This window comes from Calonectris borealis, chromosome 2, assembly GCF_964195595.1.
Source record: "Calonectris borealis chromosome 2, bCalBor7.hap1.2, whole genome shotgun sequence".
NCBI classification, from domain to species: domain Eukaryota; kingdom Metazoa; phylum Chordata; class Aves; order Procellariiformes; family Procellariidae; genus Calonectris; species Calonectris borealis.
The window spans coordinates 112,350,584-112,494,762 of NC_134313.1; the positions used below are offsets into that span (position 1 = coordinate 112,350,584).

Here is a 144,179-nt window from a genome sequence, read left to right on the forward strand (position 1 = left end):
TAGAGATAAGCTAGCTGCCTCATTTAAAGTCAGTGAGATCTTTCTCCATTTCCTTTAGTAGGAGCAGCATGGCACTTCACTAGTCCTTGATGGTTTTATCTTTGTCTTGTCTTCCTTGCATTCCCTTGTTTCCCCTTGTTTCTCTTCTCCCTTCTTGTACTGTTGTAGTTCATTCTTATCCTGCAGAAGTTATAAAGCTACTTTGCTTGAAGGTGCTTGTGTTTTGCATATTTAGTCCCCCCAAAAAACATTATCCCACTCTGTCCTGATGTCGCAAAAAGCAGTGAAGATAGAACCCAAACCTGTGAACTTGTGAGCACATTTTGAAGAACACAAAAGTCTCTAATCAAACCCTGAACGAACAGGACTGAGATCATTCAGTGCGTCGCAGCACCATGCCCTTACTTCTGGTAGAATCCTGGGCCTGGGCCTTTCACCTATCCTTACCTCAAGGTAGTGACTGGGGCTGCTTTGTAAGCTGCACCGACATTGTGTCATTCAAAGGATATCAGAAGAAATAAGAAAATAAAATGTAGCAGAATTAAAGTCAAATTTGAACATCCAGCTTGCAACAGCTTCCTTAGGCAAAGGGAATCCTCTCGTCCAACACTTGTTCTGTTGCTCCTTTTTATAGATACTGGCCAGCCAGAGGTATCCTGAAAGTACACATCTTTCACCTCTGTTCCTCCCGCTCCTTGCCTTTGGGAGAGTTACATTTGTTTTCTACTAACTTTTCTTTCCCTGGGCTTACAAACCTTGTCAGAGTTGGAAATAGCTCCTTTGAAAATCCAACACTAGACCGATGATTATTAAGGGTACATTTTAATAACAGTGAGCTGGTTCCATTTTCATCATAGACAGTAAAGACCTATAAGAACATTTACAGGCATCTTTGCATGATATCATTATTAGCTGTATTCCTCAGGATGTACAAAATGAAAACCACTGGGATTAAGGGGAAAAGGAAGGGAAATGTTTGATTATGACAAAATCCATTCTTTAAAAACAGGCTGAAGCGCAACAACTGCTGCTCAGGCTTATCATCTATTAGTGTGCGCTCATCAAAACAGAAGTGCAACAGGCTTGATGACACTGCTTTTTCTGCCACAAGACCAAAGATAAGAACAGAAAATAAGAAGAGAATTGTATTAGATGGAGTTATTATTAAAACATTTTTTTGGTGGTTGAGTAGCACAGTGCCTTATCAGATTCACAGAGATCTCCGAGATCTTAAAGAGCAAGATTATGCTACAATACAGATCAGTTACCTACAGCAGCCAGAGAAATTTGTTGCTACTGAAAAGCAGTATGATAACAACATATCACACAAGCCCATTCGTTCTTACAGTGGGTTATGCTCCACCTGAAGCTGAATTGAAACACAGGACTGAATTTGGTCCAAAATCTGTAAGTCTTCTGCAATTAAAATGCATAACCTGGTCCTGCAGATTTTATTTTGTAATATCATGTTTATTACAAAAAGCAGTCCCCCATAGTTTATTAGGCCTAAACAGTTTTAGTTGCAGAATATAATATTAGACAGTGGTGAAGAAAAAAAGAAATTAGGAAGTACAGCTAAGGGGAGGGGATTGTAATGGTGAAGAGGGAATTAGGAAGCCCGTGTAGGCTTAGGCCTATGGTAGTGCTAGGGAGAAAAAGGCTTGCTGCAGAGCACAAAGGATGCAGCACAAAGCACAGCCTGAAGAGGAGAGGACCAGAGAGAGAGAAAGCAAAAGTCAGTATGAAAGCTTCATTTATGAATCATACCTTGAATAAAGGTATGGTTCTTGATTTGCAGTGCGTATAAACTGCCCTGTCTCCACTGACCTGCTGTCCTAATTAATGCCAGCTGAGAAATTCCCATATCTTGTTTTTCCACAGGTAAATACTGAAGAAAGCAGTGTAGAGCCTTGTTCTCCATTATGTATCACATTAGCAGGGTCCATTCCTGAAACTCCCGCTTCTCTCAATTAATTTCAGCTGAATGTCATAGATCTATATTTAGAAATAAAATGAGATTAATGCCAGCTGCTACACTGGTTTCCCAGAATTTACAAGGCACTTTACCATGAGTGCTGAAGTCACATACTCATCATCCTGTCTCCACGGAACAAAACATGGATGGGGCTGTTGCTTGCACGTATCTGGAGCCATTGCGCACGAAAATAAATGAGCGCTATTATACTGTAATAAGAATGAACACAGCTGCTGAAGGAACCATTAAACATGTCACAGCTAGAGCTTCGGGGATTCGTGATGGTTGCTCACACTCATTCTGCACTCATTCTGCAAGCTGCATCACATTGCAACATGATGTAGCTTTTGTGGGGTACAGTGTGAAGGGCAGCTGTGTGCTAGCCCTGGGAGGGTTGGCTCTGTGATACACGATGCTCTTTCCCTCCTTGTTAGTTAGGATAATTTACTACGCATACTGGGAATCAAACAGCAAAATACATGGGAAAGCACAGCATCATTAATGGTTTATGCATGGATTCTGATTATTTAGTCCTGGCCCAAAAAGTAACAGATACTTTATTTTACTATTTAAAAAATTGGCACTAGTGCCATTGGGAGCTCAGTAACAGACACTGCGGGATGTAAAGAGGGCAGGAAAGGCCAGAATAAGTAAAAGAGAGGTGTTCATGAATTCCTCCTGTGTAAAGAATGAGTAGCCCAATGATCTGTTAAGCAAAACTTTTCATGAATTATATGAAGATAGTGACATCTAAGTAGGAATCAGGCCTTGGTTAAACATTCACTGCAATTTCACCTACATTACAGAAAGGAAAAGGCCAGCTTTCGGCTAGATCAGCTTGCTGCAGGGCTGCACGTTTGCCAATGCTGCAGAAGGCAGGTTACAGGAGTGCATAACTGGAGTGGGAAGAAAGGATGAGGGCTCACTGCTTTCAGTAGCATTTAGACGTATTCTGGATGAAAGCGCCCAGGAAATCATGATTTCATAGGCAAGGCCTCCTGCTCCTTACTGTTACAGATGATAGATGTGAATTTATTCTTGCTTAAAACTTATGTTAAAGGTTGTCACCTCACTCAGCCCAACCTTTTTCCTCCTCCTTTATCCATGATTCCCTTTCAGGCTGTGGGACCTCTGGGTGTATCAAAGGTAAAGGAGCAAAAGGAAAGCCTAAAATTCTTTTGAACTATATCCCACCTGCTGAGAAGAAAAGACGACTTTGTATGCTTGAGACTAAACATACCACATTGCAACAAACGTGAAGAACAGTGAACACGGAGGGAAATGCCTCAGAAATAGGTGTTTAACAGGGTGTTAAACACAGCAGTGTGCAGATAACCAAACAGTGAGATGATGCACAGCGCAAGAGATGCAAACCCACCACCCCCCAACCCACCGCTCCAGAGGAAGAGAAGAACCTGCTCCTGCAAGCACCTTCACTCCTCATCCATAGGCCTTGAGCAGGTACCAGTTGATACGATCTTGCTTTTATATTCCCATCATTTTGATTCAAGGAGAGTAGAAGGCATAACAAAACAGAAGCCACACAGCTTCTGTATTAAAGGCTTAATTCTGATCTTCGTTATGGGGATGTAGTGACTTGCACTGATGCAGCTGGTGTTCGCTGAAGGCAGGAAACCATTCAAGATGAAACCATGTTCTTTGCATAGCAAAATGTCTACACAGAGACAAGAGATTTTTTTAAAAAGGTTCTGCATTTACCCTTTCAGGCTCCGCAACACTGCACAAAAGACTTCCCCATTAAAGAGAAAATAATGCATAAAATGATTTTTTAAAAATGATTACAAAAGAGGATATTTTATAGATGGTTGTGTAATTTTTGAGCGGATGGTTATTTTCACTTCCAGAGCAAATACAAGGTACCTCTTGTCAGACAAGCTGTTTGGAATTTCTGCTTTGTCATCAGGTCACTTTCTAAAAATACGTAAAATGAAGAAAGCACTTCCTAAAATGTATATCCTGCCACAAGATAATGGACATGTCCTATTTATTCACATGTATATCGCTACAAACAACTGTAAACTGAAGCCAATGCTGGGAGAGGCGTCACCTAAATTTAATCTTACACACTGAATATGTATTTTGATAGCAATAAAATTACAGAAAACTAAAGATCAATAAGTCTGCACAGTGTCCAGATCTTGAATTAATAGTTTATGGTCTGGCTGACTTCCAATTACTAGCAAAAAGCGATGGAATAGTTGGGAGTAAATATTTAATGGGATAATGAGGTCTCCTGAGTTCGTATTTTTACACAATGCTGTGTGCTGCGTTTGGCTGGATTGCAGGCTTTTTGCAGCCTGTTTCTACACAAGGGTGTTTCAGTATGTGATACGAATTCCTGAAGGCTATGACAACATTGACAGCATCTACCATTTATTTGTGAATAGACAAGATTTATCCTTGATTATTGTACAGTGCCCCTTCACCCGGAGCTCTTCTCCTACCTTTAGATGGATGCGTCCATAAAATGACGGGCTAAATTTATGTTGACACGGTGCCCTGGCATGCAGCACCCCCACCCCCCTCCCCCAGGACTGGATCCCAAACAGAAACGCTTGATCCACATGGGATCGAGCCACTGCTCTCCCGAGGCGGGATGCGACCCCCCCTCACGCCCAGCCGCCACCGCCGGCCGCTGCGGTCCTTCCCCACCCGCCCGCGCCCGGCCCCACGCGTGGACGGGGGACACAGGCTGGGGACGACGAGCTGCCGCCGCCGGTCCCCTCCAGCGCTGTGAGGTTTTTTTTATGTTTTTTGCTTTTTGTAATATATTTTAGCTTTTGGGAGCGGGTTCCCCGTAGGCAGAGCGCTGCCCGCAGCCAGCGCGGCCGCCGCGAGCCGCTAGCCCGGCATTACAACCCGAGGGCGGGACGAGGGAAGGAGGCCACCCCCCCGCTTCTCCCCGGGCAGCTGCCTCCCCTCGCCGGCTGAGGGGCGGTCGCCGCCGCCGCCTGCCGCCTCCTTCCCCTCAGGGCGGGCGTTGGGGCCGCGGCCGCCGCCTCCCTCCCGCCGGGGCAGGGCGCGGGTCGGGGCGCAGGGCGCGGGGGCTGCTGGCGGATGAGCGCGGCCCGGCGGAGGCTGCGGATGAGCCGGGCGAAGGAGCTGGTGGCGTACTGCCTGCTCCTGGGGCTGTCCTTCCCCCTCCTGCTGCTGCTGCCGTTCCTCTGAGATGCGCCGGGCGACGGCTCGTCCCCGCCACGGGGGGACGGGCGGGAGGAGCCGGCGGGAGCCCCGCTCCGCCGCCCGGCGTGCGGCCGGCGGCAGCAGCAGCAGCCCCAGGGACTGACGCCCCGGCGGGGGACGATGAGGAGCTCGGGCGAGCTTTGCAGCGGTGCCACCCAGCCTGCGCGGGCGGGCGGGCTGCCTCTCCCCGCGGGGGGGGCCGGCCGCGGCCCTGGCCGCGCTCTGCCCCTGCGGGTGTGATGCCGCCGCCGCGTTCGCCGCTCCCCCTCCCCGGCTGACGGGGACGCCAGGCAGAGCCGCGGCGTCGCAGCTCCCCTTTCGCCTTCCCAAGTTGGGCTTCGGCGGCTCGGGGCCGGGGCCGGCGGCGCCTCCGCCCTGAGGCGGCCCAGATGAGCCAGCGGCCGCGGGCACTGCCACCGCAGCCCCCTCAACGCGGGGCCGGCGGGCCGCACCTCGCCGCCCTCCCTGACCCAGCCCCTGCCCCTGCCCCAGCGCCGCGGGGCCGCCGCGGGCCCCTCGCCTCCGCGCCCGCCGGGCCGCGGCTGTAGCCGGGGGCAGCTGCCGGGCGCGGCGCTCGAGTTGCTGCAAATCCGCCGCTCTGCGGGGCGGAGTGTGTCCCCGCCGGCTTGCCGTGCGGGGAGGCGGGCCGGGGGCCGGCTGAGATGGGAGAGAGCATGTCCAAGAGGCTGAAGCTGCAGCTGGGCGGCGAAGCGGAGATGGAGGAGCGGGCTTTCGCCAACCCCTACCCCGACTACCAGCCCCACGCAGCCGGAGCCGCGGCCGCCCCCAGCGCGGCGGACGCCCAGCGGGACAGGGCGCCGCTCCCGCCGGAGGAGGAGTCCCTCCCCTTCGGCGCCGATGGGAAGGTGAGTCTCGGGCGGCGGGCGAGCGCGCAGGCAGGCGCCGCGTCCCGGCCCCCCGGGCCCTGCCTCACCGCGGGGCGCTCCCTCCCCGCAGGGACCGCCCCGCGGTGCGGACGGCCGTGGCGCTGCCCCGGGGCGGCCTCCGGCGGGGCCCTGGGCCCGGCCGCGGCCTCCGGCGGGGCGGCTCGGGGCGGGGCGGGCCGCCGGGCTCTTCCCGCGCGGGCGGCGTGGCAGAGGCAGCGGCCTCGAGGGCTGCTGAGGGGAGAGGCGGGCGGGGAGAGCTGAGGGCGGGAGCGGGAGCTCGGCTCAGCCCGGCCGCACGGCTTGGAGCCGGTGGAAGTAACCGCCATAAGCTGTTTATTTTCCCCCTGAACGCGAGTGAACCTGGTCCCGGGCCTGGGGGTAGCGCTGCCTGTGCTGCAGTTACCAGGGCGGTTCTGTCTCTTACAAGTTGCCCGAGTTTCACCAAAGAAGGCTCGCAGGGAGGGGACAAGATGAGCACGCGTCTAGAAAAGACGAGTTTCTCCTCAGGTGACCGCAACACTCGGGCTGTAGGTGGTGCTGGACCGCTCTCTCCAAGGCATGTGTTTACTGGCAGAGACACGTTTGTGGATTCAGGTGCACCATGATAGGCACCTGGCAGTGGGTTCGGGCCAGCAGAGCGTCTGTCTGGTGGTGGCACTGGTCACACGAGGTTCGCAGTCTTCATGCGCCGCTTATCTCCTAGACACCAGGCGCTGCTGGTTGGGGAGCTATGTGTGGTTTAGGCTTTAAGCACAGAAGCTGCTCTGGCCTGTTAACCACGCAGGCTGGCTTATGCTGCAGAAGGAATACCAGAATATGGACTTTCTGTCATTTTAGCCCCTGAGTGGCCTCATCTTTCAATACTGTGCTGCTTCGTCATCTTTCGGATGAAAAACACTGCATGGTGACATTGCTAGAAGTGCAAACGTGCTGGGTGCGGAGCTAACTTTCCTAACTCACTCGCCTGTACGCTGGAGTGAATAAAGGAGAGCCTTTAATCTCGGCTCTGTATTTTCCTACTTGTGGCAGTAAGGAATTACCTTGATTTACTGATAGGGTAGGACAAGGATGGTGCTGCCCAGCAGTGAGAGCAGGATTCTTCCCAAATGAGCAGGACAGCATCAGCTCACCATCAGTCCAAGGCAGTGAAAGGTTTCACTAGTTGTTGCAGCTGAGATTTATGAAATTATGTGTGACTAAGCAGAGCGCACAAAAGAGAGTACTTTGGGGGGTCGGTGTCTTACTGCTAGAGCTAATTGCAGCTGTCAAAAGTAGAACTTGACGCTTGAAAAGGGTTAAAAAGCAAGGGTAGGTTTGGAAGTGAAATCTGATTTTTTACAAAAATCCCTAGTAGTATACTCAGTGCTGGTAAAACTAATTTTTTTTTGTGAAGGAGAACTGTGATTTCTTTGTTCTTTTGTATCTGGCTCAATATGTAAAAAACATCCAAGTATGATGAGTTGAAGTATGAAGGCAGAGAGGAAATGGCAGAACAGCTATAGCTATATATCGTTGTTAAATTGGTAAAAAACATACCAAGAACTTTCTTCTAAGGCCTTCTGTAGGCCAGTCATCCTTCTTAGGTACCTGCTTTAGATCCTACACTTCATGTCCATTTTTTTAAAGAGAAAATAAGCCTTCATTTACTGCTGATCTAGGCTGACTACAGCTTTCCAAAGTGAGAACTGATATCAGAGGAAGGTGAACTTCCTTAAAAATTTTTTTTTGAGAATACTAGCTGTATTGCAGAATAGTTCAACTCTAATTTACTTCAGATTTAATTCTTGAATTAATCCAAATTCAGAGACATTCTTCTGTGGCAGAGCTGAAATGAGTTAGTCAATGAATTTGTAGCCCTAGATTGACGTTAGGAACGTCTGCTCTGCTGTAGATGAGTATGCTATTTTACAGTGGGTGCAAATGTTTTTTCCCAGCATCAGTGGTGGATGACATTCCTTGTTACTGTGTGACAGTTGGCAGCTTTGTTTGGAAAATATCTTTGAGCACTGTATTTTAGCAAAGCTGTGTATTTGGTAAAAGGTGGTATCTGGGCTTTGTTACCTTCAAAAGTATGAAGCTCTTCTGGAAGAACAAATCATCTTCTGTACCAGTTAAAATGATGTAACTACAGCAACTTTCAGTGGTCTTTGAATTTTTTTCAACTTTGTGTATTTCATAGGAGAAGGCAGATGCGAGTGTACATTTTTTTTTGTTTCTGCATCTGCAAAATCTGAGGAATTGTCCTACATGTTTCTGGGCTAGAATTTAGCTATGAGTATATTTATGTGTATTTATATTCTTTGCAGCATTTGCATATTGTCAATCCTAGTACTATGCTGACTTTTATGAGACTTCTGATGAGTATTTTGGGGTGCTTTTGTTGTTGTTGTTGTTTGTGGTTTTTGGTTTGTGGTTTGGTTGGTTTTTTTTTTCCATTTAACAGGCTCTAGTCCTGTCAGAGAATCGTCTTTGCCTGCTTAAAACCCCAGTGAAGACAAAAGGACTTCTGTTAGGAAATCTGTTCTGTAAACCGCTGTACACAATAGCACAAGTTTCCTAAAAATGAGAGCAGCTTTCAGAAGCCCTTAGTGCGCTGCATAATTTCTTCCTCCCATCTGCTGCTGTGTGGAGCGGTGAGCATTGAGTGACTCACGTAATGACAGCTAGAGGTGTGCAGGGCTCTGCCGTTGTCATGGAAGGCAATGCATTATTAATCCCTCCATTTGATTTCATAAGCTGCCATGATTGCCATCTAAAATTCATCCGGCTGATAAAAGGACAAGAAGCTCTTCAAGTCATTGTCCGAAATGTGAGACGATTGGGACAAAGTGCTGCATATGGAAGCGTGTGTTTGTATGCATCAGGTACAGTTCAGGAAGCAAGAAGGTATGGGAGCAGGAGAAGAGAAAACAAAGTTTTGGGCTGCTGATTTGCCCTCTTAAAAATAGTCACAGTAAACACTGCAGTAATCTAGGTGGGCTCTGCTCGTGTAGTTGAAATTCACTTTTTCTTAACTAGATTTCTTCACCGTGGAAGTATCATGGACTTGAACTGCTTCTGTAACGTGTCTGAGAAAGCTGCTCACCAGCAGAATTGGATTCAAACTTTATGATAGGTCACTAGGATGCCCAAACAGTAACTTCTTTTTTAGGCCAATTCTTTCTTGATAAGTTTTTTGTGACTTGCCATAATGTTTTAAGAATATTAGTAAAAGGTGGTGTGTTCTGACAAATGTATACAATGTACTTAATTAGACTTTGCAGGGGGCTCCTAACAGAGAACCTGTTTTCAAGCTAATGATGCTTATTGGCAAAGATTATCACTTAATGGGGATACAGAATATTTACTTAGGTTATCTTTTGGGTGATCTAGTGGTGTTTAGTTTCCTGGTGCTTTCTCAGTCTCTTGTTAGATCTGGTAATTCCTTTATGTGGCTTTTCAGTCTTCCTCCTCCTTTAAAATATATTTCAAAAAATATATCTGAAGTTCTTTGTCATTGCCTCACTCTTCATTCCCTTCCCTGTGGTATTTTTTAAATTTGTTGGGTTGTCTCACAGGGCATTTTAGTTGTCTCGCTGAAAGCAGCAAGTTCTCTCTGTTCTGGGACTGATTCTGCAGCCACTTACACTAGTGGGAATCATACCACTCATTGCACTGGAGGCAAAATTGAACCTCCAGAGCCCGTAAATATTTCTTCCCACTTTTTTGCCGGAGGTGTGGGATGAGTAGCTGCGTTTCTTGAGATTGCCACTTTTTTGGCTATTTCCTGGCACCTCATCTCAGGTGCGTGCTATTTTAATAGAGGAGTCTGAGTACTGCAAATCATGTTTCTGTTGAAAGAAAGTTTGTTTTGCTTTTTGTGAGTCTTGATAAAAATTGAGTCTGAGAATCAATTTATTATACTTCATTGTCCATTACTAGCTCATGGCAATTAGTATACACAGCCAGAGAGGAAGAACTGCTGCTTCTTTCCTGCAGCGCACATCAGCATCAAATGCCACTTGGCGCTTTTCTGATGCTTTTATATTGAAAGCCTCTCCTGTTATTCAGGACAACACCTTAACACCTTAAACAGCCGTTTAAACCTATTTGGTTTTAGTCAACCAGTTCTGAATGAGGATACTTTTTAAAATAAAAGCCCAAGATCTGATTAAATTATCTCACGTCCATCCGCCCTTCACTGGTTTCTATTTTTTTCTTGCAGACCTGTGTTAATGAGTTGTTACTCCGGCTAGTTGTGTGGACAAGTGCAATAACAAATACTCATTTTCCAGTGAAAATAAATTCTATTTGGGGTCTAACTGCACAACACTGATGTGCTGTCAAGTTCAATATGTGGAATATACCTGCTGTCTGTGCATCAAAATAATTTAGACAGTACTGGTAGAGGTTTTAGCTTTTTATACAACTTGTGGACTTACCTAAAAATGTCCCAGCTGGGTTAGAGACCTTTGTGTAACGAGTGACTTTAATTCGTACTTGCAACAGACTTTTTCTTAGTTTTCAAGAAGTAGCATACTGGTGTTAGGCTACTTGGAGGACCAGTGATTTTCAGTATTGCTCTTTTGCTTTGTCAGCCTCCATTTCCCAAAACATAGGATATTGTTCCTGGGTGTCTGTTAATCATGTTTATTTTTGTTACGAATAATCCGAAGCTTTTTGATGACTTTTTATGATGATCTAAATCTTTAGGTTTTGGTTTTTTGCAGCCTAATCACCAATGAGACAAATAACTCCTTTTACACACAAATGCATTAGAGGCACAGTGTCACTATTTCTTAGGTGCTTTAAACAATTCTTTCTGTAACTTGAGTGGATTGCCTTTTAATGCTGTTTTTCATGCCCTCATCTCCTCTGAGGTAGGGTGATGCAGCCCATTCCTAAGTTGGCATTTGTAGCAGTGTAGTAGTTCAGCTATTGATTTCTCTCTCTCTCTTTCCCTCCCTTCCCCCTTTTTTCTTTTCTTCTTTTTTTTTTTTTTCCCTTTTTTCCCCACTGTCACATGTATAGCACTAGGTGCCAGATCACTGAAAAACAGAGCAATGTGTTCTACAGGCAGCAGTGTTTCAAATCATTTATTAAGCATGTGGTTTTGCAGAACTGGCATTTGTTTCTGGAAGGACCTAGCTGAGTAGTAGCAGAGAGCTGTGTTTCAGAGGCTGGGTGATGAGGTTTCTTAGTATCTGACATTTTCAGAGAAGAAAAAAAGCCACTCTTAGAGCTGTAACAGTCTTTTCATTTAGGTAAAAACAAAGCAAAACTTGTTTTTTTGTACAAAAAGGCAGGTCACTTCCCAGCTGACCTTGCTAAGTTCTGCGTGTGGGATCCTACTGCCTTCTGGTCGGCTCTTGCAGGAGCTCTGTGGAGGTGAGCATTGAGACCTCATCCTGCTTCCATAAGCCCGTGCTCCAGTGCGTGGGTGTGAAACCTGGCTCCCTTACAGTCAGTGGCAAAGTTCCCAATGATTTCATACGGCCAGGATTTCTCATTCCAGTAGAGCTGTGAGTCGTTCCCCACCCTGTTTTCCCTTACCAGTGTATGTCATGTCCCTCGTGCAGTCTCCTGTGCAAGTTTGGTTTTTGAATGAGTCTTCACTGCAGTGCCAACTTGAGCTGTATTTTTTTTTCTCTGTGAAATGCGCTTTGCCTGAAAGAAAACCCAGCACCATGTTATGTCTCCTGTTGTACACATCACCGACAATAAAGTCACTTCTCTCTGAAATCTCTCTTCTTAACCTGATTCGAACTGAGATAAAATAAAAATGTTATTTTGCTCGTTCAGTAGGTAGCACTCGCTGTGTAGGCCATCTCCTTGCTGCTTCTGCGTAATCAATTGCTTCCTTCTTCAGTACCCCAAAAGGTGATGGGGTAGAAGAGAATAATGTAATGGTAAAATAGGCTTAATAGTAAGATGGTTGTTTCGGAAGCTGGTGGTGGCAAGAAGGGCTAGCAAGTCTTGAGGAAGCTCAGCTCAGGTCTCCACTGTCCTGCCATCCTGCTCTGAGTCTGCACAAGTTACTTGGCATAGATCACCAAGATGCAAATAAATGCTTTGAAAAACATCGATATCTAAGTGTCTTTGACAAAGGCAAATGAGATAACTCACCCTGTCAGTCAGACCAGAGTATTTTAACCACAAAAGGAGTGGCATAAAGTCTCACGGTTGCGTTGTCAGACTTATGTAAGCACTGTGATATCTGGTCCAAATGTGCATGCTTTATTTTAAAACTTGCAAGACTTCAGGTTATGGGCTTCTCTTACCTACCAGAAATCATCATATAAAACACATACATAGCAGCTGCTTATTGCTTTATCTGCTCCTGGTGCTGGTTTGTTGTAAAGCCACAGCTGTAAAGCTGGATATAGCTGTGATGGAGAGGTAGTTCAGTAAGAATTGGTATTTTATTGTAATATCAACTGCAAGTGAAGTGTGCATTTCTTTTAAGAGATTTTTATTTGCATCGTAGTGTCTATTTTGTAACATGTTGTGCTTTTAGTGCTAAGTTTACAAAAGAAGATTGTTTAAGTTCTTTTTAAGAAGCCTACAAATGAAAGAAAACAGGGGAAAGAGGCATTGCTGACAAGGACAGCATAATTTGGACACCACGTCATTAGTGCCGAAGATGTTCCATATACGCCTTCATTCCTTACGTTTTTGTTGGCTTTAAAAGGCTTTGGATTGGGATGTAGCTTTGCATACTGCCTCACTGCAATGGAAAAAGTGATATGGTTCAAATAAATCACAAAACAATTCATTTGCAAAACCAACATATTTGTATTTTTCTGCGCTACTTTTGTTTCATGCTGATAATGAGCCTCTCTTGTGGCTCTCTTATGAGAGCCTTTCTCTCATAATCAATATGGTGCAGGGATCTGTTGGGTATAACGGGGAATGAGCACTCATTTTTTGTGTTTTGCTGATCTAAAACTTGAGCAGTGGTTGGGATGACAGTGTTTGTTCTTCCTGCAGCAGCAGAGGAGTAATGCAGCAGTTGAATTCCTGGAGAAAGCCGTTTGTACTTGTTAAAGATACTCTTCAGCTCCTGTTATCACCCAGTCTGTTGTGAACTAAAAGTAAATGTGATACTGGATATCAGAGGTCAGGCTTCCTGGTTTTTGTTTTTCACTACAGGAATACCTGTAGGGAATACCTGAATGCCAGCTGGAATCATCCTTATGAAATTAATATGCTTCTCATGAAAATCAATCTGTGCTCAACACGAATTAGCGTGCTTTGTGCTCAGCTGTAATGCTGCCATAAGATTCTTGAAGGAGGTTTATAAAACTTCTAAAGCCACCTTCATTCATTTCTTTATGTAATTAATTTATTCTAGTGTGTGTAAGCATCTGTTATAAGCTTATATAATAATCTTATCAAATGAACAGTGGCGGTGCTCTGTTGTTAAAGCTTCAGAGCAACCAAAAAAAAAAAAGAGGCAGTGGTGGAGGGGTAGGTAGGTAGCTGGGGAAAACTTTGTTGCCGCTCATAACCTATTCACACTGGCATAAGCTTGGGAGTAACTTTGTTTGGGCTGATAAATTATTATAATCATAATCAAAAAATCCTTTCATCTGTGCTTTTCCAAGCACTGAATCAAGATAGGTAAGTTACAATTCCCGTTTTAGAGAGAGGGAAATGCCAACCTGAGCTAAATTACTTGTACGGGACCAAGGTTTCAAAGCAGAACCCAGGTGTCCTGATGTCCTAGTCCTCCCCTCCTGCCTCTAAATAATTTGATCTGGTGTTTGATAAAAAATATCCCGATTTGGTAACAGCAGGTTTACTGTCAGAACAAAAAGATAACCAGCCTGCTTGTGATGTGCAGTAGGTAAACAATCCGGGAGTCTGAAACCTTAGTTCACTCTTGTCAGATAAACTGAGCGCTATGCCTGGATGCATCCGCGTGGATATCCTCACGCTGTTTCACCATATGCCTCAGCCTTGGCGTAGCTGTCTTTTGAAGGAGAGAAGCTCTGCCCTTGGGAAAGCTTTTGCTTTGTGTCGAGACTTCGGTGAACTAGTTAAAAGGGGAGGGGGTGTGTGTTGTGTTGTGTGTGCATGGTACAGTTTCCTACCCAAAAGGTGCTTAATGCCATATTAAGGCCAAAGAGGAGACATCAGATGCTTACTGTGTTTGGTTGCTACTTCTAGAGTTACTGGAGAAGGTTAAGGGAGCTATAGCTCCTTCCTAGAGTCGTATGTGTGACATGAGATATAATGGCACAATTTCCGTTTTCCTCCCTATTCCACTATCATAAAATTGTTTGAACCATTGACCCTGGAGACTTCTGAGTGTGTCAGAGGACTTGTGTGATTCTCGTTATCTTTCTGATTTCTGAATCCATTGAATGGATGTTTGAATTCACTGCTTTTTGTTTGAAGTTCCACTCTGAACAGGAGTACAAAGTGTGGTGTATTTTGAGTAATCAGTTGCATTGCTGGCATCCAGGACCTGTCATTTATCTGAACCTCTCCCTTTTGGGATGTGTTGCAATCAAACAAGAACTTGCCGTCCTAATGAGCTAATTTCTCCTTCTCCAGTAAAACATCATAAATGTAGATGTGTTTAACGTGAAACTAAGCCTTCACCAATCTGATTTGTTCCAGCTGTTATTTGGGAGCAGGTTGGGGAAGCAAATGGTGGAAGGAGATCAAGCACTATTCAGAAAACAGTAGTTTATTCTCAGTGTAAACTGACAGGTAGCCACATTGCGTAATGGCCTTTTTCTGATGACCACTGCGTTGTGACTCTTGGTTTGGGAGGTGGGGAAGCTCTGCTGGCTTCCATGTTCCTAGAGAGTTTCTCTTCTAGATGTTCCTGGATAATTTGAGACTTAGGTGACAAGTGATGTATGCTTAGGGCTTTCTGTAGATGATGGAAAAAGCATATTCACAAAATATTTTTGGGTGGCACGCAGTTCGTGTACATCACTATTTTGCAGAGTGATGCAATTACCTGGTAATGGTAAAGCTTTTCCTATAGCCCAGAAAGAGAAGAGGTTTTTTTGTTTCTCTTTCTCTCGCTCCATAGTAGATAAATTGTTCTATAAGTAAATCTAGACCTTAGGCTCTATTTAAATGTATAAAATACCTTTTATATTTTAAAATAAATGTGTTAATAGGAAAAGTTGATCAATAAGTGATACTGTTTACATAACAAAAAAAAAAAACATTTGAGTATTGTTTCTGATGTTCCCACTCAAATGTAGACTTGTCCTGTGAAGTGATTTCCTGAATACTCTTTCCCATGGAAGTTAATAGGGCAGTAAATAATTGACTATTTCCACATTCCATAGGCTTAAGGGAGTAATTAATAATGTATCTTCCCATACAGTATGCTTAATGAGAGGGAAATGGTGGCAAGAGTAAAGTATCCTGTGTTATATTTCATATATAGCATCTAGGTAAACTTTTCTTGGTCAAAAGTAAAAGCAAGCAACCAATAAAATCAAAAGTTAGTTTCTTCAACTTCATGCATGACCTGAAGCTGCCAAGCTGCTTTTACTCATCTTCCTTGTGGCTAGCTCATTCTTTTAGGTAGTTGTTCTTCAATACTGCATTTAACAACTGCGTTTAACAACCTCCTCTCATGATAAAGCATGTCATGATAATATTGTTTTGGGGAGAGGAGAGAGCAAGAAGCAAAAGGAAGGGCATTTTATGGCTCTAAGTGACTTGCCTTCCATGTGGTGGTCACAGACTGGGACATCAAAAAGAGTCTTGGATTTAGGAAGAAAATGTGAATACATCATGGATGATGTGACTGAGCACATCATTGAAAATGATGGCTTGACTTTGACTTGGTTGTCTCAAATATAAGCATTTATTTTCCTTTAGCTATTTCCCGCTCCATAGTGCCCCAAAAGATGTGCAGGGACCTTGTGATGAGAGCAACCAGCTATTACACAGGGCTTGTAGGTTCACTATGCTGTGTTCGTCCATAACGTGGTCTTGGTACCAGGACCTTGAATGGCGTATTGGCCCATGGAGTGGCAGCAGATGGTTGTCTTCTGTTTGCTTCTATTCGTCTTTTACTCAGCTCAGAGAAGCTTTGCTTGCTGTATTAAGAGCCTGAGATAAGAGGCAGCGTGTAATTACATATTGTCACAGTGTCCATAGCTGCTCTTCATGTGACTTTAAAGCATCCCCAGATAATTTTTGTTTAATGTAGATACTAGTAACTTACTCTAATATGTAATCAGAATGCATTACATGGGAACACACTTAAGATGAACCACCCTGACACTGCTGATTGCTGCATGTAGTGTTTATTTCCTAGTTATTTTTTGTTTGTTTTTTCCAAACAAGAAAGTGGGGCAGCTGGCTTGCATTCTTGGATTCTTTCCTCTTCTGACTCGTTCCTTTTCTCCTGTCTCCTCTTTTCAGGTCAGTGCTCAGTTCTCAAAACGGATCCAGACAAAAATCAAGGACCTTCTGCAACAAATGGAGGAAGGGCTGAAGACAGCAGATCCACATGACTGCTCTGCCTATACTGGCTGGACTGGTGAGAAAGCTAGAACTTGAATGAATTGTGTTTGTTAAATGGCATAATTGGGTTTATTCACAGGAGGAGGTTCTGATATTCTCACAGGAGCAGCAGAAATACTCTGATACAGGCATTTGTGTGAGTTGGTTTCTTTTCACTCTGGACCCTTGGTCATTTGCTGTCTGGAATGACTTGCATTGATTTCAGTGGACAAAGGATCTAGTTAGAGGGAGGTAATTGGCTTTTGTATATGGAAATCTTTGTCTTGCAAAACGAGTGGATTTTCTAAGGCTACTCCTTCTTTTGGCTTACCTCTAGTTTCTTTAATATTTTCTTAAAATGGGTTGTTTTCACCTTTTTCTGTTCAACTGACTGATAGTTAGCAGTTGTCTGATGGTTCTAATCATTGAGAGGAGGTGTTCTGTGCCCAGGAGCTTGGAGCCTTAACATCTGGAATATGGATAATTTGGCTCTGCTTGTTCTGTCTGTACAAAAATGGTAAAATGAATGTGTGAGGAAGGGGAGTATGGAGGTGGGTTTGTAAGATTGTGAAGTGCATGGAGATAAAAAGGTGTGTGCAAGCGCTGGTTATTGCTAGGCACTGTCATTCATTTAGCATTGCATCACTGATGCTGTCCAAATGTGAGTGAGCCCTTCTGATCCTTTAGGCAGAGCCTGCAGTTGTCAAGCTTGATGCAGCCACTGCTCTTCAAGCTGCCAAAACGCTTTTTTGTCTAGGCCTCTTAAGTGCCACTTTGCTATTACAATGGCATATTTTATTCCTGCTCTGCCTAGCTCATGCTTCAGGCGTACTTATGCTTTTAGCACAGCATGTTTGAAATGTGCCCTGAGGAGATCTATTCTTTTATCTTTGTGAGGGGGAGTGGCTTGGAAAAACTCTCGAGGCTTTGCCCATGCTCAGGCTTAATTCTGTCAATGAAAGGATAAAATTTCTTTGCTTTCTTCTTGATGATTTGGTACAGATGGTGCTGTGGGTGGATGGATGGGGAAGTTTTAGACAACTCAGGCTTAAACAGTAGATGTGTTTCAGGGTCTGAAAGTGAGTGGCTGCTAAGTGAGTGCAGAAGATCTCCAGTGGTGGTCTTTCTCGCGCTGACATTACAAAACGGCTCCCGGGAAGCTGTGTTCTGACACTGTGACTGACAACTGAAGTTACGGCTGATAAACCAGAGCGTGCTGAAAATGAGTCATAAGCTAAAAGTAAAACAGCCATCATTAGCTGAAACAAGAAGATAGATGAACAAGTAACACAGTGTAATGAGAGTGGGGTTTTTCCATCCTGTAGAAGGATCGCCAGCTACGTCCATTCCAAGTTGTAAACTTCTTTCAAGGCTTCTGTGGAAATGACTCTGAATAAAAATATTTAAATGATCTGGCTTTTAAAATACTTGATGCAAATACTTTCTCCCCAAACTTGCTCCTTGCAGCATTTTGCTAGTGTGCAGATCAGAAGCTAAAAGCAATGCTGAAAACAACTGCCCTGCTTGTTATGTACTAAGTCTAGACAAATCTTATTGGCAGTGCAGTCCTGAGCATTGGCTTGTGCTCTGTGAAGCATCTTTGAAATCTTGGAGCGCATGCTGTCGGCATGTAACAATCATAGGACTCATGTTAGAGTCCATCTTGCTTATACAAGTACTCTTTGTATGTGCCAGACATCTTGGAGGAGCCATTTTAAGGGTGTTGCACAAGGAAGGATTGGATGAACTGGGCCTCATGGCTACTTTTCTGATCATCCTTTGATCAAGCCCAGATATCTACACATTTGTTGCAACATAAAAAAGGGTTACAGAAATCCCACGAAACGTGCCACTGAATTGGGCTAACCAAGCTCTGCAGCTCTCCTCCTGGACTCATCTAGAAATGCCTGTTCAAAGCCAGTCCAGAGAACATCTGAGGGTGTACCAGCACTCTTGTGCTATTGCTCTTGTACTCCTCAGGTAGCCTCTCTGCGGAGCTAAGTGGGCCTTGTGCGTACTTGGCTTTGGTTGTTGCTCAGGAGGGTGCTCTCCCTGTTCAGAAACGAGTTTGAGATGCGGTACAGTCTGGAGGTAAATTTTTTGCTTCTGCACAGGTATGCTTGCAGTTGGCCAATAAACACCCGCTTAGGTGGTTTTGTTTCACTTTTTTCAGTCTACATTGTTGCAATTTTTAAGGTTTGGTTTAGTTTTGTTTTAATGGAAGACTATGTAATGAGTTTAATGGAATAAAGCTTGATACCACCTTCTGGCATTCTCTGAGGACTTGTTTGCTTTTTGGCTTTTACAAACCAGCTTAACTTGTAGAAGCTCATAATCTTGTTGTGAAATACATTTAAGGGTTATAAGAACTTGGCAAGTTGAATCCAAAAACTCATCAAAAGATCCTCTTACAAATCAAATGGAAAATAAGTCACTTCTTGCATATAGTAGATCAGTAGTGTACAGTCAATGTACTTGGTCATACAGATGCTTGTTAGCCCAAATTTTTGAGTCTTCAGTGATTTCTTCACCAAGCATTGGTGCCTATGTCATGAATTTTCTTCCTTTTTGCAAATTGTGAGTCTACCGTTGGACTTCAGTCTGATTTTTTTTTTTATTTTTGTCACAATCCAGATTGAAATGTAATCAAAATAGATGGCCTGATGACTTCCCATTGCATAAGCTAGGACCCTTTACTGACATGTTTTAATTGCCCAAATACCTGCTAGCATTTCAGTTACTGGTTCAGAGGCACTAAAGAGGGGAATATAATGTACTTAGAAGGAAAAGTAAATGAAACTATCTCTTTTTCTTGTGGTTGTTCCAGGTATTGCCCTCTTATATCTGCAACTGTACCGCGTCACGAAAAACCAGAGCCATTTGCAGCGGTCTCTTGATTATGTGAAGAGAATCCTTCGCAATCTGAATGGCAGAAGAGTTACTTTCCTCTGTGGTGATGCTGGGCCACTGGCTGTGGGTGCAGTGGTTTATCACAAGCTGAAAAACGACAGTGAATCTAAAGAATGTGTTGCCAAGTAAGTGATTCATGGTGGAAAAAGCCATGCCCTTCATTTGTAGAGAGAATTACTTCAGTAATATTAGCAAGTGGAGTTTTGGAGGACAGGATTAAAAAAAGGAGACACTTTCTCCCCTGATATATTTTCAGTAGAGAATACAAAATAGTCTTTATCTTTGTTAAAGCTGGCTTACACTTGATTCATATTTAGAAGGTTATCTTGAGTCCTCTGTCACTGTAAGGACAGGATGTCCTGGGCATATCTGTAGTGCATGCACGTTTTGATTTTGTCACACTGAAGTGACATTTAACAAAAGCTGCATGCTTGTCATCGGCAATATGTAGTGCTTGTGCAGTACATGATGCTTCCTGTAAAGAGTGGGTCTTAATTGTAGATTCATTACAAAACATGTATGCTGCAGGGATCTGGAAACATCCAGACAGAAACATGATACATCGGATTGATATGTAACAAAGATTTAATAAAACAAAGAGGAGGTATTTGCTGAACCGTCAAAGGCAAGGGCTTTAATTAGGTCAGAGCTTATAGCCTGAAAAAATTCCAGCCCCTTTTCAAAGTAATCTAAATGTAACAAATGTCTTGAGAAATCCCATTTAGATGTAGAGCTTCCTTGGAGAACTGACTGTCCCTTTGCTGGTACAGAGCTGATGGCTGTCCCGGCGAGGGCTGGAAGCACTGGAGCCCTGTGGGGTTTGCATTCAGCACCAGCGATCCACCTGCTAGCGGTCCAGCAGCATACCTTAGGCTGCCAGAATTTGCAGACTAGCCTTGTGTCCTCATCTCCATTCTGGTTTATATTTGGAAATATAATTGGTCTCTTTCTAATCTAGAGTCCTGGTGTGATTAATCTCTGCTGCTGTTCCTGAATGAATATTTCAGTTTTGAAATGGGCGATAGGTTTGGGGTTTTTTTGCTTTTAGAACTGGCAGTAAACTTGGGTATGTCATTTTGGATGCAGCTAGGATAGCAGTGTTGCTGTAAGGCATGAAGCATGAGTATAGCAAAATGAGATTAGCAATAAATCTTTTAGTCTCGCCTCTCCTTCGAAAGTCATTTCTAGGAGGAGGCCTGAAAAGGAGGTTAGTTTGATTATTTGTTTCTTTTTTTCCTTTTTTGTTTACAAATATATTCATGACACCAGCTGAGTGGTACATTATAGATGTCAACATGTAATCTATGATTGCACTTCTAACTTTTTACCTTGTAGCTGTCCAGTTGTATGATTCGAATAATAAAACTTAACAGTGGACAGTTTAAAAGAAAATAGTTCTAAGTCCAAAGCGTAGTTCCAAGAAAGGAATGATAATATAAAACTCTTTTTTTTTTTGTGAGTGGCTTTTCCCTGGTATTAAGCAGTAACCAAGCATAAACAAGCCATTGGGGTCAGTGTTTTTGCTCCAGCATCATGTTAATGCTAACATTTCTGCCGAGTAATAGCGGCTGGGGAGGATCTGGGAATTGAATTTGGACTTAATCCAGATTGTCTTGCCCCCTCCCCCAATTCACAATGTGATCATCTCCATGGTTTCATCTAATTGCCAATTTAATCACAAAAGATAGGAAGAGACAGGGATGGAGTGAGCAGGAAAACAGACCTCTGCTCCACCTTAATTCTAATGCAGACTGGTGGAATAATAGCAGGGAGTCTCTTTGGAGCAAATGAGAGTTCCGATGGCTAGCCCAAGTTTTTTTTTCCATTGCTAAAGGCAAGCAAAACACTTGTGCGTAATAGCAGCCCTTTTCAAAATTGAGCTGCTAAACATTTGAGAAAAGGTGTTGTCTAGGGAGGGGGAGTGCTGAGTGGTGGTATTGGGTTTTTTTGTTTGTTTTTGTTATTTCCCTCTTACACATCTACAATTAAGGGTCCTCGCTTCTGGTGTGAAATTCCCAGAGGCTCCAGGAGGTTTCCCTATTTGTTGGAGTAGCTCTCCAGCCTCCTCCAGCCCCCACCCTGCACCCACGCATCTATTTCTGTCTGCACAAAAACCTGATAGTTGCACTGATACCTGGCTCTGGCTACGAGTTGCCTGTCTGTCAGGGATGTAAACCTGGCAGCCAGCTGAATTGGGGATAACTGAAGGGAAGTGGTGGGGCTTCGGCACTCGTTCTGCTTCTGGTTTGATTGATGGCTTGTACAACACATAGTCCAGTATGGTCTCTAAAGAAGATGCTCTCTCTCCCCACCTTCCTTGTCTGCAGGTTGTTGCAGCTCCAAAGGACAGTCATAAGCACAGATGCTGAACTTCCGGATGAGCTGCTTTATGGCAGAGCAGGCTACCTATATGCCTTGCTGTACCTGAATACTGAAATCGGTCCGGACACTGTCCCACAGTCTGTTATCAAAGAGGTAAGATACTTTTCTCTCTCCAGTGCCAGCATCAGTGAGGTTGAACTGGAATGACTCCTTTGCGTAATTCAAGGGATTAAGAGAGCGATGCTAGAGAGGAGAGGGACCTAGAACTGGGAACTCAGTCTCATCTGTCCCTCCAATCTCTTCCCCCTTTCCCTGCTGCCCAGCTGGGACTGAGATAGGCCAGTGTGGGTGGGTCCATGGCCAGCCATGGAAATGGATCTAATATGTAAAGAGTTTTGGAGCATTTGAGGATGAGAAATTGTTATGAAAAACCTTAAGACAGAATTGTGGAAGTGTTTAAGTGAAAAGAAGGAGAATTCAGTGTGGGGAAGATGCATGGCTGTTCTGCAGATACCAGAACCAGAGAAAGCAGGCCTGGAAAAAAGTGATTAGAAATATTCATGTATTAAATTTCTACTCTTAGAAATACAAGTGATTCCATCATTTAGGAAAAATTCCATTTCTACCTCAACACTCAAGCCCAAATGAATTGAATATTATTTTCCTATCACTGTTTATTGTGGCTTATTCTTTACTGTGGTTTTAGTCACGGCAAAGCAAAACCCTCTGAATCAAAGCAAGCGAGACAGACGGAAGGGGTGTGTTCTCTTTCTCAGGTAATAGATGCTATTATTGAATCGGGGAAAAACTTTTCGAAGGAGGAGCGGAAAACAGACCGTTGTCCTTTGTTGTACCAGTGGCACAGGAAGCAATACGTTGGAGCGGCCCATGGAGTGGCTGGGATCTATTATATGCTCATGCAGGTAAGAGCGTCTTCCGTGGGCTGGGGTGAAACACCAGTGATTTCTTGTTTTGCATTAGAGGATCTTATCTTCAGCTTTCATGCTTGTGCAGCGTTGTGCTGGGTCAGGGTCTCACATACTCTGCGGCACAGAACTGTGCAGAGATGCTAGCTCAGGCCCTGGTAGCAGAAGAAAACTGTGACTCGGGTATCCTCGCGTTTAGAGTGAATTAACCCTTGAGTTGCGGTTCAGAGCACTGGCGTTCCAGGAGCTGAAGTTTCCTATCCTCAACAGAGACGGTGAGGTGCCTTCCCTCATCCTCATACTTGGTTCTTCTGGTGCCTGCAGTTAGACCAGCTAAATATTCACTTACTCACCATCCATCACTCTTCAATTTTTTGCTATTTTTAAATGAATGCACCGCTGGTGCCTCCTGTCCTCCTGCCCTCCGTGCTCTTCCTCTCTTCTCCGGTGACTTTTGTTTTTTCCCCACTGTCTTGAAGCTTTTGGAAGACTATCCTTAATCACACATTAGTCTTCGGTATGTTTTTATTCTTTAGATGTTCTTCCTCTTCCTTATCCCCCCCCCTCTCTCCCCCAAAAATCTGATGTTCCCTAGTGCATTTATGACCCCTGCTTTCCTCTTTCTTTTGTCCTGAGTGAGATTTCTCTCTTATGTATACCTCCTCTTTTCCACATTTAAATCCATTCCCCCCTGCCCTGAGATTCTCCAATAGGATTATGATGTTTTTCAAAACAGACCTGTATATCTTATTTCTGTTGTTCAACCTGGAAAAAGAGCCTTAAGATTCATTATACATGAAGACGGCCACAGAGCTGCAAAATTTGTATTGTACCTGTTTCTCGTTTTTAAAGATGCTGCCAGTCTGTGCATCTTTGTAAATGTTAATTTTCTTACCAGCTCATGCAGAATGGCTTTCCTTCAGGCAAGTGGAAGGATTGTATGTCCTTGTAGCTGGAAGCTGCGTACAAATGTTCACTGCAGAAGTGATTGAGCTGGTATTTGGTGTTGCTACTGCTCAGCCCATTCATATTTGCAAAAGATGCTGTGACTTCTCCCCATCTGTTTCATATTAGCTCACACCACTTCCACCAGTAGCTGAGGCCGAAGCGGCTGACTTTGCTGCGGAAGTGGCTACTGCTCTGCTGCCTGGGGGCATGTCAGCCGTTTTCTGCAGTGACCATCTCACTGGGGCCTCAGGCTGCTCTGATTTACTGTGCCCTTATCTTCACTTCCTGCTTTCTTCAACAAGGTGGTCCACCCCCTTGTGGCTCCCTCATCTTTCTGGCTTCCATTTTTCCCTCCCTGGCAGAAAATCTGCTAGATTTTCTGAGAAACGTCCGGTCCTTTAAAGAAGCCTCTTTAAAGGCTCCATCCTTCATTTACTATTCAAGGCTGATAGCAGAAATAATTGCACAGTGCTTTTTGGTTTAAGCAGAAGCTACTCCGTCTACATGTTAAAATCGTAACTATCTTTTCCTTTAAGTATAATTGCTGCTTTTAAGAATTACCACAAAGCCATTGTTTATGCAGCATTAGATTACTGTCTTTTCACTGTACATTAAATATTGTGAGTCATGCAGAGTTGAGTCATCCACTGCAGAAAAGAAGAAGATGGCATATCCGAGTCCATCCTTTCCCCATCCCTCCCACGCCAAATGAGGAGAAGTTTTAGTATTTTCAGCAGGAGATGGTTTGTTGAGTGGTTGTTTGATAATAAAAAAAGGGCATCCAACATAGCACCTGAGATGCGAAGGTCACTGGTCATCATTTCTGTACAACACCTTTATGAGGAAACATGTATTGCTGGACTTATTTACAGAAGACTACTGGAAGAGTAAGAGCTCAGCAGTGTTAAATAACTCATCAGGAGTTAGAGGAAGAATTCTGAAGTGCTGCTAGGGAATCTCTAATCCTAGCCCTTTTTACTAACCCTGAGGCAAAAATGGCTGTTTGCATATCATTGCTCTTGTCCAGAGACTCAGGACACATACCTGTAGATTACTTTTTTGCTGTTGGAAGTAGGTGCTGGGAACCTCAGCAGCTTGGGCAAAGAACTCACTTCTACTCAGATCTTCTTGGAAGCACAAGGTGAGAAGGAGGTTTTTAAAGAGCTCTGCTCCTCTTGGATTTACCTCCCAAGGACAGACGTGCTGGCCTGGGCTGGGCTTGCCTTGCACAGCTCAAGACTGAAGGCATTTATTGCTGGTGCCCATCCACTTTGCCTTCTGCTGCAGGGGTGCAGCGTGAAATCAGAGCCCCGAAACAAAGCTTCTCCCTGAGCCTCCCTACCCCACAGGTCAGCGTCTGAGTGAGGGCTGATCAGCTCCGGGGTGTTCTTCATGATAAGCTGATCTGTATTCAGGTGTACTTCTGATTAGCAGCGTGAAGGTTTCTGTTCTACTCGGAAGAGTGCAGAGGTGGAGTTTGCTTGAGGGACCTGGTAGGTAGAAGTCTGGCAAAGCTTTTCTGGCTAAGGTGAAATAGAGGCTTTTGTTTTTTTCAGGTTACTGAAAATACAGCTATTGAAAAATCTTCCTTCATTTGGCTGTAAGACTGTCAATTGTAGCAGTGTGGTCACCTATTGAATGCAAGCATGCTGGAGCTGGTGGGAAACAGTGAAATTGTATGACATCGAGTCAGCAACAAAGACAAGTTATTTTAAAAAATAAGCTCAGTTATTAGGCTCCTGTAGTCTCCAATTTCTGCAGTCGTTCCCACAGCTTGCAGGAATTCCAGAAATCATGTAGGCTGTGTGAAAATAAAGAGCTCTGTTATGAAAATACTGTAAAATGGGCTGGTAGAGGAGGGAATGCTAACAAAGAACAACTGCGCACCCAACAGATACTTGGCTTCTAAACCTTTACTTACAAGGAGCATGCATTTTGATGGATATATTCTCCTTTTGGCAAGGATGTAAACTAAATAGAAGAAATGAGAAAGAAAATTCAGAAGAACAATCTAAGGATGAGTTTGTAGTACAAAGATGTTTAGCTACCTGGAGAAGTAGCTATTGCTTCTGAAATTGGAAATGCAGATTTATAGCCCATAGCTTCAGGGAGTTTTGTTTATGATGGAAAACTTTAACCTTCATAAACCTTTGCCCGGTATGCCACTACATACACTCTTCTTCATTTATTGAGAAATAGGACACGTTAGTCTACATTAGTTACTTTTAAAACAAAATGTGTAACCCATTGTGTTTTAAGTGTGTATTATGAGTAACGTAGCTATAAAACCATCTTTCTCCTGTAAGTGTTTTCTCTATTTTAAGGTATAAAGAAGGCCTGGGAGTCTTGAAATCCATATTGTGTTCTCAGTTCTTCCATAGTCTTTCTGTGTCACCTCCAGTAAGACAGGTAACAACTTGGTGCCCCAATTTCTGTGTCTCTACAGTAGCTGTAAAAACGCTCTTCACAAGTGTATTGTAAGCAGACATTAATTAAATCCCTATGAAGTGATTCAGAGTATTTGGATCAAGGGCACATATGTAGGATACTTGAAAATAGATCATAGAATTAAGTGTTGATACACAATTTGTTACTACTTCTGTTTATGGTTTTGGTCGTGGTTTTTTTTATGTTTTCTTTAGCCCATTGCAAATGTGGACCAGGAGACCCTGGCAGAGCTGGTGAAGCCAAGCATTGACTATGTGCGTCATAAAAAATTCAGATCTGGGAATTACCCATCGTCACTGAGCAATGAGACTGACAGACTGGTTCACTGGTGCCATGGTGCCCCCGGAGTCATCCACATGCTCATGCAAGCTTATAAGGTGAATCCTTCTGTGTTCATATAGACCTCTATTTTTACAGAGAGATCTGTATGCAGGCCTGTTAGATTGTAAGGCTTGCATTTCATGTCTTTCTAGATCTAGACTTTCAAACCAGAACCCTAGGCTAGGCACCTAAAAATCTCAAAATACTTATATAGGTATGCTTGTAAAGCTGAAATAAGTGGGGAAAATTGCTTCTCAGGGTGCCAATTAGACTACTACTAGACTTCAGGCTTTCTTGGAAAAGGGCCCTGTATTTAAACAATTTGATATTAGAGTCCTGGTGAGAACATTGACCTAAATTCTTCATCCTAAGAGTTTTAAGAACTATGTTTGTTTTCAAAAGCGTAGGTTCCTGTGTCTTGCCAAAGAATGTCTTCCATAAATTACTCCGTTATTAAGATATAGCTCTTGAGAACTTAACGTCAGAGCAAAGATCCCAGGCCCCTTCTAGGGCATAAATATAACCGCTGAGCTACCACGAGCCTACTGTTTGCTCTTCTCCATCCTTAACTAGGTTTGCTATCTCTCTTGTGTTGTGCACTTCTGATTTGCATGACATTTGAAAGTATGCCATTTAATTAAATTTATGCAAATTGATTCTTTCTTTTGACAGCCCTCCTTGGCAGATTCCCTGGTTGGCCTCTGGGTGGGCTGATGAAAAGCAGGCTTGGTTTATGGAATAATTACTCATGCTGCTACCTGAAATGTGAACTGTAAATCCTGTACAGCATTGATGAACGTAGCAGCAGTCACAGTTGCTTTTTCTTTGGACTGTGGTAGGACGTTGACTTAACACTGCAGACTTCTTTTTTTTTTTTTTTTTTTTTAAATTCTTCTTCCCTTTCTTTGTCAATGTGATGCTTTCCCCAGCACAAAATGTTTTGCAGGAGATAAGAGAGATAGGACCAAGTTCTGTCCTCTTTTTATGTTTAAGGTGATGGGGCATATGATGCTTTTCTTTTGCTCTTTATATTCCACTTTTTGAAGAAGCGGTAAGAAAAATTTGCTGGCTGTGCTTTTATACCAAGCACAGAGACTTGCAATAACAGACAGCCGTGTTTGTCCTGGAAATCAAATGCTGTTGCCAGGCCTTAATTTGAAATGTTACAGCTAAGTAGCTGACAAACCCTGTTCAGAGAGAGGGACTTTCTTTATCAAGCTTGTGGATTTAAGAATCTTGCATGTTAATTGCTTCTATTACCTTATTAAATAGCCTGGCAGGGGATGCTGACTCTAAAGGACTAAGTCTACAGTAGTGCATCAGTTACTTTTCTTTTTGTCTCGTTGATCTGTAGAGTGACTTAGGCAAAGAGGAGCAAAAAAGTAGCCTTATAAAGGTGGAAGTCTGGTGGTGTTCAGCTAAATTACTTACTTTTGTTTTCTGCTCTCTCGATGGGCTCTCTATGTCCAAAATGCACTTCAGTTGAAATAAACTTGGCAAAATTGGTTATTTGCCCAAACTGGCTAGTGCTTCTGAGTATTTCCAATACAAATACTAATCAAGGCAATGGAGTGTTCCTACTTGTACTTGTGACAGAGAAGAGAGCCCTGTGCTATGCAAAGAGATATTCTTGTGCATTTTTGACATGGAATTGAAGGCAGACGGTGAGTAACCAGGAAGAATTACTCAGGAAGACCAGGATCCAGCCCTTCAGGACCGGATTTGATGGCCAGTATTCTGTGTAACATTTCTTGGAGAAAAGAATTACATTTTTGTATTTCAAATCAAATGATATTGTGGTTTGGGAATGGAGGGGAGAAGCAAAAAAGGACCACATACCCTTCAAATAGATTATGGGTTGTAGAACCAAGGGCCTTGAACTTGAGTTTTTCCTTTGGGCTCCTGATTTCAGAAACAAAAACTTGAGAAGTTCTTTCTTTTTCCATGCAGGGAAAGGAGAAACAACTTAGTAAGAAAAGAAAGGCAAGTCTATGATGAATGGATTATTAAAATTCAAAATAAATTGTGTTAAAAAAAAAAAAAAAAACACAACAAAAAACCAAAAACAAAAAACCAAAAAAAACCCCACACCAACAGCGAAACATTTGTGAGGTCCAGCTTCCTTTTGTTTTCATTAGTACTTCAATTTATGTGTGTTTATTCTCTGTTTTTTGTTCCACAGACTTTTAAGGAGGATAAATACTTGAAAGATGCTATGGATTGTAGCGATGTCATCTGGCAGAGGGGTTTATTGAGAAAAGGATACGGGATCTGCCATGGTACTGCTGGCAATGGCTACTCCTTCTTGTCTCTCTATAACCTAACTCAGGACAAAAAGTACCTCTACCGAGCTTGCAAGGTGAGCTCTGCAGCATCCCAACGAACTTACTGTTCCCTTTCACGTCGTAACGTCCATGCAAGAGTAAACTGTGATCGGAGCAGGCTGTTGTGTGCTAGAGCTGGAGCTGGCTGGCTGCGCAGTTGGGTGGGACAACAGGGTCCCGTCACTTGCTGCCCTTTACTCACACTTTGACTGGACGACTTCAGCTGTGTACGTGGGGCACGCACCGTCTTAATACGCAGAATGAAACGCACAAATGTTCTGTAAGGGGGGAGAAACTAAACACGTATTCAGAAGAAAATAGTCTGAAAATCAGCCTGCCTGAACAATAACAGACTAATGTTATGTGGTGCTAATTATTCCATTGAGACATCCACTGTCGTCCTCAGCTCCTCAAGCAATACTGTTTGTAGTCTTTGTAATTATTTGTTTTCAGACTAGTGTCTGTTTGGGGCTTTTAGAGCTCTGAATTGCAGTTATTAAATTGCTCACTTAGATTTTTTTCATTAATACAAATTGCAGAGAAAGACACACTCAGAATTTTTCCACTGGAATTGTCCAGGTTCTGCTATCAGCTCTGACTATGCTAGCAGTTACCAAAGGAGGAGGTTTTCTCTGCCTGTTTCCTCATCTCGTAAGACTTTGGTTTGGTTTGGTTTTGGTTTGTTTTGTTGGGTTTTTTTTCAGCTTAATTCACTGATACTAGGTTTCATATTCCATACATAGCTATTTAGCTGGGGCCTTTTTAAAAGTATTGCAATGGGAAATTTGATGAGTTGCTTCTTAGGTGCTTTTAGATGAGCACTGGCCGTATGTAAAGCTATTGTATTCACCTCCACTGTCAGCCTGTCCTCCGCCAGCAGAGCTTGAGAAAGTTGCTCCTTGTCTCACATTTACCAAAGCATCACGCCATGAGGACACCTGTAAGCACGCCTGCATCCTAGGGAACGTAATAAACCCCTAGCACTCCCACGGCAAATGTATGACTTTGTTACATGTGGACTCACCCACTGAGCCGCAGCACCACAGCATTACTGTTGGCACGGCTGTCGGGCTCCCCCTGTCATCCTCCATGCTAGTACATTTTCTGTGGCTCTGTGCAGCATTGGCAACTCCTGTTGGTGCTGCATTTCTGGCCCAAGAGAGCCCTGACGTTCTTCCATGCCAAGCTAGAGAAAAGCAAGCATATCTATTTCAAAGCCAAAAAAGGAAGAGACTCAGTTACGTACCTGCAGTCCCTTTGAGAAGGAAGATGTGGCACAGTGGCCAAAGGCTGTTTGCTGGAGGTGCCCAGCATAGTCAGGTCTGGCAGCATATTTGCAGCCATTCTGCATTTTAGCATCTCCAGCATTCAGTCAGGCCCTTTGGGCTCTTGCAGGGCAAATCTTGAAACAGGCAGAGGAATTTGCTTCTTCGGCATTCTTGAAATCTTTTCTTTTTGAGGCAGAGCATGCAGGGAAGCAAGTGTGCAGTTTTGTTGGTACCTAAAGGCATGTAACTGAGAGAACGAGATGGCTCCCCTCCCAGGGGTGTTTGCTCACACCGAAAACATGAGGCCCAGGGGAAGGAGTCTGGCCAGGAATCCCTGGTTACCTCTCAGGAGCATGAAACTGTTTCACAAATGAACCAGAAGAGCTTGAAAGGCCGTGGCTCACAGAGACCCCTGGTTTGTGCTTCTCACTTCTGGCTTTGCAGCTTTTCTCCAGCTTTGTCAACAGGCTCCCAGGAGGCTGGGCCCTCCTAGCTGCCCTGCCTGTGAGAGGAGAGAGGGGCTGTGGCAATCTGGGCTCCAGGCAACAGAGAGCATCCGAGCCCTGTGCTGCTCAGCGTTGTGATTAAACCACTGCTGATGCAAGCATGCCCAGTCTATGTGACAAATAATGGCAGATGTCTTCCTGCTAGAAGATTTTTTTTTTCCCCTTGGTTTAACAAAGATATTAGTGTGGCTTACTGGATCTGTGAGTTGTGCTGAAGCTATGAACTTGTAAATGATGGTTGTGCTTCAGTAGCCTGGGGTGCATTTTTTTAATTTCTGTTGCAGTTCCCAGGCTGGCAGTAATAATAAAGACTAATAATAAGATGTGGATGTTGCAAGAATTGATTGTAGTTTAGAAACATGCCATAAACATGTTCTGTCCTCACATATAAGACAAGATTACATGGAGGATTAAACCTTGCTTTGAAGATTTATACCCGTGGGGACCCAAAAATGTTTCATCAGTTCTCAATAACAGTGTGGACCACAATGTTTGTGGGTTTTTTGCTGGGTTTCCTCAAGACGTTCACACACATGCACACACCCCTACAAAGAGAAGAAAAATCCATTCCCCAGTAAACATTTAAACAGAACAGAGTGGGGGGAAGAAGGGAGGAGATGCTACCCTTTATCCTCCTGTGGAACAGATTGATGGCTCTGGGGGCATGCTCACACCCCATATAGCTCCAACTCTAGAGCTGGGGCACCCTCTAGTTGGTAGGATGATCTGTTTGCTAGCAGGTTTCCCAAATTGCAGGGGGAGTGGGGAGAGACCTCTCAGTTCTTTGCTTTGCAGGAATCTTCTCGCTGTATTTTGAATAAGCAATGGCTTGCTTCCAAGCATAGAAATGCCAGGGGAACTTGTGGCCTGTATGCTCTGGGGAGCCATAAAGGAGAAATAGATGGTTGCTATTAAATTGATCCAATGTGGTTCATAAGTCACATATGTCTAACGTGGCTACTGCAGCAGTGTTGATCAAACACAAGAAAGACACTGATAACTCTTTTTAATGGTATTCCATCTTCTGGAACAAAATATTGATGACCATAATTGTCTAACTGTATTTATAATAATTTTTCATAAGACTTGGGGAGAGCAAATAAAACTAAGTAACGGCAGCTGGAGATTTAATACTCTAAACTCGTGCAAGAAAACCAAAATGCAATTAACAACCCTAAGGCCTGAGCACGTGGATAAATTAAGCACCAAGACAGATAGAAAACTGATACAGTATTAGAAAAATTTTGCCCTTGAAACTGAATATATCTGTTCTCACAGCATTTTTCATTGATGTGTTGCAGAGTTGATTTACAGAAAACAGAAGTTAAGTAGAGCCCACCTAATTACGTTGTTAAGAAACTGAAACTTGTGCTAAAACCTCATTGCAGCCTTGTCACGGTTGAAGTGGGACAAATTGATCGCAGACAGTGATTTCTGCGTTGTGTCTCTGCTTACACTATTTTACATTTAGTACCTATTAAAGATATGCAGATACTCAAGCTTGCATTTAACAGTCTTAAATAAAAAAAAAAAAATCTCTTTTTTTTTTTTAATGTTTTCCCCAGTTTGCTGAATGGTGTTTGGAGTATGGTGCACATGGATGTCGTATTCCTGACCGACCTTATTCTCTCTTTGAAGGTAAAGTGATGGTGTTGCAAATGGTATTGTATTATACAGGAAAGAAGGACAACCTTGCAGTTTTGGCACATGCTTAGGAGTTTGGAAATCTTTGGTGGGTTCCTCTACCATTAGAAATAGACCCACACCCTACCACCACCTCTGCCTAAAAGAAGGCGGGGGTGAGGGGGGGAGAAAAAGACAAAAGAAAATAATTCACTATCACAGCTTTCACTCTTGGTTGCATTTCAGCAGTTTCCAATGTAAAGCCAGTGCCACTGTCATTTCTGAATAAAATTCTGCTGTGCTGATCCCTCTTGGCTTAAAGCAAACAGAAGTCCGGGGAACAGTTTTGTCGCAGGTGTTGTTGCAGAAGGACTGGGCAGAGGAGCAGCTGTGGGTAGGGGGTCTCAAATAGTTGCTGGCTTGTCAGAACTAGACCTTCTCTGCTGCAGTAGTAAAGCAAGGAAAAGCTAGTTTTAATATGAACCCAAGTTACTTGGACAGAAAAGAAACACAGAGTTCTCAGGGGTTTTTCTGTAAGTTCAAAGATGTTCCTAAATACTTTCCTGGAGCTTTATAATTTTTTTATTTGTAGTTTATTTTCTATTCCCTACCTCATCCTTACGTTTTAGAAGCACAGCAGCAAGGAATCATAGCTATGTAGCAAGAGCCAGGTAGGATTTAAAGTAGCGCTGCTACTTCATGAACAGTGAGCCTCGTGTGCCACCTATCACAAGTATGTGAAATTACAGCAGACCGAATAGGATTATTTTACAAATAAACCAATCCAAGGTGTGAACACAAGAGAGCAGTAGTTACATGCATCCCTTCTAAATACAGAGTTATTGTCTTAATGTTTAAGGGAGAAAAGTGTAAGTATTCTTATTCCTGAGGGTGCCCTTGCATGCGCTTGTAGAGGGGAAAAAGCAGGCATACAATCTGTTGTATAAAAGCTTGGAAATTTGTCGAGAAGGTGAAGTAATGCCAACGATAGGATGATTTGTGCTTTAATGCTGACATACAGCTTTTGCTTTAGTTTTTTAATGTCTGTTTTTTTTTTTTTTTTTAGAAAAATCTAGACGTCTCAAATTTGAGACAAAGAAGTCTTAATTTTGAGGGGTTTTTTGTAGCCAAAATTGTGCTTGAAGCTGTCCAATTCTGCACGTACATGCACACTTTCAGTGGAAGTTGCGTGTGCATCTTATGGGATTGTCTTAATCGTTTAATTTGCATCAGATGCTGTATTTCAAGAAGGTTCCTTTGTTTGTATATGCTTAGCTATTGATAAATTAGGATTTTAGCTTGATCATAAAACTGAGCTTGTATGTGTATGCTCTCCTGCTGTAGGGTGCCTCTGTTGTCTGTCACCCTAAGAGTTTTGTTAGGTGATGCTGGTGTTAGTGCGTCAGACTCTGGATGACCTCTTCATGAATAGCGAACAAATGAATCTGTACATCACAAGTATAATAAAGTTTTGCCTTTGTTTTTTCACCAGTGAAATGATGAGCAGGAGCTGCTCAAATTCTGAGGGACAGTTCAAATTGGGATTTACTTTTTCTTAATTGAAGTAGCATTGAGGTTGCGCAGCTGAAAAGATGGTAGCAGAGAGATCTTGGTTCTTGCCTTTGATCTTTTCAAGTGAAACTTGGTTTCCTGGGCAAAGTACAGATGAACTTGCCTTTCTATAGGCCCTAAGTTCACCTGTTCAAAAAAAGATCTAGTGAGGAGGTGTTCAAACAGGTGCTGTCGCCTTTGCTGCTGCCTTTGCTATTTTAATGTCAAAGATGCACAAAGATCTCGTTCTCGTTATGTTTTAGGCATGGCTGGAGCTATTCACTTCCTCTCAGATATTTCAGTACCGGAGACTTCCCAGTTTCCAGCGTTTGAACTTGGACCTCAAAGGAGGGAAAACAAAGTGGAACAGGACAGCTAAAAGATCATTTTGAAAGGAAACTGATGCCAAAAGAGATGAGACTGTTTAGTGCCTCTGATACTGAACCAACTCAACCCTGAACCGGATGGATAAACCCCTTTTCTCTCACCCCCCCACCCCAAAGGACCATGAATTCATTAAAGCATGAACAGGAGAAGCCACATTTAAGTTCTGTTAAAGTGACACCTTCAGACGTAGGACAAGAGAAGTCAAGTTTTGAACTTTCCCTCTTCCGTTGTATTTGTCTTCTTCAGGTCTTTGACATGCTCTGCATGTTTATTGGTGTTGTCTGTGGATGCGAGTCTCTTGTTGTTAGGAAAAAATCCGGTCTCTCTGTGAATCTCTGTCCTGTACCTTCGCGCATGACTCACAACAGCAGTGTTGCTTTCTGCAGCGTGGTTACCTGGAGAGTTCCCCCTTATGCCAGAGAGTTCGCTGCAGGACAGTGCCCAGCTTCACTGGTGAGCTGGCGACTTTAAAAAGAGGTGAAAAACGTTTTTGTGTTCATATTTTTCTGCATTTTTCTCCACGGTCCCTAGAAGCTAAGGTGATGGAGATGAGCCTTTTTTGATGAAGAGGTATGAGGCCATCTCAGTTTTCAGAAACTTAGGAGGTTGGAAGGGACCTGACTTGTCTTTTGCTGCTGTTATGGGAGGTTTATTTGAAAGCCTGAAAGAGAGGCTCCCTTTGAGACCTGCACCTGATTACTGTGTTAGGCACTTAGAGCAGGGTGGAGGTGCTCGTCCCCACCTCTGCAAAGCCCCATCCTGTGGCATAAGCTTAACAAACTGAAGGTGGAGTCACCCATACTAATCTCCCACTGCTGCCAAGAGGAGAGCAGGGACAGCATAACTGTGCTTCTCCTTTCCTGTACGTGGATTTGAAATAAATCTGTCCTGCAGCATCTAGTATAGAAATGAGTAAGGGAGGGCGTCAGGGCAGTTTCTCATGCTGGTAACTCGGGTGACTGTTGCTTCCAATCCAAGGCGGTGATTTGTTCTGGGCCCTTCGCTCCCTTTCCCAGCCCTGCTGCATTTAGCCCATATAGTATGATAGGAACGATAAATACCAGCTGCCTGTGGAGGCTGCAGAAGATTAATGAGCAATATGAAACCGTTGCTAGAGGCTGTAATTGAAGTTGATTTCATCTTAAAATCCAAACAGAAAAAGCCCTTTGCCCTTAGTTTTAACTGTGCTGCTAGTGCTTTGCTTCCCCTTGTAGTGTGGTGGGGTTGTGAAATACTAGACCTGCCTCCAGGTGCGCTTGAGTATCAGGCTCTTGGTTTGGGAGAAGTGGGACATACTGTAAGTACGCTTATAGCAGGCTTACGTGTTCCAGGTAGTAAGTACGCTTACTGCTTGGGAAAGGTAAGTAAGTGTCGCGCACTCTCACTCGCTCAAGCTGTTGTCATCCTTCCCCCAGATCTCCTTGTGCTCTGTCATTCCAGGTGCTTATTTTAATCGATACCTTCTGTTGGGTGGGAGCGTGACAGATGGCAGAGACTTTGACCTTTCAGACGTGCATTGGGATATATGTGACCTGTGGGCCGTCTGCTGAGTGCCAGTGTTTGCAGTCAGGCTTGGAGATGCATTGTTGTTCCTGCATAAATCTCTGAATGGTAGCGGGTGATTTCCTTGAACTTTATAGTGTCTGTTGCCAAATCCATTGGGGTATTAATAATCTTTACATTCAGTTCTGCTGGGCAATAGCAGCAGTGCCAATGCAGGGACAGCTTAATGTCACAGTGTAGCTCCTCTGCTGGTTTGTCAGGTAAGGACTAAAACACGGGAGCAGCAGGAGAGACTTTTCCACCCCTCTGGCAAAGGGCAGGAGATGAGGTGGGGGACACCAAACCCAGCTGCGTCTGGACAGCCAGGGATGAGGGAAAATGTTGAAAGGCAGTGGGAGTGAGGGGTGCTGCATGGCAAGCAGCTGGGGTGAAGCAAGCTGGAGCAGAGCGGCAGAAAGCAGAGGGATCAGTGAGGAGCAGGGAGAGCTGATTACGGAAGGCAATGCACAGAATGTGCCAGTAGAGGCCACCTCAAATGAGATGTTCCTCTCTGGCAAGCAGGCTAAGGTCTAACGGTGTTTCTTTCTTCTGTGGGTCACTGATCCTGCCCATAGATAAGCCAGGGAGGAAACTTGCCCAGGGTGAAGTCTCACAGAAATTCTAACAAAGGAGATAGATGCCAGCTCTGATCCTGTTTGACATCACCCCCACCCCTTTTTTCCTTCCCCTCCGCTGTGGCTGCAGAGCATGTGGGGTGGGTTAACAGGGCTTGCCAGGTTTGCAGCAACCGCCTGCAAACACAGAACAGAAGCCACCGGCCTTCCCGGCAAATCCCAGGCATGTGTTCCACTGACTGCTTAACTAGGGGGTCAGCAGGCAGGTTTTTTCATTCAGTGATTATATACATATATGCCTTCTTGGCTGCTGAGCTTGGAGTGGCACCTGTGGGAGGTGATTTTGGCTGGTTGGAGCCCAAGGGGAATTAAAACTTGATGGTTTAAAAAATATATCGGTATATACACACTTAGAACAGCTTAATACTGAGCAGATCTCCAAGATGCTTGAGTGCACTCGTCAAAATAATGAGCAAGTCAGCTACCAGCTCTTTCTGTACCGTAGCCAGCCTTCTGCTGCAGCAGGGCCTGGCACCATCATTCTCCACAGAATCCTCTTGGAATTGAGCAAGACTGGAAACGTAACGTATTGAGTCAGGAAGTGTCTGACAGTGCGTCTGCCTCATCTTCCTGACGTGACTTTCCCTGTGGCTCCTCCTTTCTGCTCGTCACAGTGTTGTGATATCTAGGTGGCTCATTAAGAAAAGTTATTGTGTGAAGGTGAAAAAATGCATTTCATCAAGGCATTGTTTTCAAAAATCACATCAAACTAAAATGTGGAAAATGTCTTATAATTCCCTGGTTTGCTTTGTCCGTGTGTAATAGTCCATCTGTTGCAAAAAGCAGTAGTGTTAAAAATGGAGATGTTCTTTGGGCAGAAAAAGAGGAAAAAAAATGCTGATGTTTTGTTCTTTGGCTTTATTAGTAAAGATCAAGCTATGTGGTGGTAATTTGTGTGATTCTTTTTTTTTTTCCCCTGTTGTACTCCTCCCTTCCCTCCAGCACTGTGGTGATAGCTGTCCCACTGACCTGACTGCTGAATCGCCTCCCGATCTCATAGTCCTGCAGAATGAAGCACATGCAGAGTGTGGGCAAATCGCCTTTTTAAACCTTCACCTTTTACTAGCATTGAAGACCTCTTTACTGCTGCTTTTCCCAGGTGGTTTTTCATGTACATTGCTTAGTGCCAAGCATTGCTTTCCTCTCTGCTCACATAGGTCCTGTTGAACAGTCTGCAGCTAAAGCCTGACTCACAACTAGCTGGTTTTTAAGAACACATGTATGAAATTTCTCTGTCCAGCTGACTAACATCAGTTTTCCAGCTTTGAGAAAGCTTGATGTTTTTCTCTAGCTAGGCTTTAACAGAAGAAAACTTCAAGTCTGCTGCAAGCAAGGGGCAGTATTTCTGTTTCACAAAGCCCTCTGCCTCTGAGAGCAACTGCTGCTTTTTTGAATTAATAGCATTATTCCTGCTGTGTTGGTAGGGACCTGAAGATAATCTCTACAAATTCAGCTGTAGCTAGATAAATGCGCTGGGGCTTTTCTAGCACGTCAAAATAGGGTAGAATAGAGAGAGAGACGTAGGAGGAAGCATGTGTGCTGCCTGTCAGGTAATAGGTAAGCAGCAGTGTGCTGCCTGAGCCCTGTCCCGTCAGGGTGTTTTGATGCAGCAGTCTTTTTCCTGGTAAAATTGTTCACTTTCCCCCCATTTGTTTTCATTGGTTTCACATCAATGCACAGGCGCAGGAACCCAGTCTCCGCACGCAGGGAGCGGTAGTGACCTCAGCCACCGCTTCTCTTCAACAGCTACAGGCGGGCTGCTGTAAAGCCAGCTGTAGCTGTTAGATAAGCTAGGGTTAGGCAGCAGGCAGTAACTACGTATAGACGCATACCCCGATCCTTGTGACTTCTCTCACTACATAAAGCCAAAATAATACTTACGTGCAGCTAAGGAGCTACCTCCACCTGCAGGGGCTGGGGTCGAGGGCTGATTAACTTGTCACTGTTCCTTCTGCTTTCTCTGCTGTCCCCTTCGCCTTGCAGCACCCGGCAGCTTGGGACGGTGGCTGCCAGTTGCACCTCTCTTCTGTAATAGCATTAGTATCTAGCAGTTGCTTTGTAGAAACTGCCTCATGCCGGATCTTCCCCTGCATGGTGTCTCTGCAGTAGTTTCCCTGTCAAAGAGCACAAACAACCGTAAAATCCCAGAAGGCAGCTCAGCCCCCCAGCGACAGGGTGTCAGAGGGGAGGGCTCCCACAGCCACGGGGCCTGCAAAGACATCCTGGCCCGTTTCTCTCACCTACTGCATTAGCCGTGATGCATTAGTTAGACTAGAAAAAAAAAAAAATGGGGGGGTGGGGGGGGGGGCGGGGAAGTAAGGCTCCACTATCTGACAAGGTGTTTTATCTTCTTGGCTGACCTGTGTGCCAAAAAGTGGCTTCTTGGGTATAGGCGTATAAAACTAACCCATCTAGGGGTTTGGGGTTGGTTTTTTTTTTAATTTGTTTTAAGTAGGGAAGAAAGAGCAAGATCTCCTTTGCTTCTTCACATAGTCTGAAGAGCTTGTTGGAAAATGTAGTCCCAGCTGTTTGTTTTCACAGCAGTGTAAGCTGCCACAGGGCTTTAAAGAAAAGGAAAAAAAAAAACCAACACCCACAAAACAAAAAAGCTTGTCACTGCATTATCTTTTCCCAACGTGATAATGAAACACAGGCGCAGCTGCCTGGCAGCCCCAAACCGAAATGGCAGGGTTGGTACCCTCCTTGTCAATCCGGGGCCTATTTGCAGCATGACTGATGCGTCAGCCTGCTAATTACAGGGAGGCACTGCAGGATGCTGCTGGTGACGTTTGCCCCTCTCCTATGAGCCATGGGGCACCCAGTCACACCAGGGAGAAGGAGGTGGAGGAGAGATGCAAGAACAAAAAAAAAATCCGTGAATAAGCTTGTGCTGCTTTAGTGGCTTCAGCCCAACAGCGCTGCCTCGACGGGCTCCCTCGCCCACACCTTGGCAGAGGTCTCTTGGGTGCCCTGGGCCTGACAGTGAGTGCCAGGGCTGCGTACTTGCTGGAAGGCTGAAGAAGCAGCAGCAAAACTTTATGAACCCTCAGACTGCGATGAACTTAATTCATCCATTAATATGGAGCCTTCCCTCAATAGCATGTAAGGCAGCACCTTGGAGGGAAGGCACCTTATGGGAAGAAAACTTACTTTCCTGGGAAAAAAGCATCTCCTGGGGTCAGAAGATGCTCTGGCAACAGCCAGCCCTTGCCTTCAGTGTGAGCCTGAGGCAGTTAGAGCCGTGTCACCAGCGGCTGAAGGATGAGCTTTAGCCTGACTGCTCAAAGAGGCTTTACAGCCCTGCTGAAGGACAAAAAAGCAATCTCCATTGCTGCTTTTCTTCGGAGGGGGAATGAGGCATCACTCTCCTGCTGCAGGGCTGAAGGACGATGTGTGGAGCATACAAGAGTGGAAAAAAAAAATGCTAAAGGAAAATAATTCCCGAAGCCTCCTGGGATGGGCAGGACACAGAGCATCTGCGAGGCTGGTCCCACGATCATGGAGTTGCTCTACACGCCTGCTTACTCCTAACAGTAGCTACTTAGAAAAAGATGGTATTACAAGAGTATTCTTCCTCTCCTCCCCACTCAAACCACAGCAACCCACCAGCAAACCCAGGCTGATAACTAATGTCTGCATAACCCCCTGGAGCTGACCACAGGCATAGAGCATCACGCACAATGCTAACCAGCAAGTTTTCAGGCTGTGCCACTTTACACCTTTACTGATGGAAGCCAGATAATTTCTGTCCCTTTGCTGGTGCTGGGTCACACCCACCCATCTGCCACCACCAGGTCATCCACATCCCACCCTCCCCAACCAAAAAAATCTCCCTGGTGCAGCACCTACCCCAGACCGCCAGCATTTTCTGCACCAGCAGCCCTGCCAGCCCACCACTGCCACCACGCAAGATGGGGCTGCAGGACTCGAGGACAGCCGTTCAGGGGTTGGGATTGATTTTCTGCCCGAACCCATCGAGCTGAGCATTTGTGCACCTCCCAGTCTGCATCACATTTGACAGGCAGCTCATGACCGGCATGAGTCCCCTGCTGCCGGGGTTTTGTGGCTGCAGCCGGTGGCAGGGTGGTTCACATGCATGATGGAAGCAAGGGGAGGCAGGCAGAGCCTGCCCACCCTCCTCACCCTCAGCTTGTCCCCTAAACCAATATTTAAAAGGTCTGTTCTGTCTGTTCTAGGGTGCAGAGGAGTCGGGATACATCTGTCCCAAGCGTTTACCCTTAGCACTCATCAGGTAGCCAATAACAAATCTCAAGGTGTTCCGGTATTTGTAGCCAGACTGGATCAATTAATGACCTGAAAATCACTTGAGAAATAAACTATTCTCCATCTGGGGAGCAGAGTCCACACCCTGCACTACCCTGGCCTGGGAGACCCACGGCTGGTGGGATGGAGGTAGGGCAGCGCTAGCTGAAGCAGCAGGGTGGATGGTGTGTTGGTCACACGCAGCTACCTACAGGTGAGAAACTCCCTGCCAGCTGATGGGAAGGGAAGCAAATGGGGCTTTTCAGTCTCACCAGCGATGGTGGAAGAACTAGCAGCTGGAACCTGCTCAGAAACGTGGCCAGGTCCATGGCCCTGGAAACACCTGAGGTCGGGAAGATTTGCGGCATGAGGAGATGGCCAACTCCCTGTTGAGAGCTACAGAGTCCCAGGAATACCGCCATTAATAGCCCTTCAGAGACAAATTTGATGACAGCATGCCAGGAGGCACAAGCTGCACACAAGGATCATGGGGTCCTTACAAGTCTACAAAGACCTCTGCTCATTCCCTCCCTGCATGATCCCCAAGGAGGAAAGAGAGCAGAGCACATCCCACCATCCGTAACCTCTGCTGTTCTTCATTGAGACAGGACTGACAGCGAAACCTCTGGCTGAAAACCAACTGCCCAGCCACAGAAAGGGAGGTTCCCTCCCCATCCCACAGCGCAGCCTGGGCTTGTTGCACAAGCCTTGGACGTACAAAGGACTGGCCACACCAGAGCTTCGGGCAAGGTGTAGCAAGAGTCCCTGGTAGTGCCTTTTCTCTCCAAGTGGCGTAGTTGGGTATTTCATTGTGGCAGAAAGGGACTGACTCCCTTCTCATTCCCATTTCTGCCAGGGTCACAACAGCAGAGACCTCAAAGGTTTCCTTACCCAGCTAGGCATGTTCCTCCCGATCACTGCCACCTCACAGGTATACCAGACACATTTTGAGGATCCAGAACTGAAGGAAGGCCCTCAAGGGGGTATCATTTATGTTCCTGGCCCCCCCCCTGGGCTCAGTGGCTTGGCTTAAGCATCTCCATTCTGCCCAAGCCCTGTTCAAGGCATTTAAACCCCCCGTATCAAACGCCTCTGCAAGAGCCAGGAGACTGATCCGCACAACACGTTAAATCAACTTCCTGATGTAGATGGAGAGATCTCAAAGGCAGGTGAGGAGTCAGCCCAGTACCCCCCTCCGATGCCCACGCATCCCCAGGGCTCCCAGCCACCAGCACCAACCTTATTTTGCAGTCAGAACACCACCCTGCGTCATCAGTGAGGCACCAAAATCTCTGTTGTGTTAGAGAGAGGACACAGTAGCGGCATCCAGAGAATCCGACACAGGAATCCCAACAGATAAAGCATCAACGGATAAAGCATGGGGAAGTTCACACTAGCGAAGCTGCAGCAGCTGGCAGCTCCCAGGGCATCACTACTGCCAGGTAAAATCCTGTTGGAAGGTGGTGTTTTCCTTCACCTGTGGGACTGCACACCTGACCTGTCATCACTGCCTGCTGGTGAGAAGTCCTTTCCAGTGGTGCGCCTGTAGCCCGTGTTTCACATCTGGCTTGCTAAAGTGCTGTCGAGTACAAATCTCTCGGTGGCATTAGACCTGCCTCCTCTCCTCCTCTACACACAAGAGGTCACACTCTTAATTCTACTTGGTAATATAAAGAACTTTAAACATACAGCTCAGGGAAGAGCAATGAAGAGGGCTAGAGATGCAGCAACATCCAATCTTACTTTAATAAAATGCATTTCAAAAGAAAGCCAGCACAAGTTTTGTGAGCGATAGAAGCCCCCGAGACTGTAGAAAGACCTACTTCTGCTCCATCCACCCTCCAACCTACCAACCCAACCTTGCAAAACATGCAATGCACACTCCCAGTCAACTTCATATTGTTGACATCACCCTACTGAAAGTTACAGGGCTTTCCCTTCTTTCTCTCCACTTCTTTTTTTAAAACTGAGAGAGGAAAAAAAGGGAAAAAATAAAAGAAAACCTAAAAACTTCCAAAAGCGAGGCAACAAGAGGAAAGGCATGTAAACAGTTTGCAAGTAATTCATATGGATGCCTACACAGGTGCCATGTTTTCAAGAGAAGACCAAGCAAGTTTGCTAGCAGGAGTGCATGTTTTGTAAGAGGTAGGAAAAAAACTAGCAAATAAACCATCCAGACTTCAGGAAAACTTCACCAGAAGTTGAATTTCAATGTACAGCATAAACATTCACTATAAAAGGCTTCTATTCAATGTGTCCAGGAAAATGCCCGCTGTCATAGATATGTTTCATAACATAAAAGTACTTAACAACATCTACCTACTAACATGAGGTCTGTTGTCATTTCTATTGACAGAAAAAGAAAGGTTGGATTTGCTTTTAAAAAATTATGATGTTGTGTATACACAACCATATTCAGTGACATACGCAGCTTTAAACTTCAAGTGCACACCAATTTAGAAAATACACAGTTGCAGTGTGCAGATGGACCTAGTAATCATATATAAAATGTACTTTTCTGTTTTCTTAAGCGTCCGCCAAGCCTATACTGCACACAAAAAAGTACTTTGCTTTGTCACTTATTATGATGCACAGTAAGGGAAAGCCTTAGTTACAATTTCACCCAAGTCAGGTCTGCGGGAATGAGCTCCTCAAAAGCTAACTCTGCTCCAGATGACTACCAACTCCACCAGCAGCTTTTAGAAACAGTGACCCTTACTGGTTTTTCTGTTAGAGACTCATGTTCATAATAAAAGGGATGCTCTTTTCTGCCAGTTCTGCAAATCCAGCTTGCCGCCTAGGAACAAGTTCTCACAAGCCACTGGCATGCATTAACAGCACAATAAAGCTCCGGCTCCCTATGCAATCTTTAGATTACTCCAAACCACCTCGGTGACCTCTGTGCCCTGGCTGGAGTGACACAGGAGCAGTCGGTGTATTGGCAGTGAGTAAACATTCACCCGGCACCCAGAGGACCATATTGGACTCCTAACCCTCAGCTATGCTGTTACTGCAGGTCCTTCGGCAGTAGAAGGCGATGGCATCTTCTTTTTGTCACTCGTTAGTGACATGGCTCTGAATATGCATGAAGGGAGAAGGTCCCATCAGTATGTAGTCACGTCTCAGAGTAGCTTCACATTTTTGCTAGACATAAACGGGTGTGAGAGCCCCCACAGGGAAAGGGTCTCTGTGCTTATTTGAAGGTGTTGACTTGTGGTCACTCAGAAAGTCAGCCACAAGCCCGAGACGGTGAATTGGGAATCCTGGGGCGGCTCACAGCAAAACGCATGAAGAGCTAAGAGTCACTGAAAGCCAAACCATCTGCGCATCAGGTCAAGGAACTGCTCTTAAGCACTAGTCCCAAAAAGTTATTTATTTCCCTGACCTAGAGAGGAGAGCAGTTTTACAGATCTGTCACCTGGAGATGACAGCGCTTGGTACTTGGTACTCTTTGTGGCAGCAGCAAGACCATAATGAAAGCTACCATTTCTCAGGGACAAAACTCCCATCAATGTCAAAGGGAGCAAACCTGGAAGCGTGCTCCCATTCCTTCCTATTGTAATTATTTTCCAATTTAGGCAAGAAAACTTACCTACGTATTTCAGTGTTTCTAGCCGTTCTGTCGAGAGGCACAAGCACAAGTAGCTCTGAGGTTATAACATCTCCCTCTCACTACTGACATTTAGGTCATCGGCTGTTTCACACAATCTCACCATTGGCAAAACAAGGGGAGTCAGGACGCCAATCACACAGGCAGAGTCCAGGTGCTGGCCAAGAAACACTCAAGTCCCGGTCCTTTGCTTTTAGATGCATCCTTTAAAATAATGAATCCCTCTTTTCTAGGGCACTTGGCAAAGCCCCTGCCATGACTCGACCAACACTGGTGCTCCAGTCACTCATGGGTTTCTATCACAGCATCTCTGTTGTGCATCAGAACCAAGTTTTATAAGAAAAACGTAAATGGAGAAGATGGTGGCCACCATTTCTGGTAAAAGCATTTCCCTGCCTCTTCTACTTCTATCCTCTTTCTCTGCCATTTGCCTTATATGAGGGCATTTCTGCTATGAGGTTTTATGAGAGTACACATCACTCTGGGGTTGCATAAAGAACTGCTATCAGTAGCCTGCCACAACGCAATTAAACTCATGATTGAAATAAACAATAAATAAAGAGAAAGACATAGAGGTTTTAAATATAGGTTTCCATTAAAAGCATTACAAAGACGACTTCTCTCATTTTGAAGACAAAGAAAAAATCCACTTCTACTAAAAAAAAAAAAAAAGAAAAAAATTTAAAAATCACCCCTTTGCAAGTAACTTTAATGAGGAAAGGTGCAGGGAAGGGAGGGAGAGAGGACTTGGAGAACTAGCAAGTGTTCAAAAGGGTGGATGCCCTCCATCTCGGTCATTTTGCAATGGCACCTTCTTCTCACACAGTCAGGTCAGAGAGCCAGAGTCCTCACGTGGAGGATTTCACCACCTGCTCATAAGGGGGAGGTGGTGTGTTGCAGTAGGAAGGTGGGGGTGGATAAACCGGGTTTCCTTGTGGGGAATTGGGCTGGACGTGGAAAGCCATAGCCATGGGATTCATCACAGGTCCACCTGGATCTGTGTAATACGGCACTCCAGGTTGTTGTGACCCTGAAAGAAAGAAAAGAAGAGAAAAGGTATCAAAAACGGCAGAAGCATCGGGTAGCAGTCGTGCTCTTCCAGGGCTTCTGCTCTGTAGAGTTGGACAAGCTTTTTCAAAGTGTTCATCAGAGCAAGGACAAGGAGCCGCCTTTCTTCCATTCCAGAGAAAACCCAGACTTGCAGGATGACATTCACTTCTTGAGATTTCACCAAAAAGTTTCAATTTCACATGCAATTGAAATCATTTAATGAAACAAGGGCACCACTGCCCCAAGTGACTACCATTTGAAAGGGAAAACAGCGAGCCCTGCTCAGTTCCCCGGACGGAAAAGCTGCCGTGCCTGTAGAGAGGAAAGGCGTGGGATCCCAGATGGACAAAGGGGTTTCCACTGCAGCCCTGACTCAGGTGTCAAGTCTTACAAAAGGACTTCACAGGTTATTTTGTAATGTACTGGATCTGCATGTATGCCAGAGTGCATCTCAAATAGATAATTTCCCTTCAAGGCACAATACGGCTAAGGAGTAAACACATATGAAGCAAAAACCCAAGTTGAAGCCATTTATGGCTAGCTAACACAATGGGACAAAATTGCTTTGCACAGATTAAATTTAGGAAAGGATGTTGGAGCTTGCAGGGACAAGGAAAGGAAATGTACGATCAAACGCAAAATTCCTGAGCCGTGACACATGAGGAGTAACAGAGACTGCTGCCATGAGGAATAACAAAGGTGGCATGTAACCCTCCTCAGATATCACAGTGGGTGGTGGAGGACAACTTAATGCAATTCCAGCAATTAAAGTCACAGATTGTCTCTATCTCAAGATGTAAATTAGTTTTCTTCTCCTTCTCTCTGTATATTTAAATAAAGCTGGACTGAAAAACAAAAAATCATGGCTGAGCAACAGGTTTTCTTCTTTTGGTGCTAGTCTGTTTTTCCTACAATGACACAGCCTCTAAGGGATTTTCCACTCAATCATTCCTTTCTGTGTCCTAGTGACACTAGGACTCAGTTTTGCCACAGAAGGAATACAGGCTTCTTGAAGCTTTAAGCACCCTTTAGTACTTCAAGCATTCAGGAAGGAGCTACATACTGAACCCAAAAACGTGTCCTTACAATATTAAATCAGATGGGTCGAGCCATAAGGCACGGGGATGCAAACTGTCCCAGAGCCTGGGGTGTTTGGACATTCAGGAGCAAAGAGGGCGGAAAGCAGATTGGGAATGCAGCTATTTCCTTCTTAACACAATAATTTTTTAACACACCACCACAATAATTTTTCCTTTTGCCTGTCTGAGCGAAGAGGGCGGCTCCGCAGCCTCTCTTCCTTTGCCGCAGCAACGAGAAGCCCTTGTTCTGCTTCCATGTATAGCGTCAGCACGCGGCTGCAGGAGAGCCAAACTGGGAACAGGAGTCGAGTCTAATACCCTCTTCTGTAGCCTTTTTCTTAAGCATTTTTGTTTTAAAGTTAAATCCTGCCCAGCTCTGCATTTCTGCCATTTCCATCTGCATGGGGAAATGGAAGAGGTTGAGGTAGCTCACTGCAGCTTGCTCCTTATGAAAATAATTATTTTCATTAGAACTTCCACGTTCTAAATTGGTGGGGGGCAAGTGTGGACACCAATCTTTTGAGATATTTTTCCAGCTCATTAAACCCAGCAGAAAACAACATCTGAATACCAACTTCCTTGTGGGATCAGCTCCGTAAGTATTTGTTAAGTGCCTGCAAAGGGACCTGACCTTTTCTAGCACCTGAACTGCCAGTTTGGGGCTATGTAGGCCAGACCTAAAGTGAAAGACACCACCAGGTCTGCAAACTGCTGTTTGTAGGTGAGGCGTTCAATCCATTTTCCCAGTCAGGCCCACAGAAAAAGCACTCCCACCTCCAGGCTGCTGCTGGGATGGCAGAAGATGCTGCCGTTATCACTGCAGGGAAGGAGGGAGATGGCCAAGAAGCCACGTTTCAGGGCCTCCACCTCAACTGTGAACTGGCTACTGTTACCAAATCTGGAAGAGGAGCTAGAGGACAATGTGAACTTGGTTGACTAGTAATTCCCATTGCTTTTGCTGTTGAATATTCCTAGAATAGTAGAAAAAGTAGGAAAAAAATTTTGGTGGGGTTAGCTCAGAGCCCAAAGCTTTAAGTCTGGAAGCAGGTGGCATAAGCAGGTCACCAAAGGGCTTGTGCTTATTTTATATTTGCCCTCAATTCGCGTTCCATGAAAAACTAAAACCATGCTTTAAAATTAAATCTGGTATTCACCAATCCAGCCAAAGATGCTCTCTGTTCACATAGTTTTCAGGTTATTTTTCAGGCTTAAAAATATAGTTTAGTTAGTTTGGCTCCCTTTCCACTGTTGAAAAATAAATATGCTCTGTGGAAATGCTTCTTCAGTCAAGCAGAAAAAAAGATGCAGAATGGAAGCCCTAAAAAAACCCTTAGGATTTAAAAAAAAAAGAGTAAATAAAATGTTAGTTTGTGTCTGTAACATCTTTCTATCCATTTAGACCTGTGAGAGAGAGGAGGGAAATGCATGTCTATGGGTACATGCTTAAGGATGCAAGAAAAGCATTTCCAAAGTCTGCACAATGCACATGTGCGATAGCAGGCATGACAGGGGAGAGAGCCTGAATGCTGCATCTCTGCACAACGCTCGTAGTCACAGCTAGCTCGACGGGGGTTTAGGACACTTTCCTAAGGAGGCTGTCTTGATGCAGCCACAGCATTGCTCAGAGATGTAATGGTTCAGAAGACAATTTTTGATAGAGAGGTTTGAGGCACCAAATTTTCAGAGAGATCCCCCTTCTCCTTACAAAATATTCAGTTGTATTTCCACTTCCAAGCCAGTATGAAACAAAAACAAATTGCCAATTCCAAAAAAAGTTGTCAGAAAAGGTAATTATCCTCTGGCTTCAGCTCTCTTTAATATAACATGCAATAAAATCGCAGCCCGGGAGGAAAAGTGTAAGTGTACCAAGCATGCCTGCATATGTGTGTGTGTGCTTTCGCTAGCACAAATTAGGACTGGCTTATGCAATCTGGAGAGTGGTTATAAACGTTTCACTTTGGCCTGGCTGAGGCAGGGAGAAGGCAAGCACCTGAGCGTGCACTCAGATATAATCTCAGCACTGCAGCTAGAGACAGCTGCATTCAAAATGCTCCCATAAGGCACAAACATCTTCTGCTTACAGTTGAGTCTCATTTTGCAGGATTCTCCCAACTGGGACTATCTAACAGCCAGAGGGGAAGAAATAACAAACTTAGAAAGCAGTATTGCCAGAGCAGCCATCGCTAAGTAGATCCTCCTGATGCTCACAGCCATCACTGACCAGAGAGAAAGCAATCAGACTAAGAAGGGGAGAAGGACCACTTTGCTGCAGAAATACTGTATGAAAGGCAAATCAAAAAGAGAAGACTTGCAAGATAGCCAGACCCTGGAAGAAAAATGTTAGGCTTTCCTTCACCTCTGCCAGATATTATCAACTGTATTTAAAACTCTTTCTTCATGGCCCTGTTCATTTTGGATACCTATCATTTTGTCTATGCTGCAAAGTGAGAACTTGCTAGCCTCCCTCCATGCATGGACACACAGCTGTAAAGATATTAGGAACTACAACAGAAGGGAACTGAAAGTCCTGCCACCCTGGGTTTCAAAAAAACTTCTGTACACTGCAGCTGAATTATGCTGTTTGAAAGGCAGAAGACTTCACTCATCACAGGAGATGGCTGCATGGTTTAGTGCAGTGCAATCCCTTGTCCAAATACAACAGTTTCCAAAAACCAACCAAACAAAACCCCCAAACCCACCCTTTTTAAATGCCTTGGCAAATGTAAGAAATCAGCGAAACTTGTTTAACGAGCAGTCTCTGACCTGATGCAGTGTTGACTGGTTGTCTGGTGTAAGACACATTAAAAGTAGGTTCTTCTACTAGTGGAGGAGGGTACATCCGCCTTCGGATAAAGAAACCAGCTCCGCAACAGAACAAAACTCCCATCATCAAAAGGAACCTAGGCAAAGAGAAGAGGGAAGTCAAAACCCACCCGCATTCAGGCAGCTCTCAAACCCAGACTGTTCATTGAGAGAAACAAGAGTGTCATCTAGCAATCACCGGCCTACGACTTTTATCGGGGTTTCTTAAATAGGTTGTCTCTTGAGAGCAAATCTATGTCATTTGAGATAGCACTCATGGGCACTTATGGATATATTACGGACATCTTTAGCAATTGTACTATTGTCCAGTGTTTTCTGGCATGTAAAATACAAATCTGAAACTAAAACGTCCTTGAACTTTTGGAAAGTTCAGGTTCATACCTGACCTTGCCACCAGGATGCTGAACTGAAATTCCAGGTTGGTACAGTTTCAAACTGCGTATCTGGGACACAAGCTTCGCACTTACAGCATCGAGACTGGCCAGGAGGTTTGTGGGGGACAAAGAGGAATGCTATTCTGCAGTTGCCCTTAAAAGAAGATTCTTAGATGTTCTTAAATTACTCAACGCTGATTTTGTCTCCCATGGGCAATATGGTAGCTGGCATTTAAGCTCAAGCCATAAGACTGAAGCATTCAGCACTGAAGATGACAAGCTTTGCTTTGTGCTTCCTAGACGGGACATACATTCTCAAGGAAAAAGACATCATTTTGCTTCAGTTCTTCTCCTCTCAGCTCTTCTTCCGACCTGACTAAACTGTCCTCATCATTCCCTTGCCCTGGTGCTGTGGAAACAAGCACATGCAGCAACAGCATGTCAGAAGATTTTGTTCTTCAGACAGTGGCTTTCACTGTGTTTCCTTGATTAGTCAGCAGACTGATGCAAGCTCCCCGTAAACCCAAATAATTCTTTTGCCTGTAATTGCCACCTCATTTCAGGGCCCTTTACTGGAAGATAATGACAACTGTGCTCTTTTGGAAGGGATGGAAGTTGGCCAGAGGCAAGCCTACACACCATGCTTATCTCTTCTGGAGCATTCCCAGGTGCTCAAGAGGAAGAGTGTGACACTGCATGGCAGCGAGAGGTATTTCATGCAAAGGGTCAAATTCTGTTCTTGTTTGTACGGTGGAAACGAGAGCAGAAGGAGGTCCTGTTTCCCTGAGCCAATATTAATACATTCCCTTTTGGCAGCGTTCCTGCAAAGGATTTGTTCTGAACAGAAAAACAGAGATTTACAACATCACCCCAGGGATTGAGATGCAGAGCTCCTCAGTTATATCAGTAAGGATTGCACACTGAAATCCCACAGTCAGCTTGGGGAAATCACTGTATTATAGTATATATCAGGCTTCTGTTTTTCAGTGTTTATTCGTTTCAATTTTGAAGGCTTTTTTTTTAAGTAGTCTTCAAATTCTAATAAAAATACCTGAAATCAGGTTTTCTATGAGAGCTTTTGCTTTCTCTCTACTGTAATGAGAAGGTTTTATTCAGGTGCTTTCTTAAACTCCTCTCCAAAACGAATTTACCTTATTTTTTTAATTATACATGTAACAGTGATTAGTTTAAGCTTTATCCAGATTACTGACCTGCTGGTTTCACAAGCTCAAATCTTTCTGCCTTCTTTTCCCTTGCTGTCATGTCCAGTGAAATCCTCATAGTCATAAATGTACTTCTCTTCCTTTTTAATTGAAGCCTCAATTTGGCTGGTAAGAATGTCTTAAACTCTGCCTAAATACACAGTCCTTCTTATACAATCCTCTTTTAAAACTGAGTGCCCCAAAAAAATGGACAAACACTGCTGCTTGGTAGTAGCTGGGACAGGCATAAGGAATTCAGCAATTTTGCATAAAAGTGGGACCGCTGCCTGTACAGACCAGCAGGATGTAGAAGCAGAAAAGGTCAACCTGACACAAGTAACCTCCTTTTCCAGTGTTTTCTCACTACATCGGGAGAATTTTATAAGCAAAAAACCAAAGTCCCTGCCTTTATATGTACACATATACGTTACTGCATACTTGTACCTACTTTGCTTTAAAATACTAGGGCTGGCATTACCCTGATTTAAGTCCTACAACCAAGACAAGAACAGGACAAACATAAAATTCCCAGATGCCTTGACCTACCAAAAATACCACAGTCGCTGGATAGAGAGAGCTCTTACACAGCATCTTGAACCACAGCAATCCTCATAGGAGCGACATCTGCAGAGAAATAAAGAGAAAAGGGCGTTAGGGGAGTGGTTGTCACTCAGATTGAAATGGCATCCCCAACTCTGATGCTGTTCGCACCCCTTCCCAAGGCATTATTTACGACATTGCCATGAACCTGGGAAGCAAGGCCTCCTGGAAGTGTTCAAGGTCAGGCTGGACGGGGCTTTGAGCAACCTGATCTAGTGAAAGATGTCCAGGCCCATGGCAGGGGGGTTGGACAGCATGATCTTTAAAGGACTTTTCCAACCCAAACCATTCTGTGCGTCTATGAATAGCAACAGACTACCCTTGGCCGGATAAAGTTGTCAATCACATGTACACATCCATGGTACAGCTCTATCACTATTCAGGAACTTTTTGCATGTTATTGAAACTACCTTCCTATATACTTCTTTTAAAGCCACTTCAAAAAGACTGAACGTAGTGTTTAAGTCTGTATAAAAGGACACGTTATAAAGAAAAGCAGTTTTACTGTGTTTTCTTTCACAGTAAATGAGCACTGCAGACCTCAAACATGAGCCATTTGGGGTTTTATTCACTGCACCAAACAAGAATTGCAAGGTCAAAACTGCCAGATCACTCATTCTTTGCAAATTGACAGCTTCCAAACAGAGAAACCACCGAGTGCAGAGAAAGCTTCAAGCATACCATTATTTGCAAATTTAATGACATTTTTTGCTTCTCAGAAGTTGCACTGGACTGCAACTGCCAACAACTCTCGTTATTTAAGTAGGCTTTCCTCTAAAAAAACCCCCACATTTAAAATTAATTTTTCATATGGAGTAGAACCATTTTAAAGGTATTATAGCACCAACCACTGTAAGCACAAGGTACGACTTCACTAAAAGCTAGCACATACATTAACAGCTACCTCTGAACAATTTCTATGGTAACTGCCATTTCCCACACCAATGAAACATATTTAGTAGGAAAAAGGACAGAGGTAACACAGAAACTATGGTATGTGACAGACTTGGATGAAAACATTCAGATTAGCATATCCACATACCAAAAGAAAAGAGGAGGTTACCACAACTGGATCAATCTTTTTAAGTGTGTTCACAGCTATATGTTCAATGCACAGATTTAATTAAGCATCTGGTTTTGGAAAATTTGGCCAACTGCATGACTGTGCTCCCATATTTGTATTGCAAAGCTAAAAAAAAAATCAATTGGATAATTGTACAGACAATTACACATTTACACGCTCAATTAACAAGCCTTCACTCACAAAATATGTCAAGTCGCATAGGCTTCAGCCTCTAATTGGGGCCAGAGGAGGATGCTCTATGGATACATAATCAGTTGTTTTGCAAGTGAAAACAGTTACACGCTCTTTGATGACAAGTAGGCAGGATTTATTTAAGCAAGCCGGAGGATCTGACATGATCAGCACGGCAAGGTCCATTAATATACTCAGGCACCCAGTCTGAGACTCAAGCAGAGTAAGTTGTTCAGGCCAAAAGACAAAACACCCAATTTGCTGTCCCTGAACCTGAAAGTGTTTCAATTTCCAACCTTTCTTCTTTAAAGCTTGCCAGGACCCTAACAACTGCTCATACTCAAAGCTGCCAGATCTCACAAAACTACTAACAAGACTTAGCAAGTAAGCATTAACTTCAGTCCCATCGGGACCAAGAAATTAAGCATCCGTCCATGCTCCCCAAGTGGATCAACCCAACATGAGCTTTCAAGACGTATGTTAAATGCACGGACAGGATCAGGCCCCTTATGAAATGGGGTGGCAGCCACTCCCTTCTGTTAAAACAGTGGTCATGGTACCCCTTTTGCCCTTTAACACACTGGTGGTTGGAGCACTTCATCCATGATGATGGGCACTTGCTCCTTTCACTGATGCTGCACAGCAAGGACTTTTTAAGGCTTGTTGGGCCAGAAAAGCAGAGCCAGGGCCAGCAAACAGAGCCCGTAAATCTAGAAGGAAGGAGGTGGAGGCGGCAACTGAACGTTGATCTCTTCCTTTGCGGGCAACCTGTGCTAGCAAATAAAAAAGCTTCCCACCCACTCCTGCTGTTCCACGTTTTAAAAGAAAGAGCAACAATCACATCCATGAAAGAAAGGGAAGGAGTTCCCAACATCACTGGGGGACTGCCCTTTTATGGCCTTTCTTGAGGCAAGTAAGGCCAAATTATAGAAGGATTTTAGGGATGTGAGCAGTCTTTATCTCTGCCTCCACACGCTGGCTCTGTCAGCCCAGACCCCTACACCCGACCACACGCAGGACGGGGAGCGGATGCGCCAGGCAGGCCTCTGGTGCCATTTCCCAGATCAAACCCCAAGAGCTGAACTTGTATTAAAAGCTAAACTAAAACAGAGAGCCCAGAGAGGCTGCACGTATGCCTCCCTCGTGCCCACCCTTTTGCATCTGTTTTCTCCAGAGCCAGAAGAGGTGGGAAAAGGCTATTTTAAAATATATAATTATGGTCGTTCAAACCACCAAAATTAAAACAGCATCTGTACGGTGAGCCTAGTACGTGAATTTACTTTTTATTTTTAATCTCCAAATTGTCTAGGCTACATATCAGCACCGTTTTTTAAGCCTCAGTGGCTTAGCTTTTCTTCCTGCAAAAGAGGACTAAAGTACCAGCTGGAAGACAGTAAGGCTCAACTGCTGAATGTTTATGAAGCTCCTGAGACCACTGAATGGCAAACAAACAGGCCATCAAAGAGAAGTTTCATCTCCTACACGGATGATTGCACCTTCAAATAGCTGAAAACGATGATGCAAAGGCTCAAGGAGTCTCTCACTACAGCTGTGTTTAGAGAAGCTCCATTTTACAACAGCCAGTAAGCTTTCCAAGGCAACTCATACAAGGCTAAGCACTGCATTTGCTGGGTGGATCTGTGAAGCTAAATCAGTATCACGACCTCGAGGGAAATCCCTTTCAGATCTGACACTAGTAACCCTTTCACTTTTACGCATAAAACCAAACGGGTGCTGATTTTGCGTGCCTGCAAGTATAGACACAGGTACCCGTATGTAGGAGCCTGGAATCAAGGATGATACCATGATAACAACTTGCTGTTTGTATTCCCCAGCAGCGCAAAAAAGACTGGAAGAACAAACAGCCCGTTTGCTGACACTGCCGTCAGAGTACCGCAGAAACCCTGCTGATCTCTTGTTCTTCATTCAATGCACTACGAAAAAACAACACAACTTCTGCCAACATCGATCCCAATTACAAGAAAATTAACTTACCTACAAAAGCCATATTTATTAGCAGGCAAAAGGCAACAATAAAATCAGCTTATTAATGGAGTAACATAAAAGCTTAAGTATAATCAGTCTTTGATGTACTATCTGTTATTGCCTGACAGCAAATCCCAGCAGAATTAAGACCCTGGTTCAGAAAAAACAATTAAGCACACACACATACGTTTATTGAATTGATATACATATCCTTTAAATTACATTTCTGCTTTGGCTCTGCTTAACGGCGAAGGACTGGTTGTGCCCAATGCCAGTTGCAGAAGAACGAGCCTTACTATCGATCTGAACTGGACTGAGCCCATCTCTGACAGAAGACATTTCTAAAGCCAATTTCCCTCTTTCACACATCAACGATGATCCCGAGAACTGCCCTTCCCTAGGGCAATGCTTGTTTCATAGATAAAAATTTAACCCATTATGTAGGATAAGACATGATCCATTAGTTACTTTGCTAATCTGCAACTTCACCAAGCATACAGTCTCTCTTTTGAAAACTGTCTGCAATGTGATTTATGATTTAGAAGGTACATCTTTTCATTCATAATTCAGTAGAGTGAAATGAATGCATCTGCATGTCCAATGACTTGTACTGCTAGCACACCACGGAACTGCTGTGTCAGAGATCAAAGTTACACTGCATGTCAGATCACAGCAACAAGCTTTTTGTATGGGTTCGCACTTAAATCATGATGCTGAACTATTTTCCTTACTGGACAAGTGTCGTGGTTTAACCCCAGCCAGCAAAAAATAAACGCCACGCAGCCACTCGATCACCCCCCCCAGTGGGATGGGGGAGAGAATCGGGAGGGCACAAGTAGGAAAGCTCCCGGGTTGAGATAAAAACAGTTTAATAATTGAAATAAAACTAAGTAGAACAGTAATAATAACAATGAGAATAACAACAATAACAGAATACACAAAGCAGGCAATGCACAACGCAACCGCTCACCAACCGCCGACCGCGTGTCACGAACGGGGGCGAGCCCCCCCCCCCCTCGGTTTTTATACTGAGCATGGTATAGAATACCCCATTGGCCAGCTGGGTCCACCACCCCGGCTGTGCTCCCCCCTCCCGGTGCAAGCATCACCCAGCAACAGCCAAAGCATCAATCGGCCATCAACGCTCCTTTCACACCGAACCCAAAACACAGCACACCCCCCAAGCTACTGGGAAGAAAGTTAACCCTGTCCCAGCTGGAACCAGGACAACAAGCAAAGCACAAAGTTTCACGTAAGGGTATACGGTACGACCAAAACCCCACAAACAAACCCTGTACTCGCATGCCTTCTGTGGATAATAACTGCTCAATGAAATGGTCCAGAAGCTCTTTTCCATTTATGCCTGCATCTACGCAGCTGAACAAGACCCTTCTTAGCAGAGCTGCTGCAGGAAAGAATTGCATCTAAAAATAATTCTCTGATTGGCACTTGCTGAAAACTGGAGAAATTAAAGAGCTAAAGCAAGGATTACAGTCTTCAGCAGACTGTATAGCCACAGTGGTCCGACAACATTCCCTGTCCTCACCCAGCGTGGGTATTCTCCCCAACACCATCCCTTTGAAATGCAGGCTGTAGTGTTCTTAGGTTTCCTCTCTTGACTGTTTGCATCATATGTGCCAAAACCTGATTTAACATTTAAGATGTTTGATTAGCAATGTCTTTTGGAAGAGTAGAACAAAACATAAATTGTTAATCCACATGTAGTGTCAGAAACCCTACTGCAGACACAGGGACAGAGGATAGAAGGGTGAAAGAAAACCACAAACTCCCCACAACAACCAGACACAGTAAACTGCATGATTTCCAACCAGTGTCCTGTAGGCAAGCACGACTTTAGTTCCAAAAAAGGCTGCATGTCAGTGAGAGGTTAAACGATTGCTGCATGTATGTAAGGTCTATGAAGCAAACTGGGATTCCCTGGAATACAAGAAGCACCGGCCGTTTTTTAAATGGGGGGAACAAAAGGGAGCCAGGAAGTTCAATAAAGGAAGGTGTAGCAAGAGACCAAAACTAAGAACAGAAGAGAAGGATTTTGGGGGGATGGCTAGTAGCATCAGATGAAGCTTAGGGAGTCCCAGCTGTGGTCCTAACACTGGCACAGGCAAAAGACCAAAAGGAGAACCACAAGTGCTCACAAGAAGGGATGGACAGCTGAAGACTGGGTCACCTCCAGGCAGACTCAATGCTGAGCCCTCAAAGACAGAAGGCTCAGGTCTGCTACCATTGAACAGATGAAAGCAGACAGCTGAAGTGTGCATACGTATTTACTTGTTCTAGGACAAAGAAGTTTAAAAAAAAAAAAAGAAAAAGAAAAAGAAAAAAGATTTAATCTGCTTGGAACTCAGCTGCCAGGATACAGTGATGCTGAACAGAGAAAAATCAAACGAGCCATGAAACAAAAAGAAAAACAAAGCAGGCAACCACCACAAAGTGACTAGCAGAAACAACTCTGATGAAGCTCAGAGTCTTGGCTGTGCTATGAGTGAGGAGTTGCACTGAGTTTCACAGGACTACACTGCCACAAGATTCAGAATCAGACCTGAAGTATGAGGAATGAGGAAGAGGATCAATAGAAAGCGTACCAAGTAACTGAAAGAGGGGGAGTTATTTTTCTACCAAGTTTATTTCACCATTGATTAATTCATTTCAGACCATTCTGTATGTACATTTCCATATAAAAAAAGCAGTTTTCAAAGCAAAGCCATTGCCTGTACTGCTGTGTAAGGAAAGACCTGGGTTATTGACTGCATACATGGGGAAGACCACCAGAGAAGTGGAGGAGCTTAACGCTACAAGCATGGTGGAGAGGTTATTCCAAGGAATCCATATTGCTACAGCAGCCCACTGAACACGGAAATAGAAACACAGAGACCAACTCTGCGCTCAGGAGTCCCACCTAACTATTTCTGAGAGCCAAAGCGCTTTAATCTCTCTCCAGAAAGACACTGAAAGACAAAGGCCACATCCCTCCACTGGCATTCACTTAAATGCTTGAGGAGCAGTAACATGAGTGATGTCTTTGGCTGGTGGAGCAGAGTGATAGGCAACATCTGCCTTCCAGCCTTGGTCTTAAAGCTGGTTGTGTCTCCTTGGCATGTCTGCGTACACAGCCTAATTTTCAGCAGGGACACAACTCCACCACAGTTACCTGCAGTCACAGGTTCTCTGCACCCAAAAACATTTCTCTTCTTTTCTTATACATAGAAAAGGTGATCCCTCAGTGCATGCAAGAACAGTCCCTTGTAAAATGTAGCTCTGATTTTGGCGAATATATATACACATATATAACAAATATAACCGCTTCATAGATGAATGCAGCCATGACCTCAGTGGAACATTTGTACTTGAGAGTAAAACACTGCTGCTGGTACCCAGGAGAGCACTAGAGATATAGTTACCCAGGCACTTGATAAATCACTCGGGCCTTAACTACCTTGAAAACGTAAGGCAAAAAGGAGAGAAGGGGCTTGTCAGGTCATTTTTTCTACAGAGTAGAAACAACAGAGATGGAAACAATACTTGCTCAGATTAGATTCCTGTCTGCTTTGACACAACTAAAATCTCCTACCTACAATGAGACAAGATACTTGGCTCCTGTGCTTCACACAGACATGAAAAACAAGAGCAGGCAACAGCTAAAAAAGGGATTGTTTCTCAATTGTTCTTTGGGTGAAAAGCCTATAAACACCATCTCTGTGCAAGAACTCAGCAGAATATGGTAAATCCTCCCCCACTTCTGATGGGATGAGAAGTATTTGCTCAGCTGCTCCTATCAAACCGACCTTTCTACAAACCTGCTACCCAACGACTTGCCATAACCCCAGCCCTCTCTTCTCAGACCCCAAGAGGAAAGCCACCCTACAGAGGGACTCTCCTTGTCTGTAAAGGCAGCAAGTCTCACCACATGGCTTTCTGGAGAGCACATAGAAATTTTCTTTGCTCCTCCTGTGCAAAACCTAGCAAGAAACCTCTGTGGCAGAACCTAGCAAGAATTCCTGTGGTTTGGTCTTTGTCCAGTGGCAGTATACGGTACCTTAAATAGCCATTTTTCAAGGTAGGCTGCAGGCCTTTCTTTCACAGAACAAAGCAGAGAAACAGCATAGCTTAAGGCTCTGGAAAAGTAAGCCATAGATAATCTGTATGATGAGTTTTAATTTTCTGGAGGTGGAATTGTAAATTTCTCATACCAACAGGAATGAGGACTTCTAGTTAATCATCAGGTCCTTATTAAATACATGATTAGCTCTTCATATCTCAAGCTGCTCCCAGTGGGCGAGCAGTCCTACTGCATCTAAACACTGCTTTGGGAGATTATAAGCCATCTGATGGCAGGGGGCGATGGGTGTCCAAGAATTTGCTATCTACCTGAATTTAACATACTAATGCATAGCAAATCTTTTTTCTTCGCCAAGCCAGTGCAGGAGCATACACAGAGAAGGACATAGGTACTAATGGCCAACAGTTAGGTGCCACCAAGTCTTTCAAAATTTTAATTCAGGGTCTCCCTATCCAGAAAGGGTTAGAAACTTCAAGGTGACTTTGGGGTCAAGTGCTCCTTGATGCTGTCCACTGGAGCTCAAACCAGGCACAAGCCTTCCTGTCCCACCACAGGAAGCCAGAAGAAATTCCTTCACAGCCTCACATTAGGGTTCTTGCCCAGGACACGGAAGAGTTAATGCTCTGACGAATATTTCAAGTCAAACAGCTCCAACAGGAAAAACTCATAATAAGCCACAACTGTGGTTATTGCATCCGCTGGAAATGAGAGGGGGGTGGGACTGGGTTCCCTCCTCCACGTGAGCCAGAGCAGAGTCTGGTTTCAGAGGAATACTCCACTGGAAGACAGAGACTGTCCCCCTTTCCTCCTTCCTCTCCTCTCTCAGAATAGGCTGCCTATGCCTGGTCAGCCTGCAACTCCAATATCGTTCCGAGCTTCAAATCTCAAATTAGGTCAGTCACCTGCTTGATTGCCTGTGAAGGCTGAGATATTAAATCCCTCTCCGCTTCTCAAGACTCACTGCTAGCAAGTTGAGTTGGTTGTTAATTTGATAACCTAATTCTCCCCAGGTTGTGCATTGGACAACCGATCCACCGAAGTAAATTCAAGTGCTTGGCAAGGCATCTAGTGGCTGGGTGATTACAGCAGTCGGGACTACAACCTCAACAGATCCATCAACATCAAGGGAATAATCCCTTATTGAAGCAAGGAATATATACCACCTTAAGGGCACAGAAAATTGAAGCTAGTTGTCATGTTTTGTACCATTATTGTTTAAGGCCACGCAGGACTGAGCAATGGTGGTGGGTTTTTGTTGCCTTTATACACAGATGGTCTGATAATTACTGCTGTCTTCCTTCACGATACAAACTGTGCACTTACATTCTTGCGTTGAACTACATATGCAAACAGGCCCTTCCTGTGGCTGCTCACTGCTAAATTGGTGGCCCTGGCCCGAATCCAGGTCTCTGTTTCTGTATAGTGCCAGCCATTCAAGACGCCTGCAAGCGTGCAAAACTACTACGCTGCCTCCCCTCTCCCTCCTCCATGCTGGCTTCAAATCAAATGGAAGAATAAATCAACAGCTAGATTACTGCCCTAAGCACACACCTGCTGACACTTCATGCGGCTGTAATTGCAATGGGAAAGCTAAGTGTATCATCAGGAAAGCCAACTTAATTAAAAGCAGTAAACATAACAGGATGTGGAGCACAGAAAGTAGCTCCCATCATGCAACATGCCCTGTGTCTAGATTGGGGGTTTTCCCAGCCTCTTGTACACGCATCAATGGAAGAAGCACTCTCTAAGCTATCTGAATAACAGCGAGAGAAAAATCACTTTTTTATTGTTTTCGTCTGGAACATTTTGCAGGTTCTTGGTAACACACAGAATTATTATTATAGACTGACCACCAAGCACATAAGGGCTTACATTCAAAACCCAGATGAATACGACTGTGTGTTAAATACAATAAAATTTAATCTGCAAAGGAAGAGAAGTGTGTGGAAATGCACAAGAAATTTATTTCAAAAACCATGAAAAACCACAAACTGAATACAATCAGCATTCTTCTCCAAAACAAGAAAAAGAATCGACTGTTCCCATGTAGGGCAGAAACATGTTTTAAACATGAAGAATATTAGCAAACATCGCTTCTTTAGGTTTACATTAATGTTCTTATACTAATTCTAAATGAAAAGTTAAACAGATTTAATCAACATAAAATAAATGTGTACACGTGCAGCGCTCTGCTGTATGCAGTAAACCACTTTCTATGGCAGAAACATATTAGCCTAAAAATACAGCACTTCCATCTGCACATGCTTTTAACATTAATTCAGGTCCTGCTTCAGATAACAAGAATTAGAAGAGGTTACAAGATGGCACTCCCCTCTCTCTCTGTTCTTCACATACTTGCCAGCAGCAAATTTTCTTCCAGAGAAAGTTTCTTTCCGGAGGTCTTTCACCTAGTAGCACAACAGTGACCAGTCAAAACATACTTATATAGGGAACCCATGGCTGAGCTCCAATGCAAAAAGTCGGCATTCAGGAGGTGGAAGCAGGTACAGGCTACCAAGGAGGTGTGATGTTAGGAAAGCCAAACCTCACCTACAACTGATACTTGCAAGGGACACCAAGCGCAGCAAGAAGAGCTTCTACCGCTACACTGGCAGTGGATGGTATCTGTGGACAAGCCGGAGAGCAGCAGATGTCAACTTCAGCAAGGCTTTCCACACTGTCTTCCACAATATTCTTGTACCCAAGTTCAAACATTACGGTCTGGACAGGTGTACAGCTAGATGGCTAAAAAAAACCTGGTTGGATGGTGGGGATCAGAGGGCAGTGGTCAATGGGTCACACTCTCCCTAGAGAGTATGAAGCAATCGCTGGTAGTACCACAGAGGTCTGGACCTGTCCTGTTGACAAGTGTGTTGCTGGAATTGGTGATAGAGTACTCTCACCAAGTTTGGAGATGGCACCAAATGGGGAATCAGTCAATGAGCTCAGGGGCAGGGCTACCACTCAAAGATCTAGTCTGGTTGGAGGAATGGCCTGACAGGAACCTCATGAAATTGAGCAAAAACGAACGCAAAGTCTTGCCTGTGGGAAGGATGAACATCTTGCTGGCTGTGGAGCAGCTCTGCTGAAAAAGCCCTAGGGGTCATGGTAGACAGCAAGCTGAACATGAGCCAGCAGTGTGCCATGACAGCAATAAAGGCCAACAGCATCCTGGACTGTGTCAACAGAAGCCTAGCCAGTGGATCAAGGGAAGCAATACCACCTTTCACTGAGCACTTGTTGGACCACATCTAAAATATCACATTTAATTTTGGCATCCCCAGTAAAAAGAATGAAATTGATAAACTGGAGCGAGCTCAGCAAAGGGCCACCAAGATAGTCAGGGGTTGGGGCACTTGCCTTATGAGGAGAGGTTGAGGGGCTTGGGCTTGTTCAGCCTAGGGAAGAAATGGCTTCACTGGGACCCAAGAGCAGCCTGGCAGTACCCAGGAGAAGGTTACTGAGAAGATGGAGCCAGGATCTTCCCAGTGGTGCAGGGTGGGAGCACAACAGACGATGGAGGTAAACTGAAACAAAAAGAGGTTCTGACTTGGTATGTGAAAAAACTTATCCACCATGAGGACAGCCAGGTAGCAGAGCATGTTGCCCGCAGAGGTTGTGCTATCTTCTTCCTTGGAATTCTCCCAAGACCTAACTGGTTAAAGCCCTGAGCAACCTGGTCTGACCTCATGGCTGACCCTGCTCTGAGCAGGACTGGAGGTCTCCTGAGAATCATAGAATCATTAAGGTTGGAAAAGACCTCTAAGATCATCGAGTCCAACCGTCAACCCAACACCACCATGCCCACTAAACCATGTCCCTAAGCGCCTCATCTACACATCTTTTAAATACTTCCAGGGATGGGGACTCAACCACTTCCCCGGGCAGCCTGTTCCAAGGCCTGACCACTCTTTCAGTAAAGAAATTTTTCCTGATGTCCAATCTAAACCTCCCCTGGCACAACTTGAGGCCATTTCCTCTCATCCTATCACTAGTTACTTGGCAGAAGAGACCAACACCCACCTCACTACAACCTCCCTTCAGGCAGTTATAGAGCGCGATGAGGTCTCCCCTGAGCCTCCTCTTCTCCAGGCTAAACAGTCCCAGTTCCCTCAGCTGCTCCTCATAAGACTTGTTCTCTAGACCCTTCTCCAGATTCGTTGCCCTTCTCTGGACACGCTCCAGCACCTCCATGTCCTTCTTGTAGTGAGGGGCCCAACACTGAACACAGTATTCGAGATGCGGCCTCACTAGTGCCGAGTACAGGGGCACGATCACCTCCCTGCTCCTGCTGGCCACACTATTTCTGATACAGGCCAGGATGCCGTTGGCCTTCTTGGCCACCTGGGCACACTGCCAGCTCATGTTCAGCTGGCTGTCAATCAACACCCCGAGGTCACTTTCCTCTGGGCAGCTCTCCAGCCACTCTTCCCCAAGCCTTGCATGGGGTTGTTGTGGCCGAAGTGCAGGACCCGGCACTTGGCCTTGTTGAACCTCATACAGTTGGCCTCAGCCCATCGATCCAGCCTGTCCAGGTCCCTCTGCAGATCCTACCCTCAAGCAGATCAACACTACCACCCAACTTGGTGTCGTCTGCAAACTTACTGAGGGAGCACTCGATCCCCTCGTCCAGATCATTGATAAAGATATTGAACAGGACCGGCCCCAGTACTGAGCCCTGGGGAACACCGCTCGTGACCGGCCACCAACTGGATTTAACTCCGTTCACCACAACTCTCTGGGCTCGGCCGTCCAGCCAGTTTTTTACCCAGCGAAGAGTGCACCTGTCTAAGCCGTGAGCCGCCAGCTTCTCTAGGAGAACGCTGTGGGAGACAGTGTCAAAGGCTTTACTGAAGTCCAGGCAGACCACATCCACAGCCTTTCCCTCATCCACTAGGCGGGTCACCTGCTCATAGAAGGAGATCAGGTTGGTCAAGCAGGACCTGCCTTCCATGAACCTGTGCTGGCTGGGCCTGATCCCCTGGTTGTCCTGCACATGGCTTGTGAGCACCCTCAAGACGAACCGCTCCATAATCTTCCCTGGCACCGAAGTCAGGCTGACCGGCCTGTAGTTCCCCGGATCCTCCTTCCGGCCCTTCTTGTAGATGGGCGTCACATTGGCAAGCCTCCAGTCATCGGGGACCTCCCCTGTTAACCAGGACTGCTGGTAAATGATGGAGAGTGGCTTGGCAAGCTCCTCCGCCAGCTCCCTCAGTACCCTCGGGTGGATCCCATCCAGCCTCATAGACTTGTGAGCGTCCAGGTGGCATAGCAGGTCGTTAACTGCTTCCTCTTGGATTATGGGGGGTTTATCCTGCTCGATGTCCCTGTCTTCCAGCTCAAGGGGCTGAATACCCTGAGGATAACTGGTCTGGCTATTAAAGACTGAGGCAAAGAAGGCATTAAGTACCTCAGCCTTATCCTCGTCCTTGGTGGCAATGTTCCCCCCCATCCAATAAAGGATGGAGATTCTCCTTGGCTCTCTTTTTGCCGTTAATATATTTGTAAAAACATTTTTTGTTGTCTCTCACAACAGTGGCCAGGTTGAGTTCTAGCTGGGTTTTTGCCTTTCTAATTTCCTCTCTGCACGACCTAACGAGATCCCTGTACTCTTCTTCAGTTGCCTGCCCCTTCTTCCACAAGTGATAAACTCTCCTTTTCTTCCTGAGTCCCAGCCAGAGCTCCCCATTCAGCCAGGCTGGTCATCTTCCCTGCCTGTTCTTCTTACGGCACATGGGGACAGCCTGCTCCTGAACCTTTAAGACTTCCTTCTTGAAGAACGTCCAGCCTTCCTGGACCCCTTTGCCCTTCAGGACTGTCTCCCCAGGGACTCTCTCGACCAGTGTCCTGAGCAGGAGAGAACCCTTCCCAACTGAGTTATTCTCTGATTCTCTAATCAAAGTTACTCTCTTTTCCTCACTACTTCTCTTAGAATATCACATTATTAAAAAAATTCAGTACCAATAATCCAACAGGATGAGCTGAAATAATGTTAATTCAATATACTGGATAGCATCAGAACTCTTTTCTCCCTCTAAGCCAGCCAATCTCCTCCCTGTGGGTGATTACTTCAGAGACCCAGTGACATCAGCCATGGTGTTTCTATTGCTGTGGACACATGCTTACCACTCATACCCGAAAACATTTGTGCCGCTTTATAAACATGCCACAGAGCCTGGAAAGAAGAAGATTCTTGCAGGTTCTAGCATCTGGAATTTATCACCTCATTAAAAGCTCCGATGTGATGGTAGCTAACAACAAGAGGAAAAATAAACAGAAGAGACCTATGGGATTGTTCAGTTATACTGGGGAACATACTTCACCCTGCAATGAGGGGGACATTCACAATCATTCTAATCAAACTACTCCTTATCAGCAAAATGTAAGGCAGCCTTCCCTCTACTTATTCATTCCCAATTCAGAAATGGAAAAAAACAACTGGAATATCTTAAGTGCTGCTGGCATACAGAGGAGGTGGTTTCGCAATCTAATGCATTCACTACGTCGTTATTCACGTTATTGCCAAGTAAGAGAAGTATCTTGACCATCTCTTCCGCCAACCCTCAGCACTTCAGGTACATCTAGAATAAGACTCAGCTGGTTTATTTAAGTGAGAGTAGGATAAGGATCCTTGTAGAGGATCAGAGTCATGTCTGTTGAGACAGCTGTAATTCTGAATTGCTTTCTGTGCATCCACATAAGGAGATATATGATCTAATTCTTTAAGCAAAGTCAGGGAAACTTGGCTTCCTGCGTTTCCAAAGGATAAGAATTAGACTCCAATGACTAATTCCTTTCTCTGCTTTATATTTGTTTACTTATTTTCCTAGGCCACATAAATAAACATTTTGCTGAAGCAGGAGAAAAGTATCTAACTGGCAATATCTTGTGACTCAGGCAACTAGGACATGGAGAAATGGTTGGTTTGGTTAGTGAAGTAAGTTAAAAGCAGTCTTGGAAATTCTCTCTATCAACAGTGGAAGACCAATGTATGTCTCTCAAATTCCTGGGAAGCTTTCCATGATGGCTTCTGGTCTGAAATAAGCTATAGCTTAAGTTAACAGATTCACACACCAGAGGTAGAAAAGTTTGGAAAATGAAATGATCAATTCCTCAGTCTAGCCTTAACAAATGCAATTATATTTGGAAGAAACATGCTTGAAATAAACTAAAGCTTACTGCTGATCTATGAAGGCTAGAACAATTACGTCCACTGGAAAAATAATTTTAAAAAGGTACTAATACCATTAACTACTTGGACAGAGAGATATATCATTAGTTCTGTAACAGAGACCTCCAACCTTTGCTCTAGTTGTTAATACAGAAAGCATAACCAACAAGTTTTAAAAAAGCTTTGAGCAACATCTCTAACAGCTTTTTTTTTTTTTTTTTTTTTTAAGTATTCACACTGGAAGACAGATTGAATCAAAAACTAAAAAGCTTAAGCTCCAAAAGAAGAACAGTCATATCACTGCAAGTTTTACCCTCCAATCTAGCTGAATTTCCAGTACACTTATTTTGGCACACTGATTTCTTACCCCTTGTTCCTCTTAGCAGACACAGTCTTATCTCTGTCTTTGGATGTCTGAAGTAGAGCCTTTATAGGAAAGATTAACTCCGCTATCTTGCCTTTACACTTCTGATAAAAGCAAACAACCATTTTGTGTGCCAGTCCACCTTGGACTTCTATTACTCTGGGCAATTGAAAGAGAAGCAGGCACCTTCGAGGAGGACGTGCCTACCCAGAAGAAATAAAGCATATGGACATGCCGGTCCAGGGATGCCTTGGTCCGAGCATGCCACACTAGATCGGTGAATAGACACAGGACCTGGTATTTCTGAGCTGACAAGCCAACCTTTTCATTATAATACAAAGTGTCTCCAAGACAGATGTGACATACTGTCAGCATGGGACTGAAATCACAGGGAAATCATTAAAAAGGATTGCACTGCTGGGTTTCCTAAGTCTCCAAAGATAGTCTCAAGACCAAAGGACAGACTACATATGTTAACTGGGTAGAAAAAACTTCTGTCAGAAAACCAGCGATAGAAAGGAATGGAAGCTATTGCGAACTCATTTGACTAAATATATCTGCTTCTTATACACTGTTGCTCCAGAAATTGTAAGAGGCACTCTCAGGATGAAGTTACATATTATGCCTTTAGATGATTTAACATCTCACCATATGCTAATGGAGAAGATCCTATTCATGCCTCCTCCCGCACAATATGCAGAATACTCCCTTCCTCCCATTTCACCAGTGTTCGCCAAAAACCATACCAAGCTGATTCAACACTGACTCAAATGTGCTAAAATGAACAACTTTCTGTGGGATTAGCAAGTTGAATTAACTCAGTGAAGGGTCAAACAAGTGCCAAAGCAATGGGACTTCACTCTAAGATATTGAGATTGGTGTTGTGCCTCTCCTCCACCATACAGGTGTGAAAAGACAGCACAGGTAGGAAGCAGCTGGGGATCCTAGACAACAGAAACTGAAATTGCAGAAGTAAAAAAGTAGGAAACCCCAGGCACCGCAGACATCAGTGACCTTCCTATCATTTTGATGCATGCCCCCTTTAAACCTACAGGGCTCCTATGCACTCAAATGCCCTCTCTCCCCTCCCTTCCACATTTCTTCACTTGTCACACATTATCTATCCTCTGAGCTTTACCATCCCCAAATCCTTATTGTCTTTCCTTTGTTTTAATTCTTCCCCACTTAAACTCATAATCACAATAACAACAATAGCATTAACGTGACACTCATCACCATCACGACAATCGCTGAGCACACACACCCCACCCCTTTCCCCTTCCTTTTTCCATTTACTTACACTATTCAGGAGACTGGCGATCGCAACACGTTTATGCAATGACTCGGATAACGGGGTGCTGCAGTAACTGCCACAAACACACACAACTACTAGTAACAGTCTTCTGATTGACCTGATATAGTCAATATACAACAGTTTTCCCTCCACATTAAAAGATCTCTCAAACCTACCAACAACCCACCAACACCATAGCCCTTCTCACAACTTTCTTCCTTCCAATGTTCAAAGCTGTATGCAATTCCAATTAACCTCTTTGGCGGACTGGAAAATAAACACACTGCTTTTCTACAAGATACTCCATTTCAGCACACAAAGGAAACAGTAAACTAGTTACCAAAAGGAAACCAAATTAGAAAGCAACCTTGGGTGCATCAGATCTATTGCAAATAGCGAGCCTCCCCTTTGTACTCCTTGCTTTTGCAGGACTTGGTATGTATTTACCTGCAGCACAAAGAGTCTGACCTGACACCCAATATCCAAGTAGCTACCCCTTTGTATTACCAAGGGAGACAAACATTGGCTGCAAAAGCATGTGGGCAGAAACGTAAGCAGAACACCGAGGTGATGATGAATAATGCACTCCTGAATGTCAAGGTACAGTGGGATTTTCATAATTTTGTAACATACCAGCTTCTTTCCCACATTGCAGCAAAACAAAATAAAATGTAGGTGGAACCAAAGTCCTGTTGTTATTAGCACGCAAAGAAAATGAACTTATTTAAATTCACCCATCTGTTCTGGCCAACCATTTATAAGTAATTATCAACATTTCAGCCACCTGAAAAAAAGACAGAGAGTTCTAGGCACAAACACTTCCTAAGCAGTTAATATTCAGGCTCACAGATGATTAAACCATACAGTGTTTCATTCTTTCAGTGAGCTTTGTTTCTCGCCTGGTTTCCTGGCTTTTTGTCTCTAGCATCTCTCTCCCATTTCTAGCAGATGAAGTGGAGGTGGAGAAGAAAAGAAGGGAAAGTTCCTGGGTAGCATAAGGATTACAGTAATTTCCAATCCTTCAGCAAGGAAGAGCTTCCTCAGGGAACAGACGACCTAATGCTGCTACCTGCTCCTCCACCCCACTTTTTTTTTTTTTTTTAAACTTATGTTTACAGGTGTTTGCAATTATAAAGTTATACAACCCAGGGACAAAGTTTAGTACATTTATCTCCTTTCTGCCCCCAAATCCTCAGGGAAGATACCTCCTACCCACACATTTCCTCCGCCTTTTTGTTGTTGCTGTAGGCAAATAAAACCAGAAAACTGCAATTCAGAGAGATCCTCAATCATGCACCTAGAGGTCATGGACATTGGGTTCACACCCAAGCCTGATGTGAACGTAGATGCCACTCATCAAAAGGACAGTTACGCCATGGATAACAAATCATCCTAACTCCCTAAATTAAACAACAGTATTAGCACAGGGACAAACTTACTTTCAAAGCATTCTTGGTATTCTGTCTGATTACCTGCCCTTGTTCAAAACAAAGGGAGAACTGTCCTCACATGGCTCTACTTATGTTTCCTTTCAGCGTTCTGAAATAAGAGCTGTTTAAGATCTTGCATTTTGTTTTCAATTGGAAAGGTCACCTGGATTGGGTGGTGAAATGAGTCTGTACACTTTTTTTAATAAGGAGAAAGGGAAAGAGATGGTACACGGGGAAGGAGGGCAAGGAAAGTTTATTGCATCTTCATTTTTAAATTAGAAAAAGTCTCAGAGAAGTTATGGAAAAAGCATAATCAGTGAAAGAACAACACTCTAAGAGCCTACAGAATCTAATTCTCTTGAGCACTAGAAAACGCAAAAAGGAAAGTGATGACTACTTACATATAATATGTAGGATATAATCCTTCAAAGTACCAGCAATGCTTTTTGGCATCTGTACACTACAAAAAAAGAAAAATATGGTATTAATATTTACGTAGGACAATGTACAATTATAAACGCAAGCACAGAGTATTTATAAATACTGTGACTTTGAGCAATTTGGAAAGGCTTATATTCCCAAAGATTTCCCAATCCCGACACACGCAGCAACTGGGAAGTCAGTTCATGTGAATGGCAGCGTGCCCTGCCAGGGTTAGATCCCTCACGCAGGGCTTCGTCTGTGGGGCCCCAGAGCTTCCCACGATTCATGAACAAAGTCAGTACATTCGGTGCAGGCACAGGATCCAGCTGCATGTGTTCCCTGGCAGAACTGCTGCCTTAAAAGACCGCAGAGAACTTAAGAGCCCATTCGTGGTTATAGTCACTTAAGAGACTTCCAAGGCATAACCAGTTTGATGGCACTATGCATATGACTACACAGTAAATTCAGTAATTGCAGGGAATTGTTCATCTTTCTAGAAGTCTCTGGTGTGCAGAGCCAGGCTCAGAAAGGAGCAGAACGGAGAACCCATCCATTCCATCTCCTCTTCCTACAGCTTGGAAATATCTCAAGTGTTCATTAAAGTACCAGGGAAAGGAAACTACCTTCTGCAGCCCAGGGGTATTGTTCTCCTTTGCAGATTGCCAGCATATCCTTGTTAAAGGATGGCAACAGGCATTTTCTCAGCATGTGTGTGCAGGCAACGTGGGAAGCGCACATCGTTACGGGCACTGCCAGAGTACAGACGGCAGCTCAGAACAATAGCGGCACTTAAAAAAGAAAACCAGATGTCAAGCCCAAACTCTATATACAACGCACAAAATATTTCTGCGTATCCTGTTGACATCGCTAGCATAAAATGCCGTCTTCATTGCAGACGTAGCTCCAGGAGCTCCACCGCAAGCTGCATTATCCGATCACACACGGCCAGGGTGTCGTGGGACACCCTCCGCAGAGCAGCGAGGAATATCTTGCTGGGGTTTTAGCAACAATTCCCTCTGCTGCTCACACCTGACACCCAATGTCGGAGAGCGCTCGGCACATCGGCACTGCTTGGATCATCCTTCATGTTCACTTGGCAGCTCACCTTTAAATAATAGCTCGTATAAGTTTATTAGCCTCCCCGAATCCCAGAATACTAAATGAATCCAGTTAAGACAAAGACGAAGTGTTTTTAGATCCCCGACTCTCACTCCTCATGAATAAGAAAGGCTGCAAGCTCTTTAATGAGCATCTGATGAGCTAAATCACAGACAGATCAATTACAGCCCATGAAGACAAACTGCTATGGATTAACTTGTTAAGAGCGGTACAGGAGATGGGGGGAGGAGGAGAAGACACTTTTGATGCATGCGATCAGGCCTTTCCATTGATACAACAGGCTCACACCAGTCTTCAAGATGCACAAGCTTTAGCTTCTGTTGAAAGGACTGGAGCTTTTTCCCTGGGATAAACACAGCGGAAGCCTCATTTCCCTCTCAAATCAATGCCACAGTCCAGGCAGTATATGCAGGAGGGCTCCGTAGCTGCTCCTGGAGCAAGTGGTGTTCAAAGATCCGTCTCCACATTTGCCCTATTCCCCTTTTTTCCCCCCTCTCCTTCAAAGCTTCCAACTTCTTAACCCTTCCTTCCGAATATTTTCATCAGCTGGCTGTTGCCTCTTACTCTAAGATTAGAAATATGCCAAGTTTCTCTCCGTAACACCCTGCAAACATATATGCATGGTAAAGCCAGCAGGTCCGCTGCCAAGTCAGTGAAAAATACTTTGGCTCTTCACCTGTGAAGGCCACAGATCAGCAGGTCCTGGCTAAAATCCCAGTGCCTGCAGGTCAACCCCTTGGGAAGCCTCATTTCAGAGTCCAGCTTGGGGTTTAGGCTGTTAAGTGTTTTTCCTTCCTGCTTCTCAACCAATATGAGTCACCGTTTACCTCAACAGCCTTAAAGCCTTCGTCAGTCTCGAGCATTTTAATTGATGTTTTCCCAGCAATGTTTCTGAGCACGTGGAGCCTGTGTACCCTTTACAAGTGTAAAGGGGACATTTATATTCAGCATTCATTCTGCTCGCCCTCCTCCCTGTATTTTAATCTGCTTTACAAGTTCTAAAATGCGTTGGGAAGATTCCTCCTTCCCACATCTCCCAAGTTGTAAGATTTCTGGTTCTGCCTCTTAACAATTCTCTGTTTCAGACAGCCAATATGCTTGCTGCTGTCACAAGAACGGCTCCAGCCTGGGAAAGTTTTGCAAGTAACAGTTCTTTCTAGCTTACAGGGCTTAGATACCTGCACTAAAAATCCTTCAGTGCCCAGACTTTGCCTTTAAATAGGCCCTGGAACAGCAGTACAAGTCCCAATCCTGCCTTTTTTTAATATCACAGTGCTATGAATACTGCATGGCAGTTATTCAGCTCTCCTACATGGGAATCAGGCAAACAAGCAAGTGGACCTCAAATGTGAGCAGCACAGCTGAATCTGATACACACGACGTGTCAAACACATTTACACACACAGGGTGAACCGTTGCAGTCCCTGCTCGGTTAAAACTCCTACCAATCTCCATGGCAACTTTATGCCAGTAAACCCTGATATAAAGCAGGCAGCTACTAACCACTGTCTCTACTGCTGGTTAGCAGACCTCGCAGGAATTCACTGCTAAGAATAAGATGAGAATGTCATTGCCTCTAAGCATTTGAGCCTCTTTAGCACTCAGGTACCAGAGAGATGAACAGGGTAGTCAGGGCACGGATTAGTTTTTCCCATCTCACACACATCCTCTGAAGCAGGTTATGATCATCCATCTCTTGCCAAGATCCAAATTATTCTTCTGAGTGATACTGGCCTCTTAGTTAAGCTGGTGGAGGGCCATACAAGCATGAGAGGGGATGCACACCATCAGCATCAGGCGCTCATCCTCACAGAGCCTTTGGAGGATGATGTCCTTGTAGTTGTATGAGACTATTAAACCCTCAAGAAACCGCAGCTGGCAGCAACTCACTGCAGTTTGCAAAACAGACACAAAGGGAAGATTACTCATATACTGCAATACAAAAGGACCTCAAGACATCAAGACATCAGGGTTGGTGCCCAGTCCGCTAGCTCCTGTACGAACACAGGCTGTATCTCAGAGTTTCTAACAAGCGTTTGCTCATGTCTTTAAAAAGTCATTTACCCATTCACTAATAGCAAAAAAAGTGTGTTTATGGTTTTTAAACTGAGCTTAAATACGGCCCTGCTGATGCTTTCAACTTTTCTAGGAGAAGGACTCTGCACATTTTGCTTATAAAATTCCTCCTTCTATGTCCTTTAACAATTTGGCACAGCTATAAAATATAAGTACAAGAGCACGTTCATTTTTTAAATAAATGATGCAGGTCTAATTGGCTGTGCATATGTAATCTTTAGAGAATTGATGGTATGTGAATTAGCCAGATGCTTGAACACATTCCTTAAGATTGCATATTTGGAAAGAGCAAAAACACAAGATTTGTTTTTTTGTTTGTTTGTTTTTAAATAAATCAGCATCTGTCTTGTAGCCTGTTTTCTTTGACAGACTGCAGCAACGTGAACTGCAAGCCGTCCCTTTCTGTGGCCTCTAAATTCATTCAGATTCCCTTTAAGAAAGGAAACGTGCTTCCTGCCAGAGATTGAAATTGCAAATGTTACTGCTGCTAGTAAGAACAATGAGAAAGAGAAGTTACTAAAACATTAACCAAAGACTGGTTTTGATCACACCATAAAATACAGGACGCGAGTACATATGTATGCACATGGTGCGGGGGAAGACAGAGCAGGCAGCCTGCTTGCTGCATGTCAGATGGTACTCTACAGATCATTAGTTATGCTTTGCAGGATTTGCAGAAATACTATCTCTAGCAGGAACATCCTCCACATTGCAAATCATTATCTTTCAGTCCACAGGACAGTAAAAAGAAAACAGATCTGATCAATTAATTACTCTTTGCAATCAGGGGAGCGGATTCACGCCCAGTGCTTTTATTGGAGGTTTGGAAATTAATAACAAAAAAGTAAAACCAATTACAGCCCCATCTGCAGATAGTAAATACTTCCCAATATGAGTACAGTCCATTTTTGTTACGGGTACCAATGAAAAAAACAGCCTGCTGTGGACAGACGTGTTTGTGGAGGGCAGGGGGAGGGCGATTGCTATCTGTATGCTGAACGGACATTCAGAGCGAGTTTGTGACATCTGCTCAAAGCCAGATTCTGTAGGAGGCACAGGTCTGCTATCGATCACAAAGTCAATGAAACCCTATCAGTTATCTGCAACTGAGGGTGTGGCTCGCTCTTTTTAACCAGACAAAAAGCTAGATGCTACTCACAATTTCCATTACGTATTACCGTTACAAGAATCCAAATAGGTAGATTCAGAAGGAGAAAAAGCAGGAATTTAACTGAGTGACCTGCCATACTGATATGACAGAAATGGCTCCTAGTATTCGGGGTGCCTGTTACCTCCCACTTAGTGCCTGTTACCTCCCATTCAGCTAGGTATATGCTATACCTTAGTAGCGTGCAAGTTGATACAAATGTCATTCTTGTGGCTACAGCTTCTGAGGCTCTGCTAGGATTAATTCATAGATGAACAGGAAGAAAGTACCTAAGCCATGGAACAAGGCCTCATCGTTTCTGAGCATCACACAATCCTATTCCAACATACACCCAGAACTTTGTCTTCCACACAGCCAGATCAAACCAGTAATTGAGGAAACGGGAAGGACACCACCTTTCTGACCATATGGCTTCACAGCATCTGAGAAACAACTGGCTATGCCTGCTACCTCTGTTACACAAGGCCTCTTGCAAAACTCACCCGCACAGATCTTTCCCAGTTTTATTGGTCACTGCACCTGGCAAATACTCGATGGAGCCCAGACAAAAGGATGGGACAGTCTACAGCGCAACTCCAGACTAAATAATCAGTTCCAGAAGGCACATTATTGGTTAGGAATCACAATGTTTTATAGGATCTGACCTTTAAAATTGTATCAGTTTTCAGAACACTATCCATTTCAGTGCCTAGACAAGAGCTGAAAGCATTATGAGATACAAGCTGCTCATTAGATGTGGTGCGCTGAAATCAGGACTTCTGCATACTGCCAGTTTGAAAGATTGGATTTGCAGAGACAAGAATATGAGCATACTGCTCTTCCATAGCCAAGAAAAGGGCAAAATATCATCCATTAGAGTTAAGAGACAACATATACTGAAACTGGAAAGTGCAGCCTAAGGGTGAAAACAATACATTTTGCTTTAGCCTTGCCTGAATCCATCAAAATTCATCCCTACTTCTTTCCTGGTGATGTTGATAGCTGAGGGTAAAAGTAGCTCATCTCTAAACTATTCTAAGAAACTGAGCTTGCAAGCCATGTTACCAGTGATTTCAACAAATACTCTTGTCACAAAAGACAGAAGCAACTCGTACTAAAAACCAGAATTACTTTAAGGTATTTTTGTTTACTAAGGTAATGAGGAAACAGCAGGAAACTCTTGTGTAATAGGATGCTAATCCTCTACCAAGCTTTCCTTCCCATGTAACAGTAAACAGAACAAATACTGTTGCAGATATACAGTTGTTTCATCAAGACCAAGATTACAAAGACATGTAATTCATAGTAAAAAGAATGATTTTCATATATTTCAGAAGGAGTTGTTTCTGGCCAGTCTTTCTGGCTGTTCTCTAAGAAAGAGGGACTATTTCCCATATAGGATTCTTAAAAGAAGCAACTTTTCCACTTTGAATTAATCAGTCTGTGTTTTGCAACAGTAAAAAATTTCAGCACAAGCAGCTAATTCTTATTAGTTCTTCTGGTGCTCAGAGCACACACATTAATCATCATATTTTTATTTAGAATTAATGTGGGTTTAGCATTAGATAGCCTCCCATCACAAAGCATTACTTTACATTTAGATCAATTAATCTTTCCCACAAAAGAAATACAAATACCCCTTCCATGCAATTTCATTTCAGGAGCCTGACTGATTTTTTTTTTTTTTTTTTGTCATTGTGCAGCAAATTGCAAATGCCCTCCAGTCCTCGAACGATACAATTTCAATTGAATATAATCCTTTCATCAGCCTCCTAGGGGGGGAAAAAAGGGAAGGAAAAAAGGAAAAGGAAGAGCCCCTCGTTTTTCAGAGCCCAGGGTAAGCCGAGGCGCGGCTGGCGTGCCCCCGGCCCCGGCCCCGCGGAGGAGGCGGCAGGCCGCGCCGGCCCGGGCGCCCTCAGCACCGCGGACAGCGCCCGCCCCCGCGCCGGGCCGCGCCCCGCGCCGTCCCTGCGCGCCCCGGGCTGTAACGCCCTTTGGTCTGATAAATCGCCGGTATAAAACCTCACCCCCCTACACCACCTCACTCCCTTCTCGTGTCTGCAGCAGTCGCACCTACGACATAGCTCGCGGCACATGTGGGCACTAACATGAGAAATTAATAACAACAATTGACTGCCTTGGATGGAACACCCGTATCCAACCTTCAAAACGTTTGGGAAACCCTAGTTATGATAGTTATTGTTGTTATGTGAAATATCAAACTTGGACCTACGTCAGAATGTCAAGCCAGATGCTTATGAAAGTGCCAAGAGATCCTCAACACCAGGACTTGCTTTACATTCTTATTTCTACACCCATGAACTCTGCAACATTTGTACAAACATAAGAGCTGGAAGGGTTTTAAACCTTCCTGGTAGAACTGACCTGACACTCAAAGTTCTAATGGCAGATCTGCAAGAAAGCATGAGGCATGCCACATATTGAAAGCATTTTCACCCGAGAAAAGCAAAAAAGTTTCTACATTCCACTGGAGCTTCAAGGGGGTAGTGGTAGCCTTTTTTGTTCCAACTGGAAGGAAACAGATGTAACATTTTCCCAACTCCGCTAGAAACGGTTGATCTATTCCAAATGGTACTGGGCAGGTTCCACAGCTCCAAAATTGAATTTAGCTTCTGCAATTATTTTGTTTCCTTTTATATGTGCATGAGAAATAAAAGCAAGGTTATTATTTGCATTCTTTAACTACAGAATAAGTCATAAGTCACCTTATAAAACAACCCATAAAGTAGAGGGTGTGGGGGGAAGGGATCATTTGGCAGGAATTGAAAAGAAGACCATGCCAACAGTGAGGATATTCACTACCTCCACCCTCAGTCTCTTTAAAAACAAAACAAATACTAGTTTTTACAGATGAAAGGATTTGGTGATGCAATGATTTCACTTTTAAGCCTCTAACGAACGTACGTAATGCTTTCAGTGTCACCATCAGGACATAGATATCAAACTTGCTTTCCTTTGACTAAGAACTGGAAGCTTGGTTCACCTCCAGCCCTAACCCTAGGTAGGCACTTACTCCTCACAGGAACTGATACTATCTAGAGTAGTATTAAGAGCAAAGTCTAGATTTGGGTTTCCCCTATTTTTATCTAAAGCCATGCCAGCATTCATTCCCTTCAGTTCATGCTGAACTAGCAAATTTGCCCATACATTTCATTCTTCTGCTTTACCATCCCAAGAATGAAAACAGCCTTTAAATTACCTAGTACTTAAATCCTCGGGGGCCGTCTTTCATCTCCCATAATAATAAAACCAAAGCAAAGAAATACGGAGCAAAGGAAGATGGATTCAGAACTCAATCTTCTCAGTCACTTGCAGCGCAGACAAGATTGAGGCAGTCACAGCACTGTGCTACGGATGCTGGTTAGTTAAGCTATGACAACCCATTCAAAGGCTGCAGGAAGATAGATTTCTTTGATGGTTGCCAGGACTCAGGGCAGTTGCTCTGGGAGTTCCTGGGCTTTGTTCTGTTGATGTTATGCATCCCCCACGCGCTCATTTGTTCCACAGAGAGAGAGCCAGAGAGCTGACAGGACAGAGCGCAGCTGCATAATCACAGCAACTCTTGCTCCCCTCCCTACTACCCTTATTTTTCATTCTTGACATTTAATCCAGTGATGCACACCTTCCTCAGATCCTTCTTATGAGGAGTCATTGGAAAACAAAATATTTGTTTATTCAATACAACTTTTCCCTTTTCAGTTTTCTGAGATTTTTATTCCAAAACTGCAATAGTAGATCAAAACCCTTTGTGCCTTGAAGTCCTGAAAACATCTGTAACACTGAAGGTAGCAACTCCTCAGGCTCAAGAAACAAGATGCAGAGTCCAAGACCAATCACACATCCAGTGCAGGGAACACAAGAAATCAATAATCATGAAATATCATCTGAGTGCTGTTTCCCTGTAAGGTATGCAAGGCCAAGGCAAGTTCTCACCTTCAAGAGCTTGTCCTAGAAACCCATCATGGTTAGTGTTAGATTGTTGTTAAGAGCATCTGTTAATTTTAAATCAGATTACACACATCACGTGTGTATTAAACGAGCGAGCATCTGAATATAGTGGAGATTAAAGAGGTTACCTTGGAAACATTCTGATATTTGAAAACCAGTTTCTAAAAAACCCCAGCAAGTCAGAATCCAGATACTTCTTTGAGAAGTATTTACTTCAACACTCTGCTGGGGGAAGATTTGTTCTTGGTCAACTCCCTCCTGCTTAACAGTGAATTGTAAGCCCCACTGTCAGATGCTTATCTACAGATACTTCCATTAACAGCCATCATTACTGTGTTGTTCACATCCTCACAAGGCCTCTCAATCTCTCAAGGTATAGATGTATAATTTATGGTACAGATCCAATCTAGTTTAATGACCAAAGTAGGACTGGAAAACCAGTTCTAAAGGAAACTTTAGTTCATCTGGTCCAGCTACATTAGACTAACTACCTTGAAGTAAATACTGAAACTCATAGTAACACAGCAAAGCTGAACATGGAGTCTGCAAGGCTAACTCATTGAACAGGGCTGTGTTAGTATGAATATTAGAATGCTGAAATACGATCATCTCTGTGTTGCAGCCCAGAAAACCATTTGCCTTGGGACTCAGCTCCTGGAACACCGGGAGGAGTTTATGGGTTTGGATTCATGCAGGTTAATAATCAGGTTTTTCTGTTCTTGCACACAGTCTATTAAAGTTCCCACTGATTGGCAGAAAACACGTATCTTTTTCAGGCCAAAACTCTCCTCAAACAAAGAAACAGCAGAAGAGTTTGACCGAGTGTAATTTGTGTTTGTTTAACAAGTCAATTCAAACTTTCAGGGAGATGCTCTATTGTGGCTTTTGGGCAGACACTCACCAGGTAGACTGAAACATCAATGCCTTTTAAATTAAACTAAGAACCTAAACTGACTTCCACTCAGACAGTCCAATACACCGCCATAGTGATAACATATGATTATTAAATTCCATTAGACAAATCCAACAGCTGTACCTCACAACTACTTATTTGAGCAGGAAGAAATACTAAGCATTTGTCCTTGGAGTATTTCCCATGAAAGGGCTAGAACAGCAAATAGTCAACCCTTCCTGGCAAGTAATGATGCCTACTAATGGCAAAGCATTTTTCCAAATGAAGTAACTTCCTACATAAGACCATAACATTTGCTTTTCTTCTATTAGGAGCCTGAATGTATCTAAACAATAATCTCCAATGTCCCTGTTTGTCAAATTTCAACATAATCCACTAAGAGTGTTGACAAATCTCTTCATTTAAATCAAAAGCATACCAGCATTTGGCATTTTTCTAAGAGGATCATTTCTTTGGTTTGAGTGATCACCTGAGTGTATCCACACTCAAAATAACTTCCTGGAAGGAGGGGGAAAAAAAAATAGAAAAGAAGAAAGGACCTACTGCAGGTTCCAAAGATAACTGTCTAGATATACTGGATACACACAACCAGACAAATTCAATAATCTCTTGGTATAGGAGCCATGTCTTGGCTCATCCTGCTTTTCACCCCTCAAACCACCCACTTCACAACTTGATGAAGGACATGCTGGATGTAGCTTTTTACATGACTCCTCTCTTGTTCAGTCAGTGCATGCTACTTGCTCAAATATCTGTCCATATATGTGGATTTTCTTGGGACCCCATCAAGCTTTCAGCCTCCTCTAATAAGAGTTACAATGCAAGTTTCCAAGTTATTACTGTTGGGTTGCTAGTTATCACTCGTAGTGTGTGGTTCATCTGATGTTACATTCTTCTTTATTCCTGCTTGCAGATGATAGATCATATTCGCATGTGGGGAAGTTACTTGACAAGACACAAAAAGAAGTTGAGATGCTGCAATGAACTCCGCTCTTCCCTTTGACACCGACTACACAGACATCAAAAATCTCTTTACTAAGGTTATTTCCTCACAAAGAATATCTGAGGTTACCTCAGGGACGTTCTGCAACTGAGAACTGCAAGAGTGAGATGAGGTATAAATGAAACATTCTCACTCCATTAACATGTGGTCTACACTCCAAAAAAGCCCAAGATCCCTGCCTGGAGGTATTGCTATGGATGGATAATAGCATGAGATATGGTCATAAATGTTTAATTTATAAACCTAGTAGCTAGAAAATTATTCAACTAGACTGAAAGTGCTGAGGATTTTAATAGTGCCTGCCCACATTAACAGATGGAAATAGCACCAATAGCTCAGAAACAAGCATAGACATACTCACGTATTTGGTCAGCATTGACAACGTTGTGTAAATCGAACTTTCAGAGAAAATGCAAGCTCTGTGCAAGCAGTGGGCAACTCCAGAGGTATCAAGGGCATTGCTCTGCTTCCACAAAACTCAGCTTGGCTTGCTGCCCCTCTCTTCACAGAGGCCTGCCAGCTGCTCTTCCAAGTGCTACAGGGTTCATCCCAGAGGGGAAACAGCACCGCAGAACGACAGCGCTAAAGCAGCATCACAGCCCCTCATTTTTCCAGGGCAGTTCTGTGCAGGCAAAGGGCCTTTTAGACTGTAACCACAAACATAAACTCACGGACGGAAGAAAGAAATGGAATAGGAGCAGCAGGGCAGAGCAGCGAGCAAGAGAATGACGCGTCCAAGACAACCGGCAAGATGAGAAGATGGAATAAAATCTGAGGCTAATTCTTCTTTCACCAGAGTGCACGCCAGCTGGAGTTAACAGGTAAGAAGTGAAGAACCAAACCAGAATCATGCCGAGTCATCTCCTGTGACCCCACAGGTATAGTTTTCAGGATGTGGATTATCCAGAAGGACATCAGACTTCAGTCAGGTCACCTCCCCTCCTCCCTTCTGCTCCTCAGAAACAAAACCATCAAGCAGTAAAGAGGCTGACTGGAACAAACAGCACCAACTCTGAGCCACAGTCAAGGCTTCTTCCCAGCACTTTTCCAAACAGGCTTTAGAGGTCAGAAACCAACAGGGTGGCAGCCAAAGAAATCACGGAGGCAGACTCTAAATGACAGGCCACCATAGAGGAATGACAGTATCTTGTGAAGGGTATTGGTGAGGGGACAACTCCACCGGCTTTGTCATTTTTATACTGCAGACAGATGGCTGGTGCACCTCTCCTCCATGCAAGGCAGCAGCTCCCATTTTTCATCTACAACCCAGTTTCCAGCCAGGAGCCCTTTCTGAACAGAAGCATGACACCATGAATTAGCTACAGTTCCTCACGCCAGCCCAGGGCGGAAACCTTGTTATCATCTTCCCACAATGCAAGGCAAAAAAAAAAAAAAACCCTTTGTTTTGCAGTGTGCTTAGCCTCTAATTTGGGAGAGGAAAAGGCTGGCACCTCACCACTGAGAGGTTGCTCACCCTTGGCTCACGCTTGCCATGACATTGTTCTTTTTCAATGAAAAGATGAAAACTTCTAATAGTTTAAATGCAGTGGTGCCAACTCATGTCAATAAACCTATGTTTCTCTACAGCAGCAGCAATCTTTATCCCAGTTTACAGACTCCCAAATCAGACATAAGATACCAAATAAAGCCTCAGTCCTTCAAATATGTGAATAGGACTCCATATATGAAGAGGACCCTGTGTTACTATTCATGGAAGTGAAGTTAAGCATGTGAATAAGTGTTAGGGGGAATAGGTTTGGCTTTGCCCTTAAAATTTCAGGTTACTGAGTAAGAACGGCAAACCACCTCCCTTATTCACTTCCACTCAAATCCAGAAATATACCAACATATTTTCAACGTTCTTAAAGGAATGGCTAATGAATTCCCACAGTGGTATGCATTTTTCTAAAATGATGTCCAGCCTAAGGAATTGATGTCTTGCCATGAGTTGGGTCACATAGAAAGACAAAAGAATTGGACCACCTCTTTCCTCAGTTAAAGGAAAATACCTTCTTGCTAAATTTCTTGCTAAATTGCTTTTCAAATAAACGAACAATGCACTTTGTCTGGTTCCTACAGTTGCTCAACAGCAAGGCTTCTAAGGAGCGTCTTTTTGTACTTTCAGAAAGGGTAATGCTTCAGGACAGGCTTCCTCTCATTCACTCCTGCATTCACCACGTGTTTAGTCAGAATATTAAAAAGGCCACAGATTAAGCAAAAACCTCATTTTTCCCCTTAGTGACCCTTCCAGCTGCTGTTTCTCACTACATTGCAAACTTCAAGACAACATCCTAACTCCTTAGCAAGGGATATTAATTCCAGGTGCTCCAAAAAGCACCAGAAACTAACGCTGTGATATCCATTCTCCCGCAGCATCATCTCCCCATCCCCCGCAGAGCTGCCTGGCGCTGCGGGGGAAGGAGCAGAGCAGGACCCTGAACCCCTTTGGTACTGGGGCAAGGTGCCAATTCAGGGATGCACACTGACCTTTCGTTTTAAAGCGTGGGCTCTACCTTGTCATTCCTGACACATGATCATGTGACTTCCGGGAAGAAATCCGAGTCACTGGACTGTTACAGCATACTTACGAAAACTGTTTTACAATCATTCTCTTAAGCTTTCTTAGCTTGATTTTAGGGCCTTAGCCAAATACCACTGAACGGAGTGGCTGCCTGGGATTTTTGGCTTATGTCTCTGGGTAGGACCGTAAAACATAAATAAAACAGAAAACTGCTTTGCTGCCACCAACCTTTACAAAAGGCTAAAACAGATGCTACTAGCCATAGGGCTTTTAAGGAGAGGGCTGACCATGGAAGGTGCTGGTTACCTCACCATGTGCCGAGGTGCCACTAAAACCCCCAGAAAGTCATACCAGCAACCAGACTAAGGGGCCCACGTAACACTGAATAAACTGCTAGGCTGCCTTTGGTACTATTTGTTTTATGGATGCTTTTGTTCGGCAGGGCCTTTTTTTAATTAAAAACAAAAAGTCAGCCTCTTGGGGGATCTATTTTCCTTTCCTCTTCTGACTTCAGCACAAACACACTAGAAAAATTATAGCCACAGTACAAATAAAAATAGCTGAAGAACTTGCAGCTGTTGTTAATTTCCCAAGTATTTAGCGTTGCCCATTTAATGATGGAACAATATGCTCCAGTTTCAGTCCTGGCACAGGGCTATCTGAGCGGGAGGCAGATATTTTAGCTTGTGAGAATGCCAAAGGCAAGTCAACGACTACAGCAGGCAGAGAAAGGGCAGGAGGGCAACATGATGTAGACCACTGGACGTCCATACCAAACATTTCCTCCTGCCTTTTCTTTCTCATTTAAAATTATTAGTCGACTCGCCAGCTGATTAGATCAGGCTCACAGACTTGCTAACATGCATAGCAGGAAAAAAGTGTGCTTAATAAAAATTCATGAAGTAGAAAACATCTTTACAGCTGAAGAGCTGACTTTTCTTTCTATTTCAAGTATCGAGTGTTTCTGGTGTGAAATGCATTGCACAGGGAGGTTTCGCTTGCTTTTCTCCCTGAATAAAGTCTTTAACCAACTTGTCTATAGTCTGGTTGAGTGGATTTCCCTAGTTTAGTGCTGAACAAAAAAATAAAATACTTGGTATTTGTAGGGAACAGAAATGAAACAAAACATACCTCTTAAGCTTGGCAAGGTGAATCTAAAAACTAAAACCACATCTAAATACTAGAAACAATCTTGAAGCACTGAAGCCAGATACAGCAAAAATGCTTATTCAGTTATATCTCTTGCAGCTCTGTCTTCAGTTGCTAAGTATCTTCTCATGCTTACCCACTTACAAACTAGACTGAGCAGAATTAGTAGAGAGACAATGCTTGTAAATTCACACACAACATCCATGAGCAGCGATGAAGTACAAAAGAAAAATTAAGACTTAGGTACAGGAGTAAAATTCAAAGGCTCAGAAGTGACAGGGAAATTGGGAAACTGTTGATTATAATTGGAAATACAGAGCTTCTATCTCTGTTGGGCTTCATTTGCCTTGTTCACATGCATAAAGGCACAGTTAGAGGTCATGAAGCCAGAGCATTCAGCAGGTAATATTTAGTGAAAAAAAAAATGTTCTCTTCTTGTTAAAGGCCGACTGGCAGAGCAAAATTTAAAACATGATAAGTAACAGTGTTAAAGAGGGGGAAAATAGAAATTTAAAAAAAAGAGTCAAAGTTTGCAACATTGCCAAGACCCCTTTATTATGCTCAGATACAGTTCTAATCCACTTCAGGGAGGAAAAAAAAGAAGGCTGCAACAACCCAGCCTTTGGTGAGACTTCCCAAAGTTGCAAGCAGCAACTATCCCTCCCTCCTTGCGAAAGCAAAGGCTCAATCCAACACTCAACAGATCAGAGACTCTGGTTCAGATCTCTCTGTAACATCAAATAAACTGCCTGATGAACATGATTGAGGTGGGGAAGAAGATGGGTTAGTTGGGTTGAAAACTAGATGTAAAGAATAGTTTTACACACGGCCCCGTGCCCTCCTGCAGGTAAAGCAAGGGATGAGTTTAAACCAAAGGCAACCAGTGGCACAGATGCGGCGTGTTAAATTAATTGTTCTGGCTGTCCGCAGCTTGCTCCCTGCATGCATGTCTGCTCCCGTGACAGAAGATGCTTATGTGTATTAGGTCACATCATGGGACAATACATATATCGAGGCATACAGGCACCTATCCAGCCAGGGAAAGACCTATAGGCTATAGTCCCCAGTGCTAAAAGACCAGGCCTTCACAGTTTGAAACAGACGTAGCTGCTACTCAGCACTCTCAGACAGGATCCATTCAGTGCATAGTTCTCTGAGAGGATACTGGCTAGCGAAATATTTCATTTTCTCTCCAAAGAAAGAAACTACATCACAGAAGTGATTTTATTCAGCTTTGATATTTAGTATTAGAGCTACCAATAATGTAAGCACTCGTCTGTGCCACAAGAGCAATTGCAGAACTAGGTAAAACGAGACAAACAAGGAAAACAGAGGAAACATCTCCACAAACAGAGAATCACACACCTGGCACCACAGCAACGCTCCTGCACACACTGCAACATGAAGATGATGCATGGAAGGGGTGAAATGAGACCCTGGTCATCACTGAGCTCCAACAACCCACTTAACACAGAGGTTTCAGAAGGAGAACTTAGCTGGTATTACACCAATATGAACAGATCCTACACGTGCAAAAGCAGGCAGTATCTGCATCCATCTGGACTAGCTCATGTGCCATCAGTGGCACTCGTACGACAGTTTGGAAACCTGTTCTTCACACTTCACACTTATAGCCCAGTCCAGCCAGAAGCTTTCAGTGAAACTTCAGGGCTTGCAACTATACTACCAGGTAATTTTTCCTTACACTAGTAGCGGGGTGGGGCGGGGAGAGGGAGGAAGAAAAAGAAAAAACCCCACACCACAAAGCTGTTTTACCCTGGCCCCATGTTCACAAAGTATTTTGCAGGGAGAAAAACCAAACCAAAACCCAACATCCAGAATGACTGCATTTGTGAGATGACTTGATGACTTCTTCCAGGCACATCCACATGGACTGCTATTGGAACAGTACAATCTTCATTTAAATAAAAAGAAAGGACAGGAAACATCATCAGGAGAAACTCCTCACTTTGAAACTGAAATTAGTAGGGTTTTGCGGCAGGACACTGTTGGAATTCTTTACATAGTATGTTTTTGTGTGCACTTTTTATAATTCTGTTCAAAAAGAATGAAATGTCAAACTTTTTGTCTGCAACCATCAGGCTACAAAGCTCCCTTTTCATTCGTGAAAGTAATCATAACCCTTTGACTCTAGCTGCTGATCTTGGCAGGGGAGGGAGATCAACGTGAGACTGACAACTAAATGGCAAAGATTACTAAAAATAACAACTTCACAATGCACTGAGAGTCTAAGGATGGTCGTTTGGAAATTCTTGTCCTATTTCAGAACGGCTCTACAAAAAAACCCTGCAACTTTAAAAGTCTAGCTACCATAGTAATGGCATTCTTGATAGGTTAGAAACCTCCTTTAAACTAGAAATGACATCAGGAGACCAGAAACAACAGGATGAGCATTCTTCAAAGTTCGCAACTGGAAAGGTCAGTCAAAAGAAGCACGGAGAGAAGCACATGGGACCAGGACACCAGATTGTGAACTCTTAGATTGCTGCCAATGACACTGCTGAACACAAATGAATCACAGAATAATATAAATTAAAAAAACATATACATACAACTACATCCACCTAGATGATTGGCTGATGGTCTGTAGGGGCAGTGAAACAAATCTTAACAGAGAAACAAGGTCTGGACAAGAGGGAAAGGTGATGATGCTGTGCTGTTCACCCAGTTCTGCAAAAGCAAAGAGATGGAAGGGAAGAGTCAATATGAACTTATTAAATGCTCTTCCAGGTTATAGGGGACAGGAAGAAATCTCAGTTCCCTTATTTGTACCTAATGGACAACTAACTAAACTAGAACATAACACACAATAGAGGCAAATTAATTATTTTCCCAAGCTCTGTTTTAGGATAATTTCATTCTCTCTCCTATCCTCTCACTCTCCCTGAGATCACCTACATCTCTCTTCAGCATCTGTCTTGTTCTAGCTGATACTGCATTTTTAAATTGCTCCAGCTGACCAGCCGCTCATACTCAGTGAATGTCTTAGGACAGTTTGAAATGCTGAAAGCTTTTCTTGGAAAAGAGTGATCATGACATCTTTAAATTCAGCAAGTGAAATTAAAAAGGTAAGTTTTTTTCAGCTTGAAAGAAGGAAAACGAAGGAAGAGACATGGAAGAGGGGACCAAGTCTCTCAGAACCATGTATTGCCTTTGCAGAGGGCTTAGGCAAAGCCTAACCACAAACCATCCAAAAAAAGGGTGTCAGCAGAGCTGAGGTCTTCTGACCTGCCAGCTGGGAGTTCTACATGAGAAAGTACCAGGGTGCAACCATCCTGAGAGGTAGCCCTGTCTGAAACCAGACCACTGGCTGTCCATGCAGGTACTGAAACTTGAGCAGTGCTTTTGTTTCTTAAACACAGCAAAACAGTAGAGGATAACGTATAAGCAGATGGTACTAGTTTATATTTGATATGGGCTAGTAGGTAGTTTTACAGTTTCTGTGTACTTTAAAATACACAATATACCGATTGTATAGGCACACTCTGAGGCACACTTAACAAACCTTCGGTAAATAAAGGGCTCCCAGGATTTTTTTGTTGTTGCCCAGTACAGAAAGCTCCAGGTGCCGGGCCCCATGAGATGGGCACGCTTCCTCTCCCACCTCCCCACAACCAGCAAGGTATCCAAGGACCTTGTAGCAGGGACATCTTGGGGCTCCTTTGGGCCTTACGGGGAGACTCCTGCTCTTCAAAGCCAACACACTGTACCTGGCATGTGGGGTATAATGTTGCAAATACATTAGCTCCTAGTATTGCAGGGGGAGAGCATAACAAGAGGCCAGATGAGCCAGTCTCGTGCATAAAATGCAAAACCTGTCAGGTCTCCATGCATGCAAGTTAACTGGAAAAGCTCCTCGGACGCTTGGGCAGTTGCCAGCATTGCTGGAAACACTGCGAAGGATATTTACAGAAGACAAAGAAAAAGTCAGAATGTAAAGCAAATTATGAGAAAGTGCCGACTTCTCAACCTCAAACAAAGAGCTCACAGCAGCCAGCATGCATAAGAGTGGGTCTCTGGATTCACTGGCATTTGGTTGACTTCTTTTCGGAGCCAATTCTTGGTTTTATCACTGCTGTTTTTCTTTGTCAAGAGCCAGTAATGTTGTTTTGCTAATGGCTTATGCAGGAGTACTGGAGCCAGCAGCTTGCACACTGGTTGCTTTTATTGGTCTATTAAAATGAAATTAAGCTGGTGCTAAAGCTTTTATAATCATTTAGGATATTTCATTATGAGTTCACGGCAGAAAAGCAAGCAACGGCGTGTAATACAACTGCGCAGGCATAGTGCATCTGCCCCTAGGTCTAAGGAGAAATCCATATGGACTGAAGGGAAAACGAACAGTAAGAAAGTCAGTTTTCCTGAATTTCTGCTGGTAGGAGCAGCTGTTTGCTGTGCTTAGCACCACAGAAAGAAATAAACGGGAAATAAATTCACCAGCAGTAGAGTTTGATAGAAAGTATGTCAGGGTGACTATTATTTCATATTTAACATTTGTTGTATCTAGAAGCCCTAATCAGGAACCAGGACATTGCTGCACAATCACTACACAGAAAGAGCAGGGATTATCAAAATACAAAAGAAGCAAGAGAAAGCAAGATGCAAACAGAGGGTAAAAGCAAACAATGAAGCAATATTCCTTGTCATGACAGCAAATGGTCTCCATACAGCTGCTCAACTGCTGTCACATTTTGCATTCATGGCATAGAATCCGTGGTAGGACCTGCAGAAAAGCAAGGAAGGAAATTGCAGGTGTTTACTGAAAATCTTTACCAATGGTTAGAGAAAAGCATATAACCCAGTTCTTTCTCCAGCAGTTTGTGTCCAGATAACCAAATTAAGGCTCAAAAGGATCAATTTTCTTTATTTATAGCAATATTGAAATGGGTAGAAGTGCCATGGATGCAAATGCTAACAATCTGCAGATGATTTTCAGTTCCACCTGTATCTCACCACTGCGACCACAGTGGTACCACTGTGGTGACAGGGTTAGATAAGGAAGGCAAAATGGGCAGCAGAACATGTTTTGAGGATTTTCCAATCATCTCTGATTCACCATGCACATCCACAAGTGGTTAAATTTGCCTGCAGTTTCAAGGGCAGAGCACAGTTAAGAGACCCCAACAGCTTGGAAGTCCCACTTCATCCTGCAGAGCGTCTTGGCATGGGTGCCTTTGCCATCTCTCAGTTCAACTACAGCACTAACAGAGATGTATGCGATATACCATAAAGGCACCAGTGCCTCAGAAAATCCAACAGGCACCGAGTATCAGAGTGCATTCCCTCAACAATACAGGCTACAAAAAAAAAAAACACCACCAACAAAAAACCACCACCACCACAAAAACCAACAGCACCACGACCCAAAAAAAAAAAAAAACAAACCCACAAAACAAAACAAAAAAAACAACCAACCCCCAACTTGCAATGCAAAAAAACCCCACACTTTCTCTCCACTCTCTACAACAGAGTTTCATACAATACAAAACTGAGCTCAAGAAACTTTCCATGGTCTATGCCTCTTATCTGGAAGGTCACCTAGCTGGGTGATCTTCACCCAGCTGACTCTGGGTCAGTATCTTCACCCACCTGGCACAAAGCTCTCTAGCAGATCATCTTAGCTCATCTTTGAGAAAGCAGGGGGAGACAAGCTTCCTCTCTGAGAGTAGCTCAAGTCTAAGCTCTGATATCTCAAGCCTTACTGAAAGAAGACAGACAGAAACCTTCACATATACCACCGTTTTTCCTTCCAAATGCACAATGCATCTCTCTCTGCCTTTTCTAATTAAAGTGCACAATGATATGTTGAAAAACAACACACCCAACCAAACCAAGAGCTCTACCGCACAGCCTTCTCCCTTGAGGTGCACAAACATCACAGGACAGATGTTAGCCCTGTTGCTTGGAAGACAATGGGACACTACAGCCATAAATGTGCACAGCTATATAAACCAAAACTTACTGCTAAACAATAGAGTGAGCTATAAATCACATGATAAAACTTTGATTTATGCGGTACAGCTCTTATGAGTCAGTCGTGATGATAAACAGCCTTCCTTCTGATGCTCACACCACAGAAGGGAGCTGAGCATTTGCTGCAGAAGCAGTACATGTATTCCAACCGTGTTCTGACAGCTGCACTTATCCACAGTTCTTCAGGCTAAAATCTGTCCATCTCTTCCTACAGGCATGCTCAAGCAAGCCTCTCCGCACTAAGTTTTGAAAATTATGCTGGACGAGTTTCCCTCTTTCTCGGCATCAGCACAGGAGGTGAACACATACTGATTTACCTCCTAGCCAGCCCTATCTAAAGCAATGAAGCTTCATGAGGCATGAGTCAATATACACTTTTCAAGGTAGGCTTCATGGTCTTTAGCCCTCTGTGTTGAAAAGTCCTTTAGACCGCTAATAAGCCCATGCAGAGTAAGTTCCAACTAAAAGTCAGTAACACTACTGGAATCCAACTGAAACCAACAAGTTGTTTTATTACAGTTCTTTAAAAGCTTAGAAATTAAAATTAGCTTAATTTTAAAGCTCTGTTTGAGCTCTTTTTCCATAGAGGAGGGCAATTGCAAATTTTCAGCAGTGACAAATTTCTCCCTTAGGAATTTCTGCTTTTCGTGAAGTGATTGTAGCTAGGAGTCAAAAGTACAGAGAAGTGCAACCACAATGAATAATGAAATGGAGCAGCTACCTTTCAAGAAGGGCCTAAAAGGTTTGTGAGCCTTCAAAAGAGATGCACGGGTGATGGGCAAGAGCAAGGTTGAATGCACAGCTGAATGAGGCTGAATACAGAACTATTATTTGTCAAGCCCTGTAACATTAGTTTCGATTAATGCCCCTTGTCCTAGCAGAAAATAAGTTTAAGAAGCACCTCTTATGCAGCAGGTAGACAAAATCTGAAATCTGTTGCCACAGGAGATTGCAGAAGCAGACAGATTCAAAAGGGACTAGACAAACTGATGATAGACAGATCCAAAACAGTAACTAAAGGAAATAAAAAGGGAGCTACACCCTAACAGCTCTGATCCAAGTGCTGTGTATGTTGGAGAAGCATGAAGGGAATGGACCTCAGACAGTGGGCAGGCTCATGGCCTTTCCTGTCACAGCACCTGCCACCGTCCGAGACGGGGTATGGGTACAGACGGACCCTTGTCTCACCCATCTTACTTCTTTCAGTCTTGCAGTCACATATATTTCTCAATGTGCAATTGGCAAGAGCTGAACCAATAACCAGTGTGAACAGAATACCACTTTGGTCTGTATCTGAAGGAGACAAGGCAAAAAGCCTTTATAAAGGTGCCAGAAGCATCCTTATGAAGCAAGACAACACAATCCCTTTCAAAAAGTCCTCAAAGAAATATTTGTATTCTCCCAAGAGAATAAATTTAGAAGATTGAACAGATTTTGAATGTGCTAGTCTTGACAAAGTCTTTTGAAATAAACCAGCATGGCAGCAATATATTTTATTTCCTATTTCAAACCAAATAAATGAAATATTCATCATTTTGTATAATCATTGCATAATCACCACTTAATTGAGTTTTAACCACTACCACATATCTCAGGGGTAAGCATAAAGTATTAATTACCTAAACCCCACACAACATGTATAAAATATTTCAGACACAAGATCTCTGACCTTACAGAGAGTTTGAGAAACAAACCAACAAATACATCAAAACACCTTCTGCAAGTTCATATGTGGAAAAGTAATGCAGTATTCAATACTCCATTAAATATTCAGGCTCTCCCTACATAGCTGCAGTCAAAGAATACAAATGATTACGCAGATTTAAAAATCCATAAACAACCACAAAGATGATCTTATGCCTGCAAGACACAGACCATGCAATTTAACACAACAGCTCTCCAAGTAGGAGGAGCATCTCCTCTCACTCATGCTGCAAAAGTCCCATTGAACTTCATGGCCTGACAACTGCCTAGATGAGGCTTTAGAAAGGTGTCCGATTTTGATCAACACCTCCCAGACACCAACATAACGTATGGATGGGTCTGTGTGGTAGCTTATTGAGGGTGCTTTTAATGGAAGCATCATGACAAAGCCACAAAAAGTATTTTAGGTTTCAAGATAAATCAAAATATCTGGAAGACTTTTCCCATGTAAAACATTTTCTGACAAACTTGGGGAAGCATCTGGAAAACCATGGGGAATCCATAACTTTGAGATAACATTATGACTGAACTTTGCTTGGAGTTAGAATTCATTTGAAGACAAATCTCAAATCAAAGCTGCATGGCTTTAAATAGGAAGAGTTTCCTTTTTTCTTGCAAATGATGTATCCAAGTTCCAGAATCAAGATGCGACAGAAACAGGACAGCCCTGCCTCTGATGAATGATGGAAGGAAGTTTAAGACTACTCAATGGCAATGTCTCTGGCTCCTTAAGGGAGAACCCTAAGAGTATCAGAAGTCAAGCACTGCCTAAGGCTTTTCCAGGCAAGAAGAAAGTTGGTGTGACCAAGGCCATGAAACAAAGGGAAAAAGAGAACCCCAGAAAAGATATTCTCTCAACAGAGGGAATGAAACTGATATCTAGATTTTTTTTTTGCCCCCCCCCCCCCTTTTTTTTTTAAGTTTCATTAAAAGTTCATTTAAGTTCATTAGCAAAAAAAATACAAATTAGGAAAGAGAGAACCTACTGAGAGAGGACCCCCCATCCCGTAGTCAGAGTGAGCGCTGCTTGATGTGAGAACCAACAACACTGCAAGTGATAATTCTGTGGTCCTCGGTTCTCCTCCTTAGTACTCAGTAAAAGGCTATCAGAAATCCCTCTTCCTCACCTTTGTTAATGGTAGAATCTGCTCAATTCTATTTAAACCAGCTTTTAATTAAACCAGTTCAGTCAAACTTATCTCCATCTTTCCTACGGCTTTTAATCCATAGCTTCCAAGACTACCTATGAATAGAAGTTGATCATTTCTTAAGCACTAAAAGAAGAATACAGAACAGAGATCACAAAGAAACATTCCCAGGTTTGGCGGCAAAGCCAACTGCAGAATCCCACTTTTCTAAGTGCCACTGCCATAGGCATGGGCCATAGTTTCATACTGCTCCCTGTGAAGTACAGTAGATTACACATAAAAACACTGGTTGGAAAAATATCTTCAAATATGTGAAGAAATGAATGAGGTAACTGATTATTTTTAACATAAGCCGAGCTCTAAATAAAAAACATGGGTTTTTTAACTGTCATATCACCATACTGGGCTCTTCTGCATCCAACAAAAAAAAGTCACCCCCATCACCAGGATTCATTATCAACTTTGCCGACAGCCTCAGCTGAGGGACAGAGCACTGAGAAGGGAAGCTTGGGCTGTGTTTCCACCCACAGATGTATTCCCTCCAGGTCAGGTTTGAGGTGTATTTGCAAGGCATAATGTAGGCAGCTTGCTTCGACACTGCCTGCACTGCGTCTGCCTGATGGTAGAAGAGAGAAGTCTTTGGGGACCTTGTACAATCTAGCACTATTTATGCGCATAAAATTGTGATCACAGGCTGAAGATAACAAAAAATGCAGGGCTTCCTCCGAGCATAAATCCACAGTGTGCAACAAGAAACCTGGAGTGCCAATTCTACAAGTTGGTACAAGGAACTTTAGGATTGATGTTGCTAATGTGCATACTTTCATTTGAAATCTGTTTATCTCTTTTCTTTCAATTTCATTGCATAGAGCCCTTGAATGGTCTCTCTTGACAAAGAGCTGTCAGTGCTAAATCAATCCTGATTTACCTGCCCTGTCACTGGCCACAGAAACATAAGGTTGGAAAACTGGACTAGTCCAGAAAAAGTGTAAGTAATTGGATTATTGCAAAATATTAGGAAAAAAAAAAACAACACAAAACAAAACAAAAACAACACAAAACCAGTTAGAGCAGCAGACATAGAAGAGACTTACACAGGAATGTATAAACTCACCACTTTATGTGTTAAACATTCAGTTCCAGGGACATTTCATCAGTTCATATAAATAAAGTTTTTAAAAAATATCTAAGATTGCCTTAAGATTTTCATTAAAGGAAAAGGACAGCCCCAAAACCAGCCTCAGCATGAGTCCCCTACCCCAGCCCCTATCAGATAGGCAGGAGCTGAGGAAGGTACCGTGAACTGGCACAGCAAGGTCAGCAACACTACAGCCCACAACAATCCGATGCTTTGAAAAAACACACCAACACCCTAAGCCCAAATGTTATACAGATCTGTTTTACAACAGTCTTTAAGGTTGGGAAAGGCATACTAATGCCTTCTCCGCAGTCTTCACCGTACCACCTTCTCCATCCCCCTAGTTACTGAAGAGGAATAGTGATTACTTGAAATAAATCTCTCCAGTATTGCCACACTCCTTGCCTGGATGTGCAACAACATTCATTGCTACGAGACCCTCTCAATGTAAAAGGAGAAGGGGGAGACAGATTTTTATGAGCTATTTATTAAATATAAATATTTCATATCAGCATATGAATTAATTATGTAGCGGCAGGTAAACTCCAGATGGTGCCAGCTTGATCTGAAACTTTAAACAGAAGCCTTCTGAGAAACCCACTCATATGAGGGAGTTGGGCACATAACTGTGTTTTTGAGGGTTCCGAAACTAATTGTTTCCTGCATTCCTAAAACAAAAAAATATCTTTGTTTTCTTCGCACCTGTCAAGTGTCCCAACAGACACATTTGCAGAGGAGAGAGGTAAGAGAAAGGAGATGGTAGCGATTGTCACCTTGCAGTCAAAATCCACCCAAACCAGTTAATGTGGTCTGCCAGGATATTGCAAATCTGTGTTCAAATCTCTGTCCCACCCAGAAGGGCTCAAACCTCTCTCACTCTCCTGAAGTGAACGAACATCAAGCTGCAGGTGATCAGAGGAGACAACATCTCAGATTTTTGTGCTGGCAATGTTTCTACTTGAATGAAATGCATAAATATAGGAACAAACGCCCATCTACACCAGCATCCTATCCCTACCAGCAAAATTTTGGGGACATGGCGTAAAAAACAGCAAGGACAGAATTACCTCCTTCTCCAATAGACTCAAGCAGATTCCCCAAATCCCCCACATAAGCACTTCCCAAGTCAAGGCCATGCTGTTTAATAGTAACCAAAAGACCTAATGTCTCATCGTTTTTTGTCTTTAATTTCTATGTTCTTCCACCTCTGAAGGGGTATAATTGGAACAAGCACTGCAAACCCAGGTCTCCCTCTTCAAAGAGCATCTAAACCACTGAGCTATGGTGTAGCTTTCTACCTAGCTTAGTGCATATTTCCTTTGTATTTTACACAGTGGAGAAGAGGGATAATGTCAACAATTGACATAGGGTATACTGGAATTAATCTATCTCTTGAAGGCTAGGAACTCTTCCAGGAGAAGAGTGATACACACTCAAGTCATCCCGAGGACATAAAGGAGATGAAACCAGCCTCCCACGCCCTGGGCGAATGCCAAGCTTTTCAGAAAAAAGTTCCACTCTCCTCTGACCACATACTGTAAACCTATACTTTCAATTCCTTAGCTTTCGGAAGTATTTAAACAAAACCAGCCTTTTAAAATGCTGAAACTGTTTCAATGTGCTGTTATTTCTATTTTGACTGAAACTACTCAGTGGCATTGACCCAATTTTGCAAAACCTTAGACTTAGGACTGCATTTTTCAGTGAATGATTAATTAAAAGCAAAAAAACAAAACCAAAAAACCTCATACCCAAGCGTTAGTTAGTTCTCGCAGTACTTCAGCGTGTGTGAACGCAGCACTAAAAAGACAACAATAAGTTAAACAGATTTAGTTATCTATCCAAAGAGGTGGGTTACAGGTGAAGACTTCTGTTAGTTCATATTCTACACAAATAAATATTGCCATCGCTAACAGTCTGAGGCTAATTAGATCAACAGAAAGTCATTAAGTATATAATTCCAATACAAGTATAGCTCAGTGGTAAATGTTCAAATGCGTAAATCAAAGACTAGGATAAAGACGCGTATAGGATAAGAGTCTGGATGTATCTATTGATCTCAGATTCACTACTAACAGGATGCACTGAACAAACATTAGGGTGACAATTTGGTAATTCCACACGGAGAGGGATCCCAATCCAAGAAATTTTCCTCCAGATGATTCATGGGCCTGGATGGATTCATCCCAAGATGTCTAGCATGGGACTTCCAAAAATGCCCATGTTTAGAAGTCCATGAAAAGGAAGGGCTCGTTGCAAAGCGCTTACCTAAGCCAAAGCAAATGTTTACTGTGAAGTCAAAGCAGTTTCCTTGTACTGCACTGGACTGGGAAACCAGGAGTCAGAAATGTTAAGCTTCTAATTCTGCCACTGACACTGTGCATGACGCTTTCTGCCTATTTACCCATTTGTACAATGGCTATGCATCTGGCCTGGATGTGACTGGAACATGCTATGGCATATTTCATGTTTCTTAACTGCTACGAAATCCTTCTGAGAGAGGTGCCAGATAAGCACACTTATTGTCATTACAAATAATTGCAAAATTCTGGTATCCCATAAAAATCTAAGTACTAACTGTCAGAGACTTCTGAAGCATAACAGCCCGATTTGTTCTTTATTTGATTACTTGTGTTTGAATAAAGCATGAAGAAATACCGTAAACATACAAATAGGTTTAATCTAATTTGGAAGATGGGTATTTGGAGAAGCCATTACCATGAATACAGCAGATATCAAAGTCTAGGACATTATTAAGAAAGAGTTGCTCCTCCAGAACAACGTACAGCACTGAAGGAGAAAGGAATGGTGATTTTTTTTTTTGCCATTAAAGAGACAGGCATTAAAGTCAGGTCCATGATTTAGTTTTCCCGCCTTCAGTGCATGTTCTAGGAAGAAGCACCTGGGCGTGAGCACTGCCTCTGTCCCTGCAGGTCCTGGTACACCCTGCAGACAGAAGCTGTTCGCGGCACAGGGCACGACGCCAGCCTCGCCGGCTGCAACCGTTACGCTGGCTCCGCAGGCACTTCTGTGCCAAGCTGACACACGTACAGCTCCCAGGCACAAGGGTGGCGCATCCCTGCCATCGACTGGCTGCAAAAACACCCGCCAGGCTGAGGGAGGGCCAAGTCCAGACAAATCTGGCAAGTCTGCATAGACAGGGAGATCAAACACCTTGGAAGAGTCACTTGTTCATGCGGACGGCTTCACAGTCAGGTCTCAGTCCTTCCTCAAGACCCATGTGTTTACAGCCCTTACGAGCGAGGCAGTCCCTTTCGAGGAGATGTCCAGGGAGTCATTAGCAGTCTTGATATTTGCAAGAGTAACACTTGCAAATGCTGACAACGAAATTACAAGTGCCATTCCTACCGCTGTGAATAAGGCTGCCGAGCTTTCTCTAGGCGGTATCGGGAAACCCAGTATTAATTGTCCCTTCATAACCTTGCTTCGCATCGTGTTTAAATGTTTCCAAGGCCCTCTAGATATTTTTTAAAAGCTTGCTGCAGGAACATTTCAAAAGGAAACTTCTTAAAAGCTTAAAAGCTTCTAAAAGCTCCATCAGGCACTTCCAGACAGTGGGACATTTGCAGACACTGCTCATTTTTTTCTCTGTCAGACTTGCTTTTGGAAATCTATTTAACTGAATCTATTTAACTGAATTTGGACCTTCGTAAGAAATTCAATATCTTTACAGTCTATTTTCTTGGAAGAGAGCAAATCACCGATTAGGCTCAGAGTTAAAACTCCAAAACACATAACCCATTATCCTCCTCCCCACCAGTGAGAGTGCTGCCACCAAATCCAATACAACTCGTACATTCCAGTTGCACCCCAGGGTTTCTGCCAAGGACTAGCAACCCCCATGATCAAAGCCTGCATCTGCAGGTCCCAGAATGTAGCAGAATATACACTCCTACTAAAATTAATCAGATTATACATGCTATATCTGATATTGGCAACATAGACAAAAGTAAAGCAAATTCTTGTACAGCGTCTCTGCTCCAGATCTGAAAATTGCCCTTATACCTGCTTGTACCATATTTATATACCTTGAGCCCTCCTATCCATCTGAAACTAAGAAATAATGGTTTCCTTTGATCCTAGGCAGGAGCTTACCGACATACCTCTCATGAGTGTTGATGTAAATGAGATTTCAGTTTCACTGGTTTTAACAAGTTAATATAGTAGATGAATTACGTCTTCCTCCTCTTTTTGCTACTTCACACTTGCCTATCACTCCTGTTAGGATTATTCTTATTGTATCTGCACAGTTGCAAATTAAACAGTTTTCACGTTACAGAAGCTCCCACAACAGCTCTCACGTATCCTTACATGCTCTTGCACAAAAACTCTCAACTTAACTTGCATCTTTTTCCAGATGTGTAGTTTAAGACTGAAAAGTTAAGTCCATTAAACACCTGAGAATTTACATAGTATCATAATAATTTCATATTACCCATGGCCTGTGCCTGCCTATGTTCTCTGCACTTCACAGAAAGCTTATGACCTGCACGCTCAGTCTCCTCTGCCTGCTTTCCATCTACATTATGCAACAACCATATGTTTATTAAAAACATTCCCCTAACACTCCTTTACCCTGACAGCAACAGCAGTGTATTCCAGGGTTGATATGCTACTAAAAAGAGGAGACATAAATATGGAGGAGAAAGGGTCTGTACAAAGGGCAGCCGCTGTAACAAAGGGTCACCCGTGCTTGCAAAGGGAATTCTAGGGAGAAGCAGCGAGCTGAACCCTCAAATCCTTATCCTAACATACAAAAAGGAAAAAAATGCAACAAAACAGATATTCAGGCAAAAGGGACAGGATGGAAATCTGCATTTATTTCAAGTAAAAAGGAATATATGTATAATTTTTTATATATATATATAAAAAATATAATTTTTATGTATATATAAATATATTTTTTTTTAGCTGTATCAAACATTTAATTGCAACACCTGAGAAATGGATTTACAGGGCATTTCTAAGTGCAGATGGAACAGCCTCAAGAATAGACCTCTGCAAACAGCAGAAAGTAAAGAAATGATGGAAGAGGCAAAGTCCGTGTGGGAAGTAGATGTGCCAGGGCTGAATCGTAGATGGGACTAAAGAAAGCTTAGAGAATAAAGAGAAGAGGAAAGTACAGAAAAAGTTAAAGCCTTTTAAAAAGAAAATGGGGACTCAGCAGCCAAGGAATTGGAAACCATTGTAAACCACAATCATGAAATCAGTAACGTGCAGAGAGAGAAGAAAGCCCCAAAGAGGGGTGGAATGACAGTCCGGAGCAAGGCCAGGAAAAGGAGGAAACAAGGTGATAGCTGTAGGTGGAGAGAGGATTATGTGGCAGCTTGAAGAGAAGGTTAAACTGCTTGAGCTTCAGGCAGCAAGAGATCAGGAGCCAATAAAGCAATGCAAGGTAGCAAAGACGATGTGACTGGAGCAACAAGATAAGGTGACAACTATACTGACAGGAGAGTGTAAGGGAAAGAAAAAACCCACAACACCAAGGACAGGGGAAGCCAGGAAAAAAAAAAAAAAACCAAAAACCCACACCGAACACTCAGCAGCCACCCAGACTCCAGCAGTCGAGCTGAGAACTGTGAGAACATTTTCAGAGCCAGGACTGATGCTCCCAGATGAATCACCAGTGCTCAGAGAGCTCCTTTTGCTCGCTTCCTCTCCCCACCGCAGCCTCTCGCCCCCTTCCCGCCTTCTCCCGAGCTATCCTTAGCTCACCCCTGCACCACTTCTTGGGGCTAAGAGACTGCAAGGAAGGGCACCCATCTTCTCCCCCATCTCTCCCTGAAGACTTGAGTTAGCACTACAGAAGCTCTTGCTGGCTTTGGCTGCATCTGATTTTTTCATGAGTCACCTTCCTCTCTGCAAGTCAGGGATAAACCCACGAGCAGAGACACAGGTAGGAGCTGGGCTGAAGCACATGTGGTCTTCTCAGTTGTCTCAAAGCAGCCCAGGAGCTCCTCACTAGGATCCTGGAAATTGTCCAGCCCTGGAAATTGTCCAGCATCCCCCCAGATACCTCACTGGGGATACTGGCAACTTCAGCACAAAAAAGATACTCTGGGAAGCAAGAGAAAGCAAAAACGGCCCAAATTCATGGAGAAGCAACACGTGTTCCCTCCTCCATCATCTGCTCTGCCTACGCATTGCACGCCGTCATAAGGATGCCACCAACAGCTAGCACAGGTTCATCAAGAGCCAAGACAACTTACAGTCAGAGCAGTTTTACACCTTCACCATACCTGCACAGCAGGTCACACCATGCTACGGGGCAAAGGGAACAGGAGCTGACGTGTCTCATCAGAGCGGCACAGGGGCCCCAGAGCTGGGGAGTCTCAGTGCAAACATGCACACATCAGGTGCCAAGTATTTCACCCTGTGCCACAGCCTGGCACCCACAGTTTCCAGCCCTTAATCGCTGTGGATGGCTATCACGGAAATAAATGCATATTTGCAAGCTATTCTTAGTGTTCACCGGAGAGGCGATTACCAAATTACCCGGTTACATAATCTCTTTTATATAATCAAATCACTACGATGCTCTTCTCCTTATGCAACACGGAGGGCGACTGCAGCCGGCTGAAGTAGCTCCTTCCCCAAGGAGAGCTGCACCGGCAGCACCATGGGCGGATGTGCTGGCTACCGCAGGTGCACGGATGAGCAACAGCAAGTGCTGACTCAAGGCGACTGAGCTTTTTAGAAACAGCAATATATAAACACCTGCCTTGGGCCTGGGGAAGACGCAAGCATCCCTGCCCGCGCTGCTCCAGAAGATGCATGGTGCAGAGATCACCTGCACCTCAAGCTGGTCAAGATGCCAAAGTCAAAGGCGCCCAGCGCCCTCCGGGCAGCCTGACCCAGCCTTCGCTAGAAGCAAGCGGGATGTCTCCATTGACTTTTAACGGGCTTTGGATGGGGCCCAGGATTAGGGCTTTAATAAAAATAGGAGGTCAAGATTACTACAGAATCAAAACAAGCTTAATCCAAATGCTCCTGGCTTTGCGCCATAGCCGTGCCCGTGGTTTCCATGCACAGGGAAAGCTGCAACCAAAACGGGTTCCCGCAGGGCACCTCATGACAGGCGTGCACACGCAGGGAGCTGGCAGCGTGGGTCAGCACAGCCACTCTGGCAAGTTTCACCCACTGGAAGATTTTGGGCATATCCCAATGCATCTCCTAGAGCATTTTCAGGATCTTATCTGATGCCTTCTAGGAACACTGCGGATATCTACACAGACAATTGCCAGCTACGGGGTGTAACGAGACCCAATTTACTAACGTTCACCCAGTGCTTTAATAAGCCAGCATCAGAAGTGAGAAGCACAATTTAAGTCCTGGATTTCAGAAAATACAACCTCTGAGATCTGCAGATCACCTGCGAATCCTGGGACACTTTTCCATTACCACACTGCGAGTTCGGCATTAAGCTCAGCTAGCTGCACACTGCTGCCATGAAGGGAAAAACCCAAAACTGTGAAGCCCCTCAACAACAAGGCATTAACACTGCTAAAAAACCAAGTCCTAGTTCTGTAAATACCAAAGGAATGGGAGACAGAACCAAATAACTGTTTTGATCTCCATTCATCTTTTCCGAATGACACTCACATCTAAAGGCATCTGCCTCAGCTTTTTCTCAGGGTTACGCAACTGGCAGTATTTGGCCATTATTTGGCTGCTGCCTAGTTTCCCTAGAAATACAGGTCATCCCAAGGAATACGCAGGCAAACCCCCAGCCTTAGCATGGCACGATATGCTTTATGCAGGGACACACATGCACGAGAGATTGCTATCGTCTCAGCTATAGAAAAAAAAAAAATGAAGCAGCTTAATGTTATCTTACACTATCTCAAACTATGGGATGACCCAGTTCTGAAGAGGTTTAGCCCCATCCTGTACGCTATTATTACTTCTGTATGACAGCTGGGAGATGCGAGTTGCCTTAGTCAAAAAGCAGATCATAGTTTTGCTGGTCCCTCACGCAGAACCCCACAGACACATGTTAGTGCCTGTTGTGACAGCACTGCTGACAGCTCAGGACCGGCAGGCGTCCTCAGCACAATTGCTGCTCAAACCATTAAAATTAGTGATTCTTGTTAGGGATATTTCTTTGGGTTAGACAAGACAGCACTCAAGATAGGAGCAGCTCATGTCAGCCTTAAGAAGAAAAGCAAACCATGCAAAAGTAGATTTAAGACTTCTCACACAGTCCTCCTCCCCACACCTTTTTTTTTTTTTTTTTTAGGCTAGAAAACTGGCTGACCATTTGAAAGCAGCATTTTCAGAGAGGAAGGTTTCCTCCTCCTTTTTGGACTGAAATCCTGCCAAACTTAATGGCATTTGAACAAATGAAGGTGGACTTTTACACCCGCTACCCTTCCTGTACTGGGTTGAACCCGCTGCTCCAAATGTGGTGGGGAAGTAGGGCCCTGAGCTGGAAATTGGCACTGTAAGAGAGCCAGCAGTGAATTCCTGGCTCTCACTTACACGAGTATTGAGATAATTATCTGTAGCGATGAGCAATACATTTTTCCCCCAAGGAGCAGAAATGAAAGAAAACACTCGCTTGACTCATCCTTGCCTGGTTCTTGCACCAAGAGCTGAAGCATGCTTACAGTCGCCCGCCACAGCGAGAAGCGCCTGCACCGACTTTCCGCATTTCCAGAGATATCGTGGGGAAAGCAGAAAGGAATTTGCCATGTTAACAGGTTTTCTATCCACTTCAGTGGAGAGATTTAATAAAATTGGGAGAAACGAAACACTGAGTTACGCCTGGGCAATTCCCGAGGTAGAGACGGCTACACTGTCTCTTATCATACCGTCATGCCCAAGTAGGAGTCACTGTGTAGTACAAGCACTTTAATGTCAATCTGTGGTGTTGACACTAAAGGGACTGTACTAAAAGCGGCGTGGTATAAACAACTAAACTTCTCTGGTTAAGCAAGGCGTGTCTCCTGTCCAGAAAGGGAAAAGTACAGACTCAGGCCGGGACACACAAGAGAATTTCATTGGCCTGCCTTTGTCCATCAGGTGTGCAAAAAGACACAACTGTGCCAGCAAGAAAACAAGTTTGCAGCAACTTAAAACAAGCCTGCCTTTGCTACTGCAGACACTGGCATTTGTTTTGTTTTTTTTTTTTTTTTTTTTTTTTGCTAGTCTACGTTCCCTGACAGAACTCCTAATTTCTTGAAGACTAAACCTTCTAGATCACAGTCACACTACCAGCTCTTAACCCCATGGTAGCACACGTCTGTCACTGCAATTACACTGCTGCCAACACCGAGCTAAGCAGAGTAGGTCTACAAAAGCACCACCCTCCCTTGGGCGGCAGTGCCGTTGAGCCCCAAGAAGATGATGAACATGTGCCACAAAATACTCCTCTCCCATTAAGTGTAAGGCTCTTGAAACATGTGCTGCCCATGGTCTTTGGTCTGCCATCAATAAGACCCCTGCCACCCTCCCACATGCTCACGTTCCTCTCGTATTAATTTCATTTCAGCGTTCTCCAGTTCTTCCTCCTCTGAGGGAGGATCCAAACCAACTGGAATGCATGTAACTAGAAAGGCATAAAAATACATTAAACGTACTGCCTGAACTTAGTGTATTGGAAAGACAGATTTGTACAGGTACGGGCTGCATACTTGGAGTCTATGACCCTCACCTCTAATTCCACTAGCGCAAGACCTGAGAAGGAAGGATCCACTCTCAAAACTATTGCCAGCTATTTAGTTGCCTGATGCCCACCAACATCAGAGGTGGGAGACCAAGCCAACTGGCACGCCATCGTTCCTACTCTGGCAGGAAAGGAACAAGCTGCTTACGGAGGGCTCAAGTGCAGCCAGGGCTGGAGTCAGGGCACGCTCCCACTGCTCTGCTTCAGCACCCTCCAAAAATGGCCGCTTTCCACTGTCATTGAACTTTGAACCTAAGGCACGGATCACTTCATGGTCACTTCCAATGAAAGGGATGCAGCCAAGGTGGGTTTTTTTTTCCAGACCTTCAAATGAGAGACACAGAGGGAATGGCGCACTGGAGGACTGCTGGGTTCACAGTTACCCACCAGCTGGACTTGAGGACGATGGTCCCTCCCATGCCGCAGCTGATGGTGGACCTTCCCTGGGGGTACGGTCTTCAGCCACAACCCTCTCCCACCCGGGATGGGAAAGGCCGGGGAGGTCATTAACTCCAGGTTGAGAACTTCTGCTCCGACAGACACTTGGCAAGCGATATGGGAAAACAACAGGACACCATCTGGAGAAGTTAGTCTTGTCTAACAGTGTCTTTCAGGGGAAAACAAGAAACAGATTTGGCTAGTTTTCCCTTCTAGCGTTGCATGGAAAAGGTCTGTAGGATTTTCTTTGTAACAAATGCAGTATTGTCTGTCCTGTAACTCCCATTAGGTGACATCTAACTTACTGAAACAACAAGTGTGCAACCAAAATGGGCAGTCCCGCTCCAACCCACACATTCCCTCTCCTCCCTTGCAGCAAGTTTCATGATGCTACCACTGCACAAACCTCTGCTGAACTATGGAAAACTATTCCCTCTCAATTTTTTCCCTATCCTCTTTTTGGTGGCTTAGTCTTCCATAGCATCAGTGGGTTGATCTGATTCCTCCACAGCCACATGGTCACTAGACCTGTGGGAGCACACAGCCAGCAGGACGAGGGGTTAGGGACCACCCTTGCCAGCAACAGCCCACCCCTGCATTGGATCAGACACAGGTTAGAAACCACTTCTTGCTAATTCCTTTCCTTCTAAAAATCTACCAGACTAAAAGCTGAGTCATTGAGAAAGAGGAAGAGATTTTCAGTTGAGTTATTTAAAACACGGGTTAAGTTAACACCTATTTAGCGTGAAGCCGAAGACACACTTGAGAAGACAGACATTTTTAACTCAGCAGTGAAAACTTTTCCACTTAATATGTGAGAAACCTGTCAAGACACATTGTTCTTAAAAAGAAAAAAAAAAAAAAAAGAAAAAAAAAAAGAAAAAAGAAAGCATTCAACAAACCCAGACTCCCCTCTCATCTTCCCTTGAAATACCAGGCATGGTATTTCATCTCATGTATTACCTTACTGATGTCAGGAAAGTGATAATATCCACTATTTAAGACCTTATCTTTCCCTTGCCTTGGAAGTGCTGTTTTACGCCCACAATCCCAGGCTGTGTCCCTAGCCTTCAGACAGACCTAAGATTCGTTGCCCAAAAGGCACTATTCAAGCAAAGAAAAAAAAGATAGTTTTAGAAAGGCTTTGCCTCTTGCTAGTCAGAAGAAAGTTTGTATTTGCCATAATAAACCCTAACAGGATTTCAACAAAGCCTTCACCAAAACACAAAAACTGTGGAAACAGCTGCATTGCTGAAGATACAAAGCAATGCAGCATGTTGAAAAATTAGGCTTAAAAATTCAAAAATGCTACCTTTCTGTAATTTTTTTTTTATTTATATGGATTTTACTTTATATCACAACAGATTTGAAGTACGTCGGTAGCCACCTTGTCTCAGCAAGAAATAAAAAATTTTAATTTTAAATTCTGTGGCATAAGCTCGGGCATTAATCTATTCCTGCCTGCAAACTCAGCCTACACAGATGAGCAGAGCAAACCTGTATGTGGGCACGCTCATTCCAGTTTTCCTAAGCCTCCTCCTAGTGGAGTAAACCAAAACAAATTTGCATTAAACCAAAGAGAGTTTCCATTGAAACTTATTTTTTATCACTTACTTTAGCTAAATTCATTTTCAAAGAGCAGCTGAAGTCTAAAGGCTTGCTCTGGTCAAGTTTAACACATCCTTCCAGACACCAGCATTAGCTGAGTGGGAAGTACCGAGATAAAAGAGAGTCAGAGGACTTCCCTTTTTATAGAGAAAGCATAACGGAAGGTGCTAAACATTTTTGACTGCTGTAAAAAATATAAACAGGTTTTATAGATGTTTTTTCTGATGGAAAAAAACCAAAAAACCCACAAGCCCAAAAAAACCCACCGCATAGCTATTCGCACCTCCCCTTAGAGGATGCAAATGGCACTCAGCCACCGTTCCCTTCCCGCCGCAAACACGAACCCGTCTCCTCCTCAGCAGGAGCAAAATGAGAAAAGTGTGCAAGCTCAGTCCTCCTGCCTGGAAATCACAGCCCATCTCACTGCTGTCAAGAGGCAGGGAAGAGTTGCCAGCACCAGTTGGATCCCCAAACTATAAATCATAAGTAAGCTCTTTCCTGACTTCGCTCAGCAATGCAATAGCTGCTTTCTAACTGGCGGGAAGAAGATAAGAAAAAACACACCAAAAATTGTTTAAGCTGCTAAGCCCCTACATAACTTAAACTAACAAGCAGGAGAGGGTTAGTGGACACATCTGCACTAACGACAACCTTGCAGAATTTTTGGGATAGACTTTCCCCCATCGGTTTGGACAGGATTATTCCTCCCACCACCCACTGACAAAATGCCCACAAGAGTTAGAACATCAATAGCACAGTATCAGTGGGCTTCCACGGAGAGGGACACCATAGAGGCAACAACCCCGGTTGTTGTGCATGCACAATCGTACATTCAAGGGTACATGCATTCCTGTAATTTGTACATAAAGAAAACCCCGACAGTTAATGGATAGAAAAAAGTATCAGAAAATGGAAGGGGGTTGGGGGGGCCCCCCATAATCCTCACAACTTCTTGAACTCTACCTATGCCTACTATGATCAAAATGTTGCCCATCTTAATGTGGTTAAAAAAAAAAAAAAAACAAAAACAAAAAACAACCAAACACACAACCCTCTTCAGGTTTGAAGAGATTTTAGGGCAGAGATTTTAGGTTTATCTTATTTGCTAAAATCTGTCCTGTTGAAGTCCACTTACAAAAATAATACTAAATACAGCAGTTACCCAAGTGGGAAGCAGCTAGCCAACTTTGCTTTTATTTAAATAAATCTTGCATGACAGACTGTCGGGAGTGTTTGAATTTTATTTCGAGATAACACATTTTGCTGTTCATATGACATGTCCATTCTTTCGTTCTTTTAAAAAAGGCACTTGACTCTTTTTGTAGTATCTTTCATCTGTCAAATTAACAAGAGGAGGACTATACTGATTGCTTTTTTCCAACCATCCAATTGTCAGTATTTCTATCAGCATCCACATTGTAACTTCTAGTGATGAGAAACTGAGTCTTTAGAAATATCAATGCCAGTATTTCCAAAAGTGATGATCTAAATTTTGTATAGCCATGTGGAAACCTTCGTGGTGGGATTCTCGCCCACATCTCACACCACCTACAGTGACTACCACAGGCCTCAGCTTACTTTAATACAGAGCATTAAAAAGCTTGACTTAAATATTCAGGCAGTTGCATTAGCTCCTAGGTTCCTCTGGACAAACCATATGGGCCAACCAGAAGCTTAGGCACCTACACTTGAATTCAACTGTTTTGACAGTTGAAGCTATCCAGCAACCTACTCGGCAGCAGTAACAACAGAACACCTTCTTTATTACCGCTGCAGCACAGACGGGGTCCTCTACTGGGCTTAAACAGCTCTGCTCACCCTCCCCGACCTTGAGTTGAGCCTCTCCATCCTTGAGTTGAGCTTCAGCCACCCAGCTCTCCTCCACCCAGCACTTCTGCAGCTTGTGGGAGAGAAAGCAAGCACTCAGTCTGAGAAGTGAGCCACACCAAGATACTCTGGTGCCCTCATTCAGGCTGAAAATAAGCTTGCTTCATCATCAAGGGGATGGGAGGGTTGCTTGTTTAGTTTTATTTTTTCCCCATCCCAAAGACAGCTATTCATTAAAGTCACATTTAAGCTAGGACGGCCAAAGCCCTTGGGATGTCTGATGAAATAAAAGCAGAAAATCTTGATATATATACCACAAACAGATATCACTTTAAGGATCTGCCCAGGGAAGTGGCTGAGTCACCATCCCTGGAAATATTTAAAAGACGTGTAGATGAGGTGCTTAGGGATATGGTTTAGTGAGCATGGTGGTGTTGGGTTGACGGTTGGACTCTATGATCTTAGAGGTCTTTTCCAACCTTAATGGTTCTATGATTCTATGATCTTCTCAAAGTTTTCCATAAAATTGAGAGCCATCTACTCATACAAAACTGAGACAAAACGCAGTCCTGTCAGTGGAACCACAAGATGTGCTGGCGAGCAAGACCACTGGCTATTCGTGAATGTTGAAATCACATACCCCAGTACTATGGGTCTACCAGACATCCAGGCTCCTGGTGAAAAAGAGTGTTTCAGGCAACTGCGGTTAATAACACACTGCTACCTCCAAGGAGCCAAATTAATTTGGAAACGACAGATGGATGAAAATTCAAGTGTGTTCATTTCTTCCGGCAAGAACCAAAATTACCTGTCAAGTTATCCACCTTAAAAGTTCCTCATTTTAGCTTGTGTGTTAAACTGTTCAATGATGACTAAGTTGTGAGCAAAACTCATGGCATCTTTGGCTTTTCTCCCTCAACAGCAAGGTCTTCTCAGAGCAGAGTTTCCTGGGTCCTGGGGTTAGAGATTTTTCTTCCATAGGAGGAAAATAAAGAAAGCCTTTGTGGTTACAGTGGAAAACCCTTGTCAAACAAGAAAAGTCAGAATTAATCCCCCTCTCCTACCACCACAGCGCTCTGGGCATTTCTGTAATTAGTGTATCTCAAGCTCTTCTAGAGAAAGGACCGTCATCCTAGCATTGAGAGCCACCGATTTCTTACATGTAAATCCTGCTTCGGTAGTGATGCCTCAGCGCCTTCCCCTGCCCTTCAGTCCCTCTTTTACATCTTCTGCCTTTACATCAGGAACAGCAAACCCTCGCTTCCCCACGGGAGCACACCACAGTCAGTTACTGACTAGGCTTCAACCTGAAAGCCACAAAGAAGCATTCCCCGCATCCAAACTCACACCCACCTTGAATTTGACGTATGTTTACTTATGAAGGAGTTTATATTCCTTTCATTCATATAACCAGAAATACTTTTTCAAATGCACACGGATAGAAAATACATTAACGTCTTGCAACAAGTATTTTGGGTAATTTAAGCAAGGAGAACTTTAAACATCAGTAAAATACTGCAAATTGTCTGAAGGCCTGAATGGCTTTCCCCCCCATCATTACCTGGGTAACAGTCGAAGCCTTTTGCAAAATGCTGAATAAAAAATACATTCCTCAACTCACACTGTGTTAAATATTAACTAAGATCATGTCAAAGCTGCAAATAGATTTTAAAAAATTGTAACAATGCTATTTCAGATAATAGCCAGTATGGAAGTTAGTGCAGAAGACAGCAAAAGTTTCAAATACCAAAAACCTTCTAAACAACCAGCTGTCTCCGATTCAGTTATTTAAACCCCCAGCATTTTGTTTCTGGGCTTTTTTTCCCCAGAGAATACAACTTAAAACAATTTGTAATACTTCCTATTTACATAGCATCTCATTTAAAAAGGTATGCTAAGCACTTCCAAAAAAGAAAAAAAAATTCCACAAAACCAGATGGCAAAACAAACATTCTACATTAAAAGAAAAAGGAAAAAACCCCACAATTAAAACCAGTATAAAAGCTTAAATAACAGCAACATGAGCTACATCCAAAGAGGATTTATGCAAATTACTTTTTTCAGGCACGCAGGATCTTTTTCAGCGGAATAGAGTTAAGAGAGCAGAGACATCTAATCAAATAGATCCTGGAGGGGCAAAGCCTTTCACACTCTCAGATGAACAAACTCCCTCCGGGAAATGCCGGTGCCCGTTTCACTCAATCAACATTTTGCTATTCGTGCCTTCTGAAGAGTTTCTGCAGAGTCAAGGAGCAATCGCGGGCCAGACTCTGGGCCAGGTTTACAGCCGGGGTAATGAGACACAGCCCAATTAACTTGAAAAGAGTTACATTTATTTACATTAAATGGTGATTTTGATCTGAGTGTTTTAATGGGATGATGCTGATGACGTAGTGGGCAACATACCAGAAATTGTTCATCTACGTAGGTGGCATAAACATGTAGTAAACATAATTTTCATGAATTATATCCATTACTGAAAACAATAATTACACAGCCAGCACTCTGGTTTCCATGTATGGGTTTGGTGGTATGTTGTTTTTTTAAAAAAAAATTCATTTTCTGTCTAAACTGCTCCATCACAGAGGCAACACAGCTCTCCAGCCCTCCGACACCTTCAGCCAGACTGCCTCTGGGCTTTATAAACGTAAAGAAAAGACGTACCTAAGCCAAGCCCATGGGCGTTTCTGAAGTCACCCCAGCACGCTGCCACCGCACGTCTTGGCGATGACTCGAGTGCGGTGGCAAACCCGCCGCCGGGAGCCGCACATGGCAGCATGCCCGCCGTGAACCTGTCCCAGGGTGGTTACCAATGCCCCCCAGCCTGCCCGCAACCCAAGCCCAAAGTTAAACCAAAGACCATGAGACAGCTCACCACCAGAAAACATCTATGGATCTGCGGCTAAAAAAGGAGCCGGTTTCCCATCCCCATGACATAACTGCCTGGCACAAATCCCCCTTCCAACTAACGTAAGCTGCTAATTTTTTTTTGTTTGTTTGTTTGTCGTAACTACTAAAGCTGTGCCACCGAGGCTTTCCCAGAAGTTTAACCACGCTGCTCGGTGCCGCCACGGCTCCTCCTCAGCTGATGCCACCACACCTCTACCTCGCAACGTACTTTTTGTCCATGAAAGGATAAGTAAAATAAAAATAAAAGATGCCCCTTCCATTTAACCCTTACTGAAAGGCACACGTTTCACGTCCCCTGGAGAGCCAGCCAGCCCGTTAGGAAAAGACAGCTTCCAACAGCTTGTGCCCCTGCCTACAGGTCCCGTGTTACTCTGCTCCAGCACACCACAGATAATCTTTTTCTGGTCCCGGAATAAAACATTAAAAAGAAAGCAAGCCAGGTCGCTGCTAACACCCGGCAGCCTCCTACGGCGGCAGAGCCGGGCTTTGCCCAGCCCGGCCCCGCACCGCCGCTCCCACGCACTCCTGACCGCGCACTGCCCGGGAGCCAAGCCCGCCCCGGCAAGGACACTAACCCCGAAATAAATACTGTAACATCACCTCCCGCATCCCACCCCGGCTGGGTGCGGGCTGCCGCCTTCCCCTCCGCCGGCCGCGCAGCTCCAGGTCGCGACTGATGGCAGACCCCCCCCGCCCGCGCAGCTCCAGGTCGCGACTGATGGCAGACCCCCCCCGCCGCCCCGCCGGGGTGAGCCAGCCGCCCCGGGGCTGCCGGAGCCGCCGCAGGCAGGCAGAGCGGCGCTCCCCCCCCGGCCCACCTCACCTCCCACAGCAGCGAGAGCAGCAGCGCGACCCCGGGCTGGAAGCGGTTCATCTCTCTTCCTCCTCCTCTTCCTCCTCCTCCTCCTCCCGCGGCGGCGGCGGGCTCGCCGCTGCCGGCTCAGGCGCGCACGGGCGCTGTCAGCGGCGCCATCCCCGGCGGCGGGGGAGCTCCGGGGGCGGCGGGGAGGACACGGACACAGGCACGGAGAGGCAGCGAGCAGGGCGGGGTGACAGGCAGCCCGGGGGAAGGGGCGGCGAGAAGCCCGCGCCGGGGGCAGAGGGACGAGGCGGGGTAAAGTGGCGGAGGCGGGGAAGCCCCACAGCAGGGCGAGGGCGGGCTGACCCGCCGATCCCCTCAGCGGCGGCGGCGGCCGGAGCCGAGCGGGCAGCGCCGCTGAGAGGCGAGGCGAAACGAAGGGCAGCGCGCTGCTCGGGCGGGCGGCACAAAGAGGCCGGGCGCCGCCGCGGCTGAGGGCGGGGAGAGGAGTCGGCCCGCCCCGGCACCGCCCCGCGCCGCTGCCTGGCCGGGAGGAGGCGGTGGCGGCAAGGGCGGGGGGCGGGCTAAGCACCCCCTTCCCCTGTCTCGAGGGGCGAGTAACGGCCTCCGTGTCGGCCCCGCGCGGCGCCCGTGATGGGGACGCCCCGCTCCGCGGGAGAGCGATCGCCCCGCCGGCCGCGCTGACCTGCCCTGGCCCCACAGACCGGCGGCCTGCGCCGGGAGGGGTTGTGCGGGGTCCCCGGGGGGAGGTGACCAGCCGGTCGGGGGAGAAGGAGCGGGCCCATGTGAGCCTCGTGAAGTTCAACAAGGCCAAGCGCAGGTGCAGGGAGATGATTCTCCCCTTCTGCTCCACTCGTGAGACCCCGTCTGAGTGCTGCGTCCAGCTCTGGGGCCCCCAGCACAAGGCTGACGTGGACCTGTTAGAGCAGGTCCAGAGGAGGGCCAAGAAAATGGGCAGAAGGCTGGACACCTCTCCTGTGAAGAAAGGCTGAGAGAGTTGGGGTTGTTCAGCCTGGAGGAGAGAAGGCTCCAGGGAGACCTTATTGCGGCCTTTTAATACTTAAAGGGGGCTTATAAGAAAGATGGAGAAAGATTTTTTACCTGTAGTGACAGGACAAGGGCCAATGGTTTTAAACTGAAAGAGGGTAGATTTAGATTGGACATAAGGAAGAAATTTTTTACAATGAGGGTGGTGAGACACTGGACCAGGTTGCCCAGAGAAGCTGTGGATGCCCCATCCCTGGAAACATTTAAGGTCATGTTGGTCGGGACTTTGAGCAACCTGATCTAGTGAAAGATGTCCCTGCCCATGGCAGGGGGGTTGGACAGGGTGATCTTTGAAGGTCCCTTCCAAACCAAACTATTCTGTGGTTTTGTGATTCTGTGACAGCGCTCCCTCTGTCAGCCTCGTGGGTGAGAACAGGAGCTGCATGGTCGGGCTTAGCCCCCCCTGCCTACAGGGTGCACCTTTGGCACTTCAAAGGAGAGGCTGTGCTCCCGCCCTGGTCCTTCATTTCCTCAGCGAGCTTAGTAACAGCCCTGGGTCATCTTCTTATAAAGGTCTCAGGACTGGCCTTAGACCAGAGTGGAAGTGCTCGCCAACTCCAGCAGTGACCCCCGTGACAGGTGGCTGATGTAGTTATGCCCTGGGTGTTTCCTTCACTGCCACCTTGTCCTGGTGCTTTGAGCCTCCTTTTCCAAGCCCTTTCCACTCTTACCACAGCTGGACACAGCACTGTGTTCAGTGGGAGGGAGGCACAGCTGTTCTTTAAGTTTAGGAGGGACCAGAGTTTACCGAGGTCTCCTGCCCTTGCTTTATAGGAGAGCTAGCTACTTAGTCCTCAGGAGAATATAAAAATAGATGAGGGGGGCAACTCTCTTACCTTCTCCTGTTTCCCTCTGAATGACAGACCTTTCCCAGGAGCATTTCTGAAGGAGGTGTACCCTCCCACCGTCCTTTTGTGGGCTGCCTATTTAAAAAAGATTAGCACATCCTTGCAACGCACAGCTCTTCCCTGTTGTCACAGTCTTCAAGGAAGAAACTTGCCATTTCCTGATGCCAAGTTGCCCAGCAAAATGTCATCAAGTGGTTATTATTTCCATACAGTGAACTTTGGGGGACCTTCCAGCTGGCACCGTTGATCATATGTCCTCTCAGGCCCAGGTCATATGCTCTATGTAAGAAGTGACTGTAAACTCTAACAAATTCCCACACGCTGTGTGACATTGTGTACTCAGAGGTAGCCTGTACAAGTCCTTCCTGAATGACCACTGATTTTGATACCTCTTTTTGTCTCTATTTGATGCCAACCAATCTGAAGCTGTGAAGTGCATTTTTCAGATGAACGCTCACATCTCTAACTGAATTTGCTAGAAGCTGCCTAAGGAGATGTCACGGCCATCACTTTGTCCAACAGTGAAGACTGAATGAGGCAACTATACACACAAGTCTCTATATATAGTCTGAGTTGAAAAGTCACACTTTCTTACATCTGGGGTATGGAGAAAGACACATTGTACACTGGTGTCATCCAAGATAGATCAGCTCATGTTGTCTCAACACACAAAGTCAGGAATCCCTTCAAAAAGGCTCCAATTCATAGAAGTTTGAAAAAGACAGTTTTCAGAGCCTGACGTATGGCTTTAACACTAAACTCCCTTCCCATTCCTAATTTCTGTGTGGCACGACCTAGGAGACAGTGTTTTGGAGGCACACTGAGACACAATTACCCTTCGTGGATCATTTTTAGGGACGCCAAATGAATCTGAATGTCAGTGCTGTGTTTCCTGGCAGGGGTGCTCTGGCAGCCCAGGGATGGGCAGAAACCCTGATAGCACAAATTCTGGGAGGACCGAGAAAGGACTAAGGCATAAAGAAAAGGTAGGAGAAGAATCTGGAGTCTTGCAGCCTAAGACACTACCACCTTGAAGGCCAATGCTGCCTGTGCTTTCAGCTGATGGCCCACTATCAAGAGTGGGCCTAGGCAAGAGCCAGCTATCAGATACATTTCAGTTAATTATTAACACATACATCAATACTAGATTGAGAACGAAGAAAGCATTAGATTTTTTTTTTGTCAAAAATAGAAGGCTTCAGCTGCGGCAAGAAAGGAAAAAAAAAAAGATTAATGCTCTTTTTTTCCATGGGCAGAATAGCAAGAGTGAGATGAAGACAGTGGGCTGGAGGAAGAGGAAGCTGCACAGCCTGGAAGCATATGCTTCCAAGTGCATGGTTTATTATCCAGCCTAGATAGGGGTATGGATATCCTATGCCATAAAATTCTTTCCAGGCCAAGAGATAAGCTGAAAAAGGAAAGCCAGCTCCTGACCTGGGAATAAACAGTTTCGGATTTCATTTCAGTCATATCTCGGCTCCCTTATGTGATATCTTCTTTCATTTCCACCTAGCTTCAAGGAACCATCTCCATCCCCAGGGAAAGCCCATTAGCTTTAATGGAGTTAGAGTACAAATGAACTTAGCCCAGCATGTGGCATTTTCTCAGCAAAAGTGCGAGTTGCAGCAGAGCCCCTTAGAGCTTGTCTAGGCGATAAATGAACGCTTTCTATCCACCGCGCTGCAGCTCGTCGGCGAGGCAGGCAAGGCACGCGCACCGTGCCAGTGTGACACAACAGTGAGATGAGATAAGGCTTTTGTTGGAGGCGAGGTCCCTAGGTAAAAAACCAGCCCCTTCTTTCACATCCTGATTCCAGTCTTTCTTCAGATACAGTGTTCAAAGAGCTTAATACTCCAGAGCACCCAGAACCTGTGCATAGAAAAAAAAAAATATGTATATAAAAAAATAGTTCCAGGAGCAGCAGCATTAATGAAGCTTTATTTTATCTGTTCGAGGCTTGCACTGCAGCTGGAATATTCACAATATCCCTCTCCTCTGTGGACTCTTAGGTGTTCCCCAATAATATTGCCATCATTCTCTCAGTGCTAATATTAATATATTTCTTTTACTCAGACATCTCTTATTTCCTGAAATGTAAAAGCATATCTTATTTTTGAGACTGCTACTCCTCTACCAAATTTTTTTTCGAATTGAGTAGCAGGTACAAAAATGCATAGGATGGACTCACAGTACATATACGTAAGTGTATCTTGTAGGCCTTATTACTTTTGACCCAGACTGGTGGATATTTTTAAAGAATATAGTGCTTATAAACTGCTTTTTATTGAGCGTTTTCTTGTTTGTGTTGAAACAGTTGTGTCTAATACCATTGGGAAATACTCGATTCCACAAGGGCCGTGTGTGAAGCAGGTAACAACTTTATTATAAACAAACAAATACAGTATTCTCATTTGCTTCTCTGCATGAACTGTAAATAATTATTTACATTCACTATTTTGTATTTATTAAAGTATTCCACTACCTCCTTCTCATGTGCTATTAAAAATCAGTCAAATTCTTGTTTGTTTTCCAAACTTTCTATTTTAAGTGTAGGATCACCTCAAATACAGATTCTTTTTTTATAATTATGTAAATGGCAATAGCCTTTGTCAGTAAGTAAAAGAAAGCGCTTTTAAATTACATAGAATATTCAGTAAATGTCTCAGCCTTTCAAAATCATCACCCATATCTGTTGAGAAACTACATTAGCATTATTCATTTAAAAACAGGTAGAAAAAATATTCATGAATGCAGCAATAGCCAGCCAAGACAAACATAATGTCATATTTCTGCAGCTTCTGTATCTTGTTCAAAGCCCTTTGTTTATCTATGGTGTGTTTTTTAAAAGATCCTATGCCTCTTTTAAGACACGTGGGACATTTTCTGAAAAACCATGACCGTTTTTTCTAACTCTCCAGCAGTTTACACAAAGGTGTAGTCTCTTGGCAGAATAATAGTTAAATTATAATCCAACGTCCCAGAATGAAGACTAATTTTTTTCATCACTTGCACCAATAACTACCCATCATGACTGACTTTAAATGCAACTTTAAAGGAAATCTAACTCAGGACTTGCTTAAGTTTAACAACCTACTCCAAATTCAGTAGCATACTACCTCCAGTGCCTCCATCTTCAATAATTGTATCTTCAGTAAGACTCTGTGGAGCTTTAGAGAGAGAATCCAGACATAGTAGCCCTCCTTCAAATGGTAATGTAAATACTTATACCGCCCACAACTTAATTTTTATGTGGAAAGATATTATTGAGCTGAGCGGCACCAGTCAAAAAAAAATGTACGTGATTTGTATTTTAGTATTCCAATACATCCAGGTATTAATTTTTTTAATCTTCATTAATATCTGCAAAGTGTGTGAGAAGTTCAGTTTTCCATAACTCCTGACATGAAATAAAAGTCACTGAACTGAAACAGAATGACTGCTTACTGGATTGTACCTGGAGACCTCCAAATAAGAGTCCGTAGCAGTCATAGTCACTATACACTACCACACTGGAAATCTGTGGCCACTTCAGACACCATTTCCAAGAAAATACAACATATTTAACAGACATGCTAAGAAATGAAGGGTCGAGTGGTTCTTTATAAGTCACCCTGTCTGGGCTCCAAAGAACAGCCCTGCTGCTCACACTCTGTGACTTTCAGGCTTTCTTGGTGGAGTCAGATATTTGTCCATCATATTGAACAAATAATTCTATAGCAAACAGTATTTTGAGAAGCAGCAATTACAAGATAAGCATTAGTATTCTGAAAGACAAAGCTTATTGATTAAACATACTACCCAATGCAACTAGAATAGCTGTGTCAATCAGATCAAATGCTTTTTTGTTCAGTTTTCTCAATCAAGAATGAAGTTTTATCCTCTCAGCAAAGATACTAATGCTTTGTGTTAGAGAACTCAGGAGCTCAGAGGGATTATTTTTTTCCTGCAAGATGGATCATTTGTAAATGCAAACTCTTTGTTTGCAGTCCACGGTGAAAGGTCAAACGTTGGCTTGGTAGAAGGATTAAGGAATATTAAGTTAATTCAGATTATTGTTATAGGACCAAAGCTCAGCACCAAAGAAACATTTAGGCTCTGAATTCCTATTTGGGCTCCTATTATTGATTTCAATGGATATTTAGAAGTCTAAACACACGCTGTTGGAGCTAGATGTAGTCTGCGCTGCCTCAGACCTGAGCAGGGTAAGTATGAAAGGCTGTCAAATTAGAGCAGTAACTTTCCAAGCTGCCTTCAAATGGTTTGTAAGGAGACAGAAGGAAAAGATCTTCTGGGCAGATGATCACATCTGCCAGGGGAGGAGGATAGGGCTGAACTGCATCTGTAGGAGATAGGGAGATCAGATGAAACAGCCTAACTTTGGCCAGACAGAACCAGGGTCAGAAAATGAGTAAGATTTTGTCAGAAGGAAGCCACGAGAGGACAAGGAGACAGAGCGAGGTGGGACTCTGGAGACAAAAGGCACGGCATAACAGAGCACGGTGAACAGAAGCAGTATGGTGGAAATGAACTGAAACAGAGATTCCTAGTGGAGATACGTGTACCGCTGATGGCCTGCAAGCTGTGAAGTGGTAGCAACATGGGGCAGATAAATGTAGTTTGCGTCCTCCCTTGGGAAAGTGAGAGCCTGCGGTACGGAGGCAGGGTGGGGGATGAAGAGGTGGTAGTGCTTCTCCCCTTATGGCCAAGCACAGAACCAACAGCTGCCCTCTGCCATCACTGAGGTTGAGTAATGTGGCTATAATTTATATATAAATATGTAATTTACCAAACCATTTTCTGTTCCAGAGCTTTTATTAAGCGGTACAGTAAACTGCAAATGGAAAAAAGGACACCTTGGCTGAATGTCTATGCGTCCCTGTCAGTGCTTGCTTTCTCTCTGTTTTGCTCACCACTAATTTCTTCTGCAGAGCAGCCACTTGACTTAAAAACGTAGTTATTCTCCATAAGCGTTAAAAGAAAAGGGATGAGGAGAGGAAAGGGATGCTGGCAGAGACTAAGAACTAGAACTGATCATTGTCAGGAGTATGTCGTGTATCCGGACACTGTCAGGGAGCTCTCTTAGCACTCTGGAGAAAATGCCTGGGGAATGCAATTCCAAGTACATGGTGGCATAATGGAAATGCAAAGCCATCCCCTGTGGCCTGTGATGACGAGCCCCCTGGAATGAAATAGTCTGAAGCACTTTATTTTTGCTTTGTCTTATCTCATCTTCCTGTCTGTGCTGTGAACAATCTCTCAACCCTTACAGCATCCTCCTAGCCAGAGTATAAAAAGCTCTACCAGGTCGTTGGTTACACGCTGGAATAATGAGACCTTGGTGATCCAATTCTTCTCATACCAATGTAAATTAGGATTAATTCCACTGAAGTCAATGGGACAAATATAAAACCAGTGGAGAATCAGGTTTTAGATTTCAGCTTTAAGTCAAACAAAAAGATGAAGTAAGTTACCTAATAGGGATTTTCCTTCTTCGTTTAAAGTAGTAACCATTTCCTGGTTTTTTTTCCCCCCAGTGTGAAATTATCTGTAGCACACTGAGAATTTCTCCACCGCTATAGCATGGATATTTCAATGTGAGAAATAACATCCCATTAAATAAAGATGGAAAAATGCATCAATTGTCTGGGAACTACAGGCAATGTGTTTATTAACTAATGTCCCCCCAGCAATATCAATTTTCTTGTGTTGTAATGAGATGGGAAGAGGATTAAGCTGTTGCTGGACTGAAAAAAAATCAACACTAGATGTATTCTAGAAATCACAAGGGATAAAATGCAACTGATGTCAGAATGACAAGAAATCATAACAATACTAATGGGGCATCTGATCTGTAAAACAAACCATTTTCAATAATAGAAAATATTAGGGCTGTTAAAAGAACTGTGCAACGACGCTGTTCGCTCGATCTATTGTAGCAGCCTTAGAGAGCCTCATGGGGTCCATTATGAAAAGGAAGATTATTTAACCTTTAATCAACCCTCTTGGAGATGTGCTATCTCTGTCTACATTCACGCACACACAACACTGTTAGTCAGGGAATATTTGCCTTAATGATACCCCCAGCAGCATCTCCATCCTATGCTATTAAAACCTATTCTATGTTTTACTACTGCTACTACCAACAACACCACCACTACCAGGGTTGCATGCAAAAGCAAAAGAGGGAATCAAGCATGTCTCCTGGCGTCCTGAAAATTCAACAGGGATTAAAACAGAGAACAGAAGGTCAGTGGTGATAGATGAGTAACCTTTCCTTCTCACTTGAGTGACTGCAAGTGTGCAAGTGTGCCCAGTGGGTGACTGAAGCCCTTCAATAATACAAAGTCTACTTACCAGCCAAGGTTGTGAAGCAGTCTTGTTGACATGGATGACATAGCTTAGATAAAAATACAGGGCAGGCTGCTCCGCAAAGTTGGCTGGCATAGACAGCATGAGGTATAGCAGAGGCACAACTCATGTTGTTTAAACTCTGGAGATGGTTGTCCACCATACGCTCATGTGAGGTAATGAGCTGTCAGGCAAGGAAATTTTCAGGAGAGATGATGAGTCAAGTAAGGCAAACGGAGAATACAGGAGGTCAGATGTAGGTTTTGTCCCTTGGGCAGGGTTTCCAAACACTTGTCTCAGAGTTAAGTTTCATAGCGCTAAACCACTCAAGCACAAAATGCAGCATTGACATGACTGCTGCCGTCTGGATAGCTTTTGCTGTCTAAACGGATCCTGAGAGGCTGTAGACAAGAAAGCCTTAGGTTTGCTGGAATATGAACAATGAGGTGATTTCTGTGTCAAGAATGAAGAAAGAAGCCCAATGGATTGTAGATTCAATAGGTGTAAGATCTCTTCAGTGAAGATACCAGATAGTGGTATCCACTTAAAAGGAATATCTCCAACCAACTGCTATACCTTCTTCAGAAAATTTGAGGACCAGACCCAAGAACTTCTCCCTGGCAATAGTGCAAAAGGGAGCATGCGTGCAGGCACTGAAGCACGTAAAGGCCCTGCGTGAGGAAACTACCTTGATTTTCTTTAAGCGTGCATACTGCTTATCACATAAATCAAACTAACTCCTTCAGCTGAGGAGTATCAGTTCACTAACTCAAGATGCATTCTGGCAGTCAGGTTCAGTGTGTAAATCTAAACATAAGGACTTAGTAAACAGTAAAGTCTGTTGAAGTCAGTGATTTATTATTTGCTTGGCCTTAACAAGCTGCTAATGTTATTCAGTGCGGACAAACATCTCACACCTACCTAAATTCCTCTACAGCGTTTATTATCCGAGACGCTCCTTCCCGGCTGTTTTGAACCACTGCAGTGTGCTGTGCATTGTTAAATAACTTTCAAGCAGCTCTATTTTCAACTATACTGGATTTTCACCAGCACAACTTGCCTTATGTTAGCACATGTTTGCCTGGCCCTCAGTCAATTTCAAGTCCGATCATTAAAGTCTCCCATGCCCATTTCTTGTAATGCTCCCTCTTCCAGCTAGCCCAGCCTTGAGAAACTGCACTATAAGCACGCTCCAGGGCGTCCTCATGTTTCAGGAAAGAAGACTTGGATTTTCTAGGCTTGCTGATATGAGGCAATGTGTGCCCAACTGTAGAAATAAAGCTGTTTCATGAGTGCAGGGGCCAGGATGTGGTGGGGGTAAATGACATTGCTGGGATACAGGGATGGAAACAAACCAGTCCTACCAAAAGCCAAGGGAAGCTGATAATCATACACGGCACTCTGTAGCAACCACTGCTACACAATGCTGGATGCTATGAGAGGCAGGTATCTCATTAGTGCTTCTCTCTGATAGTAAGGGCTACATGGCATTCAGATAGAGATATCCCAGGAGCATAAACTGTTGAAACGTTTGAGGTAGAAACCTAAGATGATGCAGACCCCACAGAGAAGCAGAAACTTTCTGCTGCAGCTGCTCAGAAATGGTACAAACACAAGATGGGTTCCTCCAAAAGAAAAACCAAGAAAAAAATGTTTCCTTGTTCATTGCCCCAAGTCTTTCCATCCTCAGTCACCCCATTCCTTTCTCCCTCCTCTCTTTTCAAATAACAACTGACTATGCACAAGGAAGGAAGAAAACAGCAGATCTGAAGTGTCCCAATGCCTTTAAGATGACAGCCATAATGCAGCCGTAGCCCAAAAAATAACAAAACCATTCCACAGTCAATGCAAAAACCATTCCCAGGTGCATTTTTTGACAGATAGATTGAATTCCTAGTAACAAACAGCAAAGCACACAAAAGAGCAGAAAATAGGTTTAAAACAATAACAGTTTCCACATTGAAAAATGGATCCAAAAGAGAGTCTCTTTGGGCTGCAGCTGTATTAAAAATTGGCTTGAGAAGAAAGAGTTATGGTCTGATACAGAGTTGTGGGTGATTGCTCCCACATATAGGGTAAGTGTTGGTATTCTGCAGCTCAGCGTAACAATCTTTACACACCCATGCATTAGATAATGGAGTGACGGACAGACGGATATCAACAAGCCAAAATGCAATACAGCTTTTGCCAGTGGAGCCAACCGTCAGGTTACCATGCACACAGCAGAGCTATACACAGCAGCAAATGGCAATGTCAACGTCAGTTATTTACTAATTTTTGTCTATGTATGATTATTAATAGACCTCCCTTTGATGTTTGCAGGGATTCTGCCTGCAAAGAGTGATGCAGTTCCCAAGATGAAGTGCTTCTGGACCCCATTCAGCATGAATATCTATGATCCTCTTGTCCTTTTTTGGTGGTGGCGAGAGGTATTTACAGGAACAATAGGACTGACAGGAGAAAATATCCTTCTTAAGGAGACATTAGTCCGCTTTTCACTGTACAAAAAACAACAGGTTTAAGGGCAAGCATAAGAAGACTGAGCCAGCCGTTATCCCAGCAGTAGCTCAGTCTCAGGGTATTTACACTGTGCCTAGAAAGAGTCAGACTCAAATGTTTGTTGGCAGATGGGCCGGTAACATGCATCGCCCTTCTTATGTCTGCTGTATTCATACCTCATGAACGAGAGACGTTGGGCCTGTGCTAAGGTATGGAGAGCAAGATAACCACTTCTTGCAATCTCCAAAGCTTGGGATAAGATATTCTTTTTATCTCAGGCTTGAGAGGTTCACAATATAGATGGTCTTAAGAATGTAGAAATATCCTCACTGTTGGTAAATGATATTTCTTTATTACTATCTAGATTCATATGCATTTCAAATGGAATGTGAAATCTCATAGCTAAAAATAAAACAGTGGAATTACTATATTTCTAATTGAAATAACTGATCGCTTGGTCTTGTTGTGTCCTAATAGGATACCATCAGACCTGTAATTATAACTGTGTAAACTGAGTAGCTCTAATAGCTGTCTTTTCACCCAGCCATTCTTACTCCTGGAAATAAAGACAAACACAGCATGTTACAGCGCTTTTTCAGATCACTAGACAAACCTAATCTAATTTATGCTGGCAACCTTTAATTTTAACTAGGTCAATTCACTCTGTGAAACCACAGAGAAAACTATCCTGACAATGCGAAATTATAAAGTATTGGAAACAATATGAGTCTGAAATTGCATGTAGGAGAACAGCAGCGTCCAAATGAAGGTAGCTGCAATGGAAAATATTGTGCGAAGCTGCCACAAGAAAAAGAAACTCACTTTAGAAAAAAAATGTCATTTACTCGCATTGGGTGAGATCCAGCAAGCTATTGAAGTCAGCGGGGGATCTTTGTCTTGGTTTCAGCAGGCTTTGGCTCAGAGCCATTGTTTCTCGCAGTTCAGAGAATCAATTTGGTTCTTCGACTCTCGAGACTGAATTGAATGAGTGATACTTATTTTGATAATGCAGAAACCCTGCTTGACTAATTCGAGGATGTTTTGAACGACAGTGTGCAGGTTACCTTTATTGCTGGCGTCGCTGAGCTTTTCTGAGTCGGGACCCCAAGAATTCCTCGTGCCCGTCTGCTACCCCCTGCTCTCGGAGAAGCACGGCGCATAGAGGGGTAAGGTACCGGGCGATGCTGCTTTCAGAGACCTTCCAGAGCTAATGCATGTTTTAATATTCCTAAGTTACAGATTTTAATTAAATCAAATGTCAGTGGAATCATATTATTTTCTGCTGGTTAGATTTTAATGAAGTTTTAAACTGATCCTTCGCTTAATGAAATAATTATATAACGCAGGGATGTATGCTACTATTCACCTGAATTAATAATGCAATTGCTTTGTGTGCTGTCATTTTCTGCCAAGGAGGAAGAATATCAAGCAGCTTTCTCAGTCTGCAGGTAAAAGAAGCAGAATTCTCCCTGTTTGTGTTTACTGATACAAGATATGCACTCTCCCTTATAGATCATGTCTTACTTACAGGGACTCTTCTCCTTCACCCTTTCTTACTCCCAAAATTTATGGAGTCTATTTTGTTTCTGGCTGAAGAAGTCAAGTTAAAATTGTCGGGGCAGATGACCATTGCCTGGCTGCTTGAAGCAATGCAAACAGAGTCCAGAAAGCTTACTCAGTTACGAGGAATGAAGCATTAAAGCCTTCTGTTGCAGGCAGTCAACAAAAATAAAAAAGTTCAAGCAGCTTTGTGAATTAGGAGAGTTGGTTAGGATAAAAAGCTATTTAAAGGAAGTGGGCACTTAATGCTGAGATGAAAGGACAGGTCAATAGGAAAGGAGGAGGAGATGGCAGCAGCGTTTGACCTGGTGGCATTTTTCAAGTGCCTCTGTACTTCATTTGAGCTTTCATCCTTCTTTTTCTATAATTATTCTGTATGCAGTGAAATAATTAGAAAGATGTTTGGTGCTCTGGCGAGCCTTCGTAAGCCATTCATTTCCTGCAATAGTACTGTCTTTGCGAGGGACACAGACTCTTCAGAGAAACAGTGTAGAAACCCCATGAGCGCACCCCAGGGAAAATTCCTCCCTGTCCTGGCAGCCACAGACAGTATGTGTTGCACTTTTTAAATTTTCATCTCTAACCAGGAAACAAAGTCATCAAAAAAGAGACAGTTTTACAATCTAAGTACGCATGGAAAACACTGTTGTCTCATTTCACCTGAATGTGGTTAGCCACTCGGTATGTAGGGTCTCACAGGGATGTTCCTGAAGGATAAGATTTCTACATGACACTGAGCAGATGAATTCTCAATCTAGTCTAGTCTTATTACAGTGCTGTACGCAAAGATTGCTTTCCTGAGCAAAGCAGAAGAAATTGCCTCCTGTAGCGTGCTCAGAGTCACAACTGATTATCACTCCAGCAACACCGAGTCCAGGAAATTCTCTTTGCTCCCTCTCGAGGTCATGCCTTCCTCACGCTTTGTGCTCCAACACACTCATCCTCAGCCCTGAGCAGCTTTGGTTTAGTCTGCTTTTATCCATTGCCCATATTCTCCCAGCCCCTGCTATTTTTACTGCATAAAGGGGCTTGTTTGGACTGAAAGAGAAAGAGTTTGGCCTCTGGATCTAAGGTCTCCCATTGCCACCTCTCCATACAACACCCCATATTAACCCCAAAAAAGGCTAATGAAGCTGCAGCTCCCACACTTTAAACATCAGCAGACCCTCTGGCAGTCCTCACAGGTCTTCATGGAGTATCATCCACCCAAATGAAGGCACTTTCAACATAACTCACTGTCAGGTTTAGCATGGCTTCACACATCAGCCAGAAGTCATTTATCTATTTATATGCCATGGCTTATCAATATGTATGGGCTATATCCATTAATCTAAGTCATCAAGCCTAGTTTCTTGCTATTGCAAGAATCTCACTCAATTCACCCATAAATTTACCAAAAGACATCTTTCCACTAAATAAATTCTGTTGAAAACCAAAGAAAAATTAGTAATTTAAAAACCCTGTACAAACTCATTATTCGATGTTTGTCTGTTAGGAAAGTAATCTCAAATCTCAGTCAGCTTCCAAATCAAATATCCTGCAACTTTTTTGCCATTTTTCTAGCCTGCCTCTCAGCCAAGGTGAGGGCTAATGGGCCATAGTCCACAGTCCAGCATGTGCCTGCATTAGCACCACCCAGTACACTACAGTAATACAGCAGTTGCATGTAACCTTGCTCAGATAACTGAGAGGAGATGCGTTTCTAGGGTTCCTCATACACATCCACTATTTTCGTGGGTTCTTCTGGGGTTCAGTGAAAGAATTCATTATTATCATGACTCCATTCAACTCGAGCTGCCATCACTGCATTACCAGTTTCAGGTGCAACAGGCAGAAATATTTTCCTTTCCCAGGTAGTATTTGTGCTCTTGTGTCAAGACTTCCCACAGTCTGTTAACTACTTTTTCTTCTGAAAGTCTTCCACCAGGGGTTGGAAATGTGGGTAGGCTAAAATGGAAATGGTCTCAAGAGGGTTTTTTTGCATTCTGCTAAATTCTGGGTTCCCCTTTTTCATAAACCGTCCCAATGGTTTTGCAGTATTGATAAAGCTCCTGTGATTAAGTTCTGAGCCCTGTGTGTATCTGCTGTCAGTGTCTGGGGAGTTGGCCCAGTTTGCGCAGTTTTGCATTTCTTTCTGATGGTGGAAATTCCCGTTTTACTGATTGTGTGTGATAGGCAACGTTTACTGTTACAACTCTCACATTTCTGATTTCATTTTCAGAAGAACACCTTTACTTTTTTAACAATTTTCAAATATATCTATTCCTATTCCCAGCTGTAGCATGTGCTAGGATAGGTAGAAAGAAAGATTTTTGGTTCTGCTGTAGAGCTGTTGGCAATGTCCCCTTAAGGACCATTTTTGGGTTTCTAGAAGCCCCTTCCAAGTGTTAAGTTTGGATCTTAGAGGAAGACCAAAAACTTTTCCGGGTGCTGGAAGGAAGAAGAGACCCATGTGAAGTACCAAAGCATGGGTGAATCAGGAGATGGCAGAGAGAAGTGGAGGAACTTGCAGAAGTTTCCTTAAAGGATGGAGAAAGGTGGATGAGCAATCAAGCAGGAGGAGGCCATGTTCCAGAAAGCCAAGAGTAGCCCTTGTAAGTGCGTTTTGAATGTGCATATTGTACGGTCCCAGATGCATATAACCATTAAATCATTGTAGTAGAGAGTAAGTGCCAAGAATTTCTATTGCCTTTATTTCGACTTCTTGTTTGACAATCATTTACTGTCTGCTTTTCAATTGTCAGGCATTCATTCTCTCTCCCACATTTGTCCAGTGATGCTGTGAAAGGAAAGGCACAACTAGCCTAAGAGATTTTTAAAACTGACTTTTTCTGTCATTTCACTTTGGCTAACAAAAAAGAAATAGGCATATGCATGCAACACTCTCTGGTAAGAATCCAAAACTGAACTGCATGACACCTGGGTTGGAAAGCGTAGAGGCTCAATAAAGAACTTTGCGGTTACGTACATTTCAAGAAGTACTAACATCAGTCAAAGAAGTCTCTAAAATTAAATCCCATTCTTTCTTTTTCAGTTCCCAATGACCAGAAGAAGTAGCTATACAGGCCATCCAGGCATCTGTCTGCCACACTTCTGACTGAGCAGTATTTTTGTTGGTTCAGCAATTTCGTGCCCTCAGAAAAGAGAGAAAGAGATTGACTTTAAGGGTTCAGCAACTCCAGGGTCCTAGATATTGACTGTAGTGGTATACACTGGTATGCTCTGTGTTTGGGGCACATAAAAAGAGCTACTGAGGCCATTTCTAAACAGTTTTCAGTTCATAGCTCTGCTTATTTCTGTTGATGCCTCAGTGAAAGAGCTGGTGTGACACATTTCTGTCCTTAGCTGGAGATTTATGAACTTTCATTCACTTCAATTTGTATTCTAGAGTTAGCCTAAAACTTCCTCTTGATGGAGGTTTTCCCCCCTTCTAAAAGGCTACAATATTCTTCTTCCTCCTAGTGCCCTACATCGGGTTGCATGAAGAGAAGAATTCATTATGTGGACAACTGGATGCCATTTCCCACGTGGTGTAAAAACTAGTGGTTTGAAAGTGCCAGAGGGCCTGACCCCTGCCTGATTAGTTTTTTGAGTCACCCCGCAAGTTAGTCCTTAAGCAGTTAATGTCATTGTCCGTCATCCCGGGGTGATAATCCGTAGCCGAGCAGGGCAGAGTAGCAAAGGAGAAAGACCGAGAGTCATCTATACACAGAGAAATCATCTTAACAACTTTCTCAACCACTTGTGTTTAAATTCATGGCAAATTTTAACTACAATTCATCTGAGACACCTCCAAGATGTTTTTGTCTCTTATTGTTGTCAGAGCAGATGATTAATGAACCTCTGCTTGTTATGTAAAAGGGAATAAGGCATTTGTTTCCTGATTTGTGTAAGGAGGAAGGGAGCTATATTAACTTACCACAAACTGTGTGGTTCTCAAGCGCATTCCTATTTCATTTTTCACTTTTAATGAAGTCCAGATCAACTATTTGGCTATCAAATGTTCTTGCTCACTTGACACAGGTCTACAGTTTTAGTGCAATTTCCTCCTTTTTAAACAGATGCAAAATCCCCAGTCACTCTTTCCCCTTGCAGATGAATAGGTAGTTCATTTCTAGGTCTCTTAGTATTATCAAATTAATCTATGCTTATAAGAGTCCAAAACTCCTGCACATTTCATGGTTTCAAGGGGTAACCAGGTTGCCATCAAGTTCGTTAGCTGCCTCAGCCTAAGCAAAACTCTGCTTTCTGTCTCTCTGTCCCATTTTCCACATTATTTGAAGGACTTTTCCCTAAAATGCTTGCGATGCTTATCCCATGATTATCTTATATTTCAAATGATCCTTCTGACTGTGACTAATTTTGTCACAGTAGTGGTATTTACCTGAACTACTTTTCTCTGCTTTTTCTGACTGCCAGCTTCCTGGTTTAAACCAAATTTAACACTTTTTTCCAACCGCTTCAAGCACCATGAAGCAGATGAGAATCGCTCTTCTCCACCCAACTTGGCACAGTCCCACGCTTACAGCATCGACTGTGGCAGGGTCCCATACTCCCTGCTTTCACAGGAGTTTCCTCTTCTCTTGCCAGTGCAAGCACTGTGATGAATATCACAGGCTCCTAAAACCAGACTTCTCAAGACTCCCACGCTGAGCCCTACAGCCTGCCTACAGCTACGTTTGCCTGTTAAACTATGCTGCAATCCTTCTGTCACTCCCTGGTCCAATACACCTGGCCTGATCCTGACCCACTCATCCCCCTGCAGAGGAGAGCCGGCCATGTCGCACTGTAACACGTCATGCTAAAGTCACAGTCAAACACCCAAACAGGTCCCATCAGAGGACAAGCTCCCTGGCTGTTTTTCCCCGTCTATGTGCCTGGCAGTGCCGGGCATACGCGCTGCTGCTCAATCAAGCCTTGCAAGAAGCATCCCTTGAACCTGAGCTGGCTCCTCACGGATCAGGAAAGAATATGCTGCTGATGCTCAAATCCAGCTGAGCATTTATTAATTGGTCCGGTAAGAGATTCCCCATATGGTCTATATATACGGATACATGAAGAGTGCAGGGCTGCTCACATCCTCTGTTGTTCTGGGTGGGTCACTTCTCTTTCTTCTAGCCATACACCGAAGCTGCTCAGCATCGCTAGGACGTAACCAATCTATCCTACCTTTGACGTTCGGCCTGAACAGATGCGAATAAGAGAACATTTTCAAAGAATGAAAAGGAAGTGGCTTTGATTTTCTAATCAAGAATCGATTGCCTAACGTCACTAACATTGAACGTAAGGGTGTTTTTTCAACCTTAAAGCGGTTCTTTCTTTTTCAAGCAGCAGTTCTAGTCAATAGGTGAAAAAACAAGGAATGCCAAGTTTATATCAGGAACAAAATGAAAGACCGTATCATGCATAGTCTGCTAAAAACTCCAATTTTTTTTCCCTATAAGTAGGAATTCTACTTGAAAAAGGATTTCAGATTTTGTGCCCGTATGAATTAGAGTTGACTTTCTTTCCCACAGAGCCCTTTCCACACAGGGTTAAATAACTAACAACATAATTTGTCTTTTCTTTGATGAAAGTTTAATCAAACAGTAACCATGGGGATGCAAAGATGTAAAGGCAGAAAAATCAAACACCATGCATAATACCTCTTAATAGAAGTTCAGCAACCATAAAAATAAATAGACTGTCACTATTTCTAGGTTCCTTGATCCAAACAGATGAAAACACAAGATTTTATCTGCATTGCTAATGTCACAAGATTGCAACTAGAAGAATACCTGGGCACGTGATGTTCTATAGAATTGATTATCTTTGACTAATTGCTGTGTTTTCCTGGAGAAGAGAAAGGCACTTCCCATTTTTTATTTCATCCCCCAGGTCTGTCAAAAATAAATACAATCCTGTATTAAGGACAGAGGTTTGAGTTACACACTGAGGGCCAAATCCTGCAGTCCTTATTCAAAGAAAAATACCTCCTTACTGCTTTAGGAGCTGAGACTAATAAGTTGGCCTCACTTTCACCACACAAACACACGTAGAGACACAGAAACCTGCAAGCTTAGTACTGAAAACAGAACTGCAGACTCAGTAAACAAACAGCACATAATTATTTGCTCAATTACTCTCAGAGCACAACAGCCCGTTACCCTTCAGCTGGCGAGGGAAGGACGGCACCCAGTTCTGATTTTTTTTTTTAATATTTTTTTCCATAGGTTTATAATATTGTCAAATCTTAGCAGATCACCATGGGGACAACAAATACCACCTTCCCACTTCAAAGTACTTAAAAAAAAAAAAATTTAGCATGGAAAAAATAATGTATATTCCCCAGGTAACGCCTCAACAAAAACCTCAAACCACAACGGCTTGGAAATTTTCCAAAACTACTCGGTTTGAGCCAGGTATCTGGTGTGGAAAATTACAGTCCAAGTGGTTAAGAATTGTTAGAAGCAATTGAAAACAGCTTTTCCCGAAGGAAAGTGTTGGACAACCTTACTGATGGGCAGTGCAACAAGTTCTGCATGAAATAACAACAAAAAAAGAATGCCAAGTAAATAGTGCTTTCGTTTACATTAGTCCTATCTCCTGCTGAGATGATGAGTGGTGACTGCTTAATGACTTACTATAGCCACTCAAGTAATAAATCAGAATTGATGGCTTTCTCTCGGAGTAGGTTGTGAGATTTTGTTGGTCCCCACTGATGCAGCCCACCATCTCTTACTCCACTCTCCTCCACCACAGCAGAGGGTACGCTAAACATGCCACGGCGTAGCTCAGTCTCATTAGCAGCCATAGCCTGACAGCAATTTAGACCCTTGCTTTTTGAGGCGGGGGGGAAGAGGTAACAGAGTCAGGCAATTTAGTTTAATTGCACAAAGTGCACGGCTGAGCTGCAGCCTCCTGCCCCGGCTCTCATCTTCCCCTGCTCCCGCCCCGCGCAGAAAGGGGCTGCTGCTCTGCGAAGATCTGACATGCATCACCCTCAGCCAGCCCTCTGCCTTTTATTCTGCTATTTATTAACTGATGCCTGCAGATAATTCCAATGTACTCTGGCCTCATTACGAGAAGGCAGACTCTCAGTTCAGTAATCTCCCAAGATGAAAGAAAACAAAGAAAGAAGAGGAGAAAGTCATTTATATACTTCAGGCACTGCGCCAAGGCTGGAGAAACATGGGCTCCTTTCGCAGCTACGACAACAGGCGTCCGCGGGCCGGAGGACGGCTAGCCTGCCTCGGTTAATGCCTTGCTGGGAGCACACATGTAGTTTTCTCTCTCCCTTCCAAGCTGGGCACTGCCTCTTATGTGTGCTTGGCCACCCCACTGCTACAAGGGGATACTGGTCTGATTTAGTGCAACTGTGACATCAACAATTACAAAGAGATAGGATTATTATTGATTTAAAAGCCGGGGTTTTATTTTCCCTTTGTTTTCTCTTGCCCACCCTATAAGCCTCAAGCCCGGCCTGCCCTGGGCAGCTGACCAGAGGGTCGGAGCGCAGAAGGCCAGGGTGACCATCATCTTCTTTTAACCTGGCCTCCTCCGCTACCCCCATGGCAGGACTGCCTCCTCATAATTTCTAAGCTGAACTTGCGATTTCTCTGAGAGCTAAAACAGCCTTGGGGGGAAGAAAAGAAGAAAGAAAAAAAATTTCATACCTTTCCCAACCTAGGAGCATTAAAAATAAAAAATGAAAGTAGGGATACTCTTCCTGGAAAAGCAGCAGCTTTTAACAGTTAACGTTTTTCAGTTCAAATCCAGAACAATGACTTGTAAAAATAAAATCCCCAGAGCAGAGTGAGACCTGCCATGTTTCCAGAAGCTGAACTTACAGCAGATGCTAAAACCCAGGCCCCACAGTCCCGCTTGAGGTAGCTGAGCCCATACCCTGCCCTGCAGCGTGCTTCCCTCCCACTTGTACCTTCCTGACTTTGTAAGGTTCTCCTCTTAAGCATGAATAATGAACCGATCTGGGTTAAAAATAACTTTCTTTTTCCCCTCAGCTATTGTTTTTTTTTTTTTCTTTTTAAACCAGATCATCCTCACAAATCCAGTCCACAAAGTAGCTTTGCAAATCATTCATCTAGCAGAAGGGCTGCTGCCCAAGTGCAAGGGCAGAACGAGCAGTCCTAGGCTTAACACAGCATTTGCTGGTGATCCTCTTTCAAGAAACCATTCCTGCATACAAAACCCCACAGGTTAGCCTTATGGAAGAACTGTGGGGCACCTGGTCAGAGGAGAAACTGCTCTCCACTGCTTGTTGTTGCTTCTTTATTGAGGCCGTTACTCCCAACTATCCTTGTCTTCATCTAATTCTGCATCTAAAGTGAAAGCTAGACTCCATGCATGTGTTCAGACCCTCCTTGCATCCACATTACAAGAATACAGCTGCAGCTTTTGGGGAACGCCAGGTCCCACAGCCACCCTTAGGAAGGACCCAAGCCCATACCTTCCTGCATGGCACTGCCCGGCAGATGGGCTGGTTGTATTTCCCTGTCCAAGCTACTCATCTGCATCCCACCTGCGCTTCCACATGCTGTAAGGTCTTCCCTAGGAAGGCAGAGGGGATTTATTGGCAGCCAGAGCCCTGCCTGCCCAGTGTGCCTGTGCTGAGCGTAGAATCTGCGGAGCTGCGCTGCGGGATGTGATAAGCACGAGCCTGCTTTCTGGCTCCTGCGATCATTATGAACGTGGCTGCTCATCTCTTTGTGCTTATTACTTCTCACTACCACCTCCTGGTTCCCTCTCACAGCTTATGAAAGCTTGCGACTGTTTTTCATTAATGTCAGGGTGCATATTCTGTAACTATCCTTTGGTTTTATCTGCAGGCAATTATTAAACTGCCTCTTTCTTATCTCTCCTTTCCTCCCCTGCTAAATATGTCACCCATCCCAATATCTGCTCTACCATACTGGCTTACTACCTCTCTCCTTCCTTTCAGTCATGTATCAGCACTATCTGCTCTATGCAGCAAAACTAGGGCAGAGCCAGACTATGGGGCTCTTTTTTTTTTTTTTTTTTTTTGCTATTTGCCATTTTCACCTTGAGTCCTTTGCTAAGTCTACTTGCAGTAAATCAAACCCTTTCCCACTGTATAAGCATCTCTTTGCTGGAATAGTCTCTGGGACTGATGGATGCCCTATCGCTTTTGCATAATGCCCTTCTCAGAGTCTGTACAAAGTACTTTGTTATCCGACGTGAGGCCAATTTAAATATCTCCTGCCGTACAAATATCTGTCACACTTCAAAGGTATGTTGTAAACCTTCATCCAAAAGCGGCTGTGCTGGCAACCCATAACTGATACTGCTTCAACTAATTTTACAGGAGAGTTTGCTTTGTAATATGTACCATTTCTGGCCAGAAAGAATATCCAACAACCACCACCTGGTACAATTTCTTATTCTTCCCTACAACAGCACTGCTTCTTCAAAAAATCCTATTTTCCTTTTCTATCCACACCCACTTTATATTTTCCTGAGGTGAGGCAGAATGCAGGACTTCCATCTCAGTTGTATGAATGTCCCACTATTTTTTTTTTTTTTTTGATCTTTACTTCTATGCCATAAAACACCTGGCAGCAACATTTATCCTGGAAGTCATTAATCCATTATTCTTAATATACAGCAAATGCACCGACTATGCTGTAGCGTGATTGCTCACATCGAGAGTGTCTTTCATGTACATTCATTGTTAGAAATGTATTCAGCTGTAGTTCCAATACTCCCTCCTAAGACACACAAAATGAGCATAGTTTAGTAAGCTCTACCCAGCCTCCAAGTTTTGCAAATGAATAAATTTAGGAACAAGATATTGATTCATTTCAGCTGGGATTTACAGTGGCTTTATTGCACCCACAGCTCCTTAAGCTGCCATCACTCTTTGGAATACCTGCAATCGGTGCAGCCCTTTTCATAAATTCCACGGATGAAATTATGCTCTGCTTTTACAATTTATCCAAGTGCTTTTTGCCAGGCTTTTGTAGCACCTATACCACAGACCTAGATTTGAGGAATTCAGAAATGACTTCTGTCACATCAGTATGTGAATGTACAAATACAGATAAATACAGCTCAGCATTTTTCTTTTAAAGGTTCCTCCCGTCCAGCGTGTTTGGATCCAATTTCTACCTAATTACCGTTACCTCTAAATACCTTTGGACAAGTTAACCTAACAGGAAGGCTGCTTCAGCTTTGCTTTTTGCCATGATGTTGTAAAAACATGCTCATTTACCTTAAGCTTGACCCAGGACATTTTCATTGTCCACTGCCTCCTGGACCCTTGAAAGTCAAGAGCTTTGCTGCTCCTACCTCCATTTTCAGTACCGTACTGTGAATCCTCAAGTCAATGATATATAGGCATATTGTCCCTCTTTATACACATATGGTCCTAGGGAGCAACGCCATACCTTTTTAGCCGAGAAACACTTTTCTGCCAAGCATCTCTATTTTTGCATCTCGGCTGGGTGGCAAACAGGGTCACTGCAACGCTAGGCCAGCTGCTCTACACTACAGCTTTTCCTAAAAGTGCTACCAAAACTCCTAAGTGCTAAGCTCTAACTCCTAAATAACATGGCTTCACCCATTCTTCTGGAGCCCATAGAATGTCCTGACCCATATTTGGCCCCACCACCATCTTTTTTTTATTTTAAAACCTCTTGCCAAGGCCTTCATGAAGCCAGTGATGTTCCAGCGTTGGAGCCTTCTGTGGGCGGCTTCAGCCAGAGCTGTCTCCCCACCTCCTGCTAGCGACAGCTCCTTTTTCTATGCAGGACACTCAATTCTCTCTCAATTCCAAGCATTTTAGCCCAAACCCCAAATGTTATCTTCCTTCAAAAAAAAAAAAAAAAAAAGAAAAATCACCAGGCTGCTAACAGACAATTTGGTAAGATTGTCAGAACTCATTCCTGTTTCATGTTGTTTGTGACACTAAGCTTAGGTTGCTCTGTTAAAAGCTGTAGGAGGCACATAAAAAAGGAGTACATCTTTATACTTCATTCCCCTCCAAACTCACTGTTCTTGAGGAAGACATGTCTTTAGCTTGAGAAACCTACTCTTTCCACTGCATGACCAGCTAGCAGCTCTTTTTCTGGCTGCATCTTCCATAGCAGGGGTTTCTTCTATCTGCATGCCAGGTCCATTCTCACAGCATTTAATCAATCAGCCACAATCACACCACATTCAATCAATAGATATCTGCCTCTCTCTAACCCCAGATATCGAATGTTCCCACCTCACCTCCTACCCTTCCAGCTTCCCCCGCTGCTATACGAGCCCTACCTACCTATTACACGTGTATTTTCTTATTCTCTTCACACTCCTTGTCTTCTTATTGACAATTTCATAAGTGTTTGTATAAGATGCTACAAAGAATTTGACAGGTGGTTTGCTTGCATTAAAAGAGAAAGTATTTCTGGTAAGCAATATTATTTTTACATTATGCCTAGTAGGATAATCATATAAGCATTTCAACCCTTTAAGCAATGCTTTGTCTTCTTTTTTTTTTTTTTAAATAATCTTTTTTACTCAATAAAAGCTGGTGGAGTAAAGCCCTCAGTTTCTATACTGACTGCATCCCACACGGAAGCAAAAGTTTGGCTGAGCTTTTCCTCATATAGACTACATTTTGTGTGCAGATTACGGCGTTGAGTATGTCCGCCAAACCACGATCGGAAGAGACTGAATTAACCTCCTCCCCAGTTCCCATAGCGAGGTATCCACTCTTTCCTTCCACCTTTTCCATGCAAATACACATCTACATTTAAGAAGCTTGCTGTAGGCCTAGTTGCTACCTACCCATCAATATATTTATTGTCAAACAGGAAAAAGCAGGATTCTGAAATCATTACCACCATGGTGGCAAGACAAGCCCTGTGCTGAGCCGGAGGGTCTGCCGACCCCACCACCGGGCACAGCGCTCTTGTTGCAGCAGAAACAGGCACAACCTCATCATTGAAACTAAACAACACAGATCACCTGAAGAATTCAAAACTATGTCCACCAAAGTAATTTCCTTTTTTTTTTTTTTTTGCAATTGCAACTGGGATATGCTTGCTTTTCTGGATGCTCAGCAGGTTGCTTTCTCTATATGGATTAAAGCCGTGTTAATTGTTACCAAAACTCAGGTGCGAACACTCAGGCTCCTTTGGCCAAAGAAGCCCTGCAGCTGCCCATGATAGAGCAGGCTCTGCTTTTATAAACTTCTAGCTCATTATCAAGGAAAAGAAGCTGGAGGATCCAGGTTTAGGTATCATCTGATACAAAAGGGTCTTTAATGGGAATTGGCTGTGTTGTTGAAGGCAACACATGATGTAGGATGAACTTTTCAAAAGGTCTCAGCAGGAGCCTAACTCTGCTTCCCCAACCTGCCAGCTTTAACTCCAAAAAGACTGATGCCAATCAATCCCAAACACTTGGAAGATCTTTTCTATAGGATTTCTAGCTAAACTCTTTAATACAAAATGTTGTATTGTCTTTTAGGAACCATAATGAACAAACATCTTTTGATAAATAATTGCATATAGGGTGACACAAAGTTCCATATTTATTATGTTAGCAGTTTCTCAGTTAAACGTCTCCATTTACACCTAAAAATGTTTCCTTTGGCTGCCAGCATAACAAACACAGTCTGTGATGCAAGAGCAAAGCTGGCTTTTGGTGATTCTCATGTCAACAGAATAAAAATTTAGCAGATCAGACTCTGCCTCCAGATGAACTTGTGCACAAGGGAGCTTACTTTCATTCAGCAGTTGGCTGTTAATTAGCTATGTTATACTAAGTAGAGCATAAGGCAGAAAAAAAATCTTACAGAACTTTTATAATTAATGAAAAAGTATATTTAAGTCCACAGCTTGAATTAAAACATACACAGGAAAAGGAAAATCTTTCTTTGATAAATTCCAGACTACTATGATAAGTATCTATTTTTAATGAGCTGAACCAAACCATTTGAATGGTTAAGATCTGGATTTACATTTTGGGGCATAGATCCACCATTATTTATCATCTTTGGTAGTATCTAAATGATTGAAAAATATTTTTGCTGCTGTTATATAGTGCTCATAACAGCAAGGAAGAGCCTGAAATGATTTCAAAATAGCATGCTGCAACCAAGTGAGAATGTTATACAAAATAAAACAACTTCAGAGAACATGGCATGCGTCTCCAGCACAGTAACACAGGATGGTCATGGGCTCTGAACAGTACCTTCGCTGTGGCTTGAGTAGCTTTGTAATTTCTGCTTTCTACTGCAGGTCTCAAATGGGAACACCAAGTAAAATATGATTAATTTTTTTATCATCTAAAATAGAAAAAGGGAAGAAGGACACCAATGAAATCTCTTCTGGAGTTTATGATAGGCACATGCTAGAAAGAAGGTACCTGCAAAGTATGGAGAGGCAAAAATAGAGCAAGAGTCAAAGAAAATGGATAAGACAGAGAAGGAAGCAGAGTGGAGGGTCAATACCCTTTAAAAAAAAAAGCATTCATATGTTTTTAGTATATAAATATGTCCAACTCACGAGATTTCAGTACTTTACCAAAGACTCTGCAGGTGCCGAAGAGTTTTTACACTGCCTTTCAACTCCATAAAAAAGATACATTTTTCCTAGGATTATTTTTCCTGTGTGAGGAGGAAAACTCAAATTCGAAACAATTACTTCAGACTTCCAGGAGGAGAGTGCTCTGGCTTTCTTATTCATAAATGCATTAAAAATGTCACACTTTGAGAAAAGAAAAAAAAAGGCAACTTGAAGTCTGGAAGTACTTCCCTAGCTATCTTCAAGGACATCAGCAGGCCAAGTGGATTTCAGCATATGTATTTTGAAATGCTGAAATACCACTTGCCCTTGTGACCCTGGATTCTCAGAGATCCTAAATTTACCTTTAAGGATTTTAGGGAACTGTATAGTGTGCAAAGAGATAATAGATGAGATATTTAGCTTATTTGCTGGGTGTCCTGTTATTCAAGTTAATAGAAGCTTTGAACAGCCCACAATTAAAAAAAAAATCTCAGTGGAAAGTGATTTCAACAACACAAAAGTTTCCATTTGTTTGTAAACACGATAGCCCCTCACCAACATAATACCCCCCAAATACTGTATTTATTTCTGCAAATCTTTCATACGGGCTTAGATCTTCAGGATACCAATTACTGCCTCTATTGCTCCCTTCTTCATTGCCGTCTTCAGAGTGCTTTGTTCCAGGGTGGTGTTAAGGATTTAGCTGGCATGCTTACATGTGTCCTGGTTTCGGCTGGGATAGGGTTAAATTTCTTCCTAGTGCTGTGTTTTGGATTTAGTATGAGGAGAATGTTGATAACACAGAGATGTTTTCAGTTGTTGCTAAGTGCCCTCCTAGTCCAAGGACAGCTCCCGTGCCTACTGACTGAGCTAGGTGCACAAGATGGGAGGGAACATAATCAGGACAGCCAGCCCAGCTGGCTAATGGGGTATTCCATACCATGTGACGTCATGCTCAGTATATGAAGGGTAGGCGTGATCCGGGAAGTAGCAATCGCTACTTGGTTATCGGTCAGCGCAGGTGGTGAGCAATTGCATTGTGCATCACTCATTTTGTATATTCTATCATTATTTATTATTATTATTTTCCCTTTTCTGTTCTATTAAACTGTCTTTATCTTAACCCATGAGTTTTTCTCACTCTTACCCTTCCGATTCTCTCCCCATCCCACTGGGGGGGCGGGGGGAGTGAGCGAGCGGCTGCGTGGTATTTGGCTGCCTGCCAGGTTAAACCACGACAACATGAATTATAATCCCATTGTTTATCCGTTATATATGTGACTCAGAGTTAAGTTGCCCAAGGGAAAAGTTTAGCAAAGATCTCTCCTACCACAGGGCTTTGATGCCTGACAGAAGTCAGACCCAGCCCGGTGTTTTTCCTTTTATGAACACTTTATGTTGCCCACCCCTTCCAGCACCAGCAAAGCTCAGTGTCCGTGCTTTCATCTCCGCCTCTGCAGCCTCCTGGCCCCTGGCAGCGGCACAGCTGCGTGGCTGGCTCCTGACTGCCGGGAAGACCTGGGATTTATTCCCAGACAGGAAAACCCATGTACTGACTGGAGAATTAATTATTTCCTTTTATTTCAACTTTAAGAGAAAATTATGGCTTTGAATCATGTAAGTTGATCATTTCTACCTGCATCATACTTCTGCCTGCCTTGTATTTACCACCTGGTTAATGCACCTCAAACTTCTTCTTAGGTGGCCTCTAATAGGATTGCAGAGATTGATCCTCAAAGTCCCTGGGAACTTATAAGCACTCTTGCTTATAAAGAGCCTTGTCATTTTTAAAAATTGTTTTGTGCTTCAGTCAAGTCATGCTGAAGGCCGCAATCTTCCATTTCAGCTGCTTACGCTGAATTATTCCTCTGGCTTTAAATGAGCTCACTTGATATCAGCGGCGTACAGCTGATGTGCCCAGACTCCCTTCCCCTTCACTGTAGCCAGGTGCCAGGCTGCTAGAGAAGCCAGGACTGTGCCAGCTCGCTACTTTAAACCTACTTTACAGCTAGGTCCTAAAACCCAACCTGAAGAAGCCAAGCATCACTGCACTAACCCTATGTGAGATAAGGACTTTCCCGTTCCCATGAGAGCAAAACGTTTTTCTGTTACCTGCCCTGTCCTGCCTCTGATTGTAATTGCCTTCTCTTGTCCTGTATTGATTTGTGGTTTTTTATACTAAATAAGCCAGATGCATTTATTTCCTTACAGATTGGTGAAACCCTACAACAGCCTCTTTGTCTTCCTGTCTTCTGCATCCTTCATTTTCTCACTGAAGCTTATGCTAGAAGTAAAACATTATACTACCGATGTACCACCACAGCCATTTTCTCCTGCTCCAAAATCTGCAGGTGTTACTCATGCCTGAGGCCACAGAAAGGAGCCAGTAGCCCTGCCACTGGCCATGGCATTGACAGCTGCACCGTGTCTCCAAGTAACCTGTTAATATTCAGAAAAAGAAGAAATGAGAGGGCAGCTGCTTATGCTTCCCCACACTAAGCGCTGCTGGCGTGTCTTCCCAAAAGCATTACAACCCAGAAAAATGAATTCAAACCATGTTAATTCTCTCTAGCTTAAAAAAAAAACCAAACTAAATTAACCAGTAGGTTTATTTTCCCTCTGATTTTTGTTATTTCCAGCCAGTTGGTATTTTTTCCCAAATGTGGTGGGTTGACCCTGGCTGGATGCCAGGTGCCCACCGAAGCCGCTCTATCGCTCCTCTCCTCAGCTGGACAGGAGAGAGAAATACAACGAAAGGCTCGCGGGTCAAGATAAGGGCAGGGAGATCACTCAGCAATTACCGTCACAGGCAGAACAGACTCCATTTGGGGAAATTACTTTAATTTAATACCAGTGAAGATCAGAGGGTAATAAGAAATAAAAACTAAATCTCAAAATATCTTCCCCCCACCCCTCCCTTCTTCCTGGGCTCAACTTTACTCCTGATTTTCTCTACCTCCTCCCCCCGAGCGGTGCAGGGGGACGGGGAATGGGGGTTGTAGTCAGTTCATCACACTTTGTCTCTGCCGCTCCTTCCGCCTCAGGGGGAGGACTCCTCACACTCTTGCCCTGCTCCAGTGTGGGGTCCCTCCCATGAGAGACAGTCCTCCACGAACTTCTCCAACGTGAGTCCTTCCCACGGGCTGCAGTTCTTCATGAACTGCTCCAGCATGGGTCCCTTCCATGGGGTGCAGTCCTTCAGGAACAGACTGCTCCAGCGTGGGTCCCCCGCGGGGTCACAAGTCCTGCCAGCAAACCTGCTCCAGTGTGGGCTCCTATCTCCCCAGGGTGACAGGTCCTGCCAGGAGCCTGCTCCAGCACAGGTTTCCCATGGGGTCACAGACTCCTTCAGGCATCCACCTGCTCCGGTGTGGGGTCCTCCATGGGCTGCAGGTGGGTATCTGCTCCACCGTGGACCTCCATGGGCTGCAGGGGGACAGCCTGCCTCACCAGGGTCTTCACTACGGGCTGCAGGGGAATCTCTGCTCTGGCACCTGGAGCACCTCCTCCCCCTCCTTCTCCACTGACCTTGGTGTCTGCAGCGTTGTTTCTCTCACATATTCTCACTCTTCTCTCCAGCTGCAGGTTGTTGCACAGTTTTTTTCCCCTTCTTAAATACATTATCCCAGAGGCGCTGGTTGGCTCGGCCTTGGCTTTGGCCAGCGGCGGGTCCATCTTGGAGCCAGCTGGCATTGGCTCTGCCAGACACAGGGGAAGCTTCTAGCAGCTTCTCACAGAAGCCACCCCTGTAGCCCCCCCACTACCAAAACCTGGCCACGCAAACCCAATATACCAAATTAACATATTGCTCATGTTTTTAGATTAATTTAAAACTCTGATCTTCTTAATACTGAAATTTCACATCTGCTAAAAATTATGTGAGCAGCTTTAACCCTGCACATAGTTTTAATTCAGTATGAAAAAAAAAATCTGAGCTAATGAGTATGCCATCCTTGCTGTTATGAATGAAAACCCACACAGTTATTTGGGACATAAATAACCAGTCTTGTTATTTTCCACACAGCAGGAAAGTGACAACAATCTAGGGACAACTCCAAGGACCGTGATACTGGAGCTTTTGCACCCCAGGACCTTTTTCCCCTCTGGTGGCTGCTGTAACTGGCTTCCAAGCTTTGGACCAACAAACCATCTAAGCATAGGGGTAGCTTTTCACGTGAAGCGGCACACGCAGCTACACTGAGGCACGGCAATCGTGTGTTGCTTCTTCAGCTCAGCCCCGTTGGGCAGGAGGCCACTGCCCTTGGGTTGCATGCCTGCTCCGGTAATAATAAGTGCAGTCCATTGCAGTCTGCCAGCTATGTTCCCAATCCAACCCTTTACATGTTCTTCTCACACAAGCACAAATGTTTATCTCACTTAGTTGCTATTCTTCTCCAGTTGGCAACTTCCTTCAAGCAGCCCACATGTCCTCTTAGATTTCCACCATAACAAGGAGAACTGAGGAAGCTTTTTCTCTCACTGGTCATCGGCGCATACCCAGCTCTCTGCCTAACCGTATTTCATCTCGGATGGTGCCAGGCTAGCGCTTCTCACCAAGTGCTAATTTGATGAGGAACATGCTCGTCTGGGGATGAGCTGCTGCTTAGTGGTTCTTGGTAACCCTAATACTTTTGGAGGCCATTGACCCATTTCAATCACATTTGAAAAGGAGAGGAAATAATTTCAGACCTATCTGGAGTCCTACAAGTTTTTGGGAAAAACAGGGAGCTAGAGAGAGACACTGCAGCTCACAGCACACTTGGTCTCCCCTGTGGGAGGCATTTTACAACAGGCTTTCCATGTGGAAAAGGGAATTAAGGGACAAAAGACACAAACAACGTGGCAAAGCAGACTTCATTAGCTCTGCCGCTCACAGAACAACTTGTATTTGACTCTGGGCAATTATCCTGCCAATGATGACATCTTCAACTCAGCGTAAAGTCTTAGATGAAGACAGGGGAGGTTTAGAGGATGTTCAGTTACCTGCTGTCCTACACGTATAATCATGCTCTACAATAATTTAGTGTATTGGAAAATTTTTATTTGCTGTTACATAAAAGAATCCAAAAGATAACCTAGGTAAGGAAATCAACTGTGAAAGTGAGGAAGATAATTGTCTTCCAAAGCAGCTGAAAGAGAAAAGTACTGTAGTTTAAACAGCTCGTATCAACCAGGTGAGTTAGTATTTTATTTTCTCCTTTTTTTTTTCTTGTCAAGAATACTCACAGAATATGCCATAAAGTTCTAATTCTCACAGCTTTTCTATTTTTAGGCCTCAACACTATTTTGTTTGTTTGCTTGTTTTTAAATTTGATGGAAATAATTAAGGAGGCTATTAAAAGACTTCTATTGCTTTTGGCTGGTTTCATCCTTAGACTTGTGTTGATAGAAAGAAAAACTGATACTTGTTAAAAGCTAATAAAGGCATTAGTTATTTTGAAAAATATGATAAAAAAACTAGAGAATGTTCTAAGTTTAATCTTTTCTTTTGTGGTTGTTGTTATAGGTCACTGGAAGTTTGTAAGAGTGCTACCACATGGATTGCCAGGCTGTTCTGCAGCGTGGTCCTCAGCTTGCTATGGGGCACACACTCCTCTGTCAATGCGCCTAGCATGAAACAGAGGAAAGCCAGGTGCAATGAAGAGCAACATCCATGTGTGAGCTTTGGCAGACATATTGTTTACAATGAATTTGTGTGTTGAATCTATATGGAGCCTGTCCAAATGCCCCAAAGCAAGAAATGTTATTTATATTCATATCCCAGAAAGGAGAAAAAATTTATTCCAAAAGAATTACCGGCTGCTGAGCATGGAGGAACGCCATGCTTTCAGGCGAAATCTACTTTGCTGTGCGTAGGCACAAGGTATTGTTCCTCTTTGGAAAGCCACTTATTTCTACATGGATGCTGTTTGTCATCAACACCCTTAGGTTTCAGGATGCTGTACTCCCATAGTATAATAACATTTTCCTGTAGGATAAGCAATTACAATGAGACACTGCAGGGCACGGGAGGAGGAAGAACAATCAGTACGCTATTGGCTTTTTCTCACTACATCCCTTAGCAATGGCCTTTGTTCTTATGGTCTGTTCCGGACCATCAGGTGTTTTTTCTGGCTGGTGCATCAACCGGTTCTCCCGGACTGCCTGCAGCTGTGGCACAGTGTCCCTGAGAGACCTGGTGCAGAGCTAGGTCAGGCCTCAGCAAGCCCGCTGCTCTCTCAACCTTCCGCTGGTCTCAACAGAGATCTCCTTACATGTTCTTCAAAGATTAACACACCAGATCTGTTCTTTTGGCCTAAATAATTTATGATTTGCATTATGCATGTCTTTCTCTCCTCTGAGTTACGCTGTTTGCCTGCAGAGCCCTGAATAACTGTGAGTAAGCGCTATCCTGCTGATAGGGGCAAGTGTATTTCATTTAAAACCTGCAAAAATACACACCTCACTACTGTAAAGGGTCCAGGATCACCTTAGTTTATACCGGGGAAGGGCACAGGCTGAGACAGACAGGAGCAAACCTCCAGCTGCACAGAAAAGAGAAGGCTTTGCATGCCGATATGAAATTGTCCAAATAACACCTTACTCAGCTGAGAGTTGAAGTCTTGGGCTTTGGCTGTCTCACAGAGGAATGCAGAGAGAAGGCCACCGAGATCAGCCCTACCCTGCCTGGCACCTTCGGAGACGCACAGAGGGCTATGGACCATGTACATGATTCCCTCACATTCAGGCTGGTGTTCTCAATCAGTGGGACACAGGGGGACAGGCCTACATGTGTGTGCAAGATTAGGACAAATAGGGACTTGATTTGTTTGAGTGATGTTACCATTTTCTGCTAAATCCATTTTTCAAACCCTGCAAAACTGTCTCTGCTGTTCCTGCCGCTTCTAATCCCCCTTTCGCTGCTTTGGAGGAGCACCCAAGGTAATCCATATGGCAGAAGCAAGCCACGTTAGCGTGGCTGTCTTTGGAGGGTACGGGTTACCCTCAGAGCCAAGAAACTGTAATTGATGGGATTTAGGAGACTTGCTCATTTCAGTCATGTAACGCAAATGCACAGCAAACCCTATTCAGCAATCCACAAAACCAAACCCTAGAAAACAAATAAGCAGTAATACAAAAATGCAATTGTTTGATTCTGCGATCAAGAGTTTGCCATAGACTATATATGCAAAGCAAGTTGAAAGACTTGGTTTTCTCTAATTACTTAGTCATTTCCCACATTGCCACTTGCTGATGAGATTAAAGACTGATTTTGTTCTTTGCTGGGATGTCTCAGTAATATTATCCTTCCTCTTATCCTTCCTTCCAGAGAGTAGGCGCTGACCTGCAGGCGTGACAAGCCTGAGAAAGCACAGGCACATTCTCTTCTTCCAAACACGCTGCTTCTCTCTAGCCTGACTGCATCAGTAAGTGGCAATACGCAGCAGAGGGAAAAGGGGACAAGAGAGGCAATGGAAGAGATGTGGGTAGCGGGAGCAGTAGGGGAAATGGAGACACCAGAGGACAGGGCGAGAGGGACCAGGAAGGAGACCCTAGTTCAGCAGTCATCCTTCCCTGAAGTAAATGTGGGGATTCCTAGCAAAAATTTAAAAAAAATGGGAGCAATTTAGCCTGGATGTTGAAGAAGCAACGATCATCATAGCTCAGTCTCGGTCTGGCAGAACCAGCCATAGCTGCCTCTCCACACACAGTGGGAAACACACAGCTTCGTGTCATCCTGGCTACAGGGGCTGAAGGAAGGGGAAATCTGAGGATGGAGGATAATTCAGTGGCTGGGGCTAGCACAGAGACGATTCTGTCATCAGCCCGGTATTAGCCTCCCAAATTTCCTAGACGGTTGACCACACTGAAATACAGCATTATATAGCTGAAAGCAAGCAAATACCTAAGCGCTTCTTTGCATACAATTGGCTTTTCAGAAATGTTTTCTCACCGCTTCTCAGAC

General features: G+C 43.9%; 2 protein-coding genes across 3 annotated transcripts; one reads left to right on the plus strand and one right to left on the minus strand.

The window, feature by feature from the left end:
* Nucleotides 1–5,740: 5,740 nt before the first annotated feature.
* On the plus strand, nt 5,741–37,134 carry LANCL2 (LanC like glutathione S-transferase 2). Its single transcript, XM_075142934.1, has 9 exons — nt 5,741–6,045; nt 16,453–16,570; nt 19,361–19,568; nt 21,771–21,918; nt 22,542–22,688; nt 26,282–26,464; nt 28,591–28,767; nt 32,072–32,144; nt 33,944–37,134. Exons 1-9 carry the CDS (start codon nt 5,842–5,844, stop codon nt 34,057–34,059), a joined length of 1,374 nt encoding a protein of 457 aa, XP_074999035.1. The 5' UTR covers nt 5,741–5,841; the 3' UTR covers nt 34,060–37,134.
* Nucleotides 37,135–42,234: 5,100 nt separating this feature from the next.
* Nucleotides 42,235–110,860, minus strand: VOPP1 (VOPP1 WW domain binding protein). Of its 2 annotated transcripts, none has more exons than XM_075142935.1 (5): nt 110,422–110,860; nt 69,225–69,283; nt 51,192–51,269; nt 49,010–49,146; nt 42,235–45,147 (listed from the first exon to the last, which is right to left on the minus strand). In XM_075142935.1, exons 1-5 carry the CDS (start codon nt 110,470–110,472, stop codon nt 44,966–44,968), a joined length of 507 nt encoding a protein of 168 aa, XP_074999036.1. In that variant the 5' UTR covers nt 110,473–110,860; the 3' UTR covers nt 42,235–44,965. The 2 variants fall into 2 exon arrangements, with proteins under 2 accessions (XP_074999036.1, XP_074999037.1); XM_075142936.1 differs by lacking the exon at nt 110,422–110,860 and adding an exon at nt 80,316–80,338 and having other exon boundaries at nt 44,690–45,147.
* Between the last annotated feature and the right edge of the window lie 33,319 nt (nt 110,861–144,179).

Bases quoted from the DNA above. Each gene is read 5' to 3' on its own strand.
- LANCL2 (XM_075142934.1), top strand. From the start codon at position 5,842: ATGGGAGAGAGCATGTCCAAGAGGCTGAAGCTGCAGCTGGGCGGCGAA. The intron at 26,465-28,590 runs GTGAATCCTTCT...TTTGTTCCACAG, and splicing joins TGCTCATGCAAGCTTATAAG to ACTTTTAAGGAGGATAAATA. The intron at 28,768-32,071 runs GTGAGCTCTGCA...TGTTTTCCCCAG, and splicing joins ACCTCTACCGAGCTTGCAAG to TTTGCTGAATGGTGTTTGGA.
- VOPP1 (XM_075142935.1), bottom strand. From the start codon at position 110,472: ATGAACCGCTTCCAGCCCGGGGTCGCGCTGCTGCTCTCGCTGCTGTGG. The intron at 51,270-69,224 runs GTAAGTAGTCAT...ATTTCTCTGCAG, and splicing joins TTATATCCTACATATTATAT to ATGTCGCTCCTATGAGGATT. The intron at 49,147-51,191 runs GTAGGTCAAGGC...CTCTTTGCCTAG, and splicing joins CAGCGACTGTGGTATTTTTG to GTTCCTTTTGATGATGGGAG.